At 38.8% G+C, this 144,179-nt stretch overlaps 2 protein-coding genes across 6 annotated transcripts; one reads left to right on the top strand and one right to left on the bottom strand.

Annotated features, from left to right (window-relative positions):
- Nucleotides 1-45,196: 45,196 nt before the first annotated feature.
- arhgap5 (Rho GTPase activating protein 5) lies at nt 45,197-95,930 on the bottom strand. Of its 5 annotated transcripts, none has more exons than XM_003216578.4 (8): nt 95,772-95,923; nt 85,106-85,199; nt 71,857-75,750; nt 65,505-65,652; nt 56,496-56,573; nt 55,024-55,155; nt 50,366-50,471; nt 45,197-49,367 (listed from the first exon to the last, which is right to left on the bottom strand). In XM_003216578.4, the coding sequence occupies exons 3-8, from the start codon at nt 75,577-75,579 to the stop codon at nt 49,037-49,039; spliced, it is 4,518 nt and encodes a 1,505-aa protein (XP_003216626.1). In that variant the 5' UTR covers nt 75,580-75,750; nt 85,106-85,199; nt 95,772-95,923; the 3' UTR covers nt 45,197-49,036. The 5 variants fall into 5 exon arrangements, with proteins under 5 accessions (XP_003216626.1, XP_008101601.1, XP_008101600.1 ...); XM_008103394.3 differs by lacking the exon at nt 95,772-95,923 and adding an exon at nt 95,438-95,594; XM_008103393.3 differs by lacking the exon at nt 85,106-85,199 and having other exon boundaries at nt 95,772-95,930.
- Nucleotides 95,931-103,183: 7,253 nt separating this feature from the next.
- LOC134295498 (glutamic acid-rich protein-like) lies at nt 103,184-108,469 on the top strand. The gene is made up of 2 exons (XM_062968248.1): nt 103,184-104,403; nt 107,981-108,469. The coding sequence occupies exons 1-2, from the start codon at nt 103,247-103,249 to the stop codon at nt 108,015-108,017; spliced, it is 1,194 nt and encodes a 397-aa protein (XP_062824318.1). The 5' UTR covers nt 103,184-103,246; the 3' UTR covers nt 108,018-108,469.
- Nucleotides 108,470-144,179: the final 35,710 nt, after the last annotated feature.

Raw genomic sequence — 144,179 nt, 5'->3', positions numbered from 1 at the left:
ATATTATTAGTAATATTATATGTAATATAGAATATATAATTAATATTATTATATGGTATTATTATTAGTGTTATATTGTATTACATTATAATATTATTATCAATATTATATGTATATACAATATATTATATTATAAAACTGAGGGCGGGGGCCAGGTAAATGACCTCGGAGGGCTGCATCTGGCCCCCGGGCCTTAGTTTGGGGAACCCTGGACTAAACTCTTGCCCTTTGCCACTCAGAGTAGGTGATGGTTCCTTTTTTGATAAGAGTTAATATTTTATTCTGACTTTTATTTTTCCTATAAAAAACGAACAACATTCTTCTCAGTATCTTTTTAGTACATGTGAAAAAGATCTTGGGGACCTCACGGACAACAAATTAAACGTGAGCCAACAATGTGATGCGGCAGCTAAAAAAAGCCAATGGGATTTTGGCCTGCATCAATAGAAGCATAGTGTCTAGATCCAGTGAGGTCAGGCTACCCCTCTATTCTGCCTTGGTCAGATCACAACTGGAATCACACTGTGTCCAATTCTGGACACCGCAATTTAAGGAATATGTTGACAAGCTGGAATGCGTCCAGAGGAGGGTGACTAAAATGATCAAGGGTCTGGAGAACAAGCCCTATGAGGAGCGGTTTAAAGATCTGTGCATGTGTAGCCTGCAGAAGAGGAGGCTGAGAGGAGACATGATAGCCATGTATAAATATGTGAGGGGAAGTCATAGGGAGGAGGGAGAAAGCTTGTTTTCTGCTGCCCTGGAAACTAGGATGCTAAACAAAGGCTTCAAACTACAGGAAAGGAGATTTCACCTGTACATTACGAAGAACTTCCTCACTGTGACAGCTGTTCAGCAGTGGAACTCTCTGCCCCGGAATGTGGTGGAGGCTCCTTCTTTGTTGGCTTTTAAGCAGATGCTGGATTATCATCTGTTGGGGATTATTTTAATGTGATTTTCCTGCTTCTTGGACTGGTGGCATCACGATGTTTCTTCTAATTCTATGATTCTATGTTTCTCTAAATAGAGTGGTATTTTAATGCCTAGGCAAGAAAATGGTGGTGTTGGCAGATAGAATTGGCATGGCACTTTCCCCTCTCCCAGAATGACTCTCAATTTATCTATGGGTCATATCAAAATTTTAGCCTCAAACCTACCCTCGATTTATTCACGAGATTGATTTATACTTGAGTATATAGAGTACTTAAAAGTTGGGTCACGTATGTTGTCTCTAGAAGGAACAATTTTCTACAATCAGGAAAAAAGATGGTTTGGGGATTTTGGTGAGGTTAAGGACCAGAGAACAATCAACATTTCTCTAAATGCTGCAATGTAAATATTATGCTATATTATCACTCTAGTGATTCAACATGATTATGTGAAGTTCAGCATTCATCGTGTGAAATGTCTATCTAGCAGCTCATTCTTCTGTTCTTTTCTGTTCTATTCTGTTCAATTGGCATCAGCACCTTCAAAATTTCAGGCAGTGTCCTGTCCAGTCCCCAATATGTAATTTTCATCTGACTGGAAAACTGAAGGAATGGACCCAGCACCATATCCATTTAAAAAACAAAACAAAAAACAAAACTGTATAATCCATGGTTGTTTCAGAGTGAGCACATTATCATCAACCAAATCTATTTTAAAAGTATAATAGGCAATATTCTAGATGGATATTATAGCTAATTGGCACACATGCATCAAGAATAATGACTCCAGCTAGAATACGAGTGCATTCAGCATTGTCATGGTGCAAAATACCCTCAGGGATTGCTTAGCCATCTCCCCTATCAACGTTAGCTTAAATAATTCATCCACTCTCAACAAAAGAAACTAGCGGTTTTTGCTACTCCTCCTCCCTTTTATGCCAAGTAAACTATCATCTGCAACTATACCTAGACAGCTTGCACTGTGGCACATTACTTGATCTTCCTGAGCTGTTTGATCATCAAGACTGTGTCCCAAGGTAACCTTTTCACTGCATACCACCTGGCACACAGCAAGAGGAAAGAAGCTACGAGTTCTCTCTCTCAATCACTTTCAGTCACATCTATTGTCTACTTAGGCAATGGAACAGCTTCCTAACACATGGGAAGGAGAGAGAGAGCACAAAAAGTCTCTAAATAACTAGAGGGAAATCCTTGAAAAAACAGTATTATCCTTCTGAGGTCCAGTCTCCAGCTGATAAAGATGAAATACATTAAGCTCTTGCAAGGCATGATACTGAGATCTTTTGTAAGGATGCTCTAAGGTCAAAACCCATAATATGAAAATATTGATAAGTATGTCAAGCTCTCCAGTATTTTGTGAAGAATTTTTTTCACATACATCCACAGATCACTGCAATCAATACACATTTGTTACTTTTTCTTTCAGAAGGTTTGGACTTTTTTTCTTGAAACAGATTGGGACTCAGAACTTATCTATATGAGGGGAGAGGATCGTACTCACCTCATAGCACTGCAATCCAGATTCACAATGTTCTTGACAATTTGTTTGGAATTGGTTTCTTTTTGACCCCTAAGTGCATCAATCTAATACAAAAAATACCTTTAACCTGCAGTTTCCTGGAAGATCCATATTTTTCTTGTAATTAATTTCCCCAATAAATGAGAGTATATCTACACTGCAGAATTAATGCAGTTTGGCACCACATTAACTGCTATGAAGCTCGTTTGATGTAGTCAAGCTGCATTAATTCTACAGTGTATAGGCACCCCCTGTGATATAGGACTTGTATCTCCTGATTACAGACACCACCATGGCCTTCCAGTCCAACCCCATTCTGCCATGCAGAAACACAGAATCAAAGCACCCGCGACAGATGGCTATCCAGCCTCTGCTTGAAAGCCTCCAAAGAAGGAGCTTCCACCATAGTCTGGAGCAGATAATTCCATTGCTGAAGGACTCTCACAGTTAGGAAGGTCTTCTTTTTTATTTATTATTATTATTATTATTATTATTTAAAGGTTTTAAGTATACCTAGTTAAAAAGGGGGGGGGATATGATGTGGAAGGGAAAAAGGGGGCCGGGCTATGGCACTGGCTGGTGAGCAGCCTGCTGCAATAAATCACTCTGACCATGAGGTCATGAGTTCGAGGCCAGCCTGTGGCGGGGTGAGCACCCGTCAATTAAAAAATAAAAAATAGCCCCTGCTCGTTGCTGACCTAGCAACCCGAAAGATAGCTGCATCTATCAAGTAGGAAATAAGGTACCACTTATAAAGTGGGGAGGCAAATTTAACTAATTTACAACATTGGAATGAGGAAGTGTGGTCACAGCTGCTCCGCCCTGTGGCCAGAATCGAACATCCCCTCAGGAGAAGGTTAAATTGCCTCTGTGCCTGTCTCTGTTTCAGTTCTATGTGTATATGGGCATTGAATGTTTGCCCTACATGTATATAATGTGATCCGCCCTGAGTCTCCGTTGAGGTGAGAAGGGCGGAATATACTGTAAATAAATAAATAAATAAATAAATAGACATTTTCAGAGGAAAGAGGGGTAGGGCGTAGGGGGAAGTTAACTGGAATAAAGGGATAAGGGGGAAAGAGTGGATCTTAAAAGGGGGAAAGAATTAGGAAGTTCTTCTTAATGTTCAGGTGGAATATCCTTTCTGGTAGTTTGAATCTATTGTTCTATGTCCTAGCCTCCAGTGTAGCAGAGAACAAACTTGCCCCCTCCTCAAGGTGACATCCTTTCAAATATTTAAACATGGCTATTATGTCCCCTCTCATCTTTCTTTTCTTCAGGCTAAAGATACCCCACTTCCTCAGCCATTTGCCATAGGGCTTGGTTTCCAGACCTTTGACCATTTTAGTCACCCTTCTCTGGACACATTCCAGTTTATCAATATCCTTCTTGAATTGTGACACCCAGAACTGGACATAGTATTCTAGCTTAGGTCACTATCCTGTGTCACTCGTATGTTCTGGGATGGCGACAGCTTACTGGCAATGGGATACTTACAAATATGACACTTTGGCAGCGTGAGGTGCCACAGCTGCACTTCCAGGGGAAAGCCGTAACTCCTCCCTTTTGTTTTGCTGCTTTTCCATGATCAGAAGATATTTATAGGTTCTGTCCGTTGATAGCCAGGGATAGATTTGTCATGGGGAGGTAGCAGAATGGCAACAGTTTTGACACAGTATTGTGCCATTGGGACTGTCACCATACAAGATGGTCCTGTTTCTAGGCTGGTTTGCTTCCTTGCGATAAAGTCCACAGCTACATGACATTACTATTATTAATGTAACAAGAAATAATTCCCTCTTTTTATACAGCAACAGTGACATTTTATTTGTTTTTATAGCTATGGGGTTATGGCCTCACTAAATACAGAAGAGGAATAGTACACAGTTAGAGAGCTGGCACCTGTTTGGCTTTCTGCTGCTACTGTGTATTCTATTGATGCAATGACAAGGTAATCAAGAGTAATGTGTGTTTTGTAACATAAGCCACATCAAAAAGATTTCAAGTATCAGATGCTCTTAAATGTAATTCAACAGGAGCTAATAGTTACATTAAAAGAAACTGTTGTCACTAGAATGTATCACTGTAATGTAACTATAATGACAACCGACTGATATGGGAGGCAGTATAACTATTGTTACTATATGCCTTCCAGTTATTTTTGACTTAAGGTGAGCCTATCACAGGATTTTCTTGGCAAGATTTGTTCCAAGGGGTTTGCCTTTGTCTTCCTCTTTGGCTGAGAATGTGTGACTTGCCCAAGTTTATCCAGCAGATTTCCAAGGATTCAACCCTTGCCTCCAAAATCAAAGTCCAATGCTCAGACTGCTATATCATGTTGCCTCTCAGTAGAACTCTAATTTAACTATTCATTTTGAATAAGTAAATTTCCAAGCTCTGGCTTAGACAATTTTTATATTCTTTGAATTTTACTGTTGTCAGTCACTTTGAATGCCATTAATTAGAGAATGGTGATATATACATTTCATAAATCAATCAATTATACACTATGGCATCATAGGAATAAAAAACAAATAATTTATATCACTCTATCACTGCCTGCTGATGGTGATGTGTGACTATATGACACGAACATTTAATTATCTTAGTTGATATAAAGGCAGAAGGAAAAATGAAACTCAGCTGTATTTTCAAATGCATATTTGCTATTTTTCGGGGGTGGGATGGGACTAAGTAATACATGCTTTTCCTGTTGTCATGGGCATTTTATGAGGAGACAATTAAATAAGAATGTGCATTGCTCTTACTAAATAGTCATTAGTACATCTTCAGTTTTCAGGAGATGCTGACAATGTTGTCTAAGGTTGTTCTCATTGATCATACATCTGCATTGTAGAATTAATGTAGTTTGACACTACTTTAATTGCTGTAGCTCAATGCTATGGAATCATGGGGGCTGCTGTTTTACAAAGGCTTTAGCTTTCTCTGCCATAATGTGCTGGTGTCTCACCAAACTACAGTAGAGCTGCGGTGGCGCAATGCATTGAACCCTTGTGCTAGCTGAACTTCTGACCTGTTCTCAACCTGTGGGTCCCCAGATGTTTTGGCCTTCAACTTCCAGAACAGCTGGTAAACTGGCTGAGATTTCTGGGAGTTGTAGGCCAAAACACCTGGGGACCCACAGGTTGAGAACCACTGGTCTAAGAACCATAAAAATATTAGGGCATCTGACACCAGGATTTACAAAAAGAATTACAGGAATTGGGAAGAAAAACAAACATTGAAAATAAAGATATTTTTGACTTCTAGTTTTTAAAAGCTTTGCATGTTTTGAGATCCATGGAGGTCAGTTGGGCAGTTTTGGTAATTATATCTGTATGGTCCTAGTGTTATGTCAAATTCAAGGATGCCTAGCACCTGCAAAATCCTTGTGCAAGGGCCTCAGATGTTGTGGGAACCATAAGAAAACAAAGATATCACTTACTCTGTCACCCATGTAAACAGTTTCAGAGTGTTTTGAATTTTGGAATTCCAGTTAAGAGTTGCTTAACTTCTATTTTAGTATGTATTGAAGTTGTGTGTCTATGTTTTTATGTGTGCATCCATATATGTGTATAAGAGAGAGCGGAGCTGTCATTTGTACACTATGATAGGAATTAATAATGTTTTGTCACAGTTTCCATTGTTCCTGATTGCTAGCTTGAGCTGATAGAAACTACAGACCAACAACACCTAAATGGGCATGTTCCACATCACTGCATTATAATGCCCCTCTTCCTAATATAATTTGATGCAAAATTCACACTGGTAACAAGCTTTAACATCAAACCACTTTAAAGTATCTGAGGGAACACTCAGAAAAAAATCTATATCTATATCTATCTACAGTAGAGTCTCACTTATCCAACATTCGCTTATCCAACGTTCTGGATTATCCAACACATTTTTGTAGTCAATGTTTTCAATACATCATGATATTTTGGTGCTAAATTCATACATACAGTAATTACTACATAGCATTACTGTGTATTGAACTACTTTTTCTGTCAAATTTGTTGTAAAACATGATGTTTTGGTGCTTAATTTGTAAAATCATAACCTAATTTGGTGTTTAATAGGCTTCTCCTTATTCTCTCCTTATTATCCAACATATCCGCTTATCCAACGTTCTGCCGGCCCGTTTATGTTGGATAAGTGAGACTCTACTGTATATCTATATCTAATGACCCTAGATTCAAAGAACATTATCACAAACACCAGAGAAAATGCCTTTAAGTAGGCAAAGCATGGTTTAACAAGGACTGATGAGGGCTTGAGACAATCTGGATAAATACCCACCCCATCACACCCAGCTCTCTCTTTCCCATATTTAATAGAATAATGTGCCTTTGACGTATCACATGGCAGAGGGATGGCTCCTCCGAATCCTTGTGATGTTCACCCACATCACTGTCTCTTGTATTTATTTTTATTTCTTTAATGGCAGATCTTGCAAAATTACACGTTTGTGACCTCTGTCCAAATGGAAAAATGGAAAAGCATATTTTTTTTGTCTTGTAGAGATATGCACTTCTGAAACTTGAAAAAAAATTAAAAAGTAAACAACCATGGGGAAGTGGATTTTTTTTTTAAAAAAATCTGGTATTATAGTACTCTTAAAAATTCAATATAGTAACAACAACAAAACACAGTAAATATAGAGAAACCAACACACGTGATCTTTAAACCACTTCTTTCAATGGGAAGCCCATGATCTGTTAAACCACTTCTGGCCATGCATACCACACAGTCTGTTAAACCACTTCTGGTATATAACTATGTGCTAAGGTTCTCAGACACGCCCTGTTTTAGAGATATTTATATGGGGAAAAGTGTGTCTTTAAAAAAAGAAATAGGCCCCCTTCCACACAGCTAAATAAAACCCCACATTTTCTGCTCTGAACTGGAATATATGGCAGTGTGAACTCAGATAAACCAGTTCAAAGCAGATATTCTGGGTTTTATGGCTGTATGGAAGGACCCTTGCATAGCATTTATTTTATCTTGAGTTTGGGCTGGTATCACTTTGCAGGCATGAGCAGCCACTTTTAAACAAAAAAATGATATACAAACTCACCCAAAAAAAGCCTAACTAGAACTGTTTATTATAAAATAAGTAGCACAGTTCCTAAACTGACAGGTTAATTCAGTGACTAGTTTGTTTCAACACATCAATGAGCTTTCTCTTTTTTTAAAAAGGATTGTTGACAATTCCTGCTGAAAGAATGTGCCATCTAATATATTGCAGGCATAGCTGATTTCTTGAACTTGAGTAGAAAAAAATGACTTTTTAGTGTGTTCAGCTTAAAAATGGCCAGCGGGATGGGAAACAGGCTTTCCCCTGCATTTTAGTCAATTTCAAGGATTTCATCAGACAGAGCAGAAGGGAAACCTGTATTTTCCCTGCTTTCTCCCATCCTAAGGCTGTTTGAAGTTGAGTAACACATGACTCCTGAAGAAAAGGTGTAGGGCTCCATTTGCATGCACTGCAGAAACAGAGCCAAATGGAGTCCCACCAGAAGTGCCCTTATGTCACGTGATGGCCTCCGTGGGGCTTTGTTTCCGCAGTGCATGGAAATGGAGCCCTACACTTGTCTGATGAGGTCCTATTTTGGATGAAGTGGTTTGTATTTCAAATGTGCTAGTTATAAAGACTGCTCTTCCAAAGTGCTCAGCCCATAATGAACAAAGAGATTGAGAAATAGGTATCACAGAACTTCAGTAAATATTACTGAAATTGGCGTGTGATCTGTGCAAGCAGGAGAAGAATAAAAGGGCTACCTCACCTGAAAGTAGCAGGGCCCATTAGCAGCCAGTGTTGGTGTTGTATCATATCATGGGAGAAACAGCCTGGTTTGATATGGATATACATGTAGCCTAGGGGTTTTTCTTAATTGATTATGTAAATTGTTACAAGGATTAAAAAAGGAACTCATAGCCAAGGCAATCGATAGCATGGTTTTTTCATTATGTTACTTTTGTTTCCTAAAGTTACTGCAGGCCAAAAATCTATTTAGAAAGGTAAAAATGGCCTCACATTTGCAATTCCTGGGAAAAATTTCATCCCAGTATTTTTTGCACCTTAAAAACAGGGGGAATTAACAGGCAAACTTTACTCAATATATATATATATATGAGTCAAACAGTTCCTAATCACTAGATTATTTTTGTAGAAAGAACATTGCTACACCCTTGTTACCCCCGAAAGGAATATGTTATATGCTCTTACAGTATATAGCATTTCATCTAATTGCCAAGCTGTGGCCTATCTCTAGACAAGCTTGGAAGCCTCTTCTGAGATTTCCCTAAAACCATACTTGTTTATTTAATTAAACTAGGCACATCATTACTATCTATTAAAACTTTCTTATTTAATGTCAGTGAATTCTCAGTCATGGCATTTTCTTTCTGTGTCTCCCAGACTTGTTAAACAACTGTTCTATATTCTAAAAAATTAAAATGTACGTTCTTCTATATCCGTTCTGTTGCATGAAAACTAGACCAACTAAGCATGTCCTTATGGTCATCGTGTTACATTTTTCAGGCTAAATACAGTATGTACAAATTGAGATAGATAGATAGATAGATAGATATAGAAGAAGAAGAAGAGCTGCTAGTATTTTTTATTTCATTGCATAATCAGATGGCAAAATCAACACACATTTGCCTTCCTTTTTTATATAACCAACTGAAGACTTCAGGTGTAATTGTCCCTTCTGAGGGGATGAAACCTACCAGCTTTCAAATAGTTAGCTGCAGTGACTTGGCAGCATCTACAGTTGTGGAGGGAGGATTTAGAAAAGACACAACTTATACACCCATTCTTCCATAGAAAATTTATATTAAAGTGGCATGATTAATTAAGGTACCCCATCCACAGTAAACTTGTAAAATTATAAATTTATTAGTTTGTAGGAGAGTACATTAATGCACACAAAAGAAATGTTTAAAAGCTTCTCCACTCTGTTTCTTTGGTTTAAAACAGTTTTCTTTAATCACACTTACCCCAGACAAGTAAACCGCAAAATTGGAGAACAATCTGCTTTACAAGTATTATGGAAGTGTCATGGATTTTAAATGATGGGTTTTTTAAAAAAATTATCTTACCACTCACTTAACAATTGCAGAAACAGATGTAATTAATGAGCAGATGATCCAAATATGGAGGACTCAACTAGACCAAGCCTCTGTCACACTTGTGCCAGCAGAGTGACAAAAAGGAAAGGATGGCATTTTTCTCTTCATCCTTTTTAATATTCACTTCCTTTCTTCTGATTCCAATGCCAATGGGAGGGAAATTAGGTATGCCAGCTTCAAAGCTTGCCTGTTTTCCTCTCAGTTCTGGCGGTGTTTCATGGGAATAGAGGAGCCCTAAATCCTGCAGGTCTAAGCCTCACAATGATATTTCCCCAGCAATCCACATAAAGTTGCGGTGCTTTTTAAAAATTCCAGCAACAATCATGTTCTGATGTTAGAAAGCAAGAGTTTGAGAGGGATTTTTAGCCTCCAGTCTGAGGTTCATCCACTTTCTTCCCACTGCTTGGAGATTTTTTTTTCATGCCAGGAGCGACTTGAGAAACTGCAAGTTACTTCTGGTGTGAGAGAATTGGCTGTCTGCAAGGATGTTGCCCAGGGGACACCCAGATGTTTTGATGTTTTACCATCCTTGTGGGAGGCTTCTCTCACATCCCCACATGGAGCTGGAGCTGACAGAGGGTGCTCACCCACACTCTCCCCGGGTTGGATTTGAAATGGCTCGGAGATTTAAAAAAATAGCATATGGCTCCTAAGATGCTCTCCTAAGGACCACAGGATTGTAGTAGAAATGTTTTATCCATGATAGATGGAGATCTGTATTGAGAAAAGTTTTGAAAGTGCATGATACATGATAATAATGACTCTTTAACCATGTGCAACTTTTTGTGTAACATGTTGCCATCATGAAATATACTGTTTTGAAACAGCTCCCTGCTGTTTTATGGACAATGCATAATATACTTCACAGAGCTTGAAATGCTGTTTTTTTTTAAGAATAATATCCAGAATCTCCCTTTTACCATGGTCAGTTGTTTTCCTGAAAAGTAAGTTCTGAATTTGACTCTCCCTCACTCTCATTCATACATTCCCCTACATACTTGACCTATTCTTATTGAGCTAGTGTTCTCCCCATTGTAAGCTGTTGGCATCCTTTGTAATAGAAATGTGGCTCTGTTCTCCAATATGTCAGGGACCAATGATGGCAGTTTTGAGCTGGGTTGTGGAGATTGCGGGAACCCCAATAAATCTGGTTTGAATTCTTTTTAACTGCATGTACATATTTAGCAGGCAGAGGTGAGTACGGCTGAGTGCCATTTACTCAGCAGTAGCTCTAAAAGATATGTTGCTGCCCTCCCAAGCACAGAGTCACAAAAAGCTGTGAAATTCATTTTCTGACCAATTATTTCCTTTTTTGCCACTGGAATGTGTTTATTTTAAGAAAAGGAGTCCTGGTAAAGTCATTCCCTGATTCGCAGCTGGAGCTGTCAGTTAGAAATCTCTGGCATCTCTCTCCCTCCCTCCCACAATTTTGCTTATCTGGAGAGAAATGTATTGAATTTTGCAGACATATTGCTTGCACTGCTGTAAATCCACGAACTCTAGTTTCCCTTAAAACCTCCAAGCTACCAATGTTTGCAGATTGAGTTCTTTTAAGGAGTATCAGTCTCAAAGAAGCCCAAACGCTTTTGAGAAAATCAGTGCCATCAAAGCATTAGTGTCACCCAGTGTGTTAACTCATAGTGTCAACCCCATGGCTTTTCTCCGATACCAGAGCATACCACGATCTTGTGGCTAAAATACCAGGACATTTGACAAAATCAAGAACTATAAAAAACCAACAGCATCTAAAACAATAGTGGATGTTTGTAGCACATGCAGACAAAAACACTGGATTTGAAGCATTATTGGATTATAATAACACCACTGACTGGAAAATATGCACATTAGAAAAAGTCAATTAGCATAGAAATTTGGGTTTGTTTGCAGATTGACAGAGTACATGTAAGTTGGCCTTCTAAAAATTGTGCTAGCTAGAGAAATTTTTATTTTAATTTTTTATGCTAAGAGAACCTCTTTAGGAATGTTAAGGTACCAAATAACTCTGTAATTTTTTTTTTCAGAATGCCTGGCAAAAGCTTTGTGGGATAAACATAGAATGCTCTTGCTATTGTGTTCTGTCTGTTAAGTTCTCAGGTTTCTTATTCATTTTATCTGGTTGTGTCAAAGGGAGACTTATATTTTGAACATTTTCTTAGGTAAGCTTTCCTATGCATTCCTCTTTTGTAAGAAAATATGGTGCTGTCTTTCCAAGTTAACATTGATTGAGATATAGTATACTTCCTTTCTTTAGGAACTTATTTATTCAAGCTACAAACATCAAAAGCAATAACTTTGCTTCATTTCTGCCCTATCTGTGTATATTTACGTATTTAAAGGTATTCTCTCTAGAAATCTCTAGGTCATCTAGCATGACTGGAAGAAGTTGACCATGGAGTCAAACTCGATGACCTAGAGATTCCAAGAGAGCACATTATTAATTAAATCTGTGAATAATCAAATCCACAAAAGTCAAAATTAGAATTAGGGAGGGATAGCTATACAGGCCTTCAGTATAGATCCATGATATTCACTTCTCAAAACAAAGGAATGTCCTGTGGGGATGGGTCCTCTAACAGTCTTTGCTCTTGTGTCTTCTGACCCACACTGGAAATAATGTCTAGGCCATCTCCAATGCCATAATCTCCTGACAAGGCGACGCTTAGAGTAATAAAGTGTGGTCACATGTGTTTTTAGATATAGTTATGTGTTGCTTCTGCTTGCATCACCATTTCTGATTCAGGGTGAGATGCTGGCATGCTGTTCACATGTGCAATGCATATTGTTTCCTTATTTAGTCACATTTGATCAAAACAAAGAGGCCCAATAGCTAAGCCCACAGGAATCTTTGGGACAGAGGAAGGTTTATGATCTGTGATGTCATTAAACCCCAGTAAATCCTACAGAGTACTGAATACATATGTGCCACATAATGAATCTGCAGGGAGGAAAAAGATTAGGAGAAGCAGGAAAAGGTGGCTATTTTTAGCTAAGGAACCCCTTTGTCTTTCAGCATTAAAAGCTTTCAAATTGGCATTTCACAGTAGCATGCCTGTACAGTGCAGCTTGGGCTTAAAACTCCCTTTGTACGTCTGCTTTTTAAAAAAGGAGACTATAAAATCTTCACATTTACTGTCAAACAAATTCAGTGAGACTTTCCATTCAAACTGGGGGTGGGAAGCATTTGACTCCAGGTGCAGTTGAGCTGCAACTCCTGTTAGTGTCAGCCAATTCAGCCAATAGTGAGAATTGGTGGGATTTGTAGCCAAGCATTATCTTGAAAGTTCTCAATTCTTGCGTTAGTCAAAGTTTGCCCAGCCGTTTCTTTCAAATTACAGTTTTCCATCTATATTAAGACATTTGAAGAGGGTTCACTGACTGAGACTCAAAACTAGGCTGGCTCGGGTTCAAAACTCACCTGTGCCAACCCTTTCCCTAAAGGCAATCTGTATCTACACTACAGAATAAGACTGTTAGATGTGACATGATCCTCTCTGGCCCGTTAAACAGGCTGTCTGCTATACAGAGACCCTCAGGAAACTGAAACGGGAAGGACGACAACCTTGTGCATGTTATTTGAATAGTAATGTTAACTCCATATCTAAAGTGTGGCAGTAGTTGCCACTATCACAACCAGCACACAACACTGTAAAACAGATATTATGATTAAATTTGATTCCATGTATTGTGGAGCATACCAGAGAAATATGTGTCTTCCAAATGCTTGAACAGCTCAAAAGGTGATATGTAACTTGAGTAAATGCCACAGCCAAGTAGACCCAGTTCATTTCATTGTAAAGCACTTACAGTAGAGTCTCACTTATCCAACGTTCTGGATTATCCAACGCATTTTTGTAGTCAATGTTTTCAATATATCGTGATATTTTGGTGCTAAATTCATAAATACAGTAATTACTACATAGCATTACTGCGTATTGAACTACCTTTTCTGCCAAATTTGTTGTCTAACATGATGTTTTGGTGCTTCATTTGTAAAATCATAACCTAATTTGATGTTTGATAGGCTTTTCCTTAATGCCTCCTTATTATCCAACATATTCGCTTATCCAACATTCTGCCGGCCTGTTTATGTTGGATAAGTGAGACTCGACTGTAACTATTTCCTCCATGAAAGTAACATATTCCAGCATCAAAATGTGGCTTTTTTTATTAAAGTCTGTGAAGTTTAACTAAATGGACCCACATCTGTAACTTAACTGTTAACCAGTTTTAATTTGTCTAAACTTCTTAAATGATCCAATACACTCTTTAATTGTATATAACCCTGAGATCCTATGATATAGAGCAAGATATAAAAATCTTGATAGACTATGGACTCATCATATTGAGGTCTACATGGCGGACATAGTGGGGGGATTTGCCCTGCAGCATGGCGAACCTGGTGGGCAGCATGGGAAACCTGTTGCCACATGCCCTTACCTATCCCATCGGGGGGGAGGGTCGCCATCCGGCTTCCCCCCACACTCAGCCCATTCTTCTCAATGAGAACACGGGAAGCCTTCCATGTTCTTGTGGCTGCCTCTTACGACAATTTCACCACAGTTGAGGGACAGAGTCCCACCGGAAGTAGACGTACGTCATTTGATGGGATCTGGTGGGCTCTGTCCCACAACTGTGGTGAAAGTGTCGTATGATGGGTAAATTTACCCATGTGATGAGGTTGAAAGTGTCAGCCCTAAACAATATAGTTATAGAGACCACATACATTTCCAGTTGAAACAACTTAGTTGGATATTGGTCTGTCTTCAGGTATGTTTCAAAATACATGTAATGATCTATAAAGCCCTAAATGGTTCAGATCAGACTATCTGAAAGTTCATGCCTCCCAATATGAGCTGTGCAGGTTTCACAAACTTTGAAGAAGGGCTCCTTCTCAATCCCACCATCTCACAGTTTTGTCTAGTGAGGATGTGAGAGATAATCTTCTTGCTCATTGCTTGGTGGTTGGAAAAATTTTCACTCCCCCCATCCTTCATTGGGATTGCTTTGTTAGTATCTCATGAACTCAAACAGATAATACAGAGAGCTGTTTCACATGCAGTAGCTGTTGTGTAAGCAAAGTAATGCTCAAAAATCTACAAGACAGACTTTTACCATACTTTTAGTATATATGTAGAGAGAAATACTAAATATTCAAGCAGTTTTTAGGAGAGGAAGAGGCACTAGGGATTATATTGAAAGTATATGTTGGATAATGGAATGCACCAAAGAATTTCAGAAGAAAATAAACCTGTGCTTTACATATTATAGCAAGGCCTTTGACTGTGTATATTATGAAAAATTATGGATCATTCTTAAAGAAATTGGTGTGCCACAATATTTGATTGTCCTGAGGTGTAACCTGTATTCAGGAGAAGAGGCTATTGTCAGGGCAGAATACAGAGAAACTGAATGGTTTCCAATTGCCAAGAAGACCAGACAAGTTTGCTTTTTATGACCCTATCTGTTTAGATTGCACAGTGAATATATCATATCCAAAGCAGGATTGGACTCAGAGAAAAGAGGCATAATAAATGGAGGAAGGAACAACAACAATTTAAGATATGCATATGACACCATACAACTTGCAGAAAATAGTGAAGATTATGAACATGGCTGAAGAAAGAGCAAAGGCAGGTTTTCAATAAGAAATACATATTCATAGCACAATGGGTTTTTGAAGTATTCTGTAAAATTGGCAATCTATTAATCATGTAGTCCCTGCCTTGCCTCCTAAATACTACATTAAATAAAATGTACTTGTATTCTGGAAAACAATGACAAAACATCATTCTGAAAAATTACACTGGAAAAGAATTATAATTTGATTTTGATTTTATCATCTGTGGAATAGGGCTCCAAAGTTCAGTGGGCCTTTAACTATACTTATCTGAAGTTTCAGTAGCATGTTAGAGGTGGAAGTAAATGAAACATACTAAGGTATGGAATTCAATGTATAAATTCTGATACCAACCAAGCAGGCCTAACATTTCAAAATAATGTATACATTAGGAACGCCTAATTAGCTGACCTTACAGGACATATGTTTGATGACCTTTTTACAAGGTAAGATAGCTAATTATATCATAGCAAAGAAGCTTGGTTAACATCCTACCATGAAGCATCTCTAAAATCCACTAATACCTTGAACTTTAGTCATCTGTTAATAAGATACAGACTTGATCTGTTTAGTAAGGGAAGGCAATACATTCAAATGCTTCTAAAAATAAAACCCAAACATTACAAAACAGCATGACCAACAGCTTTTTTAGCATTCCAAATCAATGCAAACAAAGTATGATTTTTCCCCCCTTGGCCAAAAAAGAGACCTACATGAAAACCTAATTAACAGATACATGCTAATAGAGGACATATTAGTCTATAACTATGATACACCCATGAATCACAGAACCAGAAAGAACACCCAGTACTTTCCTTAGCAGCAGAGAAGGGCGGAGCAGAAATTATCTATTTGTCCTTACTAAGGTCAGGTGAAAAAGAGAACAGGACTCGTGTCCTTTAATAGCTGGATAGAAGAGAATTGAACTGGTGTAATTTATAACGACCCACTGTATCAACTGAAATTTACTTCTCTGCACAATCATTGAAGATACAGGGGTTCTGAGTTATCATAAAATCTAGCCATGCTACTTCTTACAATGTTCTAGGCAAACCAGGTATTAGATCTGAAGACCTACCTTGCATTGGAAAGTACATAATGAAATCTTGAAGTTTGTCATTTGGGGAGAAAGTTGGCAGTATACCTAGTTGCATCTCTTATGATTTCTCCAAACCAAGATTCAACTAAGATCTGTATGGCTCTCACTTCTAGAAATGTTGACATGGCCCTAGGGGAAGCTGAATAAATAGTCTAGGAGACAGCTGATGACTCTTTGAAAACCTCTTATTTCTTAAGTCAGTACTTCTCTATCTCAATGCTTAGCTACGGACATTCAGGGCTCTTCCAAGCTGGCCAATTATACTGAGGCCGTGGAGGTGTTTATGTGGTCAATTCCCAACCCACAGTGCTATCTCCAAAGTGCACCCAGTCTGAAACCAGTTAAGCTCAGCAGAACTGTTGCTTTATCTTTTGTGTAGTCAATAAATCTGCAGATAGCTGGAGAACTCCTTTTGTTGACATCAGCAAATACAGCTGTGTGATTAGGAAGAAAGAAGGGGAAATGCTTTGAAGTTTTAAGATCTTCTGTCGTACTCACTCCCTTTCCAGTCTCATCTGGATGAGGACATATTTTAGGAGAAAGCCTTCTCAGTAGCTGCTCCCAAACTATAGAAATTCCCCTCAAATGAAACTCAGCTGGCCCCTCTCTGCTTTTTTTTTTTTTTTTTTTTTTTGCCAATTAGCAAAGACCTCCCTATTTAAGCAGGCCTTCCACTTTTATGTGATTGGGGATAGAAAGAGGTATTATGTATGTGTTGTTTTCAATAACTTTTGTGTGACATATTGATTTTGCTACCGGTATTTTGTTTTTAAGTTATACTGTAAGCTACTCTGGGTACAATTTCAGGAGAAAGGTGAGTTGCACATCAAATACATAAACTCCACAATAGCATTATCTATTTTGTGCCAAACAGCAGTGTCACAAGTACGTGATATGAGCATGCCAAAAATACCTGCCAAATGTCAATACTCGGATGCAGTGTTATTATTTCCTCATCATGAGCATTTCTTGCACACTGCAGCTGAAACAAAAACAAAAGTGGACCAAATTCAAGTTCTTATGCAGATCTTTTGCTCCATTTGGGAAACGATGAGTGTCTGGTCTCCCATAAAATAAATTGTGATTTTCTTTCCCAGCCTGACTGAAAGGGGATGCTGTTACATATTCTCAGTTTACCATTTGGTTTGGGAAACAGCCCTGTCTATTTCAAAACAAATTAAAGCTTTCATCGCTTTCAAGGTCTTTTTAAAAATGAAAGGCAAAAAGAGTGAAGCTTTGACAGTGGAAGGATTAAGCTAACAGCAATTCCGTGTTTGAAACAGCTACCCAGTCATGGTTTGGGTGGGAGAATTAGCAGAGGAACTCTTTGATAGTGACATCTGTAAAACAAAAACAACATGAAAAGAAAAAGCATTGGCACATGCTAAGCAGTACGATTTCCAAAGAAAACACACCCACACAAATATCTGCCTACTGCTTGAAAACAGAAAGAAAGCCACACAAACATAGAGCAGGAAGATGACATACAGTACAAAGATTAAATTGTTTGGCCTGCAACAATTCACTTATAACTGGATCAAAAGCTGCTTTCAGTTTTACAAAGGCAATATAGTAAGATTTTCCTAGTGCTGTAAATTTTTCAAAACATAAGGTATGTTAAAGTGAAATCCATTTGCATCATCCTCCCTATGTTGTGACTGTTGGTAAGCTATTTCTAAACAGGCAGCATTGTTTTCAGCAATTGCCGGAAATAATTATTCTTAGAACTGCAAACATTTTTAAGTACACAACAGGAAAAAAATATTACTAGGCTGTTAATAAAGCAGTAGTGTGCATTCAGGGTAAACCTTAATCCATTTCATGTCTCAGCTTTTAGTGGCGGCCCCGATCCATTTCTACTGAGCCTCCTGAAATCGGGAAGGCAGGTATTTGTTTTCTTTATTTTGTGCTCAAAGATCTGTTTTCTTTTGGCCCATTATTGGGTGGAGGAGCTTCCCACCCAGGCTCCCAGCATACACTTTTGAATGGGATTTGCCTTACCATCTGGGGAGTCGAAGGGCACTCCTTACTCGGTGGTCGGGTGCAGGCCTTGCAGGCCCGGATGTTTTGGAACTACACACGTAGCAATCGATCCAAAAACAGGCTTAGAGCCAGTACCCGCTTTCACCTGCCTTTCAAATCGAGTTTATTTTAGTTCCGGGGGGCCTTCCCATTCCGTGCCATCCAAATGGATGGTACAAAATGGAAGCATGAATAAGGCGGATGATACAAATACCGGGCCCATATCTATAAAGCAGAAAACAAGTTCTTAAATTTCACAGAGGCTTAATAATCTGAAGTGTTGGTAAAAGCATTTCAGGTTTCACTGGAGAGATGTTCTATCTCAGAAGTAGACCAGCACAGAGGGTTACACCCTCCAATTTTCCGCCCTCCCACCCTGGAATCCTACAGGTTACATTCACCTCTTCTGTGGAAATTGTAAGTACAGTGGTCCTCTGGGGTTTGGTTCCAGAATTCCCCATGAATATCAAATCATAGATACTCAAGTCCCATTATATACAATGGTGTAGTAAAATAGTGTCCTTTAGATAAAATAGCAAACAAGTGCTAGAGTGTGTCAAGGATCTATGAGAACACAGGCAACTATACCAGAGTATTCCTATACATCAGCGTAAGAAAACCACAGGGAAAAATCAAGATTTGGTTTTTTGATTTTTTTCTTAATGATGATGATGATGATGATGATGTTTATTATGTTTATTATACCCCACTTTTTCTCTCTACAAGGAGACAATTTCAAGCCATGCTTGGTTGAATCAGGTGTGGATACAAAAGGCTGACTGTAACTGGAACATTTCCTGAGAATTATTTATAATTTATAGGTCACCCAAATAAGAGGTGATGAATGTCTTGATTTTGGCCACATTCTCTTATTCTCAGGTGAAGACAATGACAACCCCCTTCTGAACAAAGCCTATCTGACTCTAGTTAATGCTTGGGACTAGTGCTCCAGTTGGCTATGGTGACTGGAGGATTATGACAAGGCAGTTCCAACAAATAATTTTTCCAAGCTTTTAACTGTACTAAGAAAGCATCCATTCCAGCTTAATTTTTTAAAAAACAAGTCAACACATGTTAAAATGAAAGAACTGAGAGATATTAAGGAATGTACTGTTCTCTGCTCATGGAAACTTTCATCAGCTACCCAGATTTATAAAGTCCTTTGCCAGAAGGAGATTGAACTTTGGTGAAATGCTTCTACAAGGGTCGCTTGCTTCTGTCACTTAAAACTTTTCATTGTTATATTTCGTTTATAAAGGAAAGCACACAGCTAGAACACTAGAGCTATGAAAACATATGACAATGTGTTTTTGCTAAGAAGGTTTTTACATTGCATGATGGGATATTTTATAGTAAAACATCTGAACCAAGTGAAGTCAAACAATGCTAGCAAATTTCAGTAAGCCTTTATTTATTCTCACATGAGACCTTCAAATCAGAGTAAATTCTAATGTAGAACAGAATGCAATGGTTTCCCGATTCTTCAACTTTTTATTAGGATAGCCACTTGCACAGGACCAATAAAAGAAAAATGCAAAATGTTTGAGTATAGGGTGCTTTCAGACAGCTCCAAAACACGGGACAAAAAAGTAGGTTTTTGAAATGCGGGACCTCAAAGAGAGTCCATACACAGACCTGTCAGTACCGCTGCATAGTCCCCCGCCGTCTGCACACCTGTTTTTTTGAAATGGATTAAGATGGAGGGCAGGGGGACATCTGGTGAAAGTTTTTTTTAATTCACTCCAGAGATGCACATATGCGCATATGGGGTCCAGTGCATAATGGAGCACTTTAAAAAAAACTTTCCTTGGATCTCTGTCTTTCCCAAATTGTTAATCCAAGCTTTGTTTAACATTACAAAGTGTAAAAGACAAAATTGGAAAGAATTGTATTTGCTTTCCACTTGTGTTTCTCTGAAACACCTGTGTCTCCATTTGACAGCTGATCAGCTGATTCGGGCTTTTCAGAAAAGCACATGTTCTGAAAGAGTCCACACAGGGAGGAGGAAAGGAAAGCACCTATTTTTCATGCTTACTGCGATACACAGGCAGGGAAAGGTGCATGTTTCTCAAGAAGAAACAGGTTTAAAGGACACCTTTTAAACACGTGTTTTTCAGCCTTTAACCCAGTTCCTCTTGATTCCTCTCACACTTTGGCTACACATCATTTAGCCACCCCCACCCTCCTTTTAACTCACCTCCTCTTGGTCTTTAATGCATGCGTAGAAGGGCCCCAAAAGAAGACACCAGATCTGTAAAAAATTATTTTTAATATTTTTACTATGATTTGGGGGCATAAAATGTAACCAAAAATTATCCAAAACACTAACTTTATTGGATCAGTCAAACGGGATAAAATACATCAGATTAGCTTTCAACGATCTTCTTCATTGGGCATATACATGAAAAATAATTGTGTGGAACTGGTGGCATCCACATTATGCTTTGGATGTGGTAGAAAATGCATGGAGATGAAAAGTGAGGCACTGTTACTATTATTATAGTTATTTGTACCCTACTTTTCTCTCTTGATTGAGAAGCAAAACAGCTCACAACTTTAAAAACAATGCAGTTTCAAACCTGCAAAATATCTATGGTTGTATGCTTGGTAGGAAAAAAGAAAACAAAACAGGCACTTGTCTCTCACACTTCCTATAACATCCAAACCAGAATACAGACATTGCCAGGACCACAACACGATCAGAGATGCCCTTATTGAGAGATAAAGGTGGAATTAGCAAGTGTAATGTTACTGAGAATATATAATTTCATATGTATATTGAAATGGTGATGGATTTTGTTATTATTCTGCCGGTGTTTACAATAAAATCATATTTTTAAAAATGAAAGTGCATTAGGTCTATTATGTCTTTAGGTTAACCCAATTACAACTTGATTTATTTTAGATTTTTTGTGTGTGTCTGTGATTTAAGCAGTCAGTGTAACAATTATTTAGTTTCCTGGTTGAGAAACTTAATTCAATTCTTATTTTTTGGGCAGGAGGGTATGTTTTAGAACGAAAAAGTCTACAAAAATCTAGTAGCTAGTTCCTTCCATCATCATCATCATCATACATGTTTGCATTTTACTGTTCTCACATTCACCAATGGCTACTTGAAACAGTTAAAGCTATTCAACAGGAGGAGGATGGCAGGAGGGAGGTTGATTATGATAAATATGAATGTAAGAGGCTGACTTTTATTGCCCTGGACAGCTGTAAAAACATGGGTGGGTAGGCAATAAGAAATACTGAAAAATGGAACAATATGTTTCTGCTGTAATGTGTGTTTATTTCACACTCAGCCTCCGTGAAGCAGACGTCCAGTAATATCCCCTTTGACACTGCTACGGTGATCCAACTTATCCCCTCATTAGACTCAGTTACTCGCCATCTGTCGGTGCTAGAAAAATCATGATGAGGACATAATATACATTCTAATGTGTAAAGCAAGGTGGCTTCCATTATGATTCACACACTGGCTTAGAGAAGCTAGATGGCTGTAACGTTGCCATCATTTACAGTGGAGGAACATAGAACTGGTTGCTTACATTTCTTGAAACACAAATAATATCACTAAGATCATAAAGGTGAGACCAGGGGAAGTTCAACCGTTAGGAGAACTACGCGGTTGCTGAAGGCGCCATGAATCGGGAAGGTGCAGCCTGCCTCCCTCCACCTCCCTGGCTCCCCTGCTGTTTTTGTGCCCTCTGACCTCCTCCCCCTCCTCCTGGGTGGCGGGGACAAAGCAGCGGAAGGAGAGGAAGGCCACGCCTGGGCCTCCCTCCTGGTCCTCTGCCCAGACGTGGCCTTCCTCTCCTTCTGCGGGCGTGGCCCAGCCTGCCTCCATGGCCTGGCCTGCCTCTGCATCCTCAGAGGTCACGCTGCTGAATTCTTAAATCCTCTGCTGCTGATTCAATGGTCCTCCTGGATCCTCTTCATCCCGTCTGTCTCCTCTTCTTCCCTCCGATGATTGTCCCCAATCTTATCTCCTTTCCTCTTTCCCTTCCAAGGTCTTTGTTTTAGTTAGTTAAACCGCCACTTTCCCCCTTCCGTTTTAATCAAGCCTCACTATTTTGAGTTGTTTACCCACCCAGAGCTTTGCCCTTAATAAAGATGTCCTCTTAGGCGCATTTGCCCAATTCCTCTTGTGAAGTAACTTCCGCTCTTACTTTACCCTTGAGTATTTTTCTCAGGTAAATCATCACTTCCTCTGTGGGCAAAGCTCTGGGAATGGTTATGAAGATAGTTTACACAAGCTTCTTTTCTAGACTAAACCATATGTCGTCAAGGTCATGCACCAATACTCGAAGGTAATTAAGTTTTACTTTTCTTGAGTTGTTTTGAGTTATCTGAGTCCACACTTCTATATAATCCAGTTCAAAGCAGATAATGTGGATTATCTGCCTTGATATTCTGGGTTATATGGCTGGGTGGAAGGACCCTCAGGGCTCTTCCACACAGCCAAATAACCCAGAATATCAAAGCAGAATAACCCACAATATCTGCTTTGAACTGGGTTATCTGAGTCCACACTGCCCTATATCCCAGTTCAATGTTGCTAAATTCGCAAATATAGTAATTCCTACATAACATTACCATGTATTGAACAGCTTTTTCTGTTGATTTGTTGTAAAGCATGATGTTTTGGTGCTTAATTTGTAAAATCATAATGTAATTTGATGCTTAATCCCTCCTTATTATCCAACATTTTCGCTTATCCATTGCTTTTATTTTTCAGTGATTGGTTTGGGGGGGGGGGGGGCAAAATTCTGTTCGCTTACATTTGAAAATTACCTAGGTCCAGCCCTGGGTGAGACACAATGATTTGGATGAAAATTTGGAGACAGGCAAAAGGGCTGAAAAAAATAAAGCTCCCGTTTCCTCTACAACTTGGTGGTCTTTCCAATAGCTTGCTCCAGTGGTGCATGAGTTGAGGGAGGAGTAGCAGGGGAGTTCTTTAAAATCAAACAGAGAAACCTGCCATAAAAGTAGAGGAAATGCCTTCACTCAACTGTCAAGGCCTCACCTTACCCCTCCAAATTCCCTGCATGATAACCTAATCATTTGGTTATCAGTGTATCACTTGGTGTAGGCAGAACCATAGAAAGAGAGACTGGAGGAAGAAACAGCATATCTTCTTGTTTATTTTGTATCAAAAGCATTGAATAAATAAGCATAAAACTCATAAAAATAGAGGGAACACAAGTGATTAAATCATTTTTGACCAAAAACGGGCAACAGTGACCACCTTGTCTATAGTTTCAACAATTCTTCCTCTGTACATGAGGCAGGGCATTATGGGCAAACATACAGATGCTGAGTTGTTTGTTTTGCTCCATGGTCGCACAAGGTGAAGGATTCTTCTAGATAGTGCCATTTTGTCAGATTGTCTTTTGATCTGGCCACTCCACTTCTAAGTCTGTTCCGGAACTTCCAAGTTGCCCATTCTTGGTTTGCCCCTGGAGGCAGACCCTAATGGGGAGCTATCCATTTGGGATTTCCTGGTTTAGTTGCTCAGGGGGATATTCTTGCTGTTGCTGGGGGAACATTAAGAGGAATGGTGGTTCTCATGAAACTTTTCCTTGATTTGAATCTACTGCGAGGAGGCTGACAGCCATGCAGAGGATGGCTTTCATAGTGTTCAACCTTATTTCTTTCACAGTTAGCAGCAACTTCCCATCGCACTTTGGGGGGCAATGCCAGCATATCTTCTTGTAATGCAAAAGGAATACATGGGCCACAGAATAGAGAAGAATTTGAACATGCTAAAATATATTGCAGCAAAGGGCAGAAAAATTTCACCCTTTATTGTGAAATTGTGACATGAGCCTCTCTGCAATTCATTGGATCCATATGGAAAGACTGAAGACCAGTGCAATAAAAGCAAGTTCAAAATACAGTGGATCCTGGATATTTGTTGTAATTTGGTTCCAGGACTTGCCATGAAGAGCATGATACACAATGACATAGTAAAATGCCATCCATGATATATAAGAGCTTGTTTTTTTTGTTTTTGTTTTTTTTGGATTTGTAAAGATATTGTATGATTTTAAGTGGAAGCCACTTTGAGTCTCCTTTGGGAAAGAAAAAGTGGGATACAAATACTAATATTAATTCCATGACTAATACTTTGAACCATAGATGGTTGAATCAATGGATACAGCGGGCCAACTGTATATATATTTGTCATATAATGGATACACTCCATTCTGTATCTCCAGAATTCTGTATCTCCAGATACACTCCAGAATCTGACATCTACAATTGCTCTGTTTTCTTTGGAATAAAAGTATTTATTTCAGCAGATGGATATCAAATGGCATAAACTTCAAATCTGCACACTTGGAAAAAAAAACTTGTAGATTTTGTAATAATCTCTGACTCATAAATTCTTAAAATACCACTAGTCGTGTCAGACTATCAGAGATGTAGAAGTGTCTAGGAAGAAGAATTCATAGTAAATGTGACATTTTAGGCATTGGTGGAACTTGTTAAAACATTCTCAATTCTCATATTGTTAAAACAGTGAGAGGAAAGTTGTACTGATGCATTTTTTGAATTCATGAATGGAGTAATATAAGAAGTAGTATATTCCCTATAGAGAAAATTGTTCTGACAGACTAAAAAATGACACCTTCGGTGATCAATCTAAGAGCTAAAGAGTAAATCCTCGAGAAATGATGCCTTAAATTTTCACAAACTTTAATGGGATGTTTACATTCTTGTCACAGTATTTGGATAAATTACATAAACTTATTAGCAGCACTGAAAGAATATCCTTTAGCCCCAAGTGATGAAAAAAAAAATCCCTCATTCACTTTAAGTAGCATATGCAATTTACAAATCATAAGAGGTAACGTGATGATTCCTTAGATTAAAAGGTCCCACTTGAAGGCGTAATTAAGCTTGTCCTCTTTGCTTTGGGGTAAATATCGTCTTGTCCTCCACTCTGTCTTTTTCATGTTTGACAGTCTTCTGATGCTTCTCCATTGTGCTTTGAAGGAAAATAAGTTCAAGTTAATTACTACTCACAATAAAGAGAAATCTTATTTCGTTATTTTGCATATTTCTTAGTTGCTGAAGAAGGTTTTTTCTTCCAGTACCAACTCTGCCTTACGGCACGTTTGGCAGATTCGCTCAGTGATGCTATACTACAGGGGCCAGATTGTCCTCTGCATTCTACTTTTTCAGGTATCACTAATCACTACTTTTAGAAGCTTTAAAGGAATGAGCAAATATTTGGCTTGTCTTTCAGTACCTCTTGTTTGTGTTGCTTTATCTGTTAGTATTTTAGTAATCATATGCATTTATATATTCATCAGTGGGATTTTTAGAGAGGATTCTTTAAATTGTGGTGGTGGATGGTTATTTTTTAGGGCCCATTCAGACATAACTAAATCCCAGGAGGCACTGGGATGTGAAATTCCAGTTCTTTTGGGGATTTAGTCCCCTATTATCTCCTGTATGTAGTCTGACTTGCTCATGATGGTTGTAGCTTCAGTCTACAGAATCTTGGAACTTATAGTTTGACGAGGCATATAAAAGAAAACCAAGCAAACAATTGAGGATAAAATCAATTTGATTTTGCAGTGTAGTGGTTTGAGCACTGGATTATGAGTCTAGAGACCAGCATTCTAATCTTATCTCAGCCAAATGAAAGTCCACTGGGTGATTTTGGGCAAATCACAATATTTCAGTCTCAGGCAAAGACAAGCACCACTGAATAAATTTGGCCAAGAAAGCCTTTGATGGGGCTGCCTTAGGGTCACCATAACTTCAAAGCAACCTGAAGGTACACAACTACAGGGCAAGACATTCAGGGCACTTTGGGAGCTGTAGTTCAGGGGAGGAGATTACAATTCTCTAAAAGAGAATTTTAAGTATCGCATCACATATAAATCGCAGGAACTGTAAGATGGAGATATGGCAGTTGAAATGGTGTAACATCTGTAACTGTGTACTTCAAACTTTTAGGAACAAGTCTAGCACACATGATGTTCTCTGTACTTTGTACTTTTCAAAACAACAGGTTAAAGATGTGAACTTTGAAGCTGCCAAACTTGTAAACTCCAGAGCTAACAGCATGTAGTTTGGCAACTCTTTTCAAGACTCACTATGTTCAATTCAGTTTCACCCAGAAACAGAAAAGTCTCCAAGTTTTAGATTTCCAAGTAAAGTGAATAGGCATGCTGGACTGATCTGAGACAGACCTAGCTTAGTTTGGAGAGAACATATCAAACTTGTCCCATGGATCATGTTCCAAGTTGGTTTCAATGCATGCACACTCTAGAATAAGAAATGTATCTGCTATATAAATCTAAACATTCATCCACGAGCAACAAATCATAAGGGACTGGAATAATGCTGATTAGGTTGATATGACACAAGATATATACTGGTTAAACTAATCAAATTCTAGTTACAAATAGCAAAACATAGCAATCCCTGCCCTATCCTGGTAACAGGATTAGTCTTTTACTGCATACGTGTGGAGAGCTTGGAAGGACAGTGGTTTACTTATAGCTATCTTGGATTAACTTGAAGTTTGCTTAAAGCTATTAAGATCTGAAGTAAGGTTTTAACTAGGTACTCACAGCTCATTGTCATTGCCACTACACCACCAGCTGTCACTGATTGCAAAACAGTATTTATGTGATGCTTTACCTTCAAAGCCTCTGCTGATTGGCTCACAACACTGTTTTTGCCTTCTAGAATAGATTTGAGAAAAAAACAAGATTTGAGTGATTCTCTCAGTACTTCACCATTTCATTGCTTCAGCTCTAAACAACACATTTTCCCTGTGCACAAGCTCCATTCAAACACACACAAACACACATACACATATAAAGATGCATTTTGCAATTCCCAGCCTGTTCCTATATAGAACCTTATCCTATGTGTGGGTGGGGGTGGTGTAGTGTCATGCAATCATAGTGTTTAGTCTTATCGCATTGAAAGTTTTTATGTTTCATTCTTCATTACTTATCACGTGTCATCTGAATTTGCTGGTTTCTCCATTACTAACCATTTTCATTCTTGATTCTCCACACTGTCCCCTGTAAAAAAAGAAACTTGCTTCAACATTACGAAGAATCAAACTCTCTCGGTATCAAGATTTGCATTATTAAAGGCAAAGAAAAATAGCAATCGAACAAAATTACATTATTTTTAGTCTTATCATTTTTTTAAAAAAATTACCAAAGAGGATTGAACAGCTGCATTATGGCAGAGTACCGGGGACTCGCTGCTGGTTACGAGACCACCCACAAGACAGCCATTTGCCTGCATCATAGGTTCAATTCAATGCAGGCAATTCTGGCAGCTCTTATCTCACGTGTTTTTGTATTTTTGAAATGAAATATCCTGGTTCCTGAGTTCAGATCTCAGACCATCTTCTACCACCTCCCTTTTTATGACTGCTTCTGACATTTAGCTGATGGAGCTGACAGGAAGATCCCCTGTGTTGTGGGAAGAGTTATATCATAAATCATACCCTCAATGGATTAGAACTGCTTTAAAATGGGGTGGGGTGGGACACGTTCCTTAGTGTGTTCTGCAAGGGGAGGGGGGTGTAATTATTAGTGCCAAACCTCGTTTTGGGCTGCAGGAGCTTGCAAAAACTGAATCCTTCGCAAAATAGAAATCGGAAGTCTTGCAAACCACCGCTGAGTACTCCTTGCCAAAGAAAACCCTATAAAATTAATGGTGTCACCATAAGTCAACAGACAACATAAAAGCAGATGCACACTCATGATTACATAGTGTATACCTTATATTGTCCACTCATATTATCAAGTATTATTTAGCACAGCTTTTCTTACATTGATATACCAAAGCCAAACAGTTCACAGTGTTTGTCAGTCAAGTTAAGACTTCCATTGTCTTTTGTTTGTTGTATAGACAATCCATTATTGACAGAACTAAAATACACCAGAGTTACACCTCAAAGAAGTAATTCTTTCTGTAGTAACACCTATTCACAGTGCTGACAAGGAAAAGCCAACACCAGTAAATATATGCCCTATAGACTCATATATAAGTTGATCTCATGTATTAGTCAAAGGCAGGTTTTGAGGGCAAAATTATGGATTTCAATGTGACTCGTGGATAATTCGAGGGTGATTCCATGGAGAGTACCAATGCTGACTATTGGGGCCAGCTGGCCCTGCCTCCCAGCTGCTTCCATGTTCCTGACCACACTTTGAAAAAGGACAAAAGCGGTGCCATAGCATAGAGGGGATCTGTGCTTCTTTTACATTATCTCAAGATGGAGTAAGCTTTTGCATTTTGCCACTCTACTCAGAGAAAGAGATGGTTCTTGTTTTGTTAAGAATATACTCACATTGACCCATGGATAAATTGACCCAGGATTTTTGGGTTGGTTTTTTTTTACTATAAATTCTAGACTTAAACATTAATATATTGGGCAAGTCAAATTTTGCAAAACAATAAAAAACAAACTTCAATGATTTTGTAATATTTTGAGCAAAAACACAAAAGAACCTGATAGCAAGAAAGTGATTAGCAGAAAATGATATTTATATAACTATGAGCACCATTCTATAACGTATTCCTGGGACAGACTGCTTGTGTCTTCTGCCATCTAGTTCCCATTTCATTTATCTCCATGGAAACATGCCAATTCCCTAATAAGATGGCCAATCATCAGCACAAGCTGTTTCCTGATGTTTCTGAAATGTGATCAGTCAGTTTCAGTGTTATGTTTAGCATTCATGGTATAGGTATTGGAATATGTCCTATGCAAATATAGATCAGACAAATTCATCCAGATAATATAGTTTGACTAGTTGGAGCCTGATCAGTTTGGAGCAGCTTAACAGTTGCTTCATATTCAATAATGGCCAAATGATTCCCAGTAGGGCCTATTTGTAGTTGTGCTTTAAGTAAACTGGTGTTAAGACTATCACTCAAAGCTGCTATTTCATGGTTATGATAAATAACAGATACATACTAGCATGAGCACCGTCAATATTCCACTTCTCTTCATATGAGTAATTGTGTCAGTTTGACAATCTGTGGTCTCTGTCTGCTGCATTTCCACTGCTCTGCAATTTTTGTACTTGAGAGCAATTTCATAAGTTTCTATTATGAAAAACAAAAAAGTAAATATAACTGTAAACTATTAAAAAACAGAAAGCAGACAGATCAGGAATAGCAAGAAGGAAAGTGGGAGGAGGAAAATCCCCTTCCCTGACATCACTTTGCTCCTGACATATCAGCACCATCACTGAACATTCCTCAATCCATGTTACATCCAAAAGTAAGAAGTAGATAGTAGCCTGCTCCAAATAGAACAGATAAGTGAAAACGGAACAACTACCTAAGAATAGAACCCTAAACGTAACTTCACTGTTACCCCCTCATCCTTTCCGGTACAGGGAATTTTCCAAGCTCAGTTGAAATATCTGGCAATAAAGAGATCCCTGAAATCTCCTATCTTCTGAAGAACCCGATTGTACCTTCTTGACTGACAATCTGCCTTATTATTATTGTTATTATTATTATTATTATTATTATTATTATTATTATTATTATTATTATTATTATAATATCATTAATTTTATTATTTATCCAGGGAGCGAAGTGAGCTCCCACTGTTAGCTCCAGCTTCTGCCAATCTAGCAGTTCCAAAACATGCAAATGTGAGTAGAACAATATGTACCACAACGACAGGAAGGTAATGGTGCTCCATGCAGTCATACCAGCCACATGACCTTGGAGGTGTCTACGGACAATTTCACCTTAGAAATTGAGATGAGCACCAACCACCAGAGTAGGACATGACTAGACTTAATGTCAGGGGAAAACCTTTACCTAATCTTTTACTACCCCGCTTAATCTCCCCCAAAGGGGACTTAAAGCAGCTTAACATAAAAGCATCAGCATAACCATTTAAAATATACAAATATATGAACATTAAAACAGGTTTAAATATAAACAGTATTCAAAATTCCCAGTTAAAAACCATTAAAACATGTTCAAAGTTAAAAACCAGATCATCCCCTGAATTGATCTTTAAAATCTTCTTCTTTAAAAGCCTATCTGAATAAAAAGCTTTTAGCCTGCCGCCAGAAGGACAGCAACGAGGAGGCCATTCTGGCTTCCCTGGACAGGGAGTTCCAGAGCTGAGGGGCAGCCACCGAAAAGGCTCTCTTTCCCACCAACCAAGCTTGAAATGGAGTTGGGACTGAGAGAAGGGCCTCTCCTGAAGATCTCAGGGCCCAGACAGGTTCATACAAAGTGATTGGCCAAATAGCCTGGACCTGAACCTGACTAGTTTCCTAGTCTCCCAAATAATGATCGACAAGAACAAAAATACAAGGATGATAAAGGAGGTGTTTTTAAATAACAATCCCCAGACAAGAAGACGTATTTTTAAAAAAATGTAAGTAAGAAAAAAAGTAGAATAACAATAGATTTATGTTTTCATATATATTTTTCTTTGTGTGCATGTTTTGACTGAAGATAGTTGATAACCAGTATGCACAAAGCCAGCTTCATCAGCACAAATTAATTAAGTTTGGAATGAAAAGAGACAATTTGCATATACAGTCACCGGTTGGAAACAAGGGATTGTTCATCGGGACTAAAAATGCTTTTTATTTTTGATAATGACTGCAATAATGCAGAACACAAGTAAGAGATTTGGTATTACATTATCAGCTCAGATATGCACTTTAAATTTCAGTTGCCACACAGTTAGTATGGCATTTTGATTTTGTCATACTCTCCTTCCTATCCATTCTTATGTTACCCATGTTACAAAACTAAAACTGGCGACTAAATGTTCTTGTTTTCCTTGTTCCTCCTAATTTCTTTTTCCTCTTTTATAGACCGCACAGATCAAAACTGGGAGAGAGGGAAATCAAGAGGATAAGGGAAGTGCTATTGTCTAATAAAATCAAATTACTTTAACAATGATTACTACTGAAACCACAACTGAGACAAATACAGACTTACTAAAACAAGAGTAAGGAACAGCAAGAATGAAGGAGTGAAAAATTGTACTTGCAAAATAAAAGGAGAGAAAAAGAAGCAAGCAAAGGCTACAGAAATGAATAAAACTGACAGCAATGTTCTTTAGCAAATTTTCACTGCCAACAGATAGATCTAATGGAAAAGCACATGGGAAAGGAGGAGTTTCAGTAACTACAGTTTATAAATACAATCTTTTCATTCCAGAAATTTTGGCTGGAAGTTAGAAATTTCAATTAGCAAGTCCAGTTCCATTCCTCTTCTCTCAGCATTTCCCTTATATGATCTTGTTAAGAGACAAAATGTCTGCCTAACTGGAAGTGTATTGTACCCAAAGACTTGTTGGTGTCTGGAGTGCTGTTTTAGAGCATCCCAATGTCTAAAGAAGTGGTTCTCAAACAATGCTCTGCAGAGCCCTTAGGGCTTTGCAAAGCACAGTCAGAGGCTCCATGGGGATCTCGTGCAACCGCTGCTCCCTTCCTAGGAAGTACGCTGCCTGTGGAGCCCCACTGTCAGTAAGGCCTATGAAGCCTCCTCAGCGACACTGCCGGCGTGGCCTGCAGGGGCTCCTTGACGCTGCCATCACTGCTTAGAAATTTATCTGGGCCATCTTTCATCAAAGTTCCCTGAAACCTCCAGATAGATAGAAGGATGAATCTCCAAGACAAATCTTTGTTGGGAAGGAAAGAGAGAGAAGAGGAGGGAAAGGAAGAGGAGGGTGAAAAGGAAAGGAAAGAATCGCTTTGGTCCATCTCTCAGCTGCAGGTTGAAGGGAAAAGATATGAGGATGGAGGAAAAGGGCTGAAGATTGGACTGGATGACCCCTGGGTTGCTCCTACAATTATTGTTGCTGTTGTTTTTGTTGTTGTTGTTGTTGTTATTTCAAAAGCTGAATCGTAATCGGTTAAACGTGATTTGATTTGTGCTTCTGCATAGCAGAAACAGGTTGGACTGGGTGGCCTTTGGATTGCTCCTACAATTATTATTATTATTATTATTATTGCAAAGGCTGGATGGCTCCTGGCGCCTTCCACTGAAATACTGTTAAGTTTATGTTGGTTAAAATTATTCTTCATTTTAAATATTTTATAGTTCTTTCTTTCTTTTGCACTACAAACAAGATATGTGCAGTGTGCACAGGAATTTGTTCATGTTTTTTTTTTAAATAGTTCACACAAATATTCTCCATCCATCTGTCATTGGCCTGGCCCATCTGTCAAATTTTAAAATGCAATGTGGCCCTTGTCCAAAAGTTTCCTAGGGCTCCTTGAGAAACCTTTCTTTCAAAAAGGGCTTCGTAGTTTTAAAATTTGAGAACCCCTGTCTAAAGGATCAAAACTCCCTTTAATGAAACTGAGACCTCTACTCATGAAAGGACTAGTTCCAGACCTAAAGAGCTTCTTTTCCTTTTTTCTGATCAAGGAAGGTAACACTTTCTTGCCATCCTTGGTTTCAACCAAAAGCTCACCCAGAGTCTCCCTGAAAAATTTAAATCTCTTAAATGGATAGTCAGGTTTGCTTTGGACTTATTTATCTGTGTTCTAATTTTTTTTAGCTGAAGCTGGAACTTGGCAGCAACATCAGACACTGTAGCACATAATGCAAATTGGACCAAATCAAGATTATCATAAGTCATAAAGGCCATAAAAGCAGATGCCACAGACAATTTACCTAGCCCCTGTCAAAGCTTAGTCTCCTCCTTTGGAATCAGAGCAATCTAATCCATGAACTAGTGAACCAAATCATAGAGTTGGATGTGACCACAAGGGCAATCCGATCCAATCCACAAACAATCAAAGCATTCCCCACAGATGGCCATCCACCCTATGTTTGAAAACCTCCAGAGAACAAGACTCCGCAAGACTCTAAGGCAACATATTCCACGATTGAACAGGTCTTATCATCAAGAAGTTCTTCCTAACTTTTAAATGGAATATCTTTTCCTGCAATTTGAATCTATTGCTCTGTGCCCTAGTCTCTAGAGAAAGTTTCTCTCTCGTCCATGTGGCATCCTTTTAACCAATTAAACATGGCTATAATGTGCTCTCTTAATCTTCTCTTCTCCAAACTAAATATATCCAGCTCCCCAAGCCACTTCTCATAGGACTTGGCTTCCATTTTGGTCACCCTTCTCCAGACGTATTCCAGTTTGCTAACTTCCTTGTTGAACACAATGTTCCAGGTGAAATGCAGACACAAACAATGATGTTACAGAAGTTGTTCTGATTATCAGGGATGAAGGCTCATGAGCTCTACACAAACAAATGTCCATCCTCTTGTCCTCAGTATTCTTAAAACTGCTATCCCCATCTCTTTGAAATAAAAAACCCTGAGACCAATCCAGTCACAGGAAAACCAACAAGTGACAATTTCAATGTATCTATACTATCAAAGACACTTGGCACCAGCTGGAACTGGCCATGCTGGCCCAGAATGAACTCATTCCTCTTCCATAACTGTGGCAAACATGTCAGGGAAGGGTAACCACTACACCTGTTATCTGGGATCTCTGCCATAGCAACGCCAAACATCTGACTACCAGAACACAACTGCAGAGGCGTTTCCATTTTGTGAAGAACAGGAAAGTGATCAGAATCAAACAATTGAGGGGATGTATGCTCAGGGAAAGAATTCACCTGGGGATAATTCTATGCCCTTTTTATCAGAGGTTGTTGAGGAAACAGATTCCATGTTCACAGCAAATATACAAGTAGAAACATGCCTGAACTTCCTTTTAGCCTTTGGGGGTGGCAGAATTCAAGCTTTGTGCACTTGACATCATACTAAAAATGATGCTTCCCCCTAAAGTGGCAAAGGTCAAAGAAAGAACAGGACAAAAATTACCCTAAAGCCCCTAATTTAGCCAGCGCTAATTTATTTGTATTCTGCCCCATCTCCCCAAGGGGATTCATACATACAATGGCAAACATTCTATGCCTCTGTAAACAAACACTGACATTAAAAAATGAGTTCCCCATTGTACGATTTATTTGGCATCGGAGGCACCAACAGGAGAAGTGGGGCATCCTGTTCTTTGTGTTAGCTCCTTATTAGAAAGAAGGAGCAAACAGCTAGAAGAGACAATGTCCGCTAAATAACCACAGAAAAAATAACAAAACCAACCACAGAATTCCTTACTGAGTCCCTTCGGGGAGAGAGGACTGTGATGCCTCATGGGCCTTGTAGTCCTGCTCCTAGTGCCATCGTGGCAGATGAAGACGAAAACATTGGGTTTTCGTCGGTTCAACAAGAGCTGGAGTCCTTTCACCTGCCGGATGTTGATGTTTGTCCCCAAGAATTCAGTAAAACAGACCTTGGGCATTCCTCGCCTCCGTTTCCCAGAAGGGAATCTTACTCTAGAGACAGAGGAGTCAGAGAACAAAATCGCAGGAGTTTACGGATTGCTGCCAAACAACAGGCTGATTAGGCCTGCTTCCCTTGGGAAATTCTAAGGAGTCTTGCATCTGGATAGAGTTGGGTTTCGCTTCTCATTCTCTAGGGAAAGAGATTGTTGGCGGGAAAACGAGACCCCAATATAGGTGCTTGATGCGGGAGAATCTTTGCGGAGTCAACGGAGCAGCTTCAGGAGTAAGATCGTGTGTGGACTTCATAACCCCAGTTCCTTGCTTCCCGGATTAAGTATTCAAGGCTTGCCTCGCCTTGCTTTTAACCACGGACCTTGTTCTAAGAATCACTGTTTGCCTTGTATCCAGCCTTGTTTCCAGCCATGTTGTCAAGCTACCTTGGACTCCTAAGACTCAGACATTTCCCCACACTATTGCTTGGCAATACTGTGTGTTTCGGTATTGGATAAAAACTTTAAACTCTAATATCATTTATTGGACAATACATTTTTGGACTATATTTGACCTCATTTGAAAGGTCTGCTTCTGAACTATATTCTTCACTTGTTTTTATTGTTTTTATACATTTTATTAATAAAGATATTAGATAGAGATTGGCCTCCGTGTATGGTTCTTGGTGCCCTCGCTGCCAGGGGTCTGACAAGGACAGGTTATAAATATATTATTATTATTATTGTATGACACAGCAAACAAGATAGATATGCTGGATTTCGTTTCACAAAATCACAAGTCAATTATTATTATTATTATTATTATTATTATTATTATTATTATTATTATTATTGATAGTATGCCCTTCCTGTCCTCAAAGACATCTGCATCCCACAAGGCTAACACACTAACACACTTTTCGAATTATGAAAATATATCAGGGTGTGAATTCCAACTCCCAGGAATTGTAGACAGCATTGTAATTATGGTCATTGGTTTTGTTGAACACAATCTGATGGGACTCAATGCTGCTGTTTATTCTCTTATGTTTGTGTTTATACTGATAGTTGTATTTTACGATGTTCTTATTTTATTTTAGTGGTGGTTTTATTTTAATGGATTGTTGCTTTTATGTCTGTTGGACTTTCTGTCTCATAGGTAAGCCGCCCCGAGTCCCTTCGGGGAGATGGTGACAGGGTATAAAAATAAAGTTGTTGTTGTTGTCGGTGTTGTCATTACTGAAATCAGCTATCTTCCACCAGGGGGCAGTGTAGGTCCACTATCCGGCACACCATGCTACTCTGAAAGCCAGGAAAAAACATGACTGGGTTTGAAAGCAATAACAGAAGTTTATTCACCTGGCCAGATGGATGACAGAACAGCATAATCGCCAAAAGAACTGACATAACATTTAAATATTTTGTCCCCTTTGGCAGCCAATCTGAAGACCCTCTCCCCTTATTCATCAAGAGACATGCTTTCCAGGGTCTGCTTTCTCATTGACTGAGACTTCCTCCTGACATCACAGACTGGGGTGGAGAGGAACAGCTGGGATTGGGGGGGGGGGGAAGTGCTACAATTAAAGGTTTGTAGCTGTGCCCGCCTCTGAGGGTGTGAGCCCCATTGTCCAGATGGGAAAGAATAGGAATTGGGAAATCAGAAAGTCAATCAAGTGGGTAAGGAAAGTTCTTGATGAGTCCTGGGGGTTGCTGGCAATCAGTCTCTCAGCAAGAAGTCCACTGGAAGAATCTGTGTTGTTTCTTAAGACGGCCATATAGCCCAAAGTCACATTTTGGAGCTGGCAATTTGATTATGCAAAGTTTTGCAGCAATGAAGAAGTTACGGAAAAAGGAAAGAGACACACTGTGGAAAAGAGCTGAGTCTGTTTCATTAATTAAAGAAATGTATAATAATAATAATAATAATAATAATAATAATAATAATAATAATAACCCAAAATGCAGACTGTGCAAGGAAACCGACGAAACCATTGATCATCTCCTCAGCTGCTGTAAGAAAATCGCACAGACAGACTACAAACAGAGGCACAACTATGTGGCCCAAATGATTCATTGGAACTTATGCCTCAAGTACCACCTCCCAGCAGCAAAGAACTGCTGGGATCTCACACCTGAAAAAGTATTGGAAAATGAGCACGCAAAGATACTGTGGGACTTCCGAATCCAGACTGACAAAGTTCTGGAACACAACACACCAGACATCACAGTTGTGGAAAAGAAAAAGGTTTGGATCATTGATGTTGCCATCCCAGGTGACAGTCGCATTGACAAAAAACAACAGGAAAAACTCAGCCGCTATCAGGACCTCAAGATTGAACTGCAAAGACTCTGACAGAAACCAGTGCAGGTAGTCCCGGTGATCGACACATTGGGTGCTGTGCCAAAAGATCTCAGCCGGCATTTGGAAACAATAGACATTGACAAAATTACAATCTGCCAACTGCAAAAGGCCACCCTACTGGGATCTGCGCGCATCATCCGAAAATACATCACACAGTCCTAGACACTTGGGAAGTGTTTGACTTGTGATTTTGTGATACAAAATCCAGCATATCTATCTTTTTTGCTGTGTCATACAATAATAATAATAAACTTTATTCCTATTCTGCCTTATCTCCCTAAAGGGACTCAGGGCGGATTCCAACATACAATGGCAAAATTCAGTGCTTTCACAAAAACCAACAAATACCGACATAGAATCCCAGAAAAACTCCACATATGATTGTGTGTGTGTGTGTGTAGGTATTTCTTGTGGCAACAGGGTTAAGGGAATTTTATCTTTCGATTTTTATTTCTCTTGAGGCTGAGAGGATGGGGCTCAGGAGGTAAGGGAAAGGTCAATAGTCACAGCCTACACCTGGCTCCAGGGGTTTCCTTAGAATCACAAAAGGAGAGTTGGTTAGATAAGGGTATTAGGGTTTCCCAAAAGTTTCCCAACATATTTTATATTAAGTTTCTTTGGCTGCCCAGGAATGTCTATGGTTGTATCCCATTTTTTCTGTATATATGTGAGTCTTCTCCCCTCTCTATTTATTAATAAATCATAAACCTGAATCAAGGCATGGGAGAAGCCCAAAATGTTTTGTTAAATGTAAACCTCTATAAGGGGTGTGGGGTCATTGTCTTCTTTAGACGGGCATTGCCTATGGCCTGGGGGATTTATTTCTCCCAGGAATGTTTGGGGTTGGGCTGGGGCTGAGGCCCATCTGAGATCTGTAAAAGTATGTCATAAATTTATAGTTATTATTATTAGAGAAGGAGGGGGTGATTTTTCCATGACAGCATGACACTGGCTGCTGATGGTAATCAACCTGTAATTTTTATCCTAAATTTTAAATCTCTCTGCCCGTTTGATTTTGTTGTTTTTTCAATGGTTATTATGATAATAATAACCATTGCAAATAACCATTTATAATTGTAAATTTTATATGCTATCATCTGTTTTAATGATTCTTACTTTTGGTATAAATGTGTATTTGTTTTGGATTTTGGTGGGATGGGTATTTACTTATGTTTGTTGTACGGCATTGCATGTCTGCTGATTTCGTTGTTCACCACCCTGAGTCCCTTTAGGGAGATAGGATGGTATATAAATGAAGTTTTAAAAATTATTTTAATTATTATATTATGACCAGTGGAAGACCAAAAGCTCATACAAGTTGGATGCAAGCATTGTAAGCAAGCTACTTCAAAAACCATGAATGCACAGTAAACATGAAATCTCTTTATTTGCATTAGATCAATATACCTTCATTAGTATTGATTCACACAAGAACATTTGTAAGCTTGCAAATTCTCAATAGTTTCTCCTTACACTGTAGTGTAAGGAAAGATTACCATTGCTTCCCATGTTTTGTTGCTATGTGTTTTCAGGTCATGTCTGATTTATGGGGATTTCTTGGCAAGATTTGTTCAGAGAGGATTTGCCAAAGCTGGCCTCGGAGGCTGAGACTGTGCCCAAAGTCACCCAGTGTGTGTTGTCGAAGGCTGTCATGGCCAGGATCACAGGGTTGTTGTATGTTCTCTGGGCTATATGGTCATGTTCCAGAAGTATTCTCTCCTGATGTTTTGCCCACATCTATGGCAGGCATCCTCAGAGGTTGTGAGGTATATACCTCACAACCTCTGAGGATGCCTGCCATAGATGTGGGCAAAACATCAGGAGAGAATACTTCTGGAACATGGCCATACAGCCCAGAAAACATACAACAACTCTGTCACCCAGTGTGCTTTCTTGCCCACATGGGGATTTCAATTCTGTTCCCCAAAGCATAGCCCAATGCTTGAACTACTACATGATGCAGGCTCTTGCTCCATGCTTTGTGTGCTTCCCTTTAATCAGCTATGATAGTTACAATCAAATTCTAAAACAATCCAATAACAACCCCCCTTAGTTGTAGAACCTTTTTGCATTTGTATTTTTCATTTCACACAAATTAACATGAGTAATTTGGAGGTCAAAGTGGAAGCATTTAGAGCTCAGAACTAAGATTTTTAAGAAACACCAACAATAAACAGAGCTCACCATCAGTTCTTTGGGGTAGATGGGATTAGCTTTTGTTTGTGTGGGCTAGGGAAACTAAAAGAGATATCAAGGATATTAGGAGAATTCTATAAAGTGAGATAGTAATATACTAATTAATCAAAGTGAAACACTTAAAGAAAAGAATTGTAATGATTAAGAATAAGGGCCAACCTATAAAGACATATTAAAAAGGAGAATGAAATATACGAGCTGAAAACGCAAGAAGAAATTAAACAGGAATTCAATGAGGTCTTTTGGTTTCAATATAGACAGATGAGAGAATATTACAAGGATAAGACAATGGGATTTGTTGGAAAAGAAGAATTCTGGGACAAGATAATGATAACAGAAAATAAATTAATTACAAAATTATGTAAGAAACTTTTAGAATGGGAGACAGAAACTGAACAAGTAAAGGAGTGTATGACAAAATGGGCAGCAAATATTGTAAGAATAATCAGGATGGGATAATGGGAATATATGTGGAATCATAAGATAAAACAAACATATTAATGGGATTTAAGAGAAAATTGGTATAAGATGATGCATAGATGGTATATCACTCCACAAAAATTGGGGAAATTTTATAAAGACCTCCAAAATAAATGTTGGAAATGTGCAAAGCAAGAAGGCTCCTTCTACCATATGTGGTGGATGTGTGAAATGGCAAAGAAATATTGGAAAGAAATACACGAAATAACCCAGAAAATACTAAGTGTTAAACTACAACTGAAACCAGAGTACTATCTTCTAGGAATATTGGACTTAAAATTAGAAATGAATAAAGAAATCATTTTAAACTACTTTGCCACAGCAGCTAGAATAGTATATGCTAGAAAATGGCAGCTAAAAAAGACTCCGACTATTGATGAATGGCTTATGAAAATAATGGAAATCATATATATGGAAATATTGACACACTTACTAACCTATCATCAGGGAAAACCAAAGAAAACTATGGACTGGACAAAATTTAAGAATTATTTAAGACAAAGAAACATGAATCTATTCATATAACCAATCCAAGAAAAATCAAGAAAGCTTGCTGAGAGGGATTACAATCGAGAATGAAAATAAGTTGAGACAAGAAAAATAAACAGATTTAAAGCAAGAAAATAACATTGGAAAAGACTGGAAGTACAATATATTTTACCCCCCTATCACCTCTCTTTTTTATTATCCTCTTTTCCCCTCTCTTTCCTATACCCAGCATTGTTCTCACTCTTTTTTATGTAAACACTTAATAAAAACTATTTTTTTTAAAAAAAAAGAATAGGGGCTGCGGTGGCGCAATGGGTTAAACCCTTGTGCTCCTGAACTACTGATTTGAAGGTTGGCAGTTCGAATCTGCAGGATGGGTTGAGCTCCCTCTATTAGCCCTAACTCCTGCCAACCGAGCAGTTTGAAAACATGCAAATGTAAGTAGATAAATAGATACCATTTCTGTGGGATAAGGCAAAAGACGCTCCAGGCAGTCATGCTGGCCACACAACCAGAAGGTGACAACGCAGGCTCCTTGGCTTGGAAATGGAGAATAGCACCTTCCCCAAGAGCCAGAGACGAGCACCGCTTCCAGAGCTGGAAATGAAAGGAGAAGCCTTTGCCTTTGTATAAGTGTGTCTCATTGTATTATAGCAAGGCACTGAATGTTTGCTATATTTGTTTATATATACTGTAATCCGCTCTGAGTCCCTTCGGGGAGAAGGGCAGAATATAAATAAAGTGTATTATTAAACTGTATTAATGACAGGAGTAAAGGAAATTTAAATTGGTAAAAAATAACCAGATCAATAATGAAATCCTATATATTTCAGAGGAAGGAACATCCAAGTATTCCTTGCCTAAGGAAATCATATGAAATTCTAGAGGTTGCCATAAGCTGAAAGGCAACTGGAAAAAATAGACAAAAACCTTTATTCTCAAGGAGTAAGCCTAAATGGACATTCATAAAACTGCAAAGTGCAGATCAAGGCAAATCTCAACCTTTTATACTCATCTCCCATGCCCTTGAATTATGATGTTTCTGAATGAAATTCTATGTTCCTATATACCTTGCTTTGATGTGGCCCACTGATTTCAAATCAATGAGTGATGATGAACACAACTGTGGGGATTTGCACAGTGAGGATACACTCTCCAACACCGTCCCTCCTTGGCTAAACTGTTTCCTAAGAAATGAGAATGTTTATGAATTACATCATATTATAGCAGTTCAGGCAATGGTACCATCTGTTTTCACAGTCTTCAAAACAAAGAACATCAGGACAGAACCATAGAAATATAAAGTTGGTAGAGATCACAAGGGCCATCGAGGCCCCCTACCATACAGCAAAATTCAATCAAAGCACTCCTGACAGGTGGCCATCAAGTCTCCTGGAGACTCGACCACACTCAAGAATACTAGAAATTGTTTCCTTCATCTTCTGTTACTAAAAAAATAGAGAAAACATCTACTATTCTTTTGTTGAAATAAAATTCAAGCTGTGGATTGCTTCAGGATGTGCTATAATATATTCCCAGAACTTCAAGAACAATGAATTTTCATCTTTTTCAAAGACTGAAACTAAAAAAGGGACAGCTTTATATGTCAGTGAGTAAATTATTAAGACAATTGAGGGCCTACACTGATTTGTCAATATTTTGTCAACATATAAGCACCATAAAACAGTAATTTTGTCAGATAATCATACTAAGACAACTTGGGAGAAAGCTTTACAACAATTTGGAATAGCACAATAGGATTTTTTTAAAAAAAAAATCACACACAACCCACCATCCATGGTGTAATGCTGATGGGCAGTGTCTCCGATTCAGCCAATTCACACACACACACACACACACACACACACACACACACACACACACACAAATTCTAGAAGAAAGGAAGTTTCCAGAGTTCCTCTACCCTGAAAAATCTACAGGGGGAAGAGCTTTACTTACATCAACACAAGGGGAAAATAATGGAGAAATAAATACAAGAGCCACTTAACTGTGCTTAACTGACCTCAATGAACAAGGAAAATATTCTAACATTTCTACTTTGCACATCTAAAGACACAAAATCCTGAAAACCAAATGGCGGATTTCCAGCTGCCCACATAGTGATATTCCAAAATTATCTGTGCCACATTTTGTATATAATTTATATTTCAAAATAAATGTACTGAATTAATTCTTCTCTGGCAACATTCCTCTACAGTGCCTTGTACAAGTATTTACCCTCCTTTTCTCTTTTCCATATTTTATTTAACTGGAATGGAAATTGATCATATTGGTTATATACCTTGGTGTAAACAAGGCACTCAAAACTAAAAGTGCAAAATATTTTTATTGTGGCATAAAAGTAAACAAAAATAAATTGGCACTTGCTGGTTTCATCAATATCCCCCACATCCCAAATTAATACAGTAGAGTCTCACTTATCCAAGATAAACAGGCCAGCAGAACATTGGATAAGCGAAAATATTGGATAATAAGGAGGGATTAAGAAAAAAGCCTATTAAACATAAAATTGCATTATGGTTTTACAAATTAAGCACCAAAACATCATGTTTTACAAGAAATTGACAGAAAAAGGAGTTCAATACACAGTAATGTTATGTAGTAATTACTGTATTTACGAATTTAGGACCAAAACATTGCAACATTTACTACAAAAACATTGACTACTAAAAGGCAGACTGCCTTGGATAATACTGAACCTTGGATAAGTGAAGCTTGGGTAAGTGAGACTCTGCTGTACTTGTTTGAGGCATTGGCAGCTATTTGGTATCTTGGGTATCAGCTTTGCATTATTCAGCCTGCAGTTTTTGCTCATTACTTTTGGCAAAATTGTTCATTTTCTCAGATTTGAAATTCACTTTTAGGTCTTAGCAGAAAAACTAGGAGGCTGTTGTACTGTAAGAGCACTTGTGGTGGTGGTGTTTTCAATCACTTGTGTGACTAGACACTGTAGAGTGCAATATAAGTGCCCAGCATAGCCATATATATATATATATATTGTATATCACCCCTGGATAAGCAGAGCCATTCAAAGAAGAGGAAAGAGCACCAATGCCGACCAACCCTGGCTGCCATTGCTGATATGTTTGCACCCAGGCATTCAAAAAGGCCAAAAGTGGCTCCATGGCGTAGTATAGCGGGTTGGTGCTTCACGGATTGACTAAACTCTTGCCCTTTACTACTCTACTCAGAGAACTGAATGTTTCCTTTTTGGTAAGTTACGGTACAGTACTCACTGATCCATGGATAAGTCAACTTGGTTTGGGTTCAAGTTTTTACTTTAATTTCTAGACTTATGTACATGAGCACATAGTATATCTGGAAGGTCTAGGCTTTGTCCTGGTCACTGTACACTCCTGAAAGACGAACCAACCCCACATACCTTGCAGTCTGAAACACGTTCTTCTAGAATTGCTCTGGATTTGACTCTAACCATCTCATTCTCAATCCTATCATTTCTCCAGTTCCTCTCCAGAAGCACGATCTCCACTATGCCTGATGGCGAATCTCAGGGGAATGGCATTATTGGCTTTGCACCACACGTTTTGCGGAAACCCAAGTTTTCAGTTTGATCATATCAGAATAGCGCAATTTAGTTCATGTATGAGGTCTCCTGCACTTCTTTTTTTGCAAACATCAAATGGACTTTCTGCAATTGTTTTCTGTTTGCCATTGTTCCATTTAAAAAAAACAATTAATGGATCAGGCTGATAGTTTTCCAATGGACACTTGCTCCCATCTTGGTGCAGCTGTCCAGCTCCTTTGGAACTACCACTATCCTGTTGGCCTTCCTTACCTGATCATGGAGTTTAGGTGGATTGTGACTCAACCAAACTATAGGCAGAGTTGTGGTTGAGTCATTCTTTTCATTATGAAATAATGTATGTAATGCTTATTTGGAAGTTTAGAACCACTCTATGGAGCCTTTCAAAGATAATATAGCATTGGAAATGGACACCACTGGACTACTATTACTTACTCTATTTTTTTTAAAAAAAACAATTAAAACCCTGTATTTGCTCCCAAGCACATTGAGACAAGGAGGCATAAAAAATGTCTGGTCACTCGGGCTGCTGGCTGCAAAATTTCCAATATTTTTACCTTATTTTGCCTTGTTTAGATTCTGACCATTTCTTCCCAATGTAAGCTGTGGAATTGTATATTTGTTAATTATTTAATTATTGTTAATCTGTTGTTACTTTTGATGTGGTTATGTTTTGGGTTAGGGTGGGGTGGATTATTTTGTCTCGGTCTAGTTTTTATGGCATAGAATATTAGCCAATACTTGTTAATCGCCCTGAGTACCTCGGGAAGATAGGGCAGGATATAAATAAAGTTTTATACTATATTATATAAGGATTGAACGTTTACACCATCAACACATGCTAGTTTCCATTTCTTTTGTACCACAAAAATATTATTTACTTCCATGGGATTGAGTATCCTGTGGTAACAATGCCTAATAAATCCCTTTCAGTTTAATGTTGTAACACAACAAAATGTAAGAAAGTCAAAGTAGACTAAATATTTCTGCAAGTCAATGTATATAGAAAACTATCACTACCAATTTGATAACAACAAAAGCACAAAACAATTCTAATTATTACAAGTATGTAAGTCTCAAATGGATGAGTAGGATTTACATAGCAGAGGTATTTATATATTCTTCAACAAGTTCTCTGGGCAGAAAATAATTCCAGAGAGAACTAAAAATATTAAGCCTGCCATATCCTCATTACACTACATGCAGATATATACATCTTGTAGAAGTATATATAAAAGAATAAACTTTGCCTAATTATTTTTAAAAACCCACATGCCCTTCTCCCAAAATGTTCATATTATATTTAAACGAAGTCTTGAACTGTTAAACTTTAGAAACAATTCACTATTTGTTATTAAAATTAAACCCCAAATTTTATCCAACTAAGAGCAGTATTTTAGATTTCACCAGTTTTCACTTGGATATAGATTTGCCCTTCAAAAGTTGAATATGCAACTAATCATTATACACAGTAAGCATCTTAATGTTTTATTCATTGCATTCTGCATACAGATAAGCTTCACTGATATTTAGTTCACTGTAGCATTCTGTAGGTGGTGACAAGATTACATGAATTATAAAGAACTTTAAAATTATATATATATTCAGCTGATATAGTATCACAGTTACTATTTAAAAAAACCAAAATCACAATGGAAGCTAAGGCTTTTTAAAAATGCCAATTAGTTCTTTTCTTTACAGTTTTAGAGATTAGAAACTAAACTCCAGTACCTCAAAAAATAAACAAATCAATGGTAGTTTCTAGGAACCAGTATTCAAGTAATGCAGAAAAAATACACTGTGAAAAATTGTTCTTCATTAAAGTTGTATACCTATTTACACTATGTTAAAACCCTTAAAGTTTGAATGTAATGTAAAAATAATTTGTAAAACATCATTTCATATAAAATGTCACTTAATGTGTTATGTCTGAAACTATAATCTCTTAAAATGTTCAAACATGGATTGAAAACACAGCAGTTATTTGTTACTAAGCAGTTGCTTAGAAATACTTCCCAGAAACTGAGCTCAGGATCATGGCTACAATCTATCTCATTGAATTCAATGGGATTTATGTAAGCACAACTGTGCCAGGACTACAGTCCAAAGCTGTACATATCTAGACCACATAAAATATGATGAAGGTCATATGAGGGATGCAAAAGTCAAAATGACAAATGTTAAGCACTGTTCACATAACTGTAAAACTGATTGGATTCACAATATCAACTCTTGATGTTTTCTAGGGGGAAAAAACATACTAAAAGGGAATACTCCATTAGACAAAATGAACAAGAAAAATGGCTAGATGAAGCAATTCAGTGTAGGTCTTTTTTAACGCTATGATATGTGTAAGACTCTTGGAGATTATGAAATGCCTTCAGCCTACAGTTTATCCAGTTACCCTCCTACCAGCCCCTCCTACTTGGAAATAAAGAAGTAGAGAGTGTTGACACACACATATATATGTATAAGATACTGAAAAAAAGCAACAGTCAAAAATATATGCTGCTAAGAGGCTCAGAGATAGCATCCATAGCACTTTAATTTTAACGTAAAAATTACAGAGGGAATGACAAGTAGGTGACATGTGCAAATATTTTCTTAGTGTAGCTTGTCATCAATGGAGATGATTCAGATTTATGTAGCAGCATGAGGTGCTAAAGTTGTAGTCTGATAATGGGATATGCCGACATAGACATACTAATGCATTGCTCCATCGAAGTCCCCAAGAGGACCATGATGGATCATGTCCTAGGCCAACTAAAAAGCATTTAAATAAATGACAGAATAAGCAGTTTCAGAATAAGCTTCAAATCAGTGATTTGGAAACACATTCTGCAAACTGGTCCATACGGGTAACAAAATAGTGTATTAAGACAAATAACTCAATTACACTGGCATACGAAAATATGGTTTTAAAAGAAAAACAAATCTCAATTTGCATTATGTTAGACAACATTCTTCATATGTATAACTCTGAAAATGTTAAGCCTAATTGCAATAGAAATAAGCCTTTTCTGTACAGTTTGATGCTTTTGTCTATACCATCTATAGTAGAAAAATAAATTCTTTAGCAACCTAGAAACAGTTTATAAAACTTGTGAAGTTTAATTCTTCTTTTAGCATGCCTATGTTAAACTGATGATTATAAATAAAGGCTATTTAGACAACAGATGTAATGTAAAACAAGTTAATTCTACTACATTTACAGGACAATATTTTATTATTGTATTTATATCCTGTGTGCTTTGAATCAGAATGGAGGGGTTTTGTTGTTGTAGTTGTTTAGAAAAGATAATTACTTGCAAGAATATAACACAAATACCAAGATAATTTATAATATACAAATACTTCAACAGCAGCTTGGGTTATGGTATTTTAACTAGAATGATAGTTCAGGTCGTAAGTAGAAGTACAATACCTAGGACATAACAACTGAAAAGGCAATTTTTATTTTGGAGGAATGGAGCAAAGCTTTTAAAGAACCTTAATTCTTAAAAATCTTTGCAGGTTAAACTTTTAGAAAAAATGTAGTATTTCAAACTATGATATTTAGCAAACTGAAAGACTGCAGTGCCAAAGTTTTTCATCACTCATGAAATCCCAACATCTGAATAAATCAGGTTCTTTAAAAACATACTTTGAATATGAAGGAAAAGGGGAGTAAGGAAACAAATGCTTAGATCCAAACCTTTTTCACTGGTGGAAGAGAGAGACAATTTTTGCCAATTTATGTCTTTTCCTGCTGTCCTTCTAAACTTCTGTTACAGATTGTGGAGGTGGCTCTGAGGACATGGAATCATAGAATCAGAGTTGGAAGAGACCTCGTGGGTCATCCAGTCCAACCCCCTGCCAAGAAGCAGGAAAATCGCATTCAAAGCACTCACAACAGATGGCCATGCAGAGGAAAATTGAGAAAAGGTATCTCCCTCTCCCTTCTTCAATAAGACAGTGAGACCCTCTGTTGGATCAAAAGCCTTCCATGAATAGAAGGAACTCTTCCAGTTACAGACGGCAACGTCCGAGTACAATCCCAATATCTTAGGTTCATTCTAAAACATGACATCATTGCTAGCTTGCTATCACAGTTACTAATCATTAAGATTAACCAAGAATGTTTAAAACGTAAAGCAGCATTCTTTTACAGTAAAACATGTACCAAGGTTTTAAAAATGGTGCAAACAAAGATTTTGAATGTTTAGTACAACAGAGTATGTTGAGGGCAGGGAACCGACATGAATAAAAATGTAATTTTATGTACACAGCATGATGCTTCAGTACCCAAAGTATTTATTGCTATATATTAGCAATGCTTTTTATATACTTTTAAAGGGGCCACAGAAAAATAGATATAGTGTATATGTTAACTTTTAAGACCTAGATTGTTTGGTTTAGCAAGTTTACACTACAACAAAGTTCTCATTTATGTATGAAAAGTTATATACCCTTATATGAAAATGTCAAACTTTTTTCTATATACTAAGATGAATTCCCCAGTGGGAAAAATTAAAATATCTAAAATATATTAGATTGGGTTTATAAGACCATTAATGATCTTTCAAACATGCAACTGTTTACAGAATTAACAATATTACAAAACATTTCATCTATTAATGCAAAATAAGGGGGAAATAGGTAATAGTAATATTTCTGCACACTTTTAAACTCACTTTTACAATAAGCATGTCCTTGGTATTGTGCTGTAAGAAAAAATATTTTTACCAGCCCCTTAAACAAAAATGTCCACAGGTTTCTTTAGGAGAAATGGAAAGTGTAGTATTTATAACAGTGCAGTTACTGTAATGTAGCATAACTGCTTCAGAATTTACAAACATGATACAGCTGTATTTTGGCTGTTCTCAGCAAAGGGAATGAAACTATCAGGAAATAAAGAGCATTAAATAACAAAAACAGCCCTAAAGCAGGCTGTAAGCTTTGAATGTTCCGTACATGATTTATTTAATCATTACATTTCTATAGAAAAGTTTTATTCACAATAAATTGTGACAACTTGTCACAGAGGAATGATAGTGACTGCAATAAATGTTCATGCAACAGCAGCTTTGCACTTCAGTTATTTCTGTTTTTAAAAAATTAAACCTCTCCGGTCATGCTAACCACACTATGTTGAACTGCAGTGTTTATGCACAAGGTGTAAAGTATGACTACAACAAAAACATCTGAGTTTGGATCCAAATTCTTTCATAACTATGAAAGTTGTCTTTGTATCTTGGAACATGCATGTGTAGTTTTTCTTTTCTATCCAGTGCCAAGCTGCCGATAACCTCCTCTTTATTATCAAGCTGTAGTTAAATAATGCCAAGAGGATCTGTTTGCAATTGTGGTTGTATCAGTTGAGGTTGTAGAGGTGGGGGTAACTGTAGTGGTAAAATTTGATCCACCATCTGAACTGGGTTGGGAGGTGGAGGCTGATGTGCCACACTGTCAAAGGGTTCAAAAATTTCTCCACCATAGAAGAAAAACTGGCACTGTTGAATGAATGTCTCTATTACGGATTGAAGAATCTTGGTAGTTGATAAGAACTCTCTGTTTTCAAAATCAGGTCTCATCAGTGTTGGCCAAAAACAGATAGATAAGTTGTCTGCAGTCATATAATTGGTTCTGCTTTGCTGACTAACCCTATAAATATAAAGAAAAATGTTGCAGAATTTATTTAAGTAAACCTGAAGAAGAAAAATTAAAAATATACTACACAAATGGCATTCAACATATTAAACAGCAGCACCTTTTAATCAGGGGACCTGCTAAACATTACATTCTGAAAGCAACATAAGAATGTACGAGTTTTAGATTAGTCTCCACCCCATATTCTTTTCCCTAAGTAAACACTACCACATCACAGAGCTTTAGCACAATTTACTGAATCAGCTATCTGTCTGTATGGACAGAAAGGTCAGGGAGATTTATCACCTACTGAGATAACATTAGAATTGGTAACAATAAACAAGAATGTAGATTTAGAATGTAGGGCTGTGGCACAGGCTGGAGAGCAGCTGCAATCAATCACTGCAATGAATCACTCTGACCAGGAGGTCATGAGTTCGAGGCCCACTCGGAGCCTATGTTTGTTTATCTTTGTTCCATGTTAAAAGGCATTGAATGTTTGCCTATATGTGTAACGTGATCCGCCCTGAGTCCCCTTCGGGGTGAGAAGGGCGGAATATAAATGCTGTAAATAAATAAATAAAACCCAAGTGTGCATTAGCTAGAGACAAATGACTTCTACATACCACTTTCAAGGAAGAACTTCCAGTTGAGTCTATTATGTATTCTAACACTCTTTAATATTTTTTCTTTATTCAAACTATATTCAATTATTTTTTTTTATCTGAGGATCTTTATTCCTTCATAGCTGCCTTATTCTTAGCATTCTGATTTCTTGACTAGTCTCCATTTGGTTTGACAACCAAACTAAAGTATACAATATCTTTTAACAATTTCAATGTCTTAAACTTTAAATTAAGACAAATATTCTATGGTAATTTTCCTCCCTTAATATACCATTGTAACCCCGTTCGTGTATTTTTCTTCCTTAACATTTTTCATTCACCTTTGTCAGATATAGATTAACGGTTACATTCTTAGTCATTTACATTGGTACTTGGTAAAGCATGTACCTGTTCAGATGAGTTATGATGTATCTGAAGACTTCATAGTTCACGGGATGGAATTTTTTCACAATTTCTTTTAATTCGTACAGCCTCTCGGTCTTATCAAGAATTTCTGTAGAATTAAGTTTTTAGAAATATTTTAAAAAATGTATTAACAGTATTGAAATGGGAAAGTTAAATAACAGCTTTCTGTTTTCTTGTAGTCAATAGTTGCTTACTACAACTCTCAGTTTGCAAAAAGAGAAAATCTAAGTAGCAAGGAAGACTGGGTACACCAAAAATATTGGAAGAAATAATTTGGTCTTTGAAAATTCTCTTGGCAAACATAAAAAGATTGATCTCAGTGAGATAGGAAGATACCTATCTCTATCAATGCGCTATGCCCCCAATTTAGGGTCACCCGAGGGTCACAACTTATGGTGCCCTTAAGGTGAAATATCAGACTCCATTTGAGCTTGGAAGCTAAGCAGGATCGACTCTGGTTAGTACTTGGATGTGAGACTGTCAATGAATGCCAGGTGCCATAGGCTTATTTTAGAGAAAGGAACTAGCAAAAACATCTTTCAGTATTCCTTGCTGAATAAAACCCTTTGAAATTAAGGGGTCACCTAAGCCAGCAGGCTACCTAAAGGCATATACACACACAAAGCAAACCCTTCACAAGGTTTTCTTGACAATATTTGTTCAGAAGGGGTTTGCCTTTGCCATCCTCTGAGGCTGCAAGAGTCTGACTTGTCCAAAGTCACGCAGTAGGTTCCTTGGCGGAGTGGTCATTCAAATCCTTGGTCTCCTAGAGTCGTAGTCCAACACTAAAAATCATTACAACTTGCTAACTCTCTTCTCTACATTACATGTGTTACTTTCCTTCTTAAAGCAGCTGTAGGCCCCTGTAGTAGATCAAAAGATTTATCCTATAACTGGAATTCAGATGGGGAGGGGAAAATATCGCCTGGAAAAAGTCTACAGATATTGGGGGGGGGGGGGGGGAAGCAAAATCTGGACTTCTGATTTTGAAAAAAATGGGGTTTAAATATTAGCGTATACACATAAACCTTGTGAATGCTCCCAGAGATTTCAAGAGAATCAGTTTACCCCACTTTGCCAGAATAAAGATAATGAGAGTCGGGCTGAGTAACATTTGGTTGGGACTGTATGCACTCTGCCCACACCAATTCTTGAATAAAGTAGTAATAATGTAAGTCAGTAAACATCATAATATGATGTCTAAAAATTGTTTTCCTTTTAGAAAAGACACATACAAGCTTGTAGGTGCCATTTTCTGTATTTGGGAATTTCTGTAATCTCGGAAATTGCCGGGATGGGAAACAAGTATAAGAAGAGAAGCAAGTATTTCTTCTACCCAACAGTCAGTGGTTAGCTTTTACTGATGCAATAACAGAAATGTCAACAATTCCGTGTAGATTGACAGACATATAAAAATGGGATACCATATTCTTGCATGTGAGACTAGCTAGAGAAAACACTTGGTAGCATATGGGAAAGCCATACTAGTCGAGACTATCCCAGCCATGTCTTTGAATTCTGCCACCATGGAAAGCACAAAATTTGGCCAGACTGAGTGGATCATTATTTAAGACACCTGCCCAAGTACAGGCACCATGTCATTCCAATCCAAAAGCCCTATGTCATTCCAAAAGACCTGCAGACTGCATACCACAGACTACAGCAACTGTGTCTCCAGGAAGCTGCTACGACATCTGATCAGCTTTTTGTACAACAAATAAGAAAACATCAAGAGGAATCTCCAGTCTAAAAGTGTAAGTAAGGAAACAGTTCTCTACTTAAGTCATCAATAGACATAACTTCTCCAAGAACAGGAAAACCATCTATGAAACACAGCGATGAAAAATGGAAAAAAGGAGTTTTACTACAAGATTCCATGACCTACAACAAGACTACTATGAACCAAGACAATATTGTAAATGTATCAAGCCACACGCTCAGAATCACGCTCAGTGCCTTTCCCTGCTCCCTCGACCCATGCACGGCTTCCTTGGCGGTGGCGGGAAAGGAGCGTGTGGGGCGAGCGAAGAGGAGGGAAAGCTGAGTGCCTTTTCGTGCTCCCTCACCCCGTGCATGCCTTCCTCAGTGATGGAGGAGGCCAAACAACAACAGAGGAGTGCCTGTGGCGAAAGGAAGAGGCCTCCCATTTTATCTTGCCACGCAGACTCCCTCCTTGTGGATGCGCGTGTGGCAAAACAAGGAGGGAGTCTGTGCGGCGAGATAAAGAGGGAAACCTCTTCCTTTCGCCACTGGCACACCTCTGTTGTTGTTTCGCCGCACGCATCCACAAGGAGGGAATTCATCCACAAGGAGGGAATTCGCACAGCCAGAGTTAGAGTGAGGTGTGTGCATGCGCAGCAAAACAAGCATGGAATCTGCGTGTGCCTCTCTCCCTCCTCCTCAGTCATTCCAATGTGAATGACTAAAAAAAACTCTGCAGCCCTGTTGTGGATTCATTTTTCTTGAAGGCTAGTGGTCTCTTCCAACCCTGATTATTACAGTATTACTGTTGTTGTTGTTGGTCAGGGGACTTTGATTATGTTTTGGTGCACAAAGGCACAAGGGGGTTGGACTAGATGGCCCAAGGGGTCTCTTCCAACCATATTACATCATCATCATCATCATCATCATCATTATTGAGTAGCTATCTGTCAGGGATATTTTGATTATGTTTTGGTGCACAAAGGCAAAAGGGGGTTGGACTAGATGGCCCAAGGGGTCTCTTCCAACCCTCTTTATTATTTTTATGATGATGATAATTATTATGATTATTATTAACACTGAAGCTGTATTTGTTCCCCTTTTGTTTGTTTTTTTACTTCAAAATAAGATATGTGCAGCGTGCATAGGAATTTATTCATAGTTTTGTTGTTTTTTTAAAAACTATAGTCCGGCCCTCTAACAGTCTGAGGGACCGTGAACTGGTCCCCTGTTTAAAACGTTTGGGGACCCCTGGTTAAGAGCCATGACATCAGTCAAAACAGCAAGGATAATCCCGGTCTCCACAACACAAGAACAGAAAAAGAACTCCACATGGACCTTCTAATGGCAAGTGTACAGAACTACTTCTAGACAGACCATTTCCATTGTATTCAGACAGAAATAATCAATGAGAGACATAATTTACCACACAATCTCAGCTGCAAAAAACAATAAGCTATACACATGGTCAGAAAAAATCATAATATTGTCATTATGGACAAATCTGATTTATAAGAGGCTGAATGGTAATTGCCCAATACTATATTTTTAGAACCCTGTCCACAGGCAAATATTAGAAGCAATTATACTCCAGGAATTTCTCATGGAAGTTCAAAACCAAATTCAAATTGCCACACATTCAGGAACATTGATATGGAACATTTTATCTATTACTCATAATATACAAACAGGACTACGCTGAACAGTCCATCATCTCAAGCAACAGAAACTCAGAATTGGTGCCTCTGGAAATATGGACAATAACTTCAGACCATATATCAGCAACAGTCCTAGTTATGTGAAAGACACTACTGACGTCCTGCAGAAATTACAGTCCATCCACAACCTCCCTGGGAAGGCAATCTTAGCAGTATGGATGTGGAATCCCTATATACTAACATCCTCCACAAGGCTTCTCCAAGAATTTAGCTACAGAATGGTAAAGATGTGTTTCAAAAAATGTCTCTTCTGTGGAAAAGGTTATACAGCCATAACATAAGGAAAGCAACACTAAAAAAATCCTACAACTCAAATCCGAAAAAAAGATTGTAACTCCCAAACTGCTCGAAGCAGATCTTTCTGTTGGAGATTTGGTAGATGAAAACTGGAGTGAAGTTACATACATGTAAAACTTCCATTCATGGATAAAAAGAGTAAAAATCTACCAGGACCTTATATCCTCCAAAAATCTACCAAGTGTTGTGGTGGCTGGAGGAACCTTCTGAACAGCATGGGAAGTGCATTGGAATATTTAGGGAGGGTGAGAATAAATATCTCACACAAAACTTTCAATGACAATAAACCTTTCAGTTACTTCTTTAAACAGGAAGACTTCTGCTGAATTCAGCCAACAAATCTGCTTTGTACAAGACAATGGTCAGGATAAAATGTAGATGTAAACTACTTCCACCAATAAGACCAGAAAAATGGCAACTTCTCTTCTGCAGCCTTTGAGAACTTGTAAAAACTTGCTCTAGAGATAATCCCCCAACCTTAATGTTTCAGGTGGTATGAAGGGAATGTAAGAAAGTGTCAGCACGCAGCTGCTAGTCTGATGTTAGATTTAAGACAATTACATTTTTTCTAATTTACATGTAAATAATTAACTGGCCAACCAATGGGTGCTTGTGCAATAGTTATCAACACAAATAGACTTTTGCTAAAACAAAAAGATCAGAGATCCCTTCCCTCTCCGATCTATTGACTCTGAATCTGATCACTGGGGTCTTTTGTCCTACAACAATTTTTTCAAACATGAAGGGGGAAGGGAACTTGTTCAACTAATATCTTTCCCATTGTCATGCAGGGAGCCCTTGATTTCAACTCTTATTTCAACATATTTTTATTTACAACTTTTCAACCAATGTCTTGGGAGCATTTTATTATTTCAATTGGTGATCCACAATTAATGCTCCATAAATGAAAACTAATTTGCTTACTTGATGCTTCAACTAGTTCTGGATGGAGGGAATAAGGAATTAAAGGTTCTGGCAGATCTGCAAAGAAAGCTTTCAGAGCTCCTGCCACAGCATTTACAGTGACATCCATAGATTCCAGACTGATATTATGATCTGTAAAATAATATAAAACAACAATGTATTAGTAATGTGAAAATGTACACATATTACATTTCTCAAAATTCTATACCAAATGAACACAAATATTTTAATATTAAATTTAAATAGTTGAGCTAATATGCTGTGCTGTCTAATATAAGTACTGATCAATTTCTAATACTACTGATATTATAATTTACTGTTTGATTGTCCAGTGATACAAAAACATTTGATTGGGAGGAAATTTGCATCAGCATCAATACTTATATGCTAAGCATGAAAGTCTGTAAAGGGCTTTATAATAACATCTACTTGAATAATAATTCACACTCATGGGAATTTGATAACTTGATTTTGCTAAATACAATTAGTAGAGCCCTCCTTAGACATTTGTGCTTATTGCACAAAAGTCTAGCTTACTTCTAAATGAAGCAGAACTTTGAAGGCAGAACTTTTTTGAAATCCATGTCCCCATCAAAGGTTTTAGGCTGACACCTATTCAGGTAACTTTGTGAAATATTACTAGAATATTACGGAAGCATTTTCTTTACGACTTAGCCCAAATCAAATTTATTTTGTGTTTTATTCTTACTGGATTACTTATAACTCAAGTGTAATTTTCATGATACTTGTTTGTTTTCTGAATTTTGTAAACTGCCTTGAGGGGGCTCTTGTCTTATACAGATACTTTTAAGGTTTTTTAAAAGAGTGTCACCTAAAGCATGTTTAAATGTATTTTAAAAAAATAAGTGAATTGTACAGATTGTTATATGTAATATAATATATATAGGAAAAAACGAGCAAGAGAAAAAATTAACAAGAGAATGAAAAAGTGCTGTGAAAAAAGCTGGAATGAGTAAAAGATAGCATTATCTTTTTTCTCACTTAAAATAGCTATCAACTGAAGGGGGGCACTCAATAATTCAGATTACATGTTGCAGGAGCAGGTTAGAAATTGAAGGGCACATTCTTTTTCTTTTTTTAAAGAAAAGTGTGGTTTTTGAACACTTGTGAATTTCAAATTCATTTTACTCCTCAAAGCCTTATTTACTTTACTTTACTATAATAAATCCAGAAGGCCATCTTAGAGAAACACAGCTCAATTAGGGCAAATACATCATTTAGTTACCATACCAACTTTAAGGTTGCATGAGGCTGCGGCTTAGTTGCACATTTGCATCAATACTAGCTACTGGCAAAGCATAGTTAACATTTAATGCAGCAATGATATAAATGCTTATTCCTCAGTTTCTTTATTTATAATGGAAAGGATCAGCATTTGATATAACCCATAAAATATAGTATTCCATCAGATACACTATAAATGTTTTGATGTTAACCATGTCCCGCATTACCTTGATCAAACTGCTTTTGAATGTTGTCCTGATCTGTTTTATTCCCACTTACACGATAGAGACCTTCAGTACAAAGACCTTAGGGAAAAGAATGACAATGCCGCATGACTGTAGTTTGAAAATGCAGTCAACAGTGACATATTGCAGAGTACAAGTAAAATCGGTGTTTATTTAAAATGTATAAAAGTATCAATTTCCACAATTATTGTGGTCTGAATTTTTATTACCGTACATGCAAATTACCATTTAAAAATGATTAGAGGAAAACCAGTCTCAGTTTCAATTGACACAAGCTTACTTTGCTATAACTATTATTAGAAAGAAGGTGCTAATTTACAGCTAGATGAAATACCCCAACTTCTATAAAATAAAGTATAATCAGTTACTTGTTGCCTCAGAAGTTGCATACCATTGGTCCTTCTGCATCCATAGATTTCAACATACAGAGCTTTAAAAATTCAAAAACCCGACCCTGATTTTGCCATTTTATGAGGGACATCATTTTACTATACCATTGTGCATAATGGGACTTGAGCATCCAAGGATTTTAGAATTCATCAGGTGTTCTGGAATTAAACCTGGGACTACCAAAGGCCTGAAGCATTTTAATTGTAATTTTTATATCTTTAGTAACTAATGTATTATGAAAAAGCTCCAGTTCTTATGTACTTTCAGTTCTCATAATTTCTCTTCATATTCTCACATTTATTTACTTCTACTCAAAGAATGAGACATTTACCATATTTATTTACCATATTATCATGAATAAATGATAGTTTATAAAGTTCAGCCCAAGAAAGGACAGCCTCTCCATTTTTATCCTCCTGAGCATAGCCCCATACATAAGTAAGTAAGGTTATGGTTGTTAAAGTCACCAATTGCTACTGTCCTTTGGTGGCTATCAAAGTTCTCAGGAGAGGAGAAACAAAATTCTTCATTTGGGGGCTTATACATAGAGGTGATTGTGATGCTATTAAGCTCTACTGTTATAATCTCTATATTGTTTTCTTCAGTGTAATGAACACTGCTGACTTGGAGCCCCGATTTTACAAAGGCAGCACTTTTATACTGCACATGTGGAATGATCTAAGATCATTCCTGGAACTTTTGGTCGTTACTGTTGTTTGTCTCTGTGTGTTTCTTGGACACACAGAAAGTCACATTTCTTATCTCAACACAATTCATAAAGCAGCTGTTCTTTGGCAGCTGACATGCCTTCAATGTTGACTGAGATTACTGTCATGGTTGGTCCTGAAAAAGTCAGTTGGTTTATTTGTTGCATGCTGCAAGTCGCTTCTGGTTGTGAGAGAATCTGCCGTCTACAAAGACGTTGCCCAGAGGATGCCCGGATGTGTCAAGATCCTGCAGGAAGGCTTCCAGGGTCAAAGAAACAGATGGAAAAAAGAGAAAAATGGCCTGCCTCAGGGAAGCGTGCTTGCTCCATCAATGTTTAATGTTTACACAAATGATCAGCCACTGCCAGAAGGGACAGAGTTTCATATATGCTGACGATCGTACCATCACCGTCCAAGCAGGGAGCTTAGAAATGGTTAAACAGAAGCTCTCCGAAGCTTTAGGTGCTCTCACTGCATATTACAGGGAAAACCAGCTGATTCCTAATCCATCTAAAATGCAGACGTGTGCTTTTCACCTTAAGAACAGACAAGCATCTCGAACTCTGAGGATTACCTGGGAAGAAATCCCACTGGAGTATTGCAGTACACCAAAATACTTGGGAGTTACCCTGGACCGTGTTCTGACTTACAAGAAGCACTGCTTGAATATCAAGCAAAAAGTGGGCACTAGAAAAATATCATACGAACGCTGACTGGCATGACCTGAGGATCACAACCAGACACAGAGAAGACATCTGCCCTTGCGCTTTACTACTCTGCTGCTGAATACGCATGCCCAGTGTGGAATGCATCTCACCACATTAAAACAGTGGTTGTGGCTTTTAATGAGACACGTCACATTATCACAGGATGTCTATGCCCCACACCACTGGAGAAATTATACTGTTTAGCTGGCATTGCACCATCTGAAATCTGCCGGGAAGTAGCAGCCAGCAATGAAAGGACCAAGGCAGTGACATCTCCAACCCATCTCCTGTTCGGATATCAGCCAGCACACCAACACCTTAAATTAAGAAATCGTTTTCTAAGATCTACAGAGATACTCGCAGGAACACCTCAGCAAGCAAGAGTTCGAAAGTGGAAGGCTAAAACCTGGAAACTCAACCTATGGCTGATAGCAAATGAGAGAGTTCATCCTGGGCACACAGAAGACTAGGTGACTTGGAAGGCGCTGAACAGACTGCGCTCTGGCACCACGAGATGCAGAGCCAATCTTAAGAAATGGGACTACAAAGTGAAGTCCACAACATGTGAGTGTGGAGAAGAGCAAACCACAGACCACCTATTACAATGCAGTCTGAGCCCTGCCACATGCACAATGGAGGATCTTCTTATAGCAACACAAGAGGCAATAAATGTCAAAGGACATTTAGTATAATGCCAAGTTTTTAACTTTGTGTTTTCAAATACAACTGTACCCTCAGTTCACTTCTGACGATAAATAAAATATAAATTTACCATATTTCTATCCCACCCTTTTCACCCTGCAGGGGATTCAGAGTGGTCTTACAAAAAGACAACAATTTGATGCCGCTTAACATAAATTCAATAAAATAAACATATACATTAAAACAAATTAAAAACATCTTAACATAAAAACCAAAAATCACTTAAAACCACATAATCCAAATTCGTAATCTGAAGCCATTCCAATTGTCATTGCACTATTCCGTATTTATTTGTTGCATTTCAAATTACTGTCCAAAAGCTTGGTCCCATAGCCACGTTTTTACTTTTTTTCTGAAGGTTAGGAGAGAGGGTGCTGATCTGACCTTCATTAAAAAAAAAAAAGTAAAAACGTGGCTTTTGGACAGTAATTTACACTGAATATACTAAATATATACACTAAGTGCCTTACTGTACAAAGATCTCAAACTCAACACATAGTTTAAGAAGACAACAATGAACTGTAATGTATTAAGGTAGGAAACAGAAAGAAGAGCCAAGAACTCACACACTTTAGGACAGGGGTCCTCAAACCTTTAAAGCAGAGGGCCGGTCCACAATCCCTCAGACTGTGGAGGGGCCGAATTATCATTTGGAGAAAAAAACGAACAAATTCCTATGCACACTGCACATGTCTTATTTGTAGTGCAAAACAACAACAACAATGAAAGTACAATACAATATTTAAAAATGAAAACAATTGTAACCAACATAAACCTATCAGAATTTCAATGGGAAGTGTGGGCCTGCTTCTGGCCAATGAGATAGTCAAGTTAATTAGGATTGTTGTTGTTGTTGTGTGCCTTCAAGTCATTTCAGTCTTTGGGTGAGCCTAAGTCTAAAATTATTTATTTATTCATTTACTGAATTTATTTATTATGTTTATATCCCGCCCTTCTCACCTTGAAGGGGATTCTGAGCAGCTGTATGTACATACAATATATTATATTACAGTAGAGTCTTACTTATCCAACATAAACGGGCTGGCAGAATGTTGGATAAGCGAATATGTTGGATAATAAGGAGGGATTAAGGAAAAGCCTATTAAACATCAAATTAGGTTATGATTTTACAAATTAAGCACCAAAACATCACGTTATACAACAAATTTGACAGAAAAAGTAGTTCAATATGCAGTAATGCTATGTAGTAATTATTGTATTTATGAGTTTAGCACCAAAATATCACGATCTATTGAAAATATTGACTACAAAAATGCGTTGGATAATCCAGAACGTTGGATAAAAGAGCATTGGATAAGTGAGACTCTACTGTATTAGCATAGCACAATATTAGCATTATATATTACTATATTGAACTATACCACTATACTGTAATATTATATGTAATATATATCATATAATTAATATTATTATATGGTATTATTAGTATTATATTGTATAACATTATATTATTATCAATATTATATGTATATACAATATATTATTTAAAATGATATAAAATATTATATTATAAAACTGAGGGCAGGGGCCAGGTAAATGACCTTGGAGGGCCGCATCCAGCCCCCGGGCCTTAGTTTGGGGACCCCTGCTTTAGGATGTCAGAAATCAATGCCAACTGTGTTTTACCAGATCAGAACATTGTGAAATTTGCCTCCTGGGCCATGTATGTAGTCATGCAACAATCAAATTTATTTCCCTACCCATGCAGTCAAATGGGAGGTTTTGGTCTAAATCTGTTTGTCCCAACTATAGTAAACACACTGTATCAATAAGAATTTGGTATGTCATTACTCATGAAAGCTAATTGGTTCAATGAACCTGTTCCAATTAAGCCTAACAATTAGATTTAGGTCATAAGAACAGAGAAGGGAGGCGAGGAGAGGGGGAGAAAGAAAGTATACAGAAGAACTAGTAATACAATTATATCTGAGAAGTGAATGGGAGAAAAAAGAAAAGGGAAAATAGGCTAAAAGCAATGGAAGCCAAAGTACAGCAACAGTGAGATAATTAAATACAAGGAAAATAGTAACAAGTAAGCAAACAGATGCTTGAAAGTAACTGCTATTCTTGCAAAATGTTAGGCTAGGGTAAGCTAGGGTAAAGACTGTATCTAAAGCAATCTCTGCTTGAAAGCACAACTGCTTGAAAAATGTGTCTATGAAAGTATTATAAAGGATTCCGATGCAATGTGGTACCATACTGAGTGTGCATGTTTAGTGTACCACTTTTTATTTTAAAAAACCTAACCTTGTGTGATTTCCTAAAATATCTGCAGCCTTGACACATCCTTTAGACTATATTATGAACATAAGAAGGAAAAGAAGGGAAATGAAAGAAGAATTGCTGTATTGATTGTTCACATTCCAGATAAATTTATCAGAAATAAAAATTTACATTTTTATACCTGATATTTTATTTAATGATGAAATGGTTATAAAGCAACACAATTCCCATGTGCAGTATTCCCAGGAATAACTGCTTTGAACAGCACTTTATATACTACCTAAAGAGAAGTAAATGTAATATCTACGAAGGTTCTTAGAAAGAATGCAATTATCTGCATTAGGTGTGAATCAGGAAATTTTCCATTCAAGTACTACTTCAGTAAAAAACTAACTGCCTGCCCATAAGCAAGTCATGATTACAGGTATGCACAGTAGAAAGGATGTTTTAACAGGATAATTTCACTGACCAAATTGATAAGGCTACTATTAGGATTTCCAAGAACATAATGATTACTGAGAATATGCAGTGCTTTGAAAACTCTAAAGATGCTTCTGCTATTCAAAGACACAGATGTGATATAAATATACAAAGAAATCTTTATGTACTGATACTGTAGTACCGCTGAGACAGAGGGAAAGAAAGTTGCAATATAATCTTTTATAGACTCAGTTTGCACCTGATAAAGTAAACGGAGTTAGCAAAGGTTGCTACAAGCATCTTTCTTTCAGTTATATTTAATACCCTAAAAATTCTACTTCAAAACTGTGTCAGGCCAATTAAAATTTTTATGAGCAATTGAATGGATAGATGTGGTAAGATCTGGTTAAATTTGGTTACAAAAGTTATATGTATTACAAATGAAATCTGTAATATAAAGTGAAAACACTTAAGTTTCTGTAGTTTTATCAAATGTGGAAAATAAAAAAATCTATATCCAACATATATTCCCCTATTGGGATGTTCTATTTCCTCTTCAGTGCTGGTTGTTTTTGGAAAGGTGCACAAAATCTCTCAATATTTGGTGACAACCTGTAATGTATCTCACACAAACATTTTGCTACTTTTTCATGTAAGGAAATATAATTTATTGGAGAATCAGTGTGGCCCAATAGTAAGAAATGATGTATGGATTTCTGATGTCTGGACTCAAAGATTCCACTTGGCAATGAAATTTAGTAACATTGGGTCAGCTACGATCTCAGGCTAACCTCACAGGATTGTTGTTGAGTCACCATGAAAAGTATGAAAATTGCACAAGTTGCACTGGCTTCAGTGAAGGAAAGGTAAGATAATGCAATTAATACATGCAAAAATAATATTGCATGGAATATAAAAATTACTAATTTAGAAAAATTAAACAATAACTATTAGAACATGTTTAGGAATACTTTTGAAAACAATCAAATAAATACATTTACCAGCCTCTATACATTTACTAGCATTTAAGATAATACTTTCAGTCATAGGATCAGTCTTTGGTTCTGTTTCATTATCACCACTAAAGAAACAGGGGTTCTCAACCTGTGGGTCCTTAGGTGTTTTGGCCTACAACTCCCAGAAATCCCAGCCAGTTTAACAGATGTTAGGATTTCTAGGAGTTGAAGGCCAAAACATCTGGAGACCCACAGGTTGAGAACAACTATTATAAAAGAAGAAAATAAAGGCATATGCTAGAAAGCTGTAATATGGTGGCAGATCAGCACTAAGGATGACTGACTGGGTCTGTTTTTATATTTGAATCCGTAACATCACACAACATCAAGGTGAGGCTGGAGCCCAGGTGGCGCAATGGGTTAATCCTTGTGAACTGCTGGTCTGAAGGTTGTTGGTTCGAATCCACGAGAAGGAGTGAGCTTCCGCCTATCAACTCTAGCTTGTGGGGACATGAGAGAAGCCTCCCAGTAACACATCCAGAATCCCCTGGTCAACGTCTCTGTAGACGGCCAATTCCCTCACACCAGAAGCGACTTGCAAGTCACTTCTGATACAATTTTTTTTAAAGGTGAGGCTAGAACAGGCATCCTCAAACTGTGGCCCTCCAGCTGTTTGGGCCGCCAACTCTCAGAAGCCCTAACCAGCTTGTTCAATGGTCAGGAATTCTGGGAGTTGGAGGCTCAAACAGCTGGAGGGCCACAGTTTGAGGATGCCTTGTCTAGGACATTGCCAACCACTTCATTTCAATAGACCCTTCCCCCCAAAGCCAAAACAAGTTCAGATTATGCTACTATCATGGTTAGTTAAGGAAAGACCCTACTAGTTCTTAATTAGGGAACAAGCAGTACTTGCAGTTTTAATGTACAAATAATTCAGTAATTCTGGAGCTTCCAAAGAAGACATGGAACCACAGTAACAGGAACAAGCTCTAGATGTGCTCAAGTACAGCTACACTTCTACAGCTAATATAACAAATTAAATCTACGTGCAACAAATTATGGGAAACTTCTATGAAGCTCCAAATACTTCTGCAAGGCCCTGCGTTACCAGCTATTATCTTGTTCCTGAAAATATCCAACATTATGTGAAAACCCACCTCTAGAATTTGTTCTATTAGCTGCACCTGATACACAAAAGATACCCGAAGACATGGAGGTGCTAAATATTTTTATTGTAACACAAATATTAGGAAAACAAAAACTAATTGGCATTTGTTGGTTGCATAGCACTCACCCACATATTTAGCTTTTGGCAACAACTGTAGCTGTAAGTATTTTTGGGTAAGTTTTTATCAGCTTTGCATATATTCATCCAATTTTTTGCCTACTCTTCTTGGCAAAACTTCTCCAGCACTGTTAAGTTGGACTTGATGAACCCCGACTTTCCATTCTTATGCCAGATTTTCAATCAGATTGAGCTACTGAACTCTAATTGTGCCATTCCACACATCTTCTGTGGTACAGCCGAAAAATTCAATGGTAGTCTCATTAGGCCAGAGAACCCCTTTGTCCAAATATTTGCAAACGGTTACACTGGAGACATAGCAAGCTTTAATGTGGCAACACTGGCTTTATTCTAGCCACTTTTTAAAATAAAATCCAGCATTGTAGAAGGTCTGGGAATATCTCTCATTTCAGCTGCAGATCTCATCAGCATCTATAGCATTATAATTGGGCAAATGGTTGCTTATTGGTAACTTATGCCTATGTGTATTTATTCTGAGATCATGTAACAGTGGAACTTTACACAGATAAGACCCCATTCGACTATTTAGATCATATCTGGAGACAATGGGTTGTACCATTAAGCTAACTAATATGTGTACAACCAACATGTGATAGTTCATTTTTGTTTAATATTTTGTACCTTTGGGATGTTAATTATTCTGTATACATCAAGTAGAAACAATGATAATTAAATTCAGTTGAATTCTAAGGTGTAATGCACAAGTTATGGAAAAAAATGGGTGGAAGATATTACACTGATGACTTATTGCTGCACAAACTAAGAAAGCATGCAATATCACTGTTTCTGCAAAATTAATCTTTACAGCATTTAAAAATGGAACCAGATGTGATTTTCATACTCTGAAATATTTCTTTGATAAAATAATGTTTCAATTTACAAAAACATGAAAAGAACCAAATAGATCAGATTATAGGTTAACGCAATTCTTAAAACTGAACAAGTGTTATTTTACTGTCATTTGTACATTTCTTCATACTTTACGCTCTGTGGAGGTTCAGTCCTGGGATTCCCATGGATGGCAGATGTCTGTGCCCTGTTTTATTAAATGCAGTGACATGCGTGCATCAATATGTCTATGTGCAGTCTGCTGCCACTTTAAATATGAGTTGTGACAATCCTGCTCAAACAGTGGATTGGTGCATTTTAAAGATAAATTTCCTTTAGTAATAACAATGATTTGAACATTGAATGTCTGGTGTGGAATGAATACAGAATGGGTAAAGTCAAAGGAATGTCAACAGAGAACCAAAAAGAGAGAGTCAGAGACAACAACCACCATGCAGAGTAGCAAAATACATCCTCTCTTACCAGCATTGAATCCCAAAAGCCAACCAATCTATCTGATAAAGTGAGTGGCAGCTTATTTTGAACTGCCATTGAGATATATAATCTTTTAATCCCAATTATGTTTTATATAAATGCAACTGTTTTCTGGGAAATTTCTAACTATATTTCTACATTAACACATAATATAAAGCTATAAACAAAATGATATAAAACTTTGGGGAGGGTGTGGTGGAGTAAAAAATATTCTTGAAGTTCAATTTTTTTCCTACCTGTGTCTTCAATGAATTCCACACACTTCTCAACAAAGAATGGGATAGGCTTTTCAGGTGTAACCAAATCCTGCAGGGGCATCCCAAAGTAATTGCTATCCCAATTTCTACGAGTTGGTGGATTGAATGTCTTCGTTTTCTTTTTTTGCTACAACAAAGCCACATAATTGTTCGCCAATATCAGTAACAGGAACTGTAATATGTACGTAACAACACAGGTGCATCAAGACCATTTCTCAAACAGCAACATTAGTTTTGAATACATTAACAAATAGACCAAATTTAAAAAGTCACATTATTTATGTTGTTGACCTCATTTATCTTATAAAACTTTAGGCAAGGAACACTCAGATATGGTTTTGTCTGAAATGAAGCCTACAGTACCTGGTTTTCACTGCTAGTATCCCATTAAAGTACTAACCAGAGCTGCCCCTGCTTAGCTTCCAAGATCAAGACAGGATCTGGTACCGAGTATTTCAGCCATCTGTGCATAGCTACAGACTTATAACGAGGCAACAACATGGTTTAGAGCAGTGGTTTCTAACTTTTCTGCATCATAGCACCTCTAATAACCTTACCAAAACCATGGATCTGCTTCCTATAACATTACCCGTATGCATCTCAGCTGACCATCAGCAGTAGAATCATTTGTCATCCCAAACTCATTTTGTCTGAAACATTTCCTTCATAACATAATTTTAGATTTTTTTAAAAAAATTACAAAGACAAATTTCAAACCAAGGAGTAAGTAAATTTTAAAACCTCTTTTATAGAATCTCTGAAGCTCACCCATGCAGCACCAATATTTTAGATTAAAGGAATCGAATATCAATAATTTAATGCACTTTTATTTATGTACGGTGAACTTTCCTTCAATATTCCTGGCAATTGTCCTCTCCTACTACACCCCCAAATCATGACATATACTAAATCAGAAACAGGGAATCTGTGACCTGCACACTTATCCCCTCCAACCCCCAAGTTTCTTCTACTGTTTTCTCTAATTACCAATGAAAGAAAAAGAGTTTAAATATATTCAGCTCCCTGCAGAGAAATGAGTCGTGCTTTGCAAGCAAGAAATATATTGCTCTGAGGCTTATTTTTTACACAGCACTGAGTTGTGTGTTTATGTTGCAAAATAGTTTTAAAAATACAAAATGGTAAACATTACACCTGTCTGTGGCCAATTTACATTAACCCTGTCCTAAGTCCTAAACCTCGCCCACAGTTGGAATTCATCCCACTCTCTCTTAAATAGCCTTTCCCCCCCTCAAGGCCACTTCTGGCCTTAAGCTGCACTAGAAAAATCTTCCTATCTTTGCAAGAGGCAGAAGAAGAAAAGTGGGGCTGTGAAGTCCCTTTGCAAGAACAGAATTCCACTTCCTCAAATTTGGATCAAAGCCCTTCTTTCCTCAAATGAAATTCAGGAAAGGTTCTGAAATCCAGCATCACAAATAATAGTTAAAATCAACTCTTCCCAATTTTTTTCTAGATGATACTATGCAAAGGATTCTGCATCAAAATAAATAAATAATAAAAAGTTAATAGAATGGAAACAAATTGGGATTTTTTAAAGTTATGACTTATAGCTTCATCAATTGCTCCCTTCACCACCATATACACCAGCATACAGATTCAAGGCTAAGAAATGATGCCTTGCATTCTTCTGGACAACAATGTGATTTGGACATACAAATTTTTGACAAACTTTAATAAGGCAACCCTGACGTCAATGTATTCTCAAATGCTTTAAAGCTTTGAATTTAAATTTACAGGATGCTTATTTTGACTTTAAGGGTGTGTCTACACTGTAGAATTAATGTAGTTTGACACTGCCATGTCTCAATACTATGGAATCATGGGAGATGCAGTTTGGTGAGGTGCAAGCCTTCTTTAGAAAAGAAGGATAAAGCCCTTGTAAAACTATAACTCCCATGGTAGATAACTGTTAGTCAAACTACATTAATTCTACAGTGTAGATGCACCCTTAGTCAAAGAATATAATGAAAGTAATACAAAACATTATTATTAGGTGTACAAACCCTTTATCTCATTTGTATCTGGGATAATATGGAAGAAACCCATACCACAATTTCTTGCCATGTCAGTGTTGTTCCTCTTGGCAACTGACATGGGATTCTTCCATGTGGCTCAGAATGGCATTTTTACAGCAATCAGCCACCCAGCAACAGCCATATCACCTGCTTTTGATTTGTTTTATTTCTTCTCACTATAGCCAATGTTAGTTGGGCTTGACAGAAGATTCAGTCAAAAAAAGTATTTACAGGGTGCTAATCAAGGAAGAAGGCTTTAAAAACTATAAACAGTTATTTACACAGCTCTTTAATAAGTTGGCAGAGACAACATTCTGTTTTCATAATGACATTTACCACGCACAAGCAAAGTTTGTCACTAGCTGCTTCCAGTAGGTTTCATGAGGCAGGAAAACCTTAAGACCTGAATCACTTCAACAAATTACAAGGACTGTCTTGTGGTCACAATAGAATGAAGTCCATTGCTTTGACCCCCCCCCCCCCCATTTTATTCCTTCGTCTCTTTGGTGGTGAAACTGTAATTGTTTTTAATCTTTTTATCTTGTTTCATGTATTTGTACAATGGTGCTTGAATTTGTTTTTGATTTTATACTGCTTTGTTATTTTATTATATTTTAACTTGTTTACACTTTGTCTTTTTCTAGGCTTGACCCCATGTTAGCCACCCCGAGTCCCTTCGGGGAGATGGTGGAGGGATACAAAAATAAAGTATTAATATTATTATTAGTAGTAGTATTGTTTTCACCAAAATGTGAGATAAATATATTCTGTTCAAAAATTTTAAGTATTTTATTATTATAGTTATGACTGTTTTCACTGGACCAGTATGACATTTGAGACACTTGTAGACATCGGTTAGATCACAGATGCAGAATTTTAGGATATTGTTGCAAAACGTGTTTTATACACAGCAGAAATTTGAAGTTTATTATGGCGAAAGAGGTACTTCTGTGTGCATCCATTTTAACAGTGTCTCCAACCTCATACCATCACACAAGAAAACCAACAGCTCAAAGTATTGTTCTATGTTTTTGTTACTTCAATATAAGAAGTTTAACTGAAGTTAACACACTAAGACACATGCTATCTCATATTCTATCACTTACGTTTTTAAAATGTTACAATTTCAGATATACCTGGAAGAAATTTGTTAAATGTAACATTGCTGCTTGTATTTAATATAGATAGGTAGATAATTTTTCGTCATAAGGGCAGACTCAAGAGCTACACCTATATATGAGCACAAACACAACTTAATCCCTACTCATTCACTCATATATTAAAAGGCATACACAGACTCTAACCCTTCATGAATAAACTGAATAGGAGTCCAGAAAAGTGACAGCAAAATTACAGCCTGATGGTGCCTGGAACTCTTCTTCTCCAGTTACTGACTAGTCATGGGAGTGCACCCTGGAGCCTCAAGCTGAGATTGCATGTGGCGGCCAGTAAACCAGAAATGGTAGAACTTTATATTCTGCTGGCAATGAACAAGATTTCAGCCAGTTTATGCTACTCCCTGGACTTGATAGATAACTTCTTCAAATGATCTCATACCTGAAAAGTTTCATCCTCTGCTAAGCTAATTGAATTCTATCCTCTGCTCCAGAGGTGCGGAACTATTTTTTTTCTGCAATAGGTGTTAAATTACCAAAAGAAGCAGCTAGTATATTCAAGAATGAAGAAGTTTACAGGCCAATACCTGGAGGAATATGTGAACCCTAAGCACACTTCTTAGTTGTGGTCAGTTATGGTCAGAATATTTAACTTCTCACACATTGATAAAAGCAAATAAAGACTTAAACAACTTTTAAATCCCAAATTGTTCTTCTCTATGCATGGGAAACATATGTACAGACAATCAAGTAACTGCTTTGCCATTTAGGCAAATTAAGTAAAAAGTTATAAATTGTAAATTCTCTTCATTCCTTGAAGATAACTGCCTTTCTTCAACCAGAAGATCTATTCTGTTAAGCATATCAAAAATACCAGCAAGCAAACAGCCCTTTCTAATGCTGCTAAACTAAAGTTTTTGCGAGCCAAATTCTACACCCGTTTCTGCCAAATAATCATAGACATAGACTGCATCTACACCACAGTACTCATGAAGTTTGATACCACTTTAACTGCCATGGCTCAATACTACTGAATCATGAGTACTGTAGCTTTTACAAGTTCTTTAGCCTTCATTGCCAAAGAGAGCTGGTCCACCAAATTACAACTCTCATGATTCCACAGCATTGAGCCATGACAGTTACATGGTGTCAAACTGCATTAATTCAGTGTAGGAGCATCCCACTTAAATAATGGTATGGGTCACTTTAGCAAACCTCATACACTTTAGCAAACGTCTGCACAACATATAACCTATTCAAAAAAGCATTTGTCACACAGAAGCTACAAATTAATTACCCTTTATCCAACAGTATGACGATCTGACTACCAGAAAAAATTATATATCAATGCTGCATTCTTCAACATGCCTCATGACTCGCCCCTAACATATATGCTGAATTAGATTATACGGCCAGGCAGTGCACATAAAAGTGTGTTATTAGCAAAATAATAATGACTCTCCATTCATAAATAAAAACTATTGAGGCATTTGCAAACACTGCTGATAATACACAAAACACATTAAGTACCATGTAAAACATCAGTTGTTATATTCAGTTTAGAAAAGTGTCACTTCAAATCCTGGCCCAGTAACTTCTCTGACATCTGAAAGGGATATAACAGTTAATCTTCTACACAATGGCCAAAAATACAGTAGTCATCCTTCCACCTTTGAGGGTTTAACCTTTGCAGGATTAATTATTTTTGAATTTGTAGCATATTTTCTCCAGGAATATCTAGTTCCTTCAGTGTGACGCTATGGCCAACATCTAGATTTGTAGAATCTTGCACATGATTTGGAGTTCACCTTGCACATGATCTGACATTCATCACAGATTCATGCAGAAGGACCTAGAGAAGTACCGGCAGTCTCCAAGTTACAAGCATTTGACTTACAAATGATTCATGGTTAAGAATGGGGGTGAGACAACAGGAAGTGAGAGAAATCTATGCCTAAGTAAGGAAAATTCACTCCTGTAAGAGTTTATCATGGGGAAAAGGTGTCTCCACTGAAGCTTTATCACCAATCTTTATTTCCACAACAAGTCATTTTTTTTTTCAAAATCCAATTATCACAGGGACAGAAAGTGAGGTGAAATCTTCTGAACAGGGGCACAGATGGCAAAACAAACACTACATGGGTGTTAACCCTTCCCTATGCTATCCAAAGCTAAACAACTTTTGTATTTGACTGGAGTTACACTCAAAAAAATGTACCTGTTCCAACTTACATACAAATTCAACTTAAGAACAAATCTACAGAACCCATCTTGCTCATAACTTGGGGACTGCCTGTATTCTATCAGGTAAAAAACAGTGTTTAATTTATGGTTTCTCCACCTTCCCAGAGGGTTTTGTACCCATAACTCCTGCAAGTAGAGGGCTTACTGTACCAATGACCATAATGCTACACTGAATACATATCAAGTATAATCCAAATGCCTAATTCCAACGTTGTGTTAGCCAGAACTTCATCCCTCCTCTTGCCTTTCTGTCATCCTCAAAAGCTGAGCTAATTTTGGGGTGTACATGGAACTGCCAAAGAGGCAAAGAGTGTTCTCTTGAAACTGCAAATAGAGTAATCCAAAGACAGAAAGTGATTCAAACTATAGCTTTTGATGTGACATCAAAGGAGTTCAAATTTACTCTCTCCAACAGTAACAATTACTGACTGAAGAAAAAATGTAATCATACATTACTAATTACTATGTTACAATAATAATAACAATTTTATTCTTATAACCCGCCTCCAACTTCCCTAAGGGACTCAGGGCGGCATACATGGGGACCAAGCCCAGTAAACAAAGAATACAAGGTACAAAATTAAAACACATTATAAGATCAGCATAATGAGAACAATTAAAATCCAAGGCAATAAAAACATCATAAAATGCATCAATCAGCATCACAGAACCAAAAGTGGGCCTATTGAGAAATGCAAATTAAGGGATGGGCTTGTGCAAAATGCATGACAGTAGGATCAGGACTAAGAGTAAATTGCTGGAAGTCAGGACTGGGCAGACTGATACAGCTAACCTGTTATTCGAATACCCTGAATAGAAATATATATATACCACCTTTAACCAGAATGAAAACAGAGTATTACTACAAAAACATTCTGTTACAACATAAAGACACTGTGTCTTAGAAAGTAAATAGTCAATTTAAAAAAAAAAACTTACTTTCTTATCTTCTTTCACCTTCTGGGTCTTCTTCTTTGTCTTTTTATCATCTAATTCTTGATCTGATGTAATAGCAGGATTATCAATGCCAGCTTTCCATGTTTCTGCAGGGGACAGAAGAGGATCTTCTTCACTACCACGATGTCTTCCTTTCCTTTTTGTTTTAGATGTAGTAAAAGCTTCATCATCGCTTGCATCTGAATGTGCTCTCCTATAATACGATTTGGCTTTACTGAACAGCGTTTTAGATCTGTATTTGTATTTTGAAGGTCTTCTTTCACCTTGGGTCTTTGAAATTCTATCAGGAAAGCCATTTTCTTCATCTCCTGGGACATTACTTATAATAAATGAATTTCGAATCTTAACCACACGATTCTGACTATCATCTGGAATTACGTAGATATCATCAGTAAGACCTCTGTGCTTAAAAACAGTGTCTATTGGTTCTGCATAATTATCAGACTGATCAAGATCATCAGTTGGTGCCAAAGCCATTCTAGATTGTTTCCTTGGGTTTTTCCCAATGCCTGCCTCAATGGTTTTTACTAGGTTTGGATCTAGTTTTTTCACATTTGTCTTGGGCACTATTGGCTTCGGTTTTATGGGAGGAGGCACTTTATGGTTGCGTTCATGATCATGACAGTTCAAAGGTGTACTATGAGTAGGATATTCATTACCTTCCAAATCTAATCGGTATTTTGAGCGATCAGGTGTTGGGAGTAGCTGTACATCATCTCCAATTGGGCTGTAAGGAGGTGGGGCCTCAGTATCATCTTCTGAATCTGGATAATAATTGTAAGCAAGAGAGCTCCCTCTGGGAGAATGCAAGAACACATCCTCACTTGTGTGTGTTGCCTCTCTTGCATTATCAGACATATAGGAATTTTCAATCATATTCTTCTTGTCTAAAACATCACTGAAGAACAATGTAAAAACCTCAGTTTGACGGTGATACTGAGATAAAGAATATAGGGCTGTAAATTTAGCAGTGATCTCAGTTGCTATATGTTCACCTTCAGTCATTAATTCCTTGATAGCTTCATTCTCAAAAAAGTCTGCTTGACTGTCAGTAACAGCTACCAACTGGACAGGAATTGTATCTTGCACTTCTGACAGAAATGCTCGAAGCATTCCCATAGATGCTTTTCTTTTGGCAGAGTAAACTAATATATATCCATGAACGAGTTCATCTTTTCTTACACCAATTGAAGAATGATATGATAATATTGTTATTTGAATTCGTCTCCGTTTCTCACCTATAATTTTATCAAGCATTAACGAATTATTCTGGCCAGCTTGGGCAGCACTACAGGAATGGGAATCAAGGAAGGGTGAAAGAATAAGATCTACACTGAAGGGATCGCCACACATGCCGCACATAACAATCCTTAAATCAGCTTCTGAGAGGTCTTTAATTGTAGGAACAGGACTTACAACATCAAAGTTATGTTTAACAGCTTCCAGAACTCCCCGCAAAGCTTGTTTTACTTGAGTCTCATTAAATTTACGTGGGTAAGTACCAGCAGGGACATCTATAAAAGGACACTGCAACTTATTTGCCAACTGTTGTCCTTGATGTCTCAGGATTGGCAAATTCTTGCTAACACTCTCTCTCTGATTAGCCAGGATTAAAGTAAATGGAAGATTGGCCATATACTTGTCTCTTTTTATCTGAGATGCCTCAGCTCTGATTTTTCCAATCGATTCTCCAATAAAATTAAGTGATTCAATTGAATTAAACACGCAGAAACACCCATGTGGTTTGAAGGCAGAAGCCCATAACTGACTTAAAAGATAAGGTGACTTTGCATCAACCGGTCTAAGATCAAGTTCATATATTTTTCCATCTAAGGCATATTCATCATCTGTAGACTGCGTCCGAATCTCATTTGCCAGCTCTTGTGCAAGTCCATCTTTACCCAAAATGAAAATATTTACTTTATCAATGTTGGCACTATCATGATAAAAATGTACACGGCCATGGTCCAATTGCAAAAGACTACCAGCAAGTAACTGTTCTACTTTAATGTCCATACAGTTTTGGCCACTGAGACATGTTTCTTTAGTAGGATGATATACAAATCCGATGTGTTTAAGAAGAAGAGACTCTCTATCAGGTGCAAGTTTCTGTAAAGCTTTGTATCTAGGCTCTTCACTCAAAACTGCATGAATTTCACTCATTTTATCAGTACTTGGTGTTGCATTCAAATCCAGGTCATAAAACAGTTCTGAATGTTCAAAAAGCATTTCCTGAAACTCCTCTTTGGCTTTTTCAACTATTTCCCGTTGATGCCTACTATAGACTTCTCTACTATCTGCCTCTGTAATATATTTAAAAGCTTCATCCTCCATTACAAAACACATAACTTCTTCCCAGGGTTGACCAGGAGAAATGAATTGTATTTTTTCAAGTGTTTTTTTGAACTTCTCCTTCATTTCAACTCTCCTTTTTTCTGATATTAGATGCTGCACATGATTTTGATACACTTTTTCAGCTTCTACTGTGTTCAAAAGGTCAAATGGAATTCTTCTGTCATTCACTTTATCTATATGGTCAGTTTCATCCCACGGGGTTTTTTCGAGCACTACAAAACATAGTTGAAAATCTTGCCTTTTCTCCATAAGTTTCAAAGCTTCAGACCAACTCAGATGCTCAATCTCTTCAAGGTTGGACAGAAGTGTGTTAAAAGCTCTTGGTAATGTATTAATATATTCATCTCTTCTTTTTCTTATATGTTCTTGTTTAAGTTGCTCTATATGTTTTGAAAATGTATTTTTGGCCTTTTTGGTTCCCTCCAAATTAATGTATTCTTCATAATCTGGATGATTTTTCAGTTTGTTACTAACTGTTTTCCAAGTGGCATGATAGTCTCTCACAGTCTGTACAAGTTTCTCAAATTTATCTGTTGAAGTCACAACAAGCTGTCTCTGTGTTTTATAGGCATCCAGATAGGGAATTATTTTAGGTTTACCACGGGTTTTATCCATCATTTGTACCAGTGCAGTAAAACATGTTTCTACATTGACATTGAATCTTGCTGATGTTTCAACTACCAGAAGGTTCTTTTTATTTGAAGCAAATGCTTGAACTTCTCGTAAATAATGTTCCACACATTCATCACATTTAGTTGCTGCTATTATTATAGGCTTTTTAGATTTTGATAGCTGAATATAGAGGTTATTTACAAATTTAAGTTGGTCATCAAACTTCCTATTGCATCCTTGACTTACATCAATGCATAATAAAAATCCATCAATATTTAGCTTTCCTTCAGGCATTTGCTTTTGCTCAAAGTCCTGCTCTAATCCAAGCTGATCTGTGCAAATATACATAAGTTTTTCTGCTGACTGCAATTTGGTTGCAGCTGCACGTTTTATGTAAGGTTGTAAGTTCGTACTCCGATGAGGCAGAAAAGTCTGATCATCAATGAACTCAGTCTGTTCAATAACATGAATTTTGCAATCTACTCCATCCTCTCCACATTGTATTACGTCACCCCAGTACAAAAAGTGATCATTATTAACAACTCGTCCACCAAAGTCAATTGTGCTAAGCACAGAGGTATGTTCAGGGTAATATTCATCTGCTTTTGAGCGCACAAACCTATTGCACAAACACGACTTCCCAACTCCACAGTTCCCCTTGTCTTTTTCAGTTCCAGAAAGTCCAACCACACTAATAGCATAGGATGGGGGACGAGGCTCTTTGTTCTTTGCCATCATAGTGTTCTTCTCATCCTTCTGTATGTACCAACGCAACTGGATGTAGTGTTCATTCTTAAAAGTGCTTTTACACACTAAAGTTTTGTCTCCAAATTTGTAACATCGATTTTAGTTCAAGGATCATCATGTTTGTATTAAATTTAGGTGTCCAATATTAAGTTGTCCATGTTTCTGAAAAAGAAGAAAGACATGCTTTATCAATTACAATTACCCAAAGTTTAATTTTAAATTTCAAAGGAATATTGTGTATATGTGTGTGTGTCCGCACGCCTTCAAGTTGCCCTGTGAAGTTGTGGTAACTTGACGCCCTCGTGGCAGAATGTAAGCCGCTCTGAGTCCCCTCGGGGAGAAGGGCGGGGTATAAATGCATGTAATAAATAAATAAATAAATAAGAATGACATATGGGCTTCCAAGTCAAAGAATACTCAAAGGTGGTTTTGCCAGTTCCTTTCTGTGAAATATGACCTACAGCACCTAGTACCCATTGATGATCTCCCATCCAAGAATTAATCCTAGTTGATCCTCCTTAGCTTCCAGAATCACATAGGATCTGGTGCCTTAAGGGTATTTAAAGAGCAAAAGAAAATTGACCTCTTAATGCATAACTTTCTGAAGTATTTGTTTTTTAGAAAAAAATACCAAATTCAAATCTTGAAGAAGATACAGAATGCATGCACTAAAGGTGCTAATGAACACATAAAATATTCAGAATATCCATGTAATTTGTTTCTAATTAACATTCTGATCCAGCAGTGACAATCAGTTAGCTAACAAGCAACTACCGGTATGTTTAGATCATGGCTGTGACTTTAAGTAAACAGGATTCTGCTGCTCAAAAACAGCAGCCAAAATTAATCAATTCATCAAATCTTGGATTAACTGCATGAACCTCATCACCAAACTAGTACACAACCAATGTCAGCTGCAGAAAGACCTCTCTTTCTTACTTGTACTTTTTTCAAATCATTTCTAAAGTACTTTTTAGAAATATCAGATTATTAGGCATGGGAAGACAGTAGAAGAAATAACAGATTGACAGATAAAATTATACTAGTAAACCACAATGTTCAGAAGGAATTCCTTCAGCAAACAGTTAAGTTTCATATTTATTTTTGAGTTTGCCAAACATTTCCAATAAAATGGAGGCTCTAAGGAAATGGCTTATATTTTTCCTGATTCCCTCTACTGTACTTGCAAATATTCAAAGGAAAAAAAAAAAACAAAGTCTCGCTTCAGTTAATTGATATTCCACGCAGAAGACAAATGTTAATGTATAGATAAAAAGAATTAGAACTTAATCATTTGTGTCAGATCACTGAAAGTAATTACTAAAATGTATCAATTATGCAGCAGCAATTCTTTAAAACTGTTCTAGCTTTTTTCCTTTTTATACTGACTACCAGACATTATATTATAGTCAATGGACTACCTGAAAGCTTCCAAAGTTCCCCATGCACTCTGATGAAGCTGTACAGCACACTAAAGACACGGTTACTTTTTATACCGGTATATTTATTTGTCCCCTTACAAAGCATGATAAGGAAAACATAACTGAAACCAAACTAACCATAGGGCAGGCACTGTTAGATTTGGGCAACACATCCTATGTTGGAAATTACAACCTTTTTCAAGCCTCCCCTAGTAATATGTTTGTATATAATCCTGTTGCTTATTTATTGTATGTATGTTCTAGTACACAGCTTCCCTTGCTCAATGTTTCCTGAAAAATTGTGGGAGGGGCTGCTGACCACATTATCTGGCGTCAGGAGGAACGCTTTGGCTTCCTCGACCATGGCCTGCTTTTCGAAGAGGAAGGCCTACTGGCAAGGGATGGGGTGCATCTCACACAAGTAGGAAAACACCTTTTTGCTCACAGACTAGCAAACTTCATCAGGGGCACTTTAAACTAGATCAGCCGGGGGAGGGGGACAATAGCCTTGCTAACAGTATTTTACCCACGACCACAGGGAATCGCCATAAGGCTAAATGGAGGGTTGCACAAACATAACAAGGACCAATTACCAAGAACACAAAAACCCAAAGGAACACCTCAGGGGACGGTCCCAGGGGCTTACATGTCTTTACACCAATGCACAGAGCATGGGGAATAAACAAGACGAACTCCAACCTTTAGCACAACACCACACTTACGATGTCACTTACGATGTGAAAGTGGTGGGATGACTTCCATCACTGGAATGTAGCCATTGAAGGCTATAACCTCTTTCACAGAAACAGAACAAAGGGGAGAGGAGAGGGAGTAGCCCTATATGTCAAAAACATTTACGTTGCAGAAGAGATGCAAGATGGCAACCCAGGAAACCAGCTTGAAAGCATCTGGATAAGAATCAAGGGAACTGGGACTCAAAATGATCTCGTTGTGGGTATCTACTACAGACCTCTGAACCAGGATGAAGAACTTGATGAAGGCTTCTGTCAGCAGCTGACCAAACAGGCACAAAAAAGAGATATAATAGTCATGGGTGATTTCAACTATCCTGATATCTGCTGGAAAACAAACTCGGCCAAGAGTACAGAGTCCAACAAATTCCTCACTTGACTTACAGATAATTTTATGGTCCAGAAGGTAGAAGAGGCAACAAGGGGATCAGCTACTCTTGATCTCATCCTAACAAACGTGGAGGACCAGATCAATGCAGTTGAAGTGGTCGGATCCTTAGGGGAAAGCAACCATGTGCTCCTGCAGTTTGCGATACAAAGTAAGGCCGAAACAAAAAAAGTCAAACCCACATTCTGGACTTTAGGAGAGCTGACTTCCAAAAAATGAAGGAAATACTCAGCGGCATTCCATGGACGCCAATACTAAAAGACAAGAGAGTCAAGAACGGATGGGAGTTTTTCAAAAGTGAAATACTCAAGGCGCAAATGCAAACAGTACCAACAAAGAATAAAAACAAGACAAGTGCAAAGAAGCCAGAATGGATGTCCAAAGAACTTCTAATTGGTCTAAGACTAAAAAAACGACATGCACAAGAAGTGGAAAAAGGGAGAAATCACCAAAGAAGAATTCAAATGAATAGCCAACTCCTGTAGGGAAAAGGTTTGCAAGGCTAAAGCACAAAACGAGCTCAGGCTTGCCAGAGACATTAAAAATAATAAAAAGGGCTTCTTTGCTTACGTCGGTAGGAAAAGGAAGAACAAGGAGGCGATAGGGCCTCTGCGAGGAGAAAATGGGGAAATTCTGACAGGGGATAGGGAAAAGGCAGAACTTTTTAATGCCTTCTTTGCCTCAGTCTTCTCACAAAAAGAAAGCCAGCCTCAACCTCAGCAACATGGAGTGGATCAAGGATTAGGGGAAATCCAACCCCAAATAGGGAAAGTAGTGGTCCAGGAATACCTGGCCGCTCTAAATGAATTCAAGTCTCCAGGGCCGGAACAACTACACCCAAGAGCATTGAAGGAACTAGTGGAAGTTATTTCGGAACCACTAGCAATCATTTTTTAGAGTTCTTGGAGAACGGGAGAAGTCCCAGCAGTTTGAAGGAGGGCAAATGTGGTCCCTATCTTCAAGAAGGGAAAAAAGGACGACCCAAACAATTACCGTCCGGTTAGCCTCACATCGATACCAGGCAAGATTCTGGAAAAGATCACTAAGGAAGTGGTCTGCAAACACTTAGAAACAAATGCGGTCATTGCTAATAGTCAACACAGATTTACCAAAAACAAATCATGCCAGACTAATCTGATCTCTTTTTTTATATATATAAAGTTACAAGTTGGGTAGATGCAGGGAATGCCGTGGATATAGCATATCAGGATTTCAGCAAGGCCTTCAACAAGGTCCTCCATGACTTTCTGGCAAACAAGTTAGTCAAATGTGGGCTAGGCCAAACTACAGTTAGGTGGATCTGTAACTGGTTAAGCGAACGAACCCAAAGGGTGCTCACCAATGCATCATCTTCATCTTGGAAAGAAGTCACGAGTGGAGTGCTGCAGGATTCCGTCATGGGCCCGGTTCTGTTCAACATCTTTATTAACAACTTAGACGAAGCATTAGAAGGCACGATCATCAAGTTTGCAGATGACACCAAACTGGGAGGGATAGCTAACACTCCAGAAGACAGGAGTAGAATTCAAAACGATCTTGACAGACTAGAGAGATGGGCCAAAACTAACAAAATTGAGTTCAACAGGGACAAATGCAAGATACTTCACTTAGGCAGAAAAAATGAAATGCAAATGAAATGGGGGACGCCTGGCTCAACAGGAGTACGTGTGAAAAAGACCTTGGGGTCCTTGTGGACAACAAGTTAAACATGAGCCTACAATGGCAAAAAAAGCCAATGGGATTTTGGCTTGTATAAATAGGGCACCACAGTTGAAGGGAGATGTTGGCAAGCTGGAAAGCGTCCAGAGGAGGGCGACTAAAATGATCAAGGGTCTGGAGAACAAGTCCTGAACATCAGGAAGAACTTCCTCACTGTGAAAGCTGTTCGGCAGTGGAACTCTCTTCCCCGGAGTGTGGTGGAGGCTCCTCCTTTAGAGGCTTTTAAGCAGAGGCTGGACGGCCATCTGTCGGGGTGCTTCGAATGAGATTTTCCTGCTTCTTGCAGGGGGTTGGACTGGATGGCCTGTGAGGTCTCTTCCAACTCTACGATTCTATGATCTGAGACTGCTCAGACCTCAGACTCTATTTTACATTCTTCTGAGACATTGGGACTGCTCAGACAACACACATGCCTGCTGTTGTTGTAAGAAAAATGCCCTGTGCCATCTGCACACAGAGATTATTTCAAACATATCTGAAGCTGGACTAATATATGTGTGTTATGCTGAACACATGAAGGTTGTGAGTAAACCAAATTTGTTATTTTACTAAAGCCTACTTCATGTTTGTCTCTTGAGTGTATGATATAACAACTGAAGCCAATTTACTTGCATATTACATCTGGTTGTATAGCCCTTGAGAAGATTCTACTCTCAAACTGGTTTTTGGCTCTTCTCTGCAAGGTCATGCTTTTCCAAAAGGTTATGATCTCCAAATGGTTATGAATGCCATTTTCCAAAATCCGATTTTACAATTAATAGCAATCAACACTATTCAGGAAAGATTAATTCACCTTCCCATGTCATCCCTAGAGAATAAGACAAAATACATGCAAAACACATACTGAACCTATAACAGAAGAGACCCACGCACCAGTACTTATTGAGATTGTTGAGACTTAACTCCCCCACTGTTTATTGACGTTACTAATTGAAGAACCAATCATGAACACCAGGCTATCTGACAACACCTTGGGAGAAAGTGAACCCATAACTCTTCCTTTTTACTGATTTTATCATACTATTTTATAACTATTTTTTCATGTTTTGTGTGATTCTGAAATATAAAGATTTAAATGTCAACAACCTTACAAACAAGGTCTGCACCCTACTACCTTGCTTCTGATAAAAACAGTATCTGAGTGCTATGCTGCGTATGAATATGTTCATGCTGCATGCAGCTTAAATTTTTTAAAAGTAAAATTAAGGGTATTTTTTCAGTGCTGCCGTAAATTTACCATAGGGAGTGCATAAATCTTCCAGAGGGCTTGGGGGATGCAAAGACAAGATGCACACACTTCCAGTCATATATGCCCCCCCCCCCCAAAAAAATACACAACAAATCTATGAAGAATCTTTCTACTGTGCCGAGAGCTTTACAGCAAGCATGTACACATTCTTTTGCTGATGGCCTTAATTCTGAAGTCATGGATTTATTATCCAATAGTCAACAGTGAACACTGCCATTTATATTATAAATCACCTTCAATAATATCTTTAACATGATACAGTTAATTTTAGTTCAGTATTCTGAAAGAAACAATTGGATGCCAGCTACTCCTTTGATTGAATTTGCATGTGAAATCTGTTTATTGTTCCTGGCAAAACTTGGTTGATGGGATGTGTTTTCATGGTTCAGAGACTAATTGCCATATTTGTAGTCAGAAAGGACAGATGTAGTTTCCTGCATGACAGATGGCTTAGTGACCGTAGAGAGCTGTTTTGTCTTCCTATGTAGCATGAAGTGTTTTTACTAAAACATATTCCTACGACTTTAGAAAGGCATAGCTTGCTCTTTCCTGCTCTCCTATGTGACACACAATTTGAATTATGCTGGTGAATCTGCTCAGAATGTTGATAGCATTGTTACCTTGACCCAATGTTTACATGACACTGAATTATCTTCTTGCCTCCTACACGGACGCTTATAGAGTGCCCCAGATATAGCTTTTTAAAACTAATAGGGCATCCTAAAATTGCCAATATATTATAAGCCAGTGTCAATTAAGAATTACCCTAACCCTAACCCTGATAATAAGTCAGAGGTGGGTAAAATCCAAGCCTAAGCTGCCATTACTGTTTTTATATCCCTAAACATATGCATTTGACAGCCTATGTTCTGGCATAAATGGAAAGTCAATCTATTTCTTTTGAATTTTTTACTTCACCCACACCACTGTATCTACTGTTTAACAGCAAGTGTCTGACCACTTCAGATTCTGAACCCAGCATTTCTGGTAATCTATACAGCTTCCTAGAGGGTTCAAGGAACAGAAAATTGTTGTTGGATGTGCCAAAGTTAACCAATCTTATGCCAAACATTCACATTATTTGGTAGGTAAGTCAATTAGGGAAAGAATTGGGTCTCCCTGGGGGAGAAGCGTGGTATATAAAATAAAGAAATAAAGAAATAAAGAATGCTGAAGAGCATGAGCACAGGCAGAAAGTCAATGTGATATAAGTTATAAAGGGAAATCAAATAAGCTACCTTTAATACTCATGTGTAAATCTAAACATTTTAGTCAAAAAGTAACCCAAAAATCTGGGTTGACTTCCCCACAGGTCAATGTGAGTACTGTATCTAAGTCTTATTGAAAAAGGAACCATTCCATTCTTCAAGTAGAAGAGCAAAAGGCAAGAGCTTAGTTCATCCCGAGGTGGCAATTCTACTTTCCATCAATTTATCTACAGCTCATATCAAAATCCATAATTTTGGCCCCCAAAGCTGTACTCAATGTATATATAAGGTTAACTTATATATGGTAAAGCAATGGCTGCTGATCCCCAAATAACTCTCCTACTTGGGTTACCAATGTACTAGCTTTTCCTGGCTTTCTTATCTGTCAAGTGGTTCTTTTTAAAAAAAATTGTTCAGACATTAATCCCCAAAGTAGAATTCCTTATAGAAAAACATTGAGAAGCAGGGCTTGTGACAGCTCCCTATATTCAACCACTTCATTTAAAGAAATAAAAAATGGATGCCTAAACTGAGATGTGTTCCCAGCTAGCTAAACTCTACACATTACTTGAAAGTTTCACTTCCTAGATCAAACAGGTTTCCATACTCAAGTATGGAATCATGTCCACATTCAGACATTTGTCTGCTAGTGTTACAAAGGTAAGAGGGAAGAAGAGTCAATTTCAAGGACTACTTCAAATCTCTCACAGGAAAGAAATCTTTGGGGCAAAGTATTACAGCTCAAGCATCGAGTTGAATTTGTTTATATCATCTCATTTAGGCTATCCAGGAGGTTACTATCATAGAAACTGCAATTTTCCTCCCTTTTCATTGGGGTAAGAATCACAAGGCTCGCCAGATGTCACAGGACTACAAGTCACAGCAGTTCTGGTAGCTTAGCCAATAATAAAGTAATTCCAGGATATACAATGTATCAACATCTGGAGAATGACATGCTTTCAACCCTGACTCTTAATGTTCTATCTCTTTGTTTGATCTTATTTGCCTGTATTATGATGCTTATAATAACCCTCAAAGCTGTATGAACAACATATTTACATTATTCCTGGATGTTCAATTTAAGATGGAGAATAAGACACAGCAAATGATTTCCAAGGTCATCCTAACCCTTACCTTCTCAATACCAGCAATGTGCTTTCTTCCTCAAGATTATAAACATGCCCTTCTCTATTACCCTACATGTCAAGATCACAATCCCCTGATACAGGCAGAGTATGTACAATCTCGGGTCTAGCCGAATAGTCCACAAAGATATCAAACACTCAGAGGAATACACAAGAAGGAAATCCAAATGTCCGTTCCAGGGTAAAGAGCCAATTACTAGCAATATCCAAGATGAAAGGTTGAGTCCACAATTCCAAAGCTGATATCCAGATGTAGGCTCCAGGGAGCATGAGAGATCAGGAGTCCAGGGCCTTGGCTCAATCATTGACGCTGCAGCCAGCAATCAGGTAACGAACTCCAGTCTCTTAAATCCAACTTTCACAGGTATTACCTATCACTGGCTCTCTTTTCAGCTAACCTGTGATCTCCGCAACTGAGACCTTTCTTTCCTTAACTCTATAAACACAGGAACAGTTAACCCCTTCTCAGCCTGCTCAACAGAAGTCTCTTGCATTTAGTCTTTCTGTTGATGTTCCTTCAGGATATGGCTGAGGGAGTTGCTGTTCATTGCTAGGCTCCAATTCTACTTCTGAGCCTTCTATCAGCAATTCCTCATCCAAGCACTCCACACTGTCCATGACACTACAACTTAGTGTTACAGGAGTCCTTACTGGCTCTTTACATTCTGCATTGCATCAAGAAAGTCACTGCTGACTAATCTAATTTGATATTTCCCTCAATTTCATGCTACAAACTGCCTTTTGCAAGTTGGAAGAATTTATAATTCTGGTTTTGAAAAAGATGCAGGGGGTTTTATTTTGGGAGAGTAGATGGCATTCTATGGCCACATAGAAGATTTTTTGTTCATTTGAAGCAGAGGTGAGACTCGTGTGACTCTCTCCAAGTCTAACGACCAAAATCAATGGCGAGAAATACTGCGAGTTGCAGTTCAAGAATATTTACAAAGTCACACAACCCACGGTCCTGGCTTAAGTCTATCTCCATTTCTCATTTTGTGTAACCTGCTACTTAAACCACCAAATTCAAAACCACTCTGGTCTCTTCAAATTTCTGAAGATCTGAACCACCTGAACTTCACACTTCCACAGTTTCCACTGCCATCTAGTCTGTTGATGTCTGTTGATGATACATCTCCCTGAATATTACTTGGGGCAAGCTAGTAACGAGCTGATAAGACAAAGTAATGTAATGCAGTCTATAAGGTATAGAAAAAAGACAGAGAGACCATATGGTAAAATTCTTTGAATGTTTGACTAGGCCTCTATGAGACTAGGGATCAAATCCTTGCTTGGCCCTGGAAAGCCATTCAGTGGTATGCAATGGCAATTCCCTCTGAGCGAATCGTGCCAAGACGACCCCATGATAGTGTCGTTTGTCAGAAAAACCGTGATAGTACAAAAAAATTATTGCCGGATAGCTGAAAGCACCCAACAGCAATACTACATTCCAACTGATCCTCATCTGTTCTGTGAATTCCTTCTAACCATGATTGTATTTGCACTAATATTAATAATGATGAACATTTTTCGGAAGCCAGATTTTCTACTCTAACCCGATTTGAAATTATTTCCAGTTTAGACCGAGGTAGTCTCCAGATGTTCTGGACCGTATCTTACAGAAAATTTTCAACTTACCCTTACAAAAAATGATGTAAGGAGTCTGTTAAACTTTACAAAATCTTCTTAGCAGCAACATTACACATTTAAATTATGTTCCTCCCTGAGAGATCTGAAAGTCAACCAGATAAGCCAGTTTTAAAAGCATGAATGCATGAAAATTAGAACAGAGCAATTTACAATGGCAGAACATTTTACTTACAGCAGAGGTGGGAAAGGTTCGACCTCAAGAAGCTATCATTCACCTTTTAAATAGGTTGCAACCCTGCACAGTTCAACATCAAAAATACCCATGCTCAAAATTAGAAGTGAACTGTCAGCTATTTCAGGGGTGGAGTTAATTTTCTGGAAATATTGCGAGTCCATGAAGACCCCTGAGAATTCCAGGGGCAGAAACCTAGCTACAAGTTGTGCATCCTAGCTCAAATCCATGAAATCCACCTAAAATATATTTCTCTGGTAAAAATTAATGATGCCCATCAATGCAAGAATACTTTTATCTGCATTTATAATGAACAGTGATCAGGGAAATCATTACAATGTTTTTGACCCCAATATGATTTTCCTACCTCAGACATGAATGTTTTATTTATTAGTCACATCCCATCCTTCTGTCTCCATGTGATAACCTAAACAGCTAAATCTCATAGATCAAGATGCACATTTTGACCAAAAAAAACCACATTTTTAAAAAATCAAACTTTTGAAAAAACAAACCAGTCAGGTATCTAAGGTCCCTGCCACACCACCACCACCACCACCCAAAATATCCCAGGATCTGATCCCAGGAACTGCTTATCCCAAATTATCTGGCAGTGGAGACACAAATAATCCAGTTTAAAGCAGATAATCTGAGATCAGATCCTGGGATATAGGGCAGTGTAGAAGGAACCTTAGACTATCTTCAGAAGTGGAGGACACAACTACACCTTCCCAGCATAGTACATTTCATAATTTGACCGCCACCGAACAAATTATTCTGTTCCTAGTGAAAGATCTTAAAGATCTGAGTATCTCAACATCAGCACTTCAACTGTGCATAGAATTTAACTGGAAGTTAGTACAGCTCTTTGAAGATATACTCAAAGCATCTGGTACAGTAAGCAATGTTGCTGCCATATTTAAGATCAAATGTACTTTTGAGTACTTTTCAAATGCAGTCCCATGCAGACAGCATTAAGAATATAACAATGCCAAGACACTGACTACTTCCCACCTTGGACAAGCCCCAACTGTAGACTCAGAGTTTGCCCCCCCCCCTGTTTCCATGTTACCTGGATTGAGTCTCAGTTTATTTACTCACAACCAGTTCATTACTGCCCCCAGGGATTGAAACATAACTTCAGTTATATTACCTGGACTATGTGAATAATTAGAACAGAAGTATGTTCTGTATAACTCACATTCCATCCTGTACTGAGAGGTGTCTGTAAAAGCCACATATTTAATTCCTTCAGCCCTTTATCAAAATAACTTACAGTTGGTCACTGTCTGAAAAATTGCACACTGAACATACACTCACAGCCACTGTTTTGCAAGACACCAGCATCCACTGTGTTCACAACACAAAACAAAGGCCTTCTAAGGACAAGTTCCCTCATGAGCTATTATTGATTGAACTACCAAAAAAAGAAGGTTACTGAATCCCCTTTTGAGGTGATGTATACAGTCTAATGAAAGTAACTATTGTAGATACAACAATTCAATCCCTAATTACAAACTTCCTCCCTTATATTAGACATGCTGGATGCTAATAGGAGTTGTTTCATTCCTGTGAATATAATATGCAATTATTTTATCAACAAAAAGGTATCTACATTTTAAACTGACTATAAAGAACTCTGGATATAATTAAATGTTGAGAAATATTATTTTCACAAGAATAAAACATATAGTATGAACATGTAACACTGTTACAGCTCAAAACAATTACAAATGTCTAAATATTTAAGTATGAAGTCAGACATAGACAACCCTGGCCTAAATATCATTGTTAATTCTGGCTAGAGTAGATGCACTGAATCAACATGTTCATCATTCAATATCTGATTAAATTAGCCCACTCTAGTTAGAACTAACCAACAGAATTCCAACTACTATATGGCAAATGAAAATCCAATACATAATATGTAATTGGTCCTATGGTGACAAGATTAAGAAGAGAAGACATAACATAAAATTTCCCATGTGACTTTAATGAAGTATGCAATCATTCTCCCCAACCCACACAACTGCTTATCTAGAAAAATTCTAGTTACAATGTCACTAGGTGCTAGTCCATACTGCTTTTAAAATTCACATTCTGTACAATTAAATAAATTATATGTATAACTTAGAAATTAAATATAGGAATTATATACAGTAGAGTCTCACTTATCCAAGCCTCTGGATAATCCAAGCCATTTTTATAGTCAATGTTTTCAATATATCATGATATTTTGGTGCTAAATTCGTAAATACAGTAATTACAACATAACATTACTGCGTATTGAACTACTTTTTCTGTCAAATTTGTTGTATAACATGAAGTTTTGGTGCTTAATTTGTAAAATCATAACCTAATTTGATGTTTAATAGGCTTTTCCTTAATCCCTCCTTATTATCCAAGATATTCGCTTATCCAAGCTTCTGCCGGCCCGTTTAGCTTGGATAAGTGAGACTCTACTGTAGTTAATGCAAATGCTGTAATATAAAAGCTAAAAGAAGCATGCTACTGCACGAGGCTCTACTCTTCATCCCATACTTCTAGGGTACCTATCTTTTTTGCCAAGGTCAGCCACAGTTAATTTTAAAAATCAGCAATATTTCCAATGCAATCTACTCTGCCTTTCTACTTAACCCAAAATATATACATGCTAAAATGCTGGGATTATGGCTTTCTTTGAGTTGACTATCAATAAACAGCATATTCAGATGTTAACATGGTTCACAACAGTACTCTGATGTTATAAAAATGTCATTTCAATTTCTGATGACTGCCAAAACAATACTAAGAATTTTGATTATATAGTTATTTTTATGTTTTTTTCTTGCTGATTAGCATTTCATTGATCAAATATTGAAAACATTAAAGTCTAGATCCAGATTGACTAATATAAACCAAAAATTTGCATTGAATGACTTGTGGAATATTTTCTGACCCTACTGAGAATCACAACTGGTTGACTGTAATAAGAATTCCAACATCCACAATACAGCTAAAAGGTAGTAGACTTTTAAAATATCCTGACCTAAACCCACTGAGAATTCCAACATCCCCATTCCTCCCCCTCCTTTTTTGTCTAAATAATTAACCACGTACATAACAACTGGCCATACCTTAAGGACACTGTTTTCTAACTCTTCAGTGATATAGCCTACATTGCAGTTCTAGTTTTGGTTGCACTTTGCAACACGACCTGACTGTGGGGAACTTGTCTCTATGTGAGACAAGGTGGCTTACAGTACAAGTTAGAACGAAGTACAGATAAAAGTATTTTTGTACATATGTGGGTATGTTATTGTTGCATGTGTTCAAATAATTTCCCACATTTGGTGACTTCTAAGGTGAGGCTATCATAGGAGTCAATCAGAGGGGATTGCTTTTGCCTTCCTCAAACGTTGAGAGTATGATGTGCCCTTTGGGTTTCCATGCCTGAACCCTAGATTCCAGAATGCTAGTCCAACGGTCATGCCAAAAAAGGGTTTTGTTTTTTTTTAAAAAAAAAAGGAAACAAGCTTATTAAAATATTTAAAATAGTTTAATATACATTTAGAATAGAATAGAAATAAAAGTATAACACACTCAATTGAAAGGTCATTCTGCCATACTCAATAAAAAACTAAAGGCTTGCTTAAATAAAAAGGTCTTTGCCTGTCAGTAAAAAAGATCAAAGAATTCACCATGGAAGTAGCTGCCAAGACAGTCCTCCCTAATTGTACCTGTGATGGTGGTGGGATTAAGACAAAAAAATTCCCCCTAGAATTTAAACCTTATGTATGCATGTACCCTTCAAGTTGGTTATCAATTTATGGTGGCCTCATAAATATCACAAGATTTTCTTAAGACTTGGGCAGGTTCATATAGGGAGATATAGTATTTCAGATAGTCAGGACCCAAGCTATATACAGATTTGTAAGTCATAGCCACCATGCTGAACAGTGCCCAGATCTAGTAGGCAGTAAAGCTGATTCAAGAAGATATGTGTTTCCTACAACCAGTCCCAATCAACAATCTGGACATAAAAATTTGAACCACCTGAAGTTTTCTAACAGTTTCCAGTAAACCAAATGGATACATGTTACCATGGCTAAATATGACATTTATGGGAATGTACATAGCTGGCACTCTACTTCTAATTGTGCAAACACACTGTAAGCCACTGTGCATCCAGGCTCAGGATCGAGCACAGAAGTACACCAAAGCTATGAACTTAAGATCTCTATCATGTCTAGGTTAAGTTTCAATTTGTTAACTCTAATCCAAAGCACTGATTTAGTACTGAAATTAACTTGGAACTAGATGGAAAGCAGAAATAGACTTGAGCATCATCAGCCTACTGGCATAGACATCCATCAAGGTAACCAAAGCGGCATCTATTCCATAGCCAGAATGGAGTTGGAAGACTGCCACGTGCTCCAGAATATTTCCCAAAAAGGAATACTGGAGACAACGGTAATTTTCTAATGTGATAGAAGTCAGGGACTGTTTTTTCAGTAAAGGCCTCCTTTTAGTCACTTTTAGGCAGGGTACAATTCTGCCTTGTTGCAAGACATTCATCATTCCCCTTTCTAACAGCCAGTCTACCTCACTCAGCAAGAAGGGTACAGGTCTCATACATATGTGGTGGCTTTCACATCTTCAGTTTCCATCCAAATCTATAGTTTGTCCTCCAAGGTTTGACATCTGTGATTTTGATAAGTTGAAGGCTATTCTATGGAGAGGGTAATGCTGACTCAAGAGGGCAGCCACCACCATTTTCCCACCCAGGCATTCAAAAAGGCCAGAAGCAGCACAACAGTGAAGACAGTAGAGGAGATTGCTGCTTCCTTGGGGTTTTCCCAAGACAGACAAAGCTCTTCCCTTTCAACCACACTACTCAGAGGAGGAGATGGTTCCTTTTTTAATCAGAAGTAAGGTACAGTATTCACACTGATACATTAATAAGTCAACCCAGGCTATTTGAGTTGTTCTGATTGAAATTTCTAGACTTAATACATGAGTATTTATGGATTTGATAAAAAATGTTCCTTCTAGGAATCTCTATGCCCTCTAATGCAATTCTATAGTCAACTTCTGCCAGAGGTTGTCCACAGAGTTAGGCTGGAGGACCTAGGAATTCCTAGAGATGTATTCCTTACAGTTAAAAAACAGCTTTTTTATTTGCTGTTTTTCTATTTTCAAGAGCATCCCTAACCTCAGCAAATGTGGAGAGCTGATGGTACAGTCTGTCCTAAGCATAAGGAATGTCTTTAAACCAAACTCAGAGGATACCAAGGGCCACTTTTATGGTTAACAATAAATCATATTTGCCAAGTTACCCATGCTAACCACCAGCACTAATTTTGATGACAGTCCATCCTGGTCCTGAATAGTCAACAGAAAATAGCAGAACCCCTTTCTCCTTATTTTGCAGATAATTTGGGGGGGGGGGGGGGGAATAGATCTGATTTTAAGTCGAGCATAAAAAGACTGGCTTGTCCTACTCCACATTCTGTGATACATATAACAAAAAATGTAGCCAAGGAGGAAGAAGGTCAAATGAACTCTGAATTGTTCTTGCTGCCATTAACAGTCTAGTGTTATTTCAAATCAGGCACCAAGGAAAGATGGAAGCAAGAGAAACCTGCAGTGTTTTTGGCTTTTTCCAAAGCCCAGCATGAAGTGCAACACTTTACACTGCCTTTCATGCATTTGAAGACAAAAGTATATCACCCAAGTGCCAAAATCCAAGATCAGCACCATGACTTGCATAATCCTTAACAGGTTATAGGTTTGGGCCTAAATCCAACATGGTACTGATGCTAAAACATTAGCATGACAAAAGTTTCTTTCCTTCCCTCACAGCCCTTGAAACTATCAAAAGGGTAGTTCTGAAGGACATTCTAGGCATCAAAAGCAGCTTTTTGAAAGGGAGAGGCTGCTGTGAGAAGAAAGGACTCCCACTTCTTAATTCCACTGAAATCTACTGTTCTGTCCATGGAAGTCCATCATTAGATCCTACCCATAATTATTTAAATTATATAACTCATAGTACCTTTAGAATTGACTTGCAACAGAAAACATTCCATATTTTCCCACTGTTTCAATTTCTAATATAGAAAATGCAGCTACTGAGATGTCATTCAAAATTAGATTTGTTATGCAAACATTGTTATTTAACTCACAAACTTTATATAAAAAGATTTCTAAAATGTAGCAGGATTCTACTTTCGCAGAAAAACATTCCCTATCTGTTAAATTGCTAATTGCTAATATGGGTTTAAATGCTTCAATTTTCAAAATTGTTTACAGTAGCTCTTATGTCAGATGAAAATTTCATGATGAATTGGTCGGAGTAAAAAACTTTTCTAAGTATGCATTCTTCATTTCTAAGACTATCCATATCACCAATTTAGTTTCAGCATATTTTAATATACATTATTCTTTCAAGTAGCAGTGTCGCACTTTCCAATGAGATAAAATTTCCCTGAAGAAATCCTTAATATTAGTCAATTTACTGTCACCCATATACTGTCCAATATATACAGAAGGCAAGTGAAATCTTTTTCTTTTTAAACTTTGGTTGAGAACTTCGATAGTATTAGAGGCATCTTACAAAGCTATAAACACTAACGTTCTCATATAGTAATCAATATTAATACAACGGAGTCTCACTTATCCAACATAAAAGGGCCGGCAGAACGTTGGATAAGCAAATATGTTGGATAATAAGGTGAGATTAAGAAAAAGCCTATTAAACATCAAAATAGGTTATGATTTTACAAATTAAGCACCAAAACATCATGTTATACAACAAATTTGACAGGAAAAGTAGTTCATTACACATTAATGCTATGCAGTAATTACTGTATTTACGAATTTAGCACCAAAATATCACAATGCATTGAAAACATTGACTACAAAAATGTGTTGGATAATCCAGAATGTTGGATAAGTGAGAGTTGGATAAGTGAGACTACTGTACCTACAAAAACTTGATTAACTTTAGAAGTCAGCACAGTGCACTTCCAAGATATACCTCACTAGTTCCCCATAAATTTTGCTTATGCCAATATTCCATGAACTGCAAATACCCCACAATTAACACATCATTATCAGATATGTGAGAATAATTTTTTGAACTATATGATGCATTGAAATCTCTATGAAGAGAAATCTTGATGTATTTCATTAGATATGTTACAAAGAACTTCAGCTATATTATTGCAATATTCTTCTGAAACTAACAGAAAAGAAACACAAATACAGTCTTGCAAGTTGTAGAAAGTACAGGTAAACCAATGGACAAGTGCAGGCCTGATCATCCAGATTAGGTATTAAATCCTAATGCATGTTTTTAACATACGGGTTTGTAGCTATTTCTCTTAATATATTCATTTCGCTCATTCTCATGCCAAACAGCTAAGACGTTAGGAAATTAAAATTGGAATAAAAAAAAAATTAGAATCTGCCAACACATTTTACCATTATTATAAAAATTGAAGGCTAAAAGAAGTGAAGAGTAAACATATGTTGGATTGCACTGTGTGGCTGTAATCCTAGGAATTTTTATTATGGGATAAATCCATTCATCTTAATAGGACTTCCAATCAATCATGGTCAGGCTAAAAGTTTCCTTAATCAAGAGAGGGAACAGTAGGGCAATGTACTACATCTAAGAATGCACACTCAAGTACTGATACTATGAATTTATTGATATATGTTAATAATGTGTTTTAGAGAACTCTCTGAGAATACAAATATCCAAGACCTCCATACTTAACTTTATCAATTAAGCCTGTAAAATTTGACCCCTGACATGTTATGTACACACGACTCGACTGTATGGCCATTTTTAAACAGGAAAGATGAATGCCACAACTCTTCCCAATCAAAAAAGTTTAAAATATCTAAAATGGATGTGCAAGTGGTTTGACTGTGCTGCCACTATAGACTTAAGAAATGTGTGCTGATTGCCAGGTTCTAAACTAGAGGGAAGACACACTAATAATCTAGGAAAATCAAACTTATCGTGTACATCAAGCATGGGAAAACCTCAGCCCTCCAGGTGTTTTGGACTTCAACTCCCACAATTCCTAACAGCCAGTATTGTGGGAATTGAAGTCCAGAACACCTGGAGGGCCGAAGTTTGCTAGCTGTTAGGAATTGTGGGAGTTGAAGTCCAAAACACCCAGAGGGCCAAAGTTTGCCCATGCCTTGTGTAACCCACCCATTGTTCTACTGTATGTGAGTCAATATATAAAATATTTCCCTACTTTCTAGGCAGATCCAACACTGGAGCTGCTAAAATGCTCACTTCTAGAAGAAGGGCGTTATCAGAAGGTTCCCACACCCTTTTCTTTACATATGTATACAAATTAAGCCATCAGCAATCAACTTTCTATGCTTCCCGGATCATGATATGCACTCCCACCCCCAATGATAAACTGTGGGTTCCTTCCTAGCGTCCTTTTTTCCTTGTCAGTTTCAATAGAGGGACTACTGGAACAAGGGGTGGGGGCTGGGGGAAGAGAGACATGAAGGATGATAATAAGCAATGCCATCAACCTAACCTTGTGTTACAAAATTCTACTAAGAGTTTAGGGAGAGGGGGGAGCATAAAGGGAGAGAGCAGAGAGATGCCACTGGCATCTTTTTACACAATAAAGTTTTCCTTGACAGATTCAACAGAGGGGCAACAGGGACGGGTGGGGATGGGGGAAGAGAGACATAAAGGATGGTAATAAGCAACACCACAGCCTAGCCTTCTGCCTCATCACACTAGAGCAGGAATGGGCAAACTTTGGGCCTCCAGGTGTTTTGGACTTCAACTCCCACAATTCCTAACAGCCTCAGGCCCTTTCCTTTTTCCCCTCACGCGCGTAAAGGAAGGCCTGAGGCTGTTAGGAATGGTGGGAGTTGAAGTCCAAAATACCTGGAGGGCCAAAGTTTGCCCATACCTGCACTAGAGAATGAATCCACTTTAAATCCGGTTTCTGCCTCCTGCAGAATTCTGTGGTTTGTAGTTTGGTGAGGCCCAGGATCTGTCTGGCTGAGCTGTTTAAAGCCCCCTCCCTAAAGAGGATTTAAGGTGGATCCAAAGTCTAGTGCAGGCATGGACAAACTTTGGCCCTCCAGGTGTTTTGGAGTACAACTCCCACAATTCCTAACAAGCGGTTAGGAATTGTGGGAGTTGCAGTCCAAAACACCTGGAGGGCCAAAGTTTGCCCATGCTTGCTATAGTGTGATGAGGTCCCTTGTGTTGCAAAATCCTACTAAGAGTTTGGGGGAGGGGTGAGCTTAAAGGGAGAGAGGAGAAGGAGGAGTAGGCCACTGGCATCTTTTTACACAGTAAAGTTTGCTACGGAGAGAACTGGGGAGGCGTCCAAAGAGAACAGGAAAGGGGGATGGGGCGGGGCGGAAAGAAGAATGAAAAGACCTGGGATGGCAAAGAAAGGGAAAAGAGAAGAGAGGAGCAGCAAGCGAGAAAGGGAGAGGAGACGATGGTGAAAGGAATGAGGAAGGTGCATTGCTGTGCCCCCCACCGACCCAACCCGAAATCCGAAACCAACGTCTCCTTGTCCCGTTTCTCTCTGAAAGCGAAGAGAAGGGGCCCCCGCACTTCCTCCGGCCGAGGCCTTCGTCACCTGCCTGGGACCAAGGCATCCCATACCCTCCGCCCTGCCCTTTCCTTCCCTTTCCTTTCCGGGGTGTGGAGGTATGGAGCTGGCTCGAACAAGGCGAGTCAAGGAAGAAAGGAAGGCGGGTGGGGGAAGGAAGGAAGGAAGGAAGGAAGGAAGGAAGGAAGGAAGGAAGGAAGGAAGGAAGGAAGGAAGGAAGGAAGGAAGGAAGGAAGGAAGGAAGGAAGGAAGGAAGGAAGGAAAGAAAGAAAGAGGGACGGAGCGAGGGAGGCAGCAATGCTGACCTGCCCAGTCCCCTCGCAGTCTCGCACTCCTTCAGAGGCCTCGCTTCGGGTTCTGTCTGAGAGGCGGCGCCCACTGAAGCAGTTTCAGAGGCACCTCCTCGAAGGCTTCGAAGGCCTCCCTCAGTGTCGCTGCGGTTTGGGGGAGGGAAGGAAGGAGAGAGAAAGGCCACTCGCACTGACTGACCACCAAGAAGGGGCCGAGGGAGAGGAGAGGAGCCGAAGCTATGGATGTTGCTTTGCCTACCGCGCTCTCCGGCTCTTCCACGGCAAGAGGAGGAGAAGCAGCATTCCGGGGGAGAGTCTGGCTCCTCTCTTTTCGGACTGCGGCCCGCCTCAGAGCAACGGGCAGGGCCCCATCATTCCTTTCCTTCCCTCCCCTCCCGCCTCCCCCTCCCTCCCTCTCCCTCCCCGGTGTTTCTCAGCTCTAGTAATGGCGGCAGCGACGGCAGCACTCGCTTCGTGAAGGGAGCCGCTCGCGCTGGATTCCCCCCTCCCTTCTCATCTTCTTCTGTGCGCCGCCCTCCCTTCGCTTCGCTTCCCCTCCCCGTTCCCCGCCCCCCACCTCTACTTAACTTTACCTCAGCAGCTTCCTCTTCCTTCCTTCCTTCTTGCCTGCCTTCCTTCCTTCCTTTTCTTGCTTCCCTCCCTCATTCTCGCCCGGCTCTGCGCGCGCGCACACACACTCACACACGCACGCACTTCAGTCAGTCAGTCACTAGCTCCCGCGCGCTCGAGCCTAGCGCCGGCTGCGCATGCGTGGAAAAGGGGCCCTCCTTTACAAACCATTGGCGTCCTTAAGGGTGTCGTCGCCTTCTTCGTCGCCGTGAGGTTCCCCCTCGAATCCTTGCTCACGTGACCAGGCGGCCTCTCGGGCGCGAGCTCGGCCGTTTCCCCACCCCCTCCCCTTTCGCGTTCTCTCTGAGGGAGTTGTGTTGCCTCACGCAAAACACACACACAAAACCACCTCCAGAAAGCGCCTTGAAGAAGCCGAGAAAACTAAGGCAGGCGGGCGGGCGGTGCTTCACAATCCCCGCTTTAACTCCTGGGAATTAAACGGGAGGGGGAAGTAAAGCAAGCGCCCTGGAAAGATTTGAGGACTCCGCAGTTTTGGGTGAGTGACATCAGTGGGCCTTCGAAGCAGGGCCACAAGCCCCCCCCCCCCCCCGCGCCCGAATGTCGTTATTACACCTGGGGAGCCTAGGGCCTCATCACACTAGAGCTTGGATCCACTTTAAATCCACTTTAGGGAGGGCCTTTAAACAGATCAGCCAGGCAGATCCTGGGCCTCGCCAAACTACAAACCCCAGGATTCTGCAGGAAGCAGAAACCGGATTTAAAGTGGATTCATGCTCTAGTGTGATGAGGCACTAGACTGCTTCAGGCAGACGGGGGAAAAAAGTGAGGCGGAAAAAAAATCTCGGCGGATGTTGGTTAAAACACGCAGTGCCCAAAATCAGTGCTTTTGAGGAACTTAGCAAAGCTCTTCCTTCGAAGTATTAAGAGCAACGCAAGAGCCCTCTGAAGTCAGCGAAGGAGGAGGGGCTTTTCCAAAAGACTCTTCTGTAAGCTCATTAATTTTCATTGTGTGTATATATACGCACACAACACCATCAAATGTACAGTGAAACGAACCCAAACAATACCCTCCTGCCAAAGGTGTACAATCTAAAATATATGTAAACATGCATAACTCCCAGGAAAGGGAAATAACTCACAAAACAAATACGGTTGTAAAACAAATCAGCCAGATGACAAGCAAATAATACAATATAACACAAATCAAGATTACAAAGCAACCTCAAGCAAGCTTACAATACATATTGTAAGAACCACTGACAATCATCTTTGAGAGTTCTTGGAGAACGAGACAAGTCCCAGCAGATTGGAAGAGGACAAATGTGGTCCCTATCTTCAAGATGGGGAAAAAGCACAACCCAAATAATTATTGGTCAGCCTCACGTCAATTTAGGTGGATCTGTAATTGATTAAGTGAATGAACTCAGAGGGTGAGTTCACCAATGCGCCCCCTTCATCCTGGAAAAAAGTGATGAGTGGAGTGCCGCAGGGTTCTGTCCTGGGCCCGATTCTGTTCAACATCTTGAACAGAATGACTTGGATGAAGGGTCAGAAGCCATGGTCATCAAGTTTGCAGATGACACCAAATTGGGATACTCCAGAAGACAGGAGCAGAATCCAAAACCATCTTAACAGATTAGAGAGATGGGCCAAAAGTAACAAAATTAGGTTCAACTGGGACAAATGCAAGATACTCCGCTTAGGCAGAAAAATGAATTGCAAAGATACAGAGTGGGGGATGCCTGGCTCGACAGCAATACGTGTGAAAAAGATCTTGGAGTTCTTGTTGACATGAAGTTAAACATGAACCAACAATGTGATGTGGCAGCAAAAAAGCCAATGGGATTTTTGGCCTGCATAAATAGGAATATAGTGTCTAGATCCTGGGAGGTCATGCTACCCCTCTATTCTGCCTTGGTCAGGCTGCACCTGGAATACTGTGTCCAATTTTGGGTGCCACAATTTAAGAGAGATATTGACAAGCTGGAATGTGTCCAGAGGAGCGTGACTAAAATGATCAGGGGTCTGGAGAACAAGCCTTATGAGGAGCAGCTTAAAGAGCTGGGCATGTAGAGCCTGCAGAAGAGAAGGCTGAGAGGAGATATGATGGCTACCCTGTTTCCCCTAAAATAAGACATCCCCAGAAAATAAGACCTAGTACAGGTTTTGCTGAATTGCTAAATATAAGGCCTCCCCCAAAAGTAAGACCTAGCAAAGTTTTTGTTTGGAATTATGCCCGCCAAACAGAACACCAGAGCAGGCAGGATTGGTAAATGTACGTACCATAGATTGCTGTAAATGAAAATAATGGTAGTAACAAGAAATTCTTGATAGGATTCACAGTTTGTCTGGTTATGATGCTTTGTGATGACAACTACTGTACAGTATATAATAAATGTTCATTTTTTTTGTTCAATAATAAATGTGAATTCTTCTTCATGGAAAAATAAGACATCCCCTGAAAATAAGACCTAGAGCATCTTTGGGAGCAAAAAATAATATAAGACACTGTCTTATTTTCGGGGAAACACGGTATGTATAAATATATGAGGGGAAGTCATAGGGAAGAGGGAGCAAGCAAGCTTGTTTTCTGCTGCCCTGGAGACTAGGATGAGAAACAACAGCTTCAAACTACAGGAAAGAACCTGAACATTAGGAAGAACTTCCTAACTTTAAGAGTTGTTCAGCATTGGAACTTTCTGCCCCAGAGTGTGGTGGAGGCTCCTTCTTTGGAGGCTCTTAAGCAGAAGCTGGATGGCTATCTGTTGGGAGTGCTTTGAATGCGATTTTCCTGCTTCTTGGCAAGGAGTTGGACTGGGTGGCCCATGAGGCTTCTTCCAACTCTGTGATTCTATATAACCGGAATATACAAGACCACAAAACAACCTCAAACTAAATGCTACTGGCAAAATGGGGAAGATAGGGAGTGTTGTTGCATGCCTTCAAGTTATTTCTGATGTAAAATGACCCAAAATCAGGGTTTTCTTAGCTAGATTTATCCAAAAGAGGTATGTTATTGCCTTCCTCTGAGGCTGAGAGAGTGTGACTTGCTCCAGGGTCAACCAATAAGTTTCATGGCTGAGCAGAGATTCGAATCCTGGTCTCGAAAGAGAGAACTACATCCACTTTAATTCAAAAAGGGCCAGGGAGCTCTAAACCTAGTCCTCTTTAGTGTCCCACTTTCTCTGGCTCTGATAGGTTTACCTTGCAGCAATGGAGGCATAGAATCGGAGAATCGGAAGAGACCACAAGGGCCATCCAGCCCAACCCCATTCTGCCATGCAGGGACACACAATCAAAGCACCCCCGACAGATAGCCTTTGCATCCAGCCTTTGCATATACATTCCTGCAGAACCCATTGTAAATTAAGGAAATTGATAGGTAGACCTCGCTTTCAGGTGCTGTTGAAGGAACAGTATTGGGGAATTACACATTTCCCACAGACCCTTGAAGCCAATTTAAATTAGGGGCGCTGCGGGAAATTAAACGGAAAGATCCAGATCTCAAGTGTAGATGTAAGCAGAAGGCTGGGCCTCAAAACGAAAGACTTCAGTGGCTGCACCTACCCACGGATGTCACATACACTCCAGCTATCCCAGTTTGGCAGGCATACTCAATACTCTGTCTCCCACATTTTCAGCTCCTTTAAAAATGTCCCATTTTTTTTTCTCCTCTCACTTTCCCACTTTGTCCTCAGCATACTTCAATTGCTGTATACTGACTTCAAAGTAGTTTGCTCTCAACTCAACAGAAGGCAGAGGAGAGGTAGGGGCAGAATCTTGCTCTTTCCAGTAGCCTCAAGCAAAAACAAAGGACTCCTGACTTGTTTATTCTTCATTAAAAACTTTTACCATCTTGACACTCTAATGTCACTTGGCCACACTTCCCATTTGTGAGGCATTGTAGAATATGCATGTCAAGTGCTGATATCAACTTCTGATTCTTAGCATACTAAATCAGAAGAAAGTCTAGCATTGCAGTTCCTTCTATAATGTCTGCTCTGCTTTGCTGTTCACAGTATGAAAACTATAAGTCTGCAGTGGAATAAGATACAATTTTTAGGATAGATATGCAAATGTTCTCTACTGTTCCTAACCTAAACCCAGGATCCTAACCCCACACACTTTCAGTATACCAATTGTGATTAATATCTGATAAGACTTCCTGAATAATCCAGAAAAGTGTATCCTAAAATAATTTTGATCTTAACACAAGCACCCACACTTCTGCAAATCCAAGATTTACAAATATCTGTTCTATTTACATCCAGGAATCTTGCAATGTCTGGTAGGAACAATTTGTTCCTACAGCCAAGCCACTTTTCTCAGCTTTGTCTAGGAAATGAATATTGTTATTCATTTTTACCCCACCATTTCCCCAAAATCGGGATTTAAGCCGGCTCTCTTCTGACCATATCTCAAAGAAAAATGGAATTGTTGAAGACTTTCATGGCTGGAATCACTGGCTTGTTGTGTGGTTTCCAGGCTATATGGCTGTGTTCTAGCAGCATTTTCTCCTGACGTTTTGACTGCATCTGTGGCTGGCATCTTCTGTGAATCCTCTGCAGATGCCAGCCACTGATGCAGGTGAGATGTCAGGAGAAAATGCTGCTAGAACATGGCCATATAGCCCAGAAACCAAACCATACCCAGAAGAATTGAATATTTAAGCCATAAGGTTTAGTAAAACTACATTTTAAAGAACTATTAAAATACCATAGGCATTATCTGGCCAGTGTTCAGTTCCTTCTACTTCAGAGTTAGTTTGGTTGCAGTCCAATAAATGTTTTCTCAGATTGGCAACAAGGGGCAAGTCCCTTTGAACAAAACAATTTGTCCTGTAAAATACCTGTACTTATGGCCAGTGTTTACCACTGCCCCTTGACATCAAAAGAAAAAAAAAGAGAAGGGGGCTGGAAGAAGGTTTAAAATTTATAGTTCTACACCAGCTGGGTGAATCAAATAAAATCATTACTGCTAAATGTTGGCCAAAGGGCAAGTAGTTAAGCAAAGACAATGGAATAGCCCTGCTTTCCTTTTCTGTATCTTTTTGCCTCCTGAAATGGTTATACCAGTAGATATGATAGTATTGAAGCATGGTACCAATGATCTATTTATAATATTAGTCCACATTCTCTGGGGTTAGCAGTGCTAACCTATGAAAGTGGAAAAATGCAACTTATTCATACACACACACATATATATTTAACTGAGAGAGAGTCTACACATCATGGATGCTTTTGTGGTGGAAGGATTCCTTCACAAATGAAAGCGGGTAAGTGGCAAGGCTTGTTTCTCTACACCATTTTAAATAGGATTATACAGGCCTTGCTGCATATTTGCAGTTTTGTGAAACTTATATTTCTTATTAAAATGGCATAGGGTAGCATCAGAGACAGCAGCATATGGTAGCGCACTATTGCATGTGAAAGAGAAGTTAAGGTGATTTAATTTGTACCAAGCTAGGCAAGCGTACTAATGGACAACGGGTAGGTCTTTTGGTAACTTTAGGAAATAGGCAAGAGGGAAAAGGACCAGCAATATCACTTATCACTCCTTGCTCCTCTGGAAAGATGTTTGCCACACACAAAAAGTGAATGGTGATGGAAAATATAACAACATGGAATATTCCTCCTTACCACAAATTCTCGACAGACATGTAAATGTCACTGGCCAGTACTGTGACTTAATGTACGCTGTCTACTCAATGTGAGTACTGTAACTTATTAGAAAAAAGGAACTTTTTCCTTCTATGAGTTGAGTGTCCAAAGGCAGAAGCTAAAAAGGCACCAACCTACAGTCTCCTCCATGGCACTTCCTGCCTTTCTGAATGTCTGGATGGGGAAATGGTGGTGGCAGCGAGGGATGACTGGCCCTCTGAGTCAGAGAGGTGACTATGTACCCACAGGTCATATCAAAATCCACAATTTTAGCCCCAAAACCTGCCTTTGACTTATACATGAGGTCAACATATACATTAGTATATATGATGTATATGGCCATGTTGATCACTGATGTTTCTAGTGACATCAATGATGGCAGTACCACCGTAACAATGTGTAATATTAGTGCAACTATAGTACACAAAAACACTAGAATATACAGGACAGACAATGATTTAATATCACTAAGTAATCAGAATGGCAGTTGCAAATACCTGCCCATAAGCCTAGGTTTCATGCAAATAATACTGTATACATAAAACTGAAGAAACAATTATTTGCATAGATGCAAGGATATGCTACTTCATACAGCTAGTCTGTATGAGCAGACTGTAAGATGCTAAACTTTTCAAAGTAATCTTTTTAGTCTGCAGACCTCTGGTGAAGAAATCTTGCGGACTTCCGGGTGAGCCATGATGGCGGCAGGACGGGTCCTCTGTAAGTTCCAGCGGACCACCGCTTGGTAAGCGATCGGGTTTGAGCTTTTAGCTCCCCTCTTCTCGTGGATCGAGGCGAGAAGGGACGCAAGGCCCCCAGCACCCGTTGATCCGAACCTCTTGGGGATCGGAGGTGTACGGGTCCGGGAGAAGCGCGGGGATCGCGGATCGCAAAAGCGGCAGCGGGCAGAAAGCCCGCATCTACTGCCGACCGGGCTCATTTTTAAAATAATAAGAAGACAGAAAGAAGCGAGCAGCGATGCAACCAAGCAAAGAGTGAGTTCTTCCTCTAATCGACGTTACAACCGGGTTCAGTAAGATTCTACAAGAAATTAGTATAAGATCCTAAATATACATACCGGAGATGGTATTGGACAATATTTAAATATATATTGTGACCAACTTTGTTTCTACTAGACTATATGGGAGATTGGTTTGTCAAAAAAAAAAAAAAAGTGAATTTTGAAATACTTTGAAAATATTGCGAATTGAAGGGAAAAGGGGAAAAAAAAGACAAATTAAACGAAGATTGAGACCGACAAAGTATGCGTAACCCACCCAGCTCCCGGGCGAAGCGACCTTGAAGCCTCTGGTGTTGTGTCTACGGCGCTCCCTGGGGAAAACAAGCCAACAGCTGCCCAAATCTGCATAAGGAGGCGGGGAAATCCTTACACAGGCGGATTGTAAGCGGGAATATCCGGCAGAAAAAGGGCGGAAGTGGCTGCCTGCGACGTCAATGTGGGCGGAAGCGCTCCCTGAACCCGGTGCACCGAAGGAAAATCCGCCAGAAACACAGATAGAAAACGGAACTGTGAGTACCAATAACGTCTAATAAACCCCTTTGGGAGAATAAAAGGGGTAAAACAGTATAAAACATCACAGTGCGAGATCCACAAGGAAGCTTCTGTAAGGAAGCCTATGCAGGCGCCGGTAAGGAAAGGAGAGAAGTAAGTGGCGATTGGACATAAGGGTGTAAGGCTTGACAGGTAAACGCAGAGAACGGAGTGGAAAAAGAGGAAAAGAGCGTGAGGAGATAAGCGATCTCTGGTTAAAGAGGAGGAAAGTGGTAGCGACGTGGACGACGAGGGACACAAGAAGATGGCAGGGACAAGACCAAAATTGGACAACAGCAAGATTGCAGGAAGAAGACCTTCACAACCAGAAGAGGTTAGCTTGAGAGACATTTTGAAAGAGATTCAGAGACTGGCAACGAAGCAGGATGAATACCAGCAAGAAGCCCAGATAAAAATGGACAAACAAACTATTCAACAAAGGGAAATATGCGAGGAACTTCTTGAAATGAAAAAAGAATTTAGAGAGGAGATGGGATTGTTGAAAAAGGAAATGATGAAGACAAATAAGGAGATTAACAACTTAAAAATGGAAAATATGAAATTAGTCAAACAACAAAATACCCTACAAAAAAAGATGGATGATTTTGAACAAAAAAATGATAAACTTGAGAAATTAGAAAAACTACAGGAGAAACTTGAACAAAACGAGAGGGAGTTTCAGCTACGCTTCCGAAATGTGCAGGAGGAAGCAAAAGAAGATACTCGCCAGTTGATAACTAAATTGTTAGCTAATCTCCTAAAACGAACAGAAGAAAATATGGACAATGAGATTGACAAAATCTATCGAGTTCAAACTAACTTTTCCAGAAGAAATAAAGTGGCGAGGGACATTATTGTCCATTTTGTAAAAAAAAGGATAAGGGATGAAATCCTGATTCAAAACAGCCGAAACCCATTGTATTACAAAGGTAAAAAAGTGATCGTACTAAAAGAATTCCCTCAAGCAACATTAAACAGAAGGAGGAAGTACTTTTTTCTGACTGATGAACTGAAACGGTTGAAAATAAGATTCCGTTGGGAGAAAAAAGAAGGAATAATGGTCACATATAAAGAGGAAAAGCACTGGTTAACCTCAGAAGATAAGGCTAAGGAGTTTTACAAGAGGTACATAAAGGGAAAAAGTGAAATACCTTCAGAAACCACTCCCCCCTCAGTCAAAAGAAAGAAAGCTAAAAGAGCGAGATACCATTCGGAGGAAAAACAGAAGCTTAAAACGGACTCATTCTATAAACTAGTAAATGTGTCAGATGAGGGGGAAGAGGGGAGTTCTGAAGAAGAAGAAGAAAGAGAGGACAAGGAAGCGGAAGAAGAAGAAGAGGGAATAGGGTCGGAAAAAGAGCAGGAATTGGAGGAAGACAAAGCGCAGATGACATCAGATAATCCCCATGAAAACGAGAATGAGTAAGAATGTTGTTCTAAACCATTTAAGAATATATTCTAACAATATAAACGGTTTGAACTCCCCAATTAAAAGAAGAAATTTAATGTCCCAACTGGGGAAAAAGAACTATGACATTACGGCTTTACAAGAGACCCACATTGCAGCCAAACATAGTGTACATTTGGTGAATGGGAAACTGGGAAGAGAATTCATGTCATGTGATTCAACTAAAAAGAGGGGTGTGGTATTATACATCAAGGAAAAGGTCTCTCCTACACTACAATTTAAAGATATGGAGGGCAGATACATAGCAGCAACAATAGTACTCAACCACCAAGTTATTCTTGTTTGTAATATATATGCTCCGAATGGTCCTAAAACAAAATTTATAGGAGAATTGAGGAAACACATTTCAGAGGTAAAATTTGACCACTTGATTCTTTTAGGAGATTTCAATGGAATTTTGGACTCCAACTTAGACACTAGTAAGAAAATTATGAGTAGGAATTATGAAAAAGCGAGACTTCTCCCAAATAACTTTATAAAATTGAAAGAGGAATTTGATTTACACGATGCCTGGCGATACCATAACCAAAATGAACGTGATTATACATTCTATTCGGATAGACACAAAACCTGGGCAAGAATTGACATGATTTGGCTCTCTAATTCACTATGCACCAGAATAGAAGAGATAAAAATACAACCTCGGGACAAATCAGACCACTGTCCTGTTATCATTAGTATAAACAAAGGAAGAAACAGCTACAAATGGAGAATGGATGAAAACTTATTAAAATTGGAGGCAGATATAAACAAGAATAAGAACCTAGTAAAAGAGTTCTTTGAATTGAATAATACACCAGATATAAAAGAACAAATAATATGGGACGCTTTTAAAGCCGTTTTGAGAGGACATTTGATTCAACAAAAAGTGGAAAAAAATAGAAAGAAGTATAAAGAAATAGAGGATATTATGAAAGTAATAGGGGGATTGGAAGACCAACTGAAAAAACATCCGCTTGATACGGAAAAAATAAAAGAGTTAAAATTTTGGAAGAACAAGAAAACAACACTAGAATTAGAGAATATGGCAAAACAATTAAAGTATATAAAACAACACAACTTCGAAAATGCGAATAAACCAGGAATCTGGCTTGCGAGAAAACTAAGGAAAAAGAAACAGCAACAATACATATCTAAGATAACCAGGGAAGGGAAAACATATGTAACGGATGAGGAAATTCTAGGAGCGTCCAGAGAATTCTTTGAGGAACTGTATAAAAAAGAGGAGGTAAACCCAGACAAAATATCCCAATACTTAGGAGAGTTGCAACTCCCCAAAATAACAGAGCAACAGAGAGAAAGTTTAAATAGAGAAATAACAATAGAAGAAATTAGAAAAGCGTTAAAAACAATGAAACCAAATAAGGCACCGGGACCAGATGGTTTTCCAATATGCTTTTACAAGATATTACAGGAGGAAGCTATACCGCATCTACAGAGAATTATGAACAAGGTGTTAACAGAGGGGGTGATCCCGGATTCTTGGTCCCAAGCAGATATAGTTGCTATTCCAAAAGAAAATGGAACCTTAACTGACCTAAGAAATTTTAGACCAATTTCCCTACTCAACTCAGACTATAAGATCTTTACAACGGTACTCGCAAACAGATTCAAAGAATTTTTACAAAATTGGATAGGCCCTGAGCAAAAAGGTTTTTTACCAGGTAGAAATATTAGTGAAAATCTAAGATGTATAGTTGATATTATCGAATATTATGAATGTCACCATGAGAAAGAAGTGGCATTATTAGCCATAGACGCGGAAAAAGCATTTGATAATTTGAATTGGACTTTTTTTAAATTATTGTTGAAAGAAGTAGATATAGGATACCAGTTTTCGAATGCTATCGAAGCAATTTATAATAAACAGGAGGCGAGTCTATTGATTAATGGACAACAGACAAGGCCTTTTAAGATAGAAAAGGGGACAAGACAAGGCTGCCCTCTGTCACCACTTATTTTTATTTTTGCATTGAACACCTTAATTATCAACATTCGTAAAGACCATGATTTAAAAGGAACAAAAATAAGAGGCCAAGAGTATAAGATCCGCGCCTTTGCAGACGATATAATTTGTATAATTGAAGAACCAAAATATCAAATAAACAATTGGATCAACAAAATAGAGGAATTTGGAAAACTAGCAGGACTAAAAATAAATAAATTAAAATCAAAAATTTTGACTAAGAATATCACTAAGCAAAACCAAGAAAAACTACAAGAGTCTACTGGTATAAAGGTAACATCGAAACTTAAATACCTGGGCATTATATTAACAACGAAGAATTCTCAACTATTAAAGAACAACTATCAAGTAAAATGGAAGGAGATCCAAAAGGACTTGGAGCAGTGGAAATTTATGAATATCTCTTTATTAGGCCGAATAGCAGTTATCAAAATGAATGTTTTGCCAAAATTATTGTACTTATTCCAAAATCTACCAATTATCAGGAACACAAAAATTTTTACCGAATGGAATAGAGATATATCTAAATTTATATGGAAAAATAAAAGACCTAGGATTAGATACACAGTGCTGACAGATGCAAACAATAGAGGGGGCTTTGGGATGCCGAATTTAAAATTATATTATGAAGCGTGCGCCCTGAAATGGGTTAAAGACTGGATAAACTTGACAGATGAAAGCATTTTGACATTGGAAGGGTTTGACCTCCGTAGGGGCTGGCAAGATAAGAGACAAATATTTATGGCAAGATAAGAGACAAATAGAAAAGAATTTCGGCAACCATTTTATCAGGGCCTCGTTAATAAAAATATGGGAAAGGTACAAAAATCGTTGTTACAGTAAAACACCCTTGTGGGTCTCATCATTGGAAGCGAGTCAAAGATATATCTTAGGTTGGAAAGTCTGGCCAAGATACAAGGACATACTAAAAAAATCTGAAGGTATATACATAATGAAAAACATAGAAGAATTGAGAATTAAATTCAGGAATTTAACTTGGTTTCAGTATGCCCAACTTAAAGGACAATTTAAGAAAGATAGTTATATGGGATTTTGTGAAAAGGAAGAAACATGGGATAGGATACTACAAATCAGAAAGAATGAGATATCGAGGATCTACAACCTTTTATTGGAATGGTCCACAGAAACTGAATCAGTAAAGCAATGTATGATTAACTGGGCAAGAAATATTGGCCGCCCAATAAAATTTGATGAATGGGAACTAATTTGGAATAAGAAATTAAAATATACATATGCTTGGGATTTAAAGGAGAACTGGCTAAAAATTTTCCACAGGTGGTATATGACTCCTAAAAAATTGGCAACGATGTACAAAAACTATGGAAATAGATGTTGGAAGTGTAAGACACATGAAGGTTCTTTTTACCATCAATGGTGGTCCTGTGAAAAAGTTCAAAAGTTTTGGAGAACAATTCATGAAGAGGCTCAAAAAATATTGGATAAAAAATTTCTTATAAAACCGGAACTATATTTATTAGGTATTGTGGATACCTCAATAGGGTGGAGCACAAATGATGACAAACTTTTCATATATATTTCAACAGCGGCCAGAATAACTCTAGCAAAACAATGGAAGTCTGAACAGATTCCAGAGCTGGAGCAATGGATGGAGAAGATAGACGAAATAAAGAATATGGACAAACTAACTTGGTATTTGAAAGAAACTAGAGGAAAACCAATAAAGAAGACAAATTGGGATAAAGTGGATATGTATTTTCAACAGAGGTATATGCAGAAACGAACCGGGACATTGAAAGAAAGTTAATTTAAAAGTTAAAAATTTAATGCCGATATAAGAGGAAAGAACGGAAGTTTTGTATTGGATCAGCCCCCTCCCTCCCTTCCCTTTCCCTCCCCAACCTTGACCCCCCCCCCTTTTTTTTTTTTGTTCCCCCCCCCAACACTGTTTATCCCCACTGTAACTCCCCGTTTTTAACTTGCTTTGTATGTTTTCACTATCTGCAAATTATTCAATAAAAATTATTATACAAAAAAGAAATCTTGCTTAGATTTTCACACATGCTAAATGAAATCTCTTTATTATTTAGACAATCTATATATGGATTGCTGTTCTTATGTGCCTTCAACTCATTTCTGACATATGGTGATCCTAGGATGACCCTTTCACAAATCTTGGCAAAATTTGTTCAGAGGGCCCTCTTCTGAGGCTGAGAAAATGTGTCTTGTCCAAAGTCATGGCCAAATGGGAATTCAGATTCTGGTATCCTAGTTTCTTAGTGCAACTTTCCAACCACTACACCACACTGGGTCCCTATCTATATAAATACATCTTCCTCCAAAGTCATGATTTACAAGACAGGAGCTTTGGCATCATTTAATCACTGAATGATTTACTTCCCTAGCATCCTGTTTTATAGTGATTTTGGCAACTGAAAGACCATCATTCTTTATTGGTAATCTTTTTAGCAGAATGATCAATATTTGCTCAGACAAAACCGTTGTATTTGTAAGTGTCCCATAGCTGAGCCTTGTCATTATACCAGTAATAGAGAAGGGCATGTGTCAACATACAAAATAATGGTGGGTCAAAAAATTAATTTGAGCATTACAGGTATTCAGAAAAAAAGGTAAATAGTTCTATTTTGGTATTTTCCAGTGAAAATTGACCATAATAAGCCTGGGAGACCTAGAGATTTTTAGAGACGTGTTCTCTCAAGTAAAGAAAATAGTGAGTGTTTTATTCACCTAATTTCCAGTTTTTCATCCCTGACCTCAGAAAAATTGAATAGCCTTACAGTGTTAGCCAAAATACCAGATGTATATAATATTTGATAATAAAATCTTTGAACACATCATGTTGCAAGTAACACATCTCTTCAATAAACATTATTCCTGGATTTAACCAAATTAGAGTTAACAAGATGCCAGAAAAGAAATGGCAAGCAAAGTAACCAGATTTTTAAAAAAGTTTTGAAAAAAAAGATATTGCTTACTGGGATCTTTATGAAGTGTACTGTATTTTTGTCATTATTATGTTTTAACCTTTTTTCAAATTTTTGTTGTTTTTTTTCAAATCCCAGAAATCCTAACAGCTGGTAAACTGGCTGGGATTTCTGGGAGTTGTAGGCCAAAACACCTGGGGACCCACAGGTTGAGAATCATTGATTTAATTGTTCTTTAACTTTGCATTATGTCTTGTTTTATCTGTATTTTGTTGTAACTCATGTTGCAAGCCACCCTGGATCCCATAGTGGGAGGAGGATAGGATGTAAATAAAATTAAATAAAAACAACTGTGTTTAGCAGAGCCATACCTTTTCCTCCTTAGTTTCTTACAGGCCATTTGCAGACTCTTTCATTAATTTGAAGGCAAACATGTAGCTGTGATAGTTGAAATATGATTTTTATAGATGAAATAATCTCAAAAGGCAGAATAACAGCACTAATATTGGTTGTTGAATCCATTATGAAGAAGCTACGGAAAATGTTAGGTTGGAGGTTATATTTACCTGATGAACACATGAGCTTGTGGAAAGCAGATGCAGGTTCACTATCCTTTAGTCCAAAATCCGATACATTCCAACATCCAAATTGTCCACATGGGTCACTGAGATAGTGACATATTTGCTTCCTGATGGTTCAGTGTACACAAACATCATTTCAGGCACAGCAGAATTAAAAATACTGGGTATAAAATTACATTGAGACTATGTGTATAAGGTGAATTTGAAACATAAATAAATGTTTTTAGCTTGGTCCTATCTGCAAGGTACCTCATTGTGTATATGCAAATGTCCCCAAAATCCCAAACAATCTCTGTTCTCAAGCATTTTAGATAAGAGACACTCAACCTGTACCAGAAAAGGAGGTTTGGTGTTACTGTCACCAAGCATACTCCCATTGCACTCATGCCTTCTTGCTTTACAATGTATTGATCTGTTTGGGGCAATGCTGAGGTTGGAAAGGAGATTATTTCTGTGATAGCTTTTCGTAAAATAATTGGATAGTGCCAATACATTGCAGCTCCAGATACCTTGGAGACATACAAAAGTACAGTAAATTGAGAGAGAAAGTAGATGCTTATTTGGGGGCTACAATAAATTTATATCCATTAAAGGGAAAGGTGCAAAATATTGTGGCAGAAGCAGTGCAAAGGTATTTTGCGACCAGAGAAGATGACTGAAGCAAGTTTAACTGTTAGAAAAGATCCACGATGACAAAAATACTACAATTTGCTGTAGACGTTGTAAATTACATCCTATCATACAGTCCATTCATTCAAGGGATAGGGTTTAGAACTGATGAGATACTTGAGAACTTGAGTTTGCTGTGCATGTACAATACAATTATTAGGGTGTATCTACATTGCAGAATTAATGCAGTTTGGCACCACATTAACTGCCATGATTCAATGCTATGAAATCATGGAAGTTGTGGTTTGGTGAAACGCCAACACTCTTTAGCAGAGAAAGCTAAAGACCTTGTAAATAGACTGCTTCTCCTTTTTTTTCATTTTATCCTCTACCTATTTGGAAGGTGAGTGGTGAGTGAATTAGAACCAGATATCCTGAGGAGTTGAATGGGCCTTAAGAAGCATTGCTAATAACAAGGGAGCAGGAGACGATGGGATCCCAGCTGGGTTGTTTAAAATCTTGAAAGATGGTGCTGTCGAGGTGATGCATGCCATATGCCAGCAAATATGGAAAACACAAGAATGGCCATCAGATTGGAAAAAAATCAATTTATATCCCCATACCCAAAAAGGGAAATGCTAAAAAATGCTCAAACTTCCGTACAGAGGCACTTATTTCACATGCCAGTATGGTAATGCTCAAGATCCTGCAAGGCAGAGTCCAGCAGTACATGGAGCGAGAGTTGCTAGATGTACAAGCTGGGTTTAGAAAAGGCAGAGGAACGAGAGACCAAATTGCCAATATCCACTGGATAATGGAGGAAGGCAGGGAATTTCAGAAAAACATCTATTTCTGATTTATTGACTATTCTAAAGCCTTTGACTGTTTGAATCAATAAATTGTGACAAGTTCTTAGTAGTATAGGGATACTAAGTCACCTTGTCTGTCTCCTGAGAAATCTGTATAAAGACCAAGTAGCCACAGTAAGAACAGACCACGGAACAACAGACTGGTTCAAGATTGGGAAAAGAGTATGGCAGGGCTGCATACTCTCACCCTACCTATTCAACTTGTACGCAGAACACATCATGTGACAGGTGGGGCTTGATAAATCCAAGGCCAGAGTTAAAATTGCTGGAAGAAACATTAACAACTTTAGATATGCAGATGATACCACTCTGATGGCTGAAAGTGAGGGGGAGCTGAGAAGCTTTATCACCAAGGTGAAAGAAGAAAGTGCAAAAGCTGGGTTGCAGTTAAACATCAAGAAAACCAAGATGATGGCAACCAGACTGATTGATAACTGGCAAATAGAGGGAGAAAATGTGGAGACAGTGACAGACTTTATATTTCTAGGTGCAAAGATCACTGCAGATGCGGACTGCGGCCAGGAAATCAAGACATTTACATCTTGGAAGGAGAGCAATGGCCAACCTCGATAAAATAGTAAAGAGCAGAGACATCACACTGGCAATGAAGGTCCGCATAGTGAAGGCAATGGTATTCCCTATAGTAACCTATGGATGCGAGAACTGGACCATAAGGAAGGCTGAGCGAAGGAAGATAGACGCTTCTGAACTGTGGTGTTGGAGGAAAATTCTGCGAGTGCCTTGGACCGCAAGAAGATCCAACAAGTCCATCCTCCAGGAAATATTGGCCAGCTGCTCACTGGAGGGAAGTATATTAGAGACAAAGATGAAGTACTTTGGCCACATAATGAGAAGTCAGGAAAGCTTGGAAAAGATCATAATGCGGGGGAAAATGGAAGGAAAAAGGAAGAGAGGCTGACCAAGGGCAAGATGGATGGATCATATCCTTGAACTGACTGGCCTGATCTTGAAGGTGCTGGGAGTCATGGTTTGATACCACAGCATTCTGGGAGTTGTAGTTTGCTTCTTTGGCAGAGAAAGCTAAATACTTTGTAAACTATACCGCTCATTATTCCATAGCATTGAGCCATGACAGTTAAAGTGATGTCAAACTGTGTTTATTCAATAGTGAGATTTATTCCTAATCTACCACTCAAACCACTATACCACACTTCCTCTATGATAGCATACAGTATTCAGTAACATTTCATTATGCTAAACAGCATAACATGAGCTTGGAGAAGATAATGATGTTGGGGAAAATGGAAGGAAAAAGGAAGAGGGGCTGACCAAGGACAAGATGGATGGATGGTAACCTTGAAGTAACTGGCTCGACTGTGAAGGAGTTGGGGGCAGCGACTGCCAACAGGAAACTCTGGCATGGGCTGGTCCATGAGGTCATAAAGAGTCGGAAGCAACTGAATGAATAAACAACATTTGGAAGGTGTTTTAGCAGCATTGGCATTGGGAGGATGGTGCATTTTTAAAAAATTGAAAAAAGATTTATTTGCTAATTTCAAAATATTTCTCATTATACATTAGTCTTGTTATATCATCTATTCCCGGATCTATACCCCCACCCCACCGTTCACATACTATTACAGTAGAGTCTCACTTATCCAAGCTACATGGGCCGGCAGAAGCTTGGATAAGCGAATATCTTGGATAATAAGGAGGGATTAAGGAAAAGCCTATTAAACATCAAATTAGGTTATGATTGTACAAAGTAAGCACCAAAACATCATGTTTGACAACAAATTTGATAGAAAAAGCAGTTCAATACGCAGTAATGTTATGTTGTAATTACTGTATTTACTAATTTAGCACCAAAATATCATGATATATTGAAAACATTGACTACAAAAATGGCTTGGATAATCCAGAAACTTGGATAAGCGAGGCTTGGATAAGTGAGACTCTACTGTATATACAATACAGCTGTCAGTTCTATGCTACTACTTATTCTGTTTTCATCCTTTACATATAATTGTTGTAATATATTTTTGATTGTTCATCCACAGTCTTTCATTTGATGGTTTGAATTTGCCGTTAGTTTTACACATGTCGCTAATAAATGGCTTCCATATATTAACAATACATACATCTTCTATTTCCCCTTTGCTTTTCCAATACTGCTATATCCCATACCCTATTTAACCAATTCTTTATTGTCAAATTTCTAGTTTTTTCCATTTTGACTATTTTGAGTTTTGCATCTCATAAGTAATATAAGATTTTTGTGTTGTCAAAGGCTTTTATGGCCGGGATCACAGGGTTGTTGCATGTCTTTCGGGCTGTGTGGCCATGTTCCAGAAGTATTCTCTCCTGACGTTTCACCCACATCTATGGCAGGCATCCTCAGAGGTTGTGAGGTTTGGATAAACTAGGCAAGGAAAGGAATATATATATATATCTGTGGAGAGTCCAGGGTGTGACAAGAGTCCTTTGTCAGTTGGAAGCCAGCATTAATGTTTCAGTTAATCACCCTAATTAGCATTGGAAAGGTTTGTCTCTTGCCTGGGGGGCATCCTTTGTTCAGTCATTAGCCGTCCTTGGGGCTCCTCTGCCCTCAGAGTGTTGCTTCCCATCTAATGTTTTGATTTTAGAGTTTTTTAATACTGGTAGCCAGATTTTGTTCATTTTCATGGTTTCCTCCTTTCTGTTGAAGTTGTCTACATGCTTGTGGATTTCAATGGCTTCTCTGTGTAGTCTGACATGATAGTTGTTGGAGTGGTCCAGCATTTCTGTGTTCTCAAATAATATCCTGTGTCCAGGTTGGTTAATCAAGTGCTCTGCTCTGCCCCTTCTATTTGTTTTATCCATGATAGATCTTCATCCCACGTGGCTCCAATCCCCTATTTCTCCACACTTTCTCCAATATAATTTGGAAATTCTATTATTAATTTTATGTAGTTCAAGTGGATAATAGTACCATCTATGCATATTTTCAAAGTATTTTTCTCAGTTGTGCTGAGGATGGTGAATCTGAGCTAGAGAAACACATACTTTTTTGTCAGGTTGCAGCACCATGTGCACAGTAAACAACAACACAATAAACAAAGACTGAGCTAGGAAAAAGTAGGAATCCTAGACTAAGAATATGTGAGCAAAACAGGAGAGAAAATCATGCCTCACCAGCTCTAGCAAGCAAGTTAAAAAAACATAGATATTTAAGTTTCATCAGCAAAGTGGGTATCATGAGAAAGGTAGAGGCTAGTAAAAGAAAAGGTCATTCTTGGATGCACTTTCAAAGAAACCTTAAAGCAGTCGCTAAGGTTCAAAATGTTATACTTTCCTTGTGCAGGGCTAATCTAACCTGATTGTTTCATTTCACGTGTGTGCATTGTTAGTTTTGACATGTTGAACAACAACTCTTCTCCTTCGTGCTGTAGGAACTGTACCCTATTCTTTTCAAATCCTCCATTAAAGAAGTGATGGCCAGGCACACATCTGCTTCACTAACTGAGGTTTATTTGTAATTAATAAATTTCAAACCCACCACAAAACTAAAATTTGACATTTGAAAGAAAAGGACAAATCAAAATGTCACAAAATGTTATTGTCTGATGTCCGGTCAACAGCAGAACATAAATACTACAGAAACCAAATATAAGGTTGCAACATGTCCACAGCATCTGGCATCCAAGGTACCACCAATTAATCATAAGGCCACATGGCAATAATGTCCACACATTAAGCCTGAACAGACGGCACCAACCAGCACACGGCCACAGCCAAACTGTGTGATGTTGTCATCCAATAAAGTACACATATACGCCGCTATTCACTCATCTATAGACAAGCAACATGCTTAACTCTGCAGAGGACTATCATCCATTTGAAGGTGCCCTGTAATGTGCTGTTCAACTGAAGTCTAATAGAATCACAAGAAAGGAGAGTCGAGGCCTTGAACATTCCTATCAATAGCGTTTAAAGAGCAGATGAAGGCACACAGGCTAACTTGTCACAATGTTTCCTAGCATAAAGAGATTTATTGTATTGCTGTTTTTAAAAGCGTAATAAAATATGCATCAGTACATACATACAGTAAAACCCCGCTTGTCTGAGCCCCGCTTGTCCGAGCCTCCGTGCAATCCGAGCGGGTGAACGAGGAGGGCCGCAAAGGCCCTCCCTGTTCACCTGTTCGCTGGCATGCGTGTTGCTAGGTAGATAGCAAGCTACCTAGCAACACGCACGGGGTGCTCGCCCCTTGGGAGGTGCCCCCTGCGTGTTGCTAGGTAGATAGAAAGCTATCTAGCAACACGCAGGGGGCACCTCCCAAGGGGCAAGCGCCCCTTGCATGTTGCTAGGTAGCTTGCTATTTACCTAGCAACACACATGGCCGGGTCCTTCGCCACGCCGGGTGCCGGCCCTGCGTGACAAAGGAGCCAAGGCACGGGCGGGCGGATGGGTGAACGGGCATCGCTTTTGCGGCCCTCCCCCTTCACCCGCTCAATGGCTGGCCCAAACACCCACCGAAGGGAGAAGTTTCCTCTCAATTCGGCGGGTGCTTGGACCCAGAGAAGCGGCAAGCTCCCCTGGATCCAAAACGTGGCCATGGAGGCCTCTCCTCCGTTGGGAGGCAGCGTGGATTCGGCGGGGCTGCAAGCTCCTCCGGATTCAAGCTGCTTCCCAACGGAGAGGCCTGGTAATCCGAGTCATCCGGGTTGACCGAGCTGAGGTCCACCCTTTTAACTCGGACTACCGGGGTTCTACTGTATTACCGTATGAAATGTTCATTTTTTCATTGATGTAGATATGGTCACTGTATTAGCAAAATCAGATAATCTCCAAGAAACCACAGTACTTTCCGTTCTCCAAATAACATTGCAAATAGACCTGCACTGAGCATTTGGAGGCATCCCAGGGAGAGGACTGGATTTTCCTGCGAAACAATGCCTCCCTACAGACATTTTTTAGAACACTGCACAAAACTCGTTAGTACCATTATACTCTGTGTCGGAAACCAGCATATTGAAAGGTGCACAAGGAAGAACTGAAGCAATATGAGTTGCCTGACAGCTCAGAGGAAAATACAATGAAAATGAAACAGAAAATGCAGTGTCATCCCAGGGCCTCTACAAAGCAAAGTCTGATGGTTTGCTACTAGGAAAGATTAATTAGCATTGGGAATGAAAAGCAGGTAGCGCAGAATGTGGTCCTCCAAAAAGCAATACTGTCATAAGAACATAACAAGGAAGATCCATTATTTAGCCTTATATCTATTTATTGCCTTTGTCTCTTCTATAAATAAATAAGTCCCCTACTCATGGAATGACAGCTCAGTGCCTATGTCAAATCTGTGAGAATATGGATAGCATTACAGGACATTTTACCTATAGCATTATGATACAGTGGAACTTGGGTGAAGAGAGACTTTTCTACAGCTTATAGTTAAAGTCTGTTTTCTTGTGCTCTTAGAGTACTATCAACTCAAAGATCTGCTCTTCTTGTGTATTTTCTCCTACTGTGGTGCAGCATTCCAGCAGTGCAACCAATTTGAAGTGTGATATTTTCCTTGCATTAAGGTGTAACCTGCAGATCAATATCTTTGCTGAATTTTATTAAATTGTGATGTAAAGCTGAAGATCCAGTATAATCAGCAACTGTACTTTTTTAGCACTATTGCCTCATTAAGAAATCCAGGACCTTTGGAAAATATTTGACTAATGCATGTTGCTCAGCATGAGAGCATCACTTTTGTTTTAAGCAAAGAAGTACTAGAGCTGGCCAGATGTTTGGCATTCTTGCTCTTCCTCCCTAGCATGTCATGGAGATAGAAGGAAGAATAATATCCCCAACCATACCAACTCTCAATTACCTCTAAAAAGGTAACACACACAATGCTGTGCCTTTGAAGGAATGCAAACACAGCTAAATCTTGTAAGTAGATTGGATAGCTAGAATATATAGGGAAGGAGATAAATTAGGAGAGAGAATGTATAATCACCCCACACTACAGATTTCAGATCTATAATGGATTCAAACAAGCAAATGGGACATTTTCCAATAAAAATAAAAATAATTAATAACACAGTGACAGGTGTTTAGTTAAGTACTTGCTTGGAAACAAATTTCAATAAACATCAAAATACAGAAGTATAGATGCATGCATATTTTCTGCCTCATCACACTATAGCATGGATCCACTTTAAATTTGGTTGCTGCCTCCTGCAAAATTCTGTGGTTTGTAGTTTAGTGGGGTCCAGGACCTCTTTGGCTGAGGCCTCTGTCTAAACTGCAAACCCCAGAATTCTGAAGGAAACAGCAACCTGATTTAAGATGGACCCATGCTCTAGTATGATGAAAAGTACTGTACAGGAATTCAGCTGATCGACTAAGGCTAGAGTCTTTAGTCTATCAATTCAATTCCTGTAAGTAATTGTGGATACCAAGCAAATCTTAAATCTGTGTGATATCATCAGAAGCACTTCTGCAGAAAGCCTCAGTAATAGGCAGGATGATAGTAGAAAAAGCATATGTTCAGGTATCCTGGTCTTAAATTGTTTAGCACTTTGCACCTAGTATCAAAAGCTTGTATCAGGCCCAGGAGCAATCATGTGATCAGTTCAGTCCACAGCAAATTCATTTTGTTTTACCGCATTCTGTATGAACAGCATCTTCTAGATGTGCTCAGGGTGAATCCTATACAGAGTACATTTCATGAGATTATTAGTGCCATACCTTCCTAAAAGGACAGCCCCAATTAATTCTCAGTTCTACTTTTCAGTTGCTTTTAAAATATTACAGTTTCTCTCTCCTTCTCCTATGTCCTAGGTTTACTTGAGTGGGTCCCAGTTTTTATCTGTGAAATAGGGAATGTGCTTCTGTGACAAGACTGTGTCTATCCAGGATTGGCAGTAGCTGTTTTCTCAGAGGAAGCTGGGGAATGCCACTATATACTACCGAAGCAATTGGATCTTCAGCAACAAAGGTGGGTCTTGGAGTATTCCTCCCCAACTACCTGCTCGTTCATGGGGAATCAAACCCCAACCAAGTCAGGTAACAAGCCTAACAAGAGATTGCTTCCTTAAGAGGCTTCTGTCTTATCAGGATTCGAGCTCATTTTATTGGCCCTCATCCAGCTTGTTACCAAGTTGAAGCACATGTTCAAAGACAGATACAGCTGCACTGGACTTAGAAGTCTTATATGGATGAATCTTCTCTTTGAGCTGTTCTAGACTCTCAATTAATTAACACCCATGGGGTTTGGTGGATGCCAGATAAATGTAGTTTCTGTTTGCTATTTACTATTAAAAATGGGTCTAAACAATACTATACCCAATACTATACCATAAACACTGTATTGACTTAATATTAAATTGAAATACAGTAATTAAAAGCAAATTAAATAAAAATTCAAAAAATGCATTCACAAAGTTGTTTTTACAATACAGTAAATCTGTGTTACGTTAAGTTTATCTTTGTTTTGTTTTTGTTTTTTTGCTGGTTGCTTGAGAGGTCCGGTATCTTAAATTCAGGTTATCTGAGTCTACTGCATCTTAGGCCCCATCAACACTGCCATATAATCTAATTTCTGAATCCAGATTATCTGATTTGAACTGGATTATATGACAGTTTAGACTCATGTAATCCTGTTCAAAGAAGATCTGGATTCAGATTCTGGCTTGTTTCTCTACAGTACGCTGTCCACAAGTTGGCCTGTGGGGCCAGGGCTGGGGCATAGTGTCCCAGAAGTGGAGAGGAAGAGAAGAGAGAGGAAGAAAGAAGAAAGGGGGAGGGTAAAGGGACAAGGGGGGAAATGGGATGTTGACTTTGGGGGTGGAATGCACATAAGAGAGCCAATAAGGGAAATTAATATTGAATATGATGTCTGGTAAACTAAAAAATAGTAACACTTAATGTTAGAGGTCTGGGAAAAATATGTAAAACTAAAAGAATTGGAAATTTATTGAAAAAGGAACAAGCACATATTATCTTTTTACAAGAAACTCACCAGAAAAAAAAGGGGGGGGGGTTGAATGAAATAAAGGCAAATTGGATTAAAGATTATGAAAAAGCAAAAAAGGATGATGAGGGGAGATATATCATTATAGAAGGAGAAATTGGGGGAGATAAGTATGTGTTGGTAAATGTGTATGCCCCAAATGAAAATCAAGGAGAATTTTATAAAAGAATATTAGGAGAAATAAAGAATTGACAGCAACATTTTGTGATTGTAGGAGGGGACTTTAATATGCCTATGGATAGGATGAAGGATAAATCAAACCCAACAGTAAAGGATAAAAATAACAACATAACTGAATTAAATAGAATTATGAATAAATGGGGACTAAAAGATTCATGGAGACTATTAAAGGGAGATGAAAGAAAATATACATACTATTCAGCAGTACATAAAACATATGCCAGAATAGATTACCTTTTATCTTGAAAAATATGATAGATAAATTATTTCACTCGGAAATAGGAATAATAAGAATATCAGACCATGCAATAGTAAATTTAGAAATTATAAATAAACAAGATTATGAACAAACAAGAAGATAGAGTTTAAATTCCAATATATTAAATTATGAGGAAATTATTAGGAGAATAGGATTAAACTGGCAAGAAATGTGGGATATAAATGACAATAATGTATCCAGAAATATATTATGGGACACTATGAAGGCAGTAGCAAGAGGATTATGCATAAAAGAAACCTATAATCTCAAAAAGAAACAAGAAGAAAGGAAAAACAAATTGGAAAAGGACATAGAAAATTTAGAAAAACTATATTATAGAAAGAACAACACAAATATATAATGAATTGAGAGCAAAGAAAGAAGAACTAGATAAGATAGAAATAGATGAGGTTCAAAAGAATTTGATATATTTGAAAAGGGAATTCTTTGAATATAGCAATAAAAACTTTAAAATGTTGGCCAGAGCCATACAAAAGAAAAAAATGAATAATGAGATAAATGCAGTGAGTGTCAGGACCCAGGCTGCAGAGCACCAATAACCATGCACAGAGACCAGAATCTATCTAATATCTTTATTAAAGGAATATATAAAGTCAATAAAAACAAGTGAAGAATATAGTTCAGAAGTAGACCTTTCAGGAAAGGTCAAATATAGTCCAGGAAATCAATGTCCAATATGAGATATTAGAGTTCAAAGTTGTAATCCAATAACCGAAACACACACTTTGCCGAGCAAAGTGTGGGGAAATGACAGGGTCCTTTAGTCCAATGCAGCTTGATAACAAGGCTGGAGAGCAAACTAGATTCTTGGCAAACAAGGCTTGATTCGAGGCAACGAGAAGCAAGAAACAAGAACAGGGTCCGTGGCTAAGTCCGTGGTGAGGTCCGGGGAACAAGGCAGGGTTGGAACAAGAACAAGGTCCTGGAAACAAGGAACAGGAGTAGCATAGTCCACACACGATCTTACTCCCGAAGCTGACGAATTGACTCCGCAAGGATCTCCTTGCGGGTAAACACCTATATAGGATCTTGTTTTCCCGCCAAAGAACACTTTCCCTGGGGAACAAGAAGTGAAACCCATACTATGTCCAGATGCATGACTCCTTAAGATTTCCCAAGGGAAACAGGCTTAATCAGCTAATTGTCTGGCAGCGATTCTGGCGCTTCGGCGACTCGCCTCCCTAGCGCCTCTATCTCGATTATAATTATCCCGGCGAGAGAACGGGGGAGAATTCTGCCCAAGGCTTGTTTGGCTGACTTCTGGAGGGCAAACATCCTGCAGGTGCAAGGGCTCCAATTCTGGCTGAAACGGTGGGAAACCAAAGTTTTCCTCTTCGTCTGCCACAATAGTACTTGGAAGGGGACTACATGGCCCATGAGACATCACAGTGAGAGATAAATCTGGAAACATTTGTAGGTCAATGAAAGACAAATTTGAAGGATTTTATAAAGAACGCTATCAGGCTGGGGAATGCTCAAATGATAAAATTAATAAATATGTGGAAGCAAATTGGACAGTAAAAATAGAAGAAACAGATAGAGAGTTACTAGAAGCACCCATTAAAAAAGAAGAAATAGAACAAGTAATTAGGAAATTAAAAATTGGTAAAGCACCTGGACCTGATGGGCTGGGTCCAGAATACTATAAAACATTTGAGGCAATGATAACTCCAAAATTATTAGAATTATTTAATGCAATTATGGATGGAGAACGAATACCAGGATCATGGAAACAATCATTAACAATACTATTACCCAAACCAAAAAAAACTTGACAGATCCTGGTTCTTACAGACCAATATCATTAATTAAGATGCCAAAATTTTAACAGCGATTATTACCAACAGAATGAGCAATTTTATGCATAAATATATAAAACAAGATCAATGCGGGTTTGTTAAGGGGAGACAAATGTCCAACCTGATAGGAAGAGTAATAAATAAAATACAAACAATAGAAGGGGGAAAAATAAAGTGGGGATTCTAGCACTGGATATATTTAAAACCTTCGATAGTGTGGAATGGCCAACTATTCAAATAATAATGAACAAATTTGGATTAGGAAATAGGTTCAATAATATAACGAGCCAAATGTATTCAGATAACTATACAAAGATAATAATAAATGATGGAATCACAGGAGAGATAAAAATAACACGAGGCACAAGGCAAACCTGCCCTTATGTTGCCTATACTATTTGCAATGGTAATGGAATTACTGGCTGATGTAACAAGAAAAGTCACGAATTAGAAGGCATAGGAACAAAGTTAGGAAAAATTAGCTTATTTGCGGATGACACATTGATTACAATTAAGGAGATAATGAAGAAAATGGAAGTAATTAAGAAACGTTTAACAGAATTTGAATGGCCGACCGGTTTGAAGATAAATTGGAATAAATCAGAAGCAATGTTATTTAATTATACCAAGCAGAAGGAAGAGGAGTTTAAAAACTAAATAGATTTAAAAGACATGAGAATATGCATATAAGAAAATATAAAATACCTTCAAATAACCATAACCAAAGATCTAAAATCCATAGAAAGGAAAAACCTAGAAGAATTAAGAAAAGACATGGAGGGGAAGTTAAAGGATTATAACAATCTACGATTATCATGGTTCAGCAGAATAGCCTTAGCAAAAATGAAAGTCTTACCCTAAATAAATTTCTTGTTCAGAATGATACCATTAATTATTTCAGAAAAGGAAATAAATAAGTGGCAACAAATGATAAGCAAATATTGCAATAATGGTAAAAAGAACAGATTAAACAAACAACTTTGGTACAATCCCCAAAAAGAAGGAGGACTGGGTCTTCCGAATATAAAAAAATATTATGAGGCAAACCAATTAAGATATGTAGTAGAGAAGATGATGGGTGGAGAAGGTTTGGAATGAATGGAATTGGGGAATAAGGCAATTGAGTGGAGAAAGGATAACATATTCTTTAAGGAAATCTCAAAGAAAGAGATAAAACAAATTGGAAATATATCATTAAGAAATATAATGGAAATATGGAGCAAATATAAAGGACAGTTAATCAATAAGAATTCAGTTTTAACGCCAATAATAATGGAAAAAGATTTCCCAAAGGACCTAAAAGGAACGCTAGATAAAGAATTAGAAAAAGGGGAACTAAAAAGGGTGGGAAATTGGATAGAACAAAAAATGGAAAAGGTAAAAATGAGAGAAGAATTGAGAGGAATAAATATTTCTTGGATTCATTGGATCCAATTAGAAAAATGGAATGAAAACTGGTGGGCCCGAAATAAAACTGGAAAACAAATGAGGTAATTTGAGGAATTAATAATAAAGGCATTAAAAAAAGAAAATAGTGAGCAATTAAAAGGAAAAACAAGTAAAATATATAAAATACTAATTAAAGACATAGGAAAAAAGACAAGATTAACATTAAGAGAATCATGGGAGGAGGAAGTAGGAACAAAGATAACGGAAAAAGAATGGGAGGAGATATGGAAAACAAGACAATTAAAAAACATGTCAATTAGAATAAAAGAAAATTATTATAAATTAATTTGGAAGTGGTATTTAACACCAAGAAGGTTAAATATGATAAATAAGAATAATAATGAAAAATGCTGGCGGGGGTGCCAGGAAATTGGAACCTACATGCATATGTGGTGGGATTGTAAACATGTAAAAGATTTTTGGGAATTGGTTATAAGGGAAATAGAAAATAGTATGAATATAAAAATTAGAAGAAATCCAGTGGAAATATTACTTTTAATTAAAAAAGAGGATGAGAAAGATAAGAGGGGAAATTGTTAATGGATATGCTATTAACAGCAGCTAGATTACTAATTGCAAAAATTGGAAAGGAGAAATGAAAATACAAATTAATGAATGGTATAAAGAAGTTTGGAGAATGGTACTGAATGACAAACTAACATCAAATTTAAAAGTAAAGAAGGGATTATGGGGGAAAAATTACTTTGAAGGTATTTGGAGAAAATTTCTAGAAAAATTATTGGAAAAAGAAGACGGGAATTTACCTCCAAATGAAGAATTGAACTTTTGGTGGGACTACAGAAGAAGAGATGGCTCTGGAGAAGGGGAGCACATGGGTGAATGTAAATAAAAGAGGGGGAAATGTATAGAATATGTATATTTAACTAACTTTTTCTCTAATAATAATAGTAATAATAATAATTAAAAAAGGAAAATGTGTTCTACATAAAGCCATTTTAAACATTTTTAAAAGAATTAATTTATTCATATGTATATGTATTTCCCCTCTGAACATTAATATTGTACTAGAAGTTTGTTATGAAAGGTGTGATTGATTTTTTAAAGCTACGTCTCCTGTCAAACCATGTACACACATAGCTTTACACTCCATCTCAGTTTTTCTGCTCCATTCATTTGCATCTTATCCTATCTGAAGATCAGAGCAATTATTTCAACAGCCAATGGATGGCATAACACAGTAAAAGGAAATCAGTGAAATGAGAACAACTAGGAACATTTTGTGATTTAAAAAATAAGAAAAATTATGGGAAGAAAATCAACTCATTTGAAATGTAGTGTGGGGAAAGAGTTTGACACGTACTATGGTCTACTAAATAGACTAATAAGTACTGTAGAGAAACAAGCCAGAACTTTCCAACTAAATCAAGGTGTTATACTTTGGAGATCTTATGAAAAAACATGATTCACTAGAAAAGACTATGCTGCTTGGAAAGGTAGACAGCAGTAGGAAAAGAAGGAGATTGCATATCAGGTGCAATCAAGGAAGCCATGGCCCTGACTTTACAAGACCTGGGCAGGGATGATATCATGACCTGGGGGCTCTCATTCATAGGGTCGCCATAAATCAAAATCAACTTAATAACAATTAACAAGACGAAATATAACAGAGTTTCAACCAGCAACTTCTATACTGTAGACTAGAACAACCACAGACTGTTTATTTAAACCTTTTATAAGAGCAGTTCCATTCCAAGAGAGAAATGAATCATGCAATACCTCCCGTGGAATCTGTGATGTCTTTTTATTTATTTCTCTTCTGTGTTTCCTACTGTTTTTCAGGGGGAAAATAGCCATGAAGTTGCTTTTGGGAGAGCACTCTAACTTTAGAAGTCATAGAAATACCTTATTCTGTTTAAAGACATGAAACCAAATAATTGAAATCTGCTTTCATTTTAGTAATGTCTCTCTAAAACAAATATATTTTAGCCCCAGGCCAATAATACTTTTTTTCCAAGCCACTCTGTCACTCTTGTACATATTTAGGTACACATTAAACAGATGATTCTCAAAAATCAGATGTTTTGTGAAATCTCTTAAAACCGTTTCCTCCCACAACTATCACACCAACAGTTTTCAGGGATTTTTTAAATTCTACTTCACCCTTTTTTAGATCTGTTGCAATTAGGAATTGTCCTTGGTATCGTTCAGATCCACCATGATGAAGAAAAGCTTTAAAGAACATTTGGACTCACATCGTTTATACAAACTCCTTAAGTAGTTTGGTGAGGCACTAGCACTATTTAGCAGTGCTAACAGTGAGCCATAGGAGTTAAGGTGGTGTGAAACTACATTAATTCTACAGTGTAGATGCACTCAAGGACTCCTCTTGTCCTATAAATCAATTGGCATCTAAAATGCCTGCCTTGTAGGGCACACTCAGAAACAAAACAGTGTGGGAAAACTACCTGAAAGAAGTGCAAGACATAAGAACAGTACATTAATAGAATTAAGATAGTCAACTATTACAGGATGTCATTTCTCCTTTCAGAATATGACTTTCTAGCTATTGGTGAATATTGTCAGTAACATCCAGATAATAGGATTAGATATGATATTAAACATAATTTTTACCAGTTCTTTAATCGGATTATCAGTGTCACATTTGTGTTGTCGAAGGCTTTCATGGCCGGGATCACAGGGTTGTTGTATGTTTTCCGGGCTGTATGGCCATGTTCTAGAACAGGGGTCCCCAAACTTTTGAAATGGGGCCAGTTCATGATCCTTCAGACCGTTGGAGGGCCGGACTATAGTCGGCTACCAAGCAATAATAATTAATAATAATAATAACAACAACAACAACAATAATAACAAAGAGGGTTGGAAGAGACCCGTTGGGCCATTGAGTCCAATCCCCTTCTGCCTATGTGCACCGAAAGCACAAGCAAAGCACCCCTGACAGATGGCCACCCAGCCTCAATGTTAATAATAATAATAATAATAATAATAATAATAATAATAATAATAATAATAATAAAGAGGGTTGGAAGAGACCCCTTGGGCCATTTAGTCCAACCCCCTTCTGCCTTTGTGGACCAAAAGCACAAGCAAAGCATCCCTGACAGATGGCCACCCAGCCTCAATGTTAATAATAATAATCCTTGCAGCCCAGGAGCAAGCCATCAGAACAAATGCAATTAAGGCCAAGATCAAAAAATCAGCTGTTGACCCAAAATGCAGACTGTGCAAGGAAACCGATGAAACCATTGATCATATCCTCAGCTGCTGTAAGAAAATTGCACAGACAGACTACAGAGGCACAACTATGTGGCCCAAATGATTCATTGGAACTTATGCCTCAAGTACCACCTCCCAGCAGCAAAGAACTGGTGGGATCACAAACCTGCAAAAGTATTGGAAAATGAGCATGCAAAAATACTATGGGACTTCCGAATCCAGACTGACAAAGTTCTGGAACACAACACACCAGACATCACAGTGTGGAAAAGAAAAAGGTTTGGATCATTGATGTCGCCATCCTAGGTGACAGTCGCATTGACGAAAAACAACAGGAAAAACTCAGCCGCTATCAGGACCTCAAGATTGAGCTTCAAAGACTCTGGCAGAAACCAGTACAGGTGGTCCCGGTGGTGATGGGCACATTGGGTGCCGTGCCAAAAGATCTCAGACGGCATTTGGAAACAATAGACATTGACAAATTACGATCTGCCAACTGCAAAAGGCCACCCTGCTGGGATCTGCGTGCATCATCCGAAAATACATCACACAGTCCTAGACACTTGGGAAGTGTTCAACTTGTGATTTTGTGATATGAAATCCAGCATATCTATCTTGTTTGCTGTGTCATAATAAAATAATAATAATAAGGGTTGTAAGAGAAGAAGAGACCCTTTGAGTCATTTAGCCCAACGCACTTCTGCCCTTGTGCCGTGGGGGCCGGATAAATAGCTTCGATGGGCCGCATCCGGCCCCCGGGCCTTAGTTTGGGGACCCCTGTTCTAGAACATGGAAACGTACAACAACCTAGTGTCACATTTGTTTTCAATTAATCACATGTGTTTCTTCTATAAATCAGGGGTGTTTTGTAAGCTACTTTTTTCTCTGAAATCATTACAGATTTGGCAACATGAGAGTACTGGATCATTATGTCATCGCTACAGAACCCTATCACCTGGTTCTTTTTAATATATGCAACTTTCTTTAATTGAATCTTAATGGATTTGGGGATTTTAAATAACAGAATTCCATGCCAGTGTGTCTTTCCTTCTTTTGTCTGTTGATTTTACTGCGTGGCAAGAAACAACGGAGTATGATATTAATATGGACAAGCCATCTCCAGTTGGGCATGTTTTGAATGAGGGCTCTTGTTATCTTCTAACCAGCATAGCTATGCTGGCTGAAGGATAATGGGAACTCTCATCCAATGCAGCTGAAAGCACACAATTGGGAAAGGCTGATTTAGATTCATGGTCCAAAGTGTAAGACAACTAGGGCTGCCAAGGCTCAGAGCACCAGCTGAAGTTTCCGGGAATTGCATTTCTGGATCACCAGTCAAGGACATAAATCTTAGGTTGAGTGGCACTGGAGAAGGACATTTGGTTTTTGTATGTGAGATGGTTTCAAAGCCTGGGCAAATGTCTCCATTCATTTTCAGTTTGTAGCAAGGCTCTGGTACAGCGCAAATGTGCTTGTGTATTGTACTTGTATAGCACAGGTACACCAAGAGGAGCAAGACAGTTGTGGCTCCAGTTGTGATTCCTCTAGACTATGCAAAACTGTACTCACCAGTACTACTGTCTCATTGGGAGAAACAAGGGCTTAACAGTGGAGTAATGGATTGCATTCAAAGACTTTAAAGAATGGGGGGGGGGGTGAGCAAAGGAATTGAGTTTGTATCCTCTGTACAATAAGACAATGGTTGCAGCTGGTATAGAGCTCCTCAGTGGCACCTTTTTGAATATGGACTTTAAAGGAAGAATAATGGCATGGCAATATGAATTAATTTGGACATCTTAATTCTATGCATTAAGGGCAAGAGATTCCAGGGCAGCAAACCAATGCAATTATAACCATTTGATACCACTATAACTATCATGATTCCATCGTGTAGACTTCTGGGATTTGTAATTTGATTAAATATTTAGAATTCTTTCTCCCTGGAGTGCTCTGGCAATTAATTCTAATTATCTCATGATGCTACAAATCCCAGAATTCTATAGGAGGGAGTCACGGCATGCTATACTTGTGCATTATAGATACTTGTACAATGCAGATCTCAGATTTATGTATTTAGTATCTTATCCAGTATTGTGAGATTCCAGGGCAGCACACAATTAAGGGGATGTAAAGGGATTTCACATCAAAACAACATAATATTTTTATAGGATAAAAAGCATATTAAATAGGTCACCACATTAAAACAGCTAAAAAGGCTCAAATGCATCAATGCAACAGGTCCCTGGACTTTAAATTGCTTTTTAATTCAATCAGGTTTGGAGACATAAGAAGGAGTAGCAGCTTGAGGGCCAGATGGGTAGTCTCCACAGAAAGCATACAGTTTAGGGCCCAAAGGTTCCCCAATCATGTTATGTTATTGTTTATTCATTCAGTCGCTTCCAAATCTTTGTGACCTCATGGACCAGCCCACACCAGAGCTCCTGGATGGCCATCACCACCCCCAGCTCCTTCACAGTTGAGCCAGTTACTTCAAGGTTATCATCAATCCATCTTGTCCTTGGCCGGCCCCTCTTCAATTTTCCTTCCATTTTCTCCAACATTATTATCTTCTCTAAGCTCATGTTATGATGTTTAGCATAATGAAATGTTACTGAATACTGTATGCTATCATAGAGGAAGTGTGGTATAGTGGTTTGAGTGGCAGGCTAGGAGTAAATCTCACTATAGAATAAACAGTTTGACATCACTTTAACTGCCATGGCTCAATGCTATGGAATAATGAGCAGTATAGTTTACAAAGTGTTTAGCTTTCTCTGCCAGAAGCAAACTATAACTCCCAGAATTCTGTGGTATCAAACCATGACAAAGTGATGTCAAGCTGTGCTAATTCTGCAGTGTAGATGTATCCTTGGAACTCTGGATGTCCAGGGTATAAATCCCTGTTCAGATATGGAAACTCACTGGACAAAATTAGGCAAGTCACACACTCTCAGCCAAAAATGAAGACAATGGCAAACATCCTTTGAATACATCTTGCAAGAATATCATATGATAGCATCACTATAAATTAGAATCAACCTGAAGACACACAGCAAACTATGCTAACATAGGGGTGCAGCTCTTGAGATGTTTAGAGATAGTAGGTCCTAACAAAACTAGTGGTGGGAGCTGCAATCCAGTAGCATCTGTGAGATTTCTAACCCCTTCCTAAAACAGCACAAATAGTTCATTCAGAATGTTTGCATTCTGTTGACCAGCATATAGCTCATTATGCTCATATTTTAGGCATAGTAATGAAAGACAGTTGATTACAATATTGTGCTCAATGAAGTTATTCGTGTTGTCCCTTTAACTTCACCATAATTTCTCCAAGCTGAAATTGACCCCTCCAGTACTAAAGGGGGCATGATTAGTTTCCAGGAAGAAAAATGTACTACACACTTCTTATTCAATCCTAGCTGACCTACACCCTGCAATTATTATTCTGTTCCCCTGAATGTTCATTTCCCCACCCACACCTCCTAAACCAATAGGCTTTTTGCTAGTCTATGAAGAAAGAAATATGAACATGAAGAGAAACAAAAGAAGTTGGCCACAACGTATTTGAAATAAAAGTTAAGGTGTGTCTCAACTTAGGTAAGCCTTCTTACTCCGCTCCCACCCAAGTGAGATGTATTAGTACAATGCTTTTTATAGTAAGTAGAAAACTAGCAAAATGTATTTTAAACTGAACTTCTAAACCATGCTAACATTAGCAAAGTGCAGGCTTTTCAGATACAGTCAGCCCAGAAAAAGAACAATTTATGTGAAACCAATGCAAATCTTTCACAGTAGAATCTTTCACAGTAGATTTATTCTGCCTGGAGAGTGCATACATTTTTGTATACGACATGAAATATACTGAAAGACTAGACTAGACTATCCATTCTTATTTGATTTCTAGCAATTCCCATATCTTACAGAATTCATCAATTGCATTCCTTTCTAAGCCAATATAAGCAAGGGCTTCCCTGCAAAGAAGGGTGGGATCATATTAATACATCAACTCTTTAAACATATGTCAGTATTCAGAGCAGAAAAATGATGACCGAAAACATTCCTATGAGTCTGGAATGGCTGCTGACAAGCAATAGGGAAATGTCAAAAATGTCCTGAGAGAGGTTGCTCCATAGCCTTAGACTGTGATTGGTATTTGAGCTTGTGAGTCCATTTTCTGCCCCTGGGATCTTCTGTGGACCATATAGACTTCCAAATCTCTCCAAAAATGAGCAAAACAGAGACAGCCCTGCTTGATTTGGAGAGAGAGGGAGGAATGGGTTCTGCAAACTGTTTCAGAGGTGACTTGCCACTGCTGGAGTATTCTAGGAGAGGTTATTCAAACCCCAACCTTTTGGAAATAAAATTGTTTGGGAGATGGGGGCAGGTGCAAAAACATACCATTCCCTCCAACTGTCCCAAATGACAGTCCCAATTAATCCTCTGGCATCCTACTTTTTCACTTTTCAAATTTTCTCTATTCTTCTTTCACTTTTCCCTTAGTTCCTAAGCTTATTCTATTCCTGCAAACTGATTTCAAAAATAGTGAGGCAAAAAATTAAAAGAAACACATTTTGAGATTCAAAAGAAAATCTCCAGTTATAGTGGCATGAGGGTTTACTGGGAATGTGAATTTCCTAAAGACTAGTACATGGAGTAATGGTTCAAATTTCAAGAAAAGAGATTCCACCTAAACATGAGGAAGAACTTCCTAACAGTAAGAGCTTTTCAATAGTAGATGTTTTCAAGAGTTTTCAATAGGGAAACCAGGGTTTTTAATAGGAAAACCCTGGTTTGTGGTGAATTAATTTGTTTTGTTTTTGTTTTTGTTTTGTTTTTTGTTTTGTTTTTTGTTTTTAATGTCAGGAGCAACCGGAGTTGCTTCTGGAGTGAGAGAATTGGCCGTCTGCAAGGATGTTGCCCAGGGGATGCCCGGATGTTTTGATGTTTTACCATCCTTGTGGGAGGCTTCTCTCATGTCCTCACATGGAGCTGGAACTGATAGAGGGAGCTCATCCATGCTCTCCCCGGGTGGGATTCGAACCTGGCAGCCTTCAGGTCAGCAACCCAACCTTCCAAGTCACAAGGCTTTTATCCCCTAGGCCACCGGAGGCTCCATAATTAATTTGTTAATGAGTCTATTCCACACCTAAATTAGCCCAGAAAACCATGAGGACACCAACCCTCTCCCCAACCCCCTCCCCAAAACCCTTTTAAAAACTAAAATAACTTACCCAGCCTCTATTAGAGTGGTGCTCCAGCTCTCCTGCCACGTAGGAATGATGCGCCAGGAGAGCAGGGGGGGGGGAGGGCAGGAGCGATTTTCCTCCTCTTCCCCCCCTTTTCTCCTGGCACATCATTCCTACGCACCAGGAGAGCTGGAGCACCACTCTAATAGAGGCCGGGTGAGTTATTTTAGTTTCAAAATGGGTTGGGGAGAAGGTTGGGGGAGGGATTTTGGGTGTCCGAGTGTTCTCCCAGAAAGATCCGGGAGCACATTTGGACACCCGCCCCAGAATGTACTTGCTTTCCAGGGTGGGTGTAGATTAGGAAGCGGGAACATTCGCATTTTTTAACGCAAATGGTCCCGGGTTATTGGGCTGTCTGGGACTGCCCTCAGAGTTTCTTGGTGTCTCTTTCTTTAGATGTTTCTAAACAGAATCTAAATGACCATTAGCTGAGGCTTAATCCTGATAAGACAGAGGTCCTCCAGGTCAGCCGTTCGACTGATCGGGGCATAGGGTGGCTACCTGTGCTTGACGGGGTTGCACTCCCCCTGAAGGCGCAGGTCCGCAGTTTGGGGGTCCTCCTGGACTCATCACTGTCACTTGATGCCCAGGTGTCGGCGGTGGCCGGGAGGGCCTTTGCACAATTAAAACTTGTGCACCAACTGCGACCGTACCTCTGGCTTGACCACGGTGGTCCACACTCTAGTTACCTCAAGGATGGATTACTGTAACGCACTCTACGTAGGGCTGCCCTTGAAGACGGTCTGGAAATTACAGTTGGTACAACGGTCGGCAGCCAGGTTACTAACTGGAACTGCTTACAGGGAGCGGTCAACCCCCCTGTTCAAGTACCTTCACTGGCTGCCGATAATATTCCGGGCCCAATTCAAGGTGCAGGTTATTACCTATAAAACTCTAAACGGTTCAGGACCTGCCTATCTTCATGACCACATCATCCCTATGAACCTACGCGCTCTCTGAGATCTTCCGGGGAGGCCCTCCTCTCGCTTCTGCCTTCCTCACAGTTACGTTTGGTGGGGACGAGAGAGAGGGCCTTCTCGGCCGTGCCCCCCCCCCCCGGCTCCGGAACTCCCTTCCCAGGGAGATTAGGTTGGCGCCTTCCCTACCATCCTTTAAGAAACAATTGAAAACCTGGATGTTTGGGCTGGCCTTTGGAGAGACAGCCATTGGATGACCAGCCTCATTATAATTATAATTCTATTCTGAATGTTATTAGGTTCCTTTCACTGGGATATTTTAATCTAAGGATTTTATCTTATATTGCTGCTATAGTTCCCCCACCTTTGAAGTTGACTGAATTGCATTGGTGGTTGTTTGATATTATTACTATTGATACTATTACTGTTGTTTAAATCTTTGTTTTAACTTGTTTTATCATCTTCTTGTGTTTTAAACTGTGTGTATTGTTAATGTATTTGTGCTGTTACTTTTGTAACATTGTGAGCCACCCCAAGTCCCCACGGGGAGATGGTGGCGGGGTATAAATAAATTATTATTATTATTATTATTAATAATAATATTATTATATTATTATTATTATCTGTCAGGAGTGCTTGGTTGGTGTGTTCCTGCATGTCAAGATGGGGTTGGATTGGATGGTCCTTGTGGTCTCTTCCAACACTACAATTCTATGAAAAATTCAAATATGTTGTTTTTGTCTAATTCAATTTCTGCACTGACCCAAAAGGCAACAGAACCACAACAATCTGCACCTGGAGCTTCCATTATGCTCTTCGGAATAACAGCCTGTATATATCAGTGCCTCTCTTTTCATGGCTTGAGGATGAAATTATGAAACCGCGAAGAAATTTTCACTGAACTGCGGGGGTTTTCTCCTGATCACAGTTGACCTTGCTGATAAGACTGACTCCAGCTACATTAGCCTTCATGACAGAAAAATCCTCGTGCATTTGAAGGGGAACACTGAGAAATCTGCAATCACTTCGCCATGCAGTCACTGGGGCATAATGCAGTTGAAGATAAGCACATCTAAGTTCACATTCTTTCCAGTGGCAGAATTAAGTACATATCTCAAATCTCTCCAGTTAAGCCATAGGATTTAAAAGTTCTTAACTATTACTGGATCATGCCCCAAGTGTTTTGAGGTCACTGACTTGTGATCCAAATGGCTTCAGATAAAACACGTTGACTTCCTAGGAAGCTTTCTTAGACCATATTGCCGTAGAAAATGAGAGCTATGGGCACATAAGACCAACTCATTGAGCAGACGGCACCAGATAAACGATGCACTGTAGTTATGCGGCAAAGTAAATGAGTTCATTGCCTTCCTAGTAAGAATTCTGACACACAAACCTAATGAAAATTTCCTTCAGTCCCCATATGCCTAGCATTGCTGAAAGTAAAATACTGAAACTCACTCAGGCTTTGAACTCTCATATTTGCTGTGTCTGCATTTCCCTTGGTAATTTTGCCTTCCTCCTTTTTCTGATGCCTAAACTATACTTCTAAATGCATAACTGAAGCTTTGAGTTATTGCAATGCTAGGAATTCAGGGAGTGAAGGAAAATGTCATTGGGAGGGCAAGATTCATATTGGGGCCAATGCTCTCATTCTCACTTCTAAAGCTACCCAAGCCCAAACTATATGTATGGACAGTTTAGTTTACATGTGTCAAACTCAAGACCTATGGACCAAATCCGGCCCGCCATTGTAGTCCAGCTCTCCAGATCCTGGACTACAATTCCTATATTCTTCATCATTAGACCTCATCACTAGAGATGGGAGTTATGATACAATCTGGAAGGTTGCAAATTGTTCTGTTTAGTCAAGATAGTGATGTTTGAATCAGGGCCGGTCGGAGATAAATTTAAATATTAAGCGGGGGTGCTGAAAAGCGCCCCCCTGCCGGCCCCGCCTCCTGCGCCCTGGCCCCGCCTCCCACCCAGCGTGCCCTGGCCCCGCCTCCCACGCTGCGTGGGAGGCGGGGCCAGGGCACGCTGGGTGGGAGGCGGGGCCAGGGTTGGAAAGAGGGAGGCTTCGCCGCCCGGGGAGGGGAGGAGGGGATCCCTCCTCCCCTCCCCGGGCGGTGAAAGAAGGAGGCTTCGCCGCCCGGGGAGGGGAGGAGAGGATCCGTCCTCCCCTTCCCGGGTGGCGAAAGAATGAGGCTTCGCCGCCCGGGGAGGGGAGGAGGGGATCCCTCCTCCCCTCCCCAGGCGGTGAAAGAACGAGGCTTCGCCGCCCGGGGAGGGGAGGATGGGATCCTTCCTCCCCTTCCCGGGCGGCGAAAGAGGGAGCCACAAGGCCAGGGCGCACTGGTCGGGTGGCGGGGCACCGTCAGAGCGGTGCCCCGCCTCCCGCCCAGCCTGACGGCGCCCCCCGGGACCTGCGCCCGAGGCGGCGGCGTCACGTGGCCTCTATGGTGAGGCCGGCCCTGGTTTGAATTTAGATACAAGAGTGGAAGTTGTCATTCAATAACATCTGGGAACCCAAACTTGGTAAAAACTAAAGAGCACTGACCACTATGTAAAAATTATTATTGTCCTTCTATATCCATGGATTCTTCATCCATAGATTCAATGGCAACGATAAAGCTGATGTGGCCCTCAGTGAAAATGCCTTTGACACCCCAGGCTTAGATTAAGATAACGTAGTGAGCAAGCAACCATAGTAAATATAATATGAACAGCACAATGAAGATTATAGTATGTGGGTTCATGCAAAAAGCTGATAGCTTCAAAGGAAATATAGTACAGCCTCCTTCCTATTACACATGCATACTTTTAAAGCCCTATTGGCTTCTAGACATTGAGGGATCTTGCTTTTTGCTATCTTTGCTCCTTAGTGTCAAGGATTACCATAAAAACAGAAGCTCTTCACTGTATAATCGCCCTCTTCTAACCATCTGATGCTTTCAGCAGTTCTATAATCCATGTTTTTTCTATCTGTGAAATATGATACAATAGCATAGTTTTGAGAACATCACAGGGAAAACGACAGAAAAGATATTCCCAGGATAGGGAGGCTCATTGCGGAGAAAGGTGGAGAGTGTTGTTTTGTTTTTTTGTTTATTTTTATCTTTTTCACTTCAAGATAAAAATAAAGGCTCTCGCCCTTCTCTAATTGGAGCTTCCTGCTGATTTAAGTAGAAGCAGGCTTGAGGCTCATAACCTCATCTATCTTTAATACAATTTGTTGGGAGGTGGTGACATCCATTTTTATCATCTGCTCAATGACTACTGGTCATTTTGAACCTCTAGTAAGATTAAGAAGTTTGACAGATGGTATTTTCAATTTAAATGGATTTATATGCCATTAAAAGAAACATTGTGCGGGCTAAGAAGAGTATTGACTATGAAAGTCATGGTACTGTGGACTATTTCCACTGAGAATTTTTATCAGTATCCTTCCAATTAGTTCATCAATAGGATGCCCTTACAAACATGATACTTTATTTCTCTCCAGGGCTTTGCTTCTGCTGTAAGCATCCACATAGTCTTGCCTGCAAAAGGAACAAAGCTTTTTCAAAGCACTTATGTCTGTAGAACAACGTTTATAATTAATGCCTTACATCATATTTACAAAGAAGCATGTGCCTAGTTGTACAAATGCATGCTGATTTTGTCCTAAGATGAATATAAAATTGTTAAAGCTTGATAATCAATTAATTAAGTAGCCACTCCATTATTTAGGAATGAATCATAGAATCTTAGAGTTGGAGGAGACCACAAGGGCCATCCAGTCCAACCCTCTGCCATGCAGCGACACTCAACTAAAGCATTCCTGACAGATTAGCAAAATGGTGTCAAACTGCATTAATTCTGCAGTGTAGATTCTAATCTCTAGAACAGCAGAGAACAAGCCTTCTCCATCTTCAGTACAACATCTTTTCAAATATTTAAACATGGCAATCATGTCCCTGCTTAATCTTCTCAAGAGGGGATGGGATTTACATAAGCATTTACTTACCATTCAGTAATTGATTCAGTGGGCGCATAAGAACCTGCCTTTTACATTGGTCTACCTAGTCTAGTATTCTCAGATGACTTTGAGAGAGGATTCTTAGCCATACCTGAAGACAGAGTCTATTCAAACTACATAAAGTACTATTATTACACTTTAACTGCTAATGGGCCATCCTACAGAATCCTGGGATTTGTAGTTTGGCACTTGAATGCTCTGGGTGAGTTTTTTTAATGCTCTTCCAAAAATGGTGTCTGGCCTGCACACTATTGCCCGTTTCTTTTAGCAGGGAATCGCCAACCACCACCACATATTTCTTTTTACTTCAGGAGCTGACAGAAGCCCCTTCCATCCAGAACCCAAGAGCAACCCTGTCCTTTCTGAGAACTGATATTGTTGTTCCAGTTGCAATGTCTCATTGTCATGTATCATGGGGAGAGTATGAAGCACTTCTGGGCTGCATCTAGGCTTCAGAACAAGGGAAGCAAGAGCATCACCTCATTCTGGGGTAGTCAGACCTCACCTGGAGTAATATGACCAGTTCAAGAGGAATATTGACAATCTGGAATATGTCCAAAGAAAGAAGACCAAAATAGTAACATTTTGAGAAATAAACTGAGAGGTGACAAGATGGACTTTTTAAATATAAAAGGAAGATGCAGCAAGCTTGCTTTCTTCTGCTCCCAAGATTTGGCCTTGAACCAGTTGATCCAACTTTCAAGAAAAAAGATACTTCATTTAAACATTAGGAAGAACTCCTTGGAGAATGGGCAAATTCTCTTTCATGGGAGAGCTTTATAGAAAGCTTGGATGGACATCTTTCACTAATGCTTTAGCTTAGTATTCCTTCCTGACATTGGATTGCCCTTCCAACTCTATCAGCTCTATGATTTTAGGATCCCTGTGTATGAGCCGTCACAACTTTGAAAGGGGCAGAAGATCTGGCTCTTCACCAACCCACAGGGCCGGCCGGAGATATTTTTTGATGTGAAGCGGGGGTGCTGAAAAGCGCCCCCGCCACCAGCGCCCTGGCCCCGCCCAGCGTGCCCTGGCCCCGCCTCCCACGCTGCGTGGGAGGCGGGGCCAGGGCGAATAGTGAGGGGGGCGGGGCCAGAGTTGGCCCCGCCCCCCGCCCAGCGTGCCCTGCCCCGCCTCCCACGCAGCGTGGGAGGCGGGGCCAGGGCACGCTGGGCGGGGGGGCGGGGCCAGCTCTGACGCCGCTCCCCCCCCCCGCCCAGCGTGCCTTGGCCCTGCCTCCCACGCAACGTGGGAGGCGGGGCCAGTGCACGCTGGGCGGGGGGGCGGGGCCAGAGCTGGCCCCGCCTCCCACGCTACCCCCGCTCGCCCGTCTGGCCATTTCTAGCAGGCCAGAGTTCAGCGGAGGTTCCTCCAGGCCGCGATTGCGGCCTGGAGGGACCTCCGCTGAACTCTGGCCTGCTAGAAAAGGCCAGACGGGCGAGCGGGGGTAGCGTGGGAGGCGGGGCCAGCTCTGATGCCGCTCCCCCCCCCCGCCCAGCGTGCCTTGGCCCCGCCTCCCACGCTGCGTGGGAGGCAGGGCCAAGGCACGCTGGGCGGGGGGGGGAGCGGCGTCAGAGCTGGCCCCGCCTCCCACGCTACTCCCGCTCGCCCGTCTGGCCATTTCTAGCAGGCCAGACGGGCCAGGGCGCACTGGGCGGGAGGCGGGGCACCGTCAGGGCGGTGCCCCGCCTCCCGCCCAGCCTGACGGTGCCCCCCCGGGCCTGCGCCCGAGGCGGCGGCGTCAGGTGCCTCAATAGTGGGGCCGGCCCTGCCAACCCATAAAGTCTACTTAGGATTGTTCTGTTAGGTGTTAAAATTCCAGAAATGGAAGGGGAAGTCAACAAAGCCCTAGATAGTGTGCCAGAATCAAAGCAGTAGACCGTTCCTCAGAGCAGACCATTCTTCGGAAAACACTACAGCAACCTTCTGCAATCTGGTGTCTTCCAGATGGAAATGCTTTGGCAACAATATCCATTGCTACATCAACCAACGCAGGAAATAAGACAGAAACATACAGACTGTAACCAGACTGCAAAGTGTTCCACAAGGACTAATTAACATACAATAATTATGCTTTGTTTTTATAATTTAGTTCTAGATTTCCTGATAATAAATAATACATAATTCTTTCTTGAAAGGAGGTTATTCAGAAATTAAGCTTTTCCATTCTCAAAGATTATTTATATTCTCTCATAGAACTCTAACTCCCAAAGAGTGCAACCCCTCTTTACCAAGGGCCAGTTGAGCCAAGAGGAAAGGATCTGAATTTCTGCCACATCCAAATCCTTCCTATAAGACAATATGAGAAAGTGCTTAGAGCTCCCCTCAATCAGGCTTAACTTTATATAGCCAGTGGTTGTATTGCTCAGCTGGGGAACATTTAGTACTGCCAAACACAACCTTATCCCGCTTCTTCTGCAGCCCTTTCTTTGGCTCTTCTGCTATAATTCTGAGATGTGAGGGCTGAAGAGGTGGGGGGGGGGGGTATGCTGACAGACAGGCAATCTTGCTGGATGAAGCCTATTTCAATACCTACCATAATTCCCAACAGTAAGCACATCTGCACAGGACCAGTGGTTAGTTTTAATGTATTATCATAGCCTATTGGTCCAGAAATATGATTTCCAAATTATGTTCAGTATTCATTCAGACTTATTCCGTTCCTGCAAACTGATTTCAAAGTGCAAAAATATTGTAACAATCTGCAATGTTTCAGGCAATAAAAAAGTTATAGTAATTCTCTAATAAATGCTTTTTTCTAAATAAATACATATAAAATTGCTGTGTAAAATTATTTTTTAACCCATGAAATAAGTTAAAGCGTTATCTGCATATGTATACAATGAAAGAGAATGTGATCTTATATTATCACACAATAGTGAACCTTACACATGCAAAAACCTTTCAAAATTTTATCAGGTGTAACTCTTTTTTTAGTATCAGTTACTGCTTGTACCAATACATTTAAGAAAAGGTTTAGCAGGAAGTACAAATAAATTTTGTTCATATATTTTTCTACTATTGTACAGATAGACATATCAATGCCATAGACAGCCTTTCCATGAAGAGGCTGTGCCTTGGACTCATTATGTCACCCTGACTAGAACCATGTCTATAGACAAGGAAATCCAATGATCCTACTACTCTGGCTGGCCCACTATACCAGTGCTACACTTCTGGCATTAAATAATTGTGATTTTATGCATTCACAGTATCAAAGCACAAAAGAGAACTAGAAGGTAACTTAGCAAATCTGAAAGACACTCCTACAATGACCATAGCAACTCATCCACCACCCACCAAATAATGATATTGTGCATTAATTAGTCTCATGTGAAGCTATCAACTCATTGCCTCTTATATTAGCTATGGACAGTCAACAAGCAATGAAGCCCAAATTTATCTTTTTGCTTTTTGCATTCACAGTATCAAAGTCTACAAGACAAAATAGTACTAGAAGATAACTTCACAATTCTGAACTGCACACCTACAATGATTATTGCTACCCACCAAATAATGATATTGTGCATTAATAACATTAATTAATGACATTATCAGCCATGGACAGAAGCTATCAACTAATGACTCTCATATTAGTTATATTCAATCAATAAGTAATGAAGGCCAAATTAATCTATATAGTATGTATATTGTTCAGTAGTGCTCAAAAACACTAAAAAATAAATCTATACTACAGTTTAAATCTTGGTCATTCCATTTGTTCCTCTGTTACTCTACACAAATCCACGTGCTTGATTATAGACTCTCCACAATTGATGCATTATCTAATGGAACATAACAAAAGCTTTTTGTAAGGTTTTACAGTAGACACTGCTATAAATGTACAGGTTTGGATGCCTCCTGAACACAAATATAGGATTTCTGATTATTTGTGTATTTGTGTGAGGGTAGCAAGAATGTTAATGGATCAATTTTGACCGGACGATATTTAGACTTAAGCTGACATCTCACATATTTTGTGCAATTTCAGGACTGATCTGCAAATCTCAGTCTGTTTTGGAAAACTGGTTATTTGCACAGAGATTGGTGTGAAACGAATTGTAAAGATTGTGGGTGCTACCAGTCAGATGTCTCCTTCCTTCAGGTCATAAGCAAAGGCATAACATAATCCTGGGCAACATTGGATAAATTTTGTAGTGGAGTAGTAAAAATATTGGATCATTACAATAATCAAAACTATGAATATAATCACAATCCATATCAACACATAACATTATACAATAAAATATGTGCACATCCTCCTCATAGAACCAGATAGCCAGAAAGAGAGCAGACCACCACTATCCCTTAAAACAGCTGCTGTGTCATTGCGAGAAAAAGGCCTGCAGGCCTGAATCCCATTGTAGGAACAATGGATCCATACATAAACTTGACATAACACTGCAGACAACAAGTATATATTGTTGTCTGTCTGTAGGAAATAAACTTTTGCAAGTGGAGAATTTAAAAACGAATGGGAAAAACTAATGCAGTGCTAAATAGGAGACACAAATTCAAGTGTCACACTGTGGATATGTGAAGGTAGCTGCCACATGTCAAATTTCCTGTTTTAAAATCCTGTTGGAGATGGGAATTTTAGACAAGAAAGGGAGAATGTAGCAGTACTTAAGACTAAAACCTTCTATTTCCTTGAAGAAAATTGTAACCACAAAAGTACAGGAGCAAAGAGGTAGCCAGTAATCTCAGAAGAGCACTGAGCTGCTGGGATAATCCCTTCACCTTTGTCTTTGCTTTACTGTACAGAATGGGAAACATCATTGCCAAGATACAGTTTTGGTGATGTGTGGCAAAAGAAATATACTCTGTCCTTTCCCAGTTAGTAATTTCCAATAGGGAAAAATTTGAGCTATGTAACAATTTATCTGATGAAGTAGTACTCTGATATCCAGAGCTTTGAAAAGTTGCTTTTGTAGACTACAGCTCCACGAATCCACTGGCCAGCGAGGTCTGGACCCTGTTCATTGGCTAGAAGAGGAAATCTTTCCAAGCTCTTTCCATATCTGCCATCGACCATCAGAACACAAATTAGAAAAACAGATGAAAAGGAAAAACTGGAGTGCATTTTTGACAATATTACAAAAGAATGTGGTTACCAGATGTTTGGTTCATGGTCTGTGCTTTGAAAACATGATAAATGGTGGAGGCAATAGATACAGCTTCCCCTATTGTTGCATCTCTATGCTGGTGAATGCGTCATCTTTTACAAGTATCATCTAGAGCAGTAGAGGCTTGAGACATTAGAGAATGGCTGGCAATTATAACAGGAAGCATTTGACCAGACAGACCAATTATTTCATTCAGTATAAGGCTGCTTCATGTATTATAGTTATTTTAATCAGCTCATACTCATAAACTGTGCTCATACCCATTAGAAAACTAGTGGTAGATAATTTCATAGACTGGGAATTTGTTGCAAGCTGAAATATAAGACATGGCACCTGAACCATTAATTGTTGCGTAGAAGAGGAAATTTCAGCAAATATCTTACATATTGCTTCTGCACAGCAATTAAATGTTGAGGGTTGCTATATTTTACTTCAACTGGCAACTCTAGGCAGAGAAGCCAATTGCCTGTTTATCCAGATGAATAATTTCACTCCACCTGAAGAACTGAGTTTTCACTTTAGGGATTCTCCATTCATCTTGTCATTAGCCACTCAAGGAGTCTTCACGATATGGACCAACCTCCATCAATTGCATATTATATTGGACTTAGCCATGGTTACTTATGTTCTCAGGACATTGTTCTTGATACTATATTTTAATTATTAGTTTTATGTTCATAAACCCATCTGGAAACTTTGTTGTTGAATGTGTGATATATCTATTCCTATTTTTTTATTTTAAAAAATCCATAGAAGATGTACATATCCCGAGAGCTCAACTAAATGGAATATACTGTTTTGTTATGTGATCCAAACTGATTCCAGTTTACACCCCTGCTTTCTTGACAGAATTTGTTGGTCACCTTGGGTAAATCACACACTCTCAGTCTTGTTGCTCACTTTTGTACTTACTGTTGCTGCTGTTATTGTTGTTTGCCTTCACATTATTTCTGACATGGTAACCATAGGTAAGCCTATCACAGGCTTGTCATAGCAAGATTTGCCATTGCCATTCTCTAAGAGGAAAGCAAAGGCAAGCTCCCTCTGAATAAATTTTGCTAAAGCAAGCCTGTTATCAGTTCACCTAGGGTTACCATAAGTCAGAAACAACTTGGAGGCAGACAAAAATAACAAGACTGAAAGAGTATAACCTCCAAGTGCCTGAGCAGGGATTACACTCTGATTTCCCATAGTGATAGTTCTACACTGAAATCACTACACCACACCAATTCTCACACATTATGTACACCAGTGGATCTCAAACTGTGCTCCACAGAACCCTTGGGGCTCCACAGGTAATAGTGAGGGGCTCCATGGCTCCATGCTGCTTCCCACTTACTCCTCTTTCCTCCCCCTAAGAAATGTAGGAAAAATAAAGTTTTGAGCTGCTGGAAACAGCAGCAGCAGCATCCTCCCGGGACACAGCCCCCCCGCCCTCATTGCCCAGACTCTTTTCCTTGCTGCCTAGCCCCTCCCCACACACACACACACACACTTTCTTTGCTTCCAAAACCCTAAGACTGAATGTCTTCTGGGGTTTTTGCCATTATTATTAATATTATTATTATTATTATTATTATTATTATTATTATTATTACAAAAGCTAGGTAGTCATCTGTTGGGGTGCTTTGATTGTGTATTTCCTGCATGGCAGAAGGGGGTTGGACTGGATGGCCTCTGGGGTCTCCCATTGAAATACTGTTAAGTTTATGTTGGTTAAAATTGTTCTTCATTTTAAATATTGCATTTTTTCCCTTTTTTCTTTTTCACTGTGTGAATTAGTTCACACAAACACTGCCATTGCTCTGGTCCATATCTGATATATATACATTATATCTATATATATAAAAGGGTAATGAAATTTTGTCCTAGGACAAAACAACAAAACTACACATCCCAGAAACACTAAACTTGGCAGCACAACCCCTCATCCATGCCTCTACGTTCATACAACAAAAAGCTCCAGCTACCCCAGGTTTTGAGATTGCAAGGCTATTCACTGCTATTCCACCTGGCCAACAAAGGATTCCCATAAGCCACAGCAACGCGTGGCTGGGCAAAGCTAGTATAATAGATTATATTATATATAAACATTTATTGGTGCACCACAAGAAACCTTTGCTTCAAAATGTGCTCTGTGGCTGAAAAAGTTTGAGAACCTACACGATCTTCAAAAAGGTGTGTGTGTGTGTGTGTGTAAATGACATTTGTTACATTTAATGTATGGACTTTTCTAAGCTCTAAGCCAATGGATTTAAGTTGCATTACCTGGAACGTAAGGAAAATTAATATTTCATTTTCTGAACAGAATTAATGAAGGGATAACCTGTCTAAAGACAACATGTTTTGTAAGAAAGCCAGACATTCTCAGATAGATAGATAGATAGATAGATAGATAGATAGATAGATAGATATAACATAGGAAACAAAATTTGCTTTATTTTCTCTGCTAGCCTCTGTGTGGGTTGGTGGGGTGGGACTCGTTGTTGCTTGGCTTCTTCTTGTGAATTCAATGTTTCTGAGACACACTTGCTCACTTTTCTACTTCTCTAAAATTCCTCAATTCAAGACAGTTGCCCCGCAGATAAACTCTACTCTC

The sequence above is a fragment of the Anolis carolinensis genome, chromosome 1 (assembly GCF_035594765.1).
Source record: "Anolis carolinensis isolate JA03-04 chromosome 1, rAnoCar3.1.pri, whole genome shotgun sequence".
Lineage (NCBI taxonomy): Eukaryota > Metazoa > Chordata > Lepidosauria > Squamata > Dactyloidae > Anolis > Anolis carolinensis.
The sequence above is the reverse complement of the archived record's forward strand: the minus strand, read 5'-3'. Positions and strand labels throughout refer to the sequence as shown.

What these genes read in the sequence shown, in the direction of transcription:
- arhgap5 (XM_008103393.3), bottom strand. Translation starts at nt 75,579, where the DNA reads ATGATGGCAAAGAACAAAGAGCCTCGTCCCCCATCCTATGCTATTAGT. An exon ending in GGAATTCATTGAAGACACAG is followed by an intron (nt 56,574 to 65,504) that starts GTAGGAAAAAAA and finishes CTTTTCCCTAAG; the next exon opens with GTCTTTGTACTGAAGGTCTC. An exon ending in TCAAAAGCAGTTTGATCAAG is followed by an intron (nt 55,156 to 56,495) that starts GTAATGCGGGAC and finishes ATTATTTTACAG; the next exon opens with ATCATAATATCAGTCTGGAA.
- LOC134295498 (XM_062968248.1), top strand. Translation starts at nt 103,247, where the DNA reads ATGGCAGGGACAAGACCAAAATTGGACAACAGCAAGATTGCAGGAAGA. An exon ending in CCCCATGAAAACGAGAATGA is followed by an intron (nt 104,404 to 107,980) that starts GTAAGAATGTTG and finishes ATATTTCAACAG; the next exon opens with CGGCCAGAATAACTCTAGCA.